At 43.4% G+C, this 144,179-nt stretch overlaps 1 protein-coding gene across 1 annotated transcript; it reads left to right on the top strand.

Moving 5' to 3' along the window:
- The first annotated feature begins 56,409 nt into the window (after window positions 1-56,409).
- Window positions 56,410-141,910, top strand: RRAGD (Ras related GTP binding D). Its single transcript, XM_082251399.1, has 7 exons — window positions 56,410-56,662; window positions 84,914-85,209; window positions 90,406-90,605; window positions 93,068-93,182; window positions 123,985-124,127; window positions 124,907-125,049; window positions 141,491-141,910. The coding sequence occupies exons 1-7, from the start codon at window positions 56,512-56,514 to the stop codon at window positions 141,637-141,639; spliced, it is 1,197 nt and encodes a 398-aa protein (XP_082107525.1). The 5' UTR covers window positions 56,410-56,511; the 3' UTR covers window positions 141,640-141,910.
- The last annotated feature ends 2,269 nt before the right edge of the window (window positions 141,911-144,179 follow it).

The following is a 144,179-nucleotide window of genomic DNA, read 5'->3' as shown; positions in this document are numbered from 1 at the left end:
AATCTTTTTACATAAGAGGTAAACAACTTACAGTGTTCTTATGGTATTTGTCTCTACTTGTAGGTATAAAAAAAAAAAAATATGTGCCTTTGGCTCTGTCATATTCCCCCCATATTCTTTATAGCTACTTACTGTATACATAAATTTATATTCAGGGCTTTTTTTCTCAGCAAACTGGTCAAAATTTCACTAACAGTGGGAGGGTCTTAAAGGGGCATCAAATACCAGGAATGCATTATTTACAGAGTGCAGAGTTCGGGAGTGTGCTACGTATACAGTGCAGAGTTCGGGAGTGTGCTACGTATACAGTGCAGAGTTCGGGAGTGTGCTACGTATACAGTGCAGAGTTCGGGAGTGTGCTACGTATACAGTGCAGAGTTCGGGAGTGTGCTACGTATACAGTGCAGAGTTCGGGAGTGTGCTACGTATACAGTGCAGAGTTCAGGAGTGTGCTACGTATACAGTGCAGAGTTCGGGAGTGTGCTACGTATACAGTGCAGAGTTCGGGAGTGTGCTACGTATACAGTGCAGAGTTCGGGAGTGTGCTACGTATACAGTGCAGAGTTCGGGAGTGTGCTACGTATACAGTGCAGAGTTCGGGAGTGTGCTACGTATACAGTGCAGAGTTCGGGAGTGTGCTACGTATACAGTGCAGAGTTCGGGAGTGTGCTACGTATACAGTGCAGAGTTCGGGAGTGTGCTACGTATACAGTGCAGAGTTCGGGAGTGTGCTACGTATACAGTGCAGAGTTCGGGAGTGTGCTACGTATACAGTGCAGAGTTCGGGGGTGTGCTGCGTACAGAGTTCAGGGTGTGCTATACACAGAGTGCAGAGTTCAGCCTGAGCCAAAGGTGTTGGAACTGAGTACCACCAAGTTCCAGCTATAAAAAAGCCCTGTTTACATTTCATCCTAACCAGAGGAAAAAAATGTGCCTGTAAAACTTGTGTATGTGCACTGACCAGACTTGTATAAAGTACTCGAAATTTCTACTTGAGTAAAAGTACAAGTGCTCGATCAAAAAATTACTTGAGTAGAAGTGGAAGTGCTCGCAGAAAAAGTTACTTAAGTAGAAGTACTAAAGTATTCAACATTTTTTTTACTTAAGTATTGCAAGTAGTTTTTTCAAAAAATTTGCTACTTAAGTACTAAAAGTAAAAAGTACCAGTAGTTTTGAAAAAAAAATTCTACTCAAGTACTGAAAGTAGAAGTACAAGTACTGTGTTATGTAGTTATTAAAGAAATAAGTCAAAAGTTTGAACATCATATTGTTTTTTATTATTTCAAATGATTTATTCAAATGATTAACCTGTGTTTGTTAGTAGTTTCTTGATGCACTTTAAGCGCTGTAGCACCATTTATTTGTTTGTTTCATATTTTCTTGTTATTGGAAAGATTTGGTATAGCAGCTTTTATTATACACAGCCTTTATTTTCGTATGCGCTAATTTACAAATGACATTATACACATTTTTTTGAGCTTTATGCAACCTGCCATCTACTGTTCTGGCAGTGGTAATTTTTTTAAAAGTAACGAGTAACTATGCAGCACAAAAAAAAAATACTTGAGTAGAAGTATCGAAATCATTGAAAAAATGTAGTGAAGTAAAAGTAGAAGAAAAAAATTCTACTCTAGGAAAGTACAGATACCGCATTTCGGTACTTAAGTACAGTACTTAAGTAGTTCTACTTCGTTACTATACATCTCTGGCACTGACGTGTTGAAAACATATAAACACCCACCGGCCAATTTATCAGGTACACCTGGCTAATACCATTGGACCCCCTTTTGCCTTCAGAACCATTTTAATTCCTCGTGGCATTGATTCAAGAAGGTGTCAGATTCCTTAGAGATGTTGGTCCAGATTGACATAATAGTATCTCACAGTTGCTGCAGATTTGTCGGCTGCACATCCATGATGCGAATCCCCTGTTCCACCACATCCCAAAGGTGCTCTATTGGATTGAGATCTGGTGACTGTTGAAGCCATTGGAGTACAGTGACCTCATTGTCCTGTTCAAGAAACCAGTGGTGACATGATTTGAGCTTTGTGACATGGTGCATTATCCTGCTGGAAGGAGCCATCAGAAGATGGTTACACTGTAGTCATAAAGGGATGGACATGATCAGCAACAATATTTGGGTAGGCTGCGGTGTTGAAACGATGCTAAATTGGTACTAAGGGGCCCAAAGAGTGCCAAGAAAATATCCCCTACACCAGGGATATGCAAACTGTGGCCCTCCAGCTGTTGCAAAACTACAAGTCCCATCATGCCTCTGCCTCTGGGTGTCATGCTTGTGGCTATCAGAGTCTTGCTATGCCTCATGGGACTTGTAGTTCTGAAACATCTGGAGGGCCACCGTTTGCATATCCCTGCCCTACACCATTACACCACCGTTGATACAGGGCCGGATGGATCCATGCTTCCATTTTGTTTAAACAAAATTCCGACCCTACCATCTAAAATGTTGCAGCTAAAATCGAGACTCATCAGACCAGGCAACATTTTTCCAATCTTCTATTGTCCAATTTTGAGGAGCCTGTGTGAATTGTAGCCTCAGATTCCAGTTCTTAGCTGATAGGAGTGGCACTGGGTGTGGTCTTCTGCTGCTGTAGCCCATATGCTTCAAGGTTCCATGTGTTGTGCATTCAGAGATGGTATTCAATAATTCTGCGTACCTTGGTTGTAATTAGTGTTTATTTAAGTTACTGTGGCCTTTCTATCATCTCAAACTAGTCTGCCCATTCTCCTCTGACATCAACAAAGTATTTTTGTCCACACAACTGCCACTCACTGGATATTTTCTCTTTTTCAGACCATTTTCTGTAAACCCAAGAGGTTGTGTGTGAAAATCCCAGTAGAGCAGTTGTTTTTGAAACACTCAAACCAGCCAATCAACAACCGGTCAGCCACTCACAGACAAAGCAACGTAGGGCTACGTCGCTAGCCTGTGAGGCTCTAGGGAGCGAGTGCGCACCACCGGAGGCACGCTCCCGCTCGGTCACGGAGCCCGGCGGACCCGATGTCCCGGCGGACCCGATGTCTGACGTCTGATGTTGACCCCTCTTGGCTGTCAACACAAAAATCCAACTATAGAGATTTTTTAGTATTCAATCATTTTTATTAAGTTTTTCAGAACAGTGAAAAAGAAAGGGGTATCAAACAAAAAAACAACACACAGCAGTGTGTTCATACATACAAAATAGTGTCACATTTGTATCAAACATTATAACACATGTGGTCTCGTAATAGTATTGCGCCATGGGAGGCATGATCAGTATCCAGAAGTCGTACCAGTCCATAATCAGACAGGCGAGCGAAGGCCCTGCCCCCCACCCCAGACACCCTGACTGGGCTCAAACTGTGTCCGTGGCGGGACGCCGCGCCCCCTCAGCACCGTTCACCACACCTACCCCTGCTAACCATGGGAACCAGAATTGAGACACATCCGAGAAATATAACTAGCACTTTAACGAGGCAATAGGCTTGTGGCCACCGCTCAAGTGGCCGATAAGGCACAGACCAGAACTCCGGGATCCAAAGCCGTAGCCCCACATCTCAGAGCTTACACCACCCTGCTTAATTTCAGACCCCCAAAAAGGGAAAAAACAAAAAGAAGGAAAACGAAAAGAATAAAAAAGAAAGAGAAAGAAATGAGAGCAGAGAAGGAAGTAGCATAAGAATGGCGATAAGAATGAGAATTAGGAAAAGAGTAAGAGAAAGAAAGAGAAAGAGGAGAATCGTCCTCCCGCACTGGACCCCTCCCAGCCACGGCTATGGGGCTTGTAAATATACAATCCAGGGATTCCACACCCTCTCAAATCTTAAGTTGTTTGTCCTGGCGGATGCTGACTAACTTTTCATTAAGCATAATCCACGACATTTTATGTTGTTTCACCAGCAAGACATTGAGCCCAGGCGTCTTCCATGCACGAGCTATAGTTATTTTGGCAGCCAGGAGAATGAAAAATATAAGAGAACGTGTATGTTTCGGTATCTCTACTGGCAAATCAGAAAACAGCACCGTTTTGGCATCACTGCTAATTCTCTTCCCCGTCGCCGAGTGGATCAAATTGATTACTCTGATCCAATAGCGCCGGGCCTTTGGGCATCTCCACCAGACGTGATACATGTCCCACAGTGCCTGAAACACAGGGGGAAGTTCCTGGAAACAATCTCGCTAGCCTCGGAGGTACAAGGTACCACAGCGACAGCACCTTATAGTTAGCCTCCACCAAGGACGTATTAAGTATACCCCTGTGCACCACGGTCGACCATTTGTCCCACTCCTCCTCCTCAATGGATTCCCCCCAACTATAGAGATTTTTGCTGCATACATTTGCTAAAGACACTGCCCATCAAAACACAAAAGGGTTGATTTACTAAAGGAAAATAGACTGAACTCTAAAAGCGCAGTTGCTCCAGACTTTGGGTATTTTTTGTAATACTAAAGCTTTACCTCATTTACTAATCACATGCAAGGAAAAAAAAATAAGCATTTGCTTGCACCTGATTGGATGATGGAAGTCAGCAGAGCTTGTCCTAATTTACTAAGCTCTGGAACAACTGCAATTGCAAAGTGCACAATCCATTTTCCTTTAGTAAATCAACCCCAAAGTACTACACCCAACGCTGTATCTTGGCCTAGGCCAACAAGGCCTAGGGCGGCACTTTGCAGGAGGGGGGGCGACAAAAAAGCCGCTCCCGCATGAAAAAAAACAGCCTCTTCCCGACTCCTACACAAAAAGAGACCCCACCATAAAGTGGCTGCACTGCTGCCAGATAATACTAGCCGGCGGCCGATGACTGGCCTGACGTTTGGATCGGTGGCCGCATTTAATACAACTGGCAGCCGCCAATACTAGTAAGTGTGGCACTGGCAGCAGGTCTTAGCAATGGCAGCAGGTCTTAGCAACCAAATGCTCCGCCTACCCTCCACTGCCGCATACCGGCTTTTATAGTCTTCTGGATAAGAAGTAAAGCTGGAACATATACTTTTTTGCTCATGGCTTTTGCAACCTGCTGACTTGTACTAGGTTTTTTTCTATAGAAACATCTTAATGCCAGTTAATCCTGTTCTTATTTATCAAAATGTATTGTAATAAAACATACACAGGTAAAAGATCTTTCAGTCTGTGTGTTGACATATTTTGGGGTCATTTTTGGCCTGACTGAGTCCTAATGCTTTGACTATTAAACTGGTTTGTGAATGTCACATGATCACCTTCAAATGGAACTGTGGTTGGGCAGGTCCCCATCCCCAGTGTTCCCCCTGGGATAAGTGGCACTGACAGCCAGGAGCGGTAACCTGTGTTGTCAGATCAACATTGTATGTCCAGTAATATGGGATTTAGCCCAATGTGATGTCATTTAGGAGTGTTTTAGCAGGTGAATATAAGCACTTCCACCACTGGAAGTGCTTTTGTCATTACTTAGCATTGGCATTTGCTCTGACATCAGTTTGAGATGTTTCAGTGATCATTCAGAATTCATTGACAGGTGCATTGACCTCCTTCTGACCTGCATTTACCTGTGCTTTATTCAGATTTTGCATTCCAATAGACTTGCATAGGTATGGAAAACCTACTTGAAGCAAGCAAAAGTCTCTCAACACAGCTTAAGGCCGCCCATTCACACCAGCTGCTGCGTTGGTGAAGCCTTAAGAGGAAGGGGTGTAGTTTGCAGATGACAGGGTGTGGCCTTGGCAGGAAGGGGTGGGTCATATTTAACCACTTCTGGACCAAGCCCATTTCTGACACATGTTGTTTACAAGTTAAAATCAATATTTTTTGCTAGAAAATTACTAAGAACCCCCAAACATTATATATATTTTTTTTAGCAAAGACTCTGGAGAATAAAATGGCGTTGCAATATTTTTTGTCACGCCGTATTTGCTTTTTTAATGGAAAAAATAGATTTCACTGCATTATAAAAAAACTAAACAGTAAAGTTAGACCATTTTTTTGTATATCGTGAAAGATGATGTCACGCCGAGTAAATAGATACCTAACATGTTACGGTTTAAAATTGCGCACACCCGTGGAATAGTGACAAACTATGGTCAGTAAAAATCTCCATAGGTGATACTTTAAAACATTTTTTAATTATTGCTCTTGCTCTGGCGATCGGGGCGATACCTCACATGTGTGGTTTGAACAGCGATTTCATTTGCGGGTGTGACTTTCGTATATGTTTTCTTTCGTGTGCGAGCTCATGGCGACAGGGGCGCTTTAAAATTTTATTTTTTTCCCTATTTATTTTATTTCTTTTTTACATTTTAGCACAGGTTCCCCTCCCGCTCGTTGGGGTAATGACCGAGCGGCTCCCGAGCCGCATCGGCCGTGACCACCTGATAGCCGACTGCCGGCTCTAAAAAAATGGTACTGGGATGATGCCTCTAGCTGTAGGCATCACCCCGGTACCACCACTTCTTGCAGCCGACGTAGACCTACGTTGATTTGCGGGAAGTGGTTAATTTAGGGGGTGCAGGAGTTTAGTCAGGCCTAGGGCAGCACAAAACCTAAATACACCACTGACTACACTGCTGTCTCTCTGCAGTGATTTTGAAAATATAAAGCACCAGTTAGATAAATAATACATGAGTGGTAGTAGACCAGTACATGTGTCTAGTATGATGTTACCTTACCAGTAAATCTGAATACTTGGGAGTTCAAATACTTGCACCTGATTGGATAATGGAAGTCAGCAGAGCTCCCCCTCATTTACTAAGATGTGGTGCAACTACACTTACAAAGTGCACAGTCTATTTGTCTTTAGTAAATCAACCCCTTAGAAACAATGAAATAAATATCGATGTGTACTTATGTAGTTAGTACCTATGGCTTTTTCATAGCCTTTCAGTCCCATACAGTATAATTCCCTGTACACATAAGTGAACCATCAAAATAATAGCTTTGCTGCAAAAGCATTTAAAAGCTATCACGTAATCAGTGGAATGGAGCCAGGTATTGGGCTTAGAGTTCTCCAGCGTCTTTGAGAAGACTGAAGAAGTAGATTCTGGAAAACACGCAGACCCTTCCAGCACTCGTGATATCAATGCATTAGTCATTATGCAACATTACAGCATTGCACAATAAGAACTGCAAAGCAAATCCTGTCAGGTATTATATAAAAGCCTCACTTCACATGCACACAAAATTAGATTCTTTGTCTATTACCATAAGGAGAGAAACTGCAGATGGATGTACAGACTGGAGGATGGTCATATAGTGCTAATGGCAGTAGCGTGATCCAACTGCTGACAGAGTACAATAATGCATTTTTCGCCAACTACATTTTTTTAGAAAAGTGATTTACTAGAGAAATGTGGGTGTAAGTATGTATATTTGGGATTGACAGAGGGTTGTTTAGGGACGTTATGCTATAAACTGATTATATATATATATATATATATATATATATATAATCTATAGCACCCTCCTAGGTAGGTGCTAGGAAAACCATACCTAGAGAAGGTCAAAGGGATCTGGGAGCCAGCTAACCAGTAGAAAGGGTTTACAAAAGGAAGTGCCAGTGTCTAAGCCCTGAAGATAAGTGTGTGAGAGAGGGTGCCGGTGCGGGCCCTGAAGCAGATACTGTAAATGTTCAGCAGTGATAAAGTAGTTACCTCAGCAAGGAGCGCCAAAGGGAGCTTCAACAAGGACTTTGAGTCACAAGGAGGTGATTGGAAGTCAGTTCAGAGTAACAGTCAGCAAACCTGCGTTAATCAGCGTTAACTGGCATCAAGTCAGCTTCAAGTCAGCGCCAACATGCATTTTGCAGTTGTCCGTAGCAAAGTGTGCATAGTTGAGCCAATGGAGTATCCCACTCATCCCTTCTCCTATCCAAGTTCTCAATAAATACAAAAAACCCAAAGATACTGGACTGGTCATTGTCTCAGTGCTCACACTTGGAGAACATGCTTAAACATGCTGTTGTTATTGTTAGCGGTAACCCTGGCGGACCCACATCCAGCACAATGGCTGGGAAATCTGCTATATATTATATATACATACATACATACACACCATATCTCACAAAAGTGAGTATACCCCTCACATTTTTGAAAATATTTTATTATACCTTTTCATGTGACAACACTGAAGAAATGACACTTTGCTACAATGTAAAGTAGTGAATGTACAGCTTGTATAACAGTGTAAATTTGCTGTCCCCTCAAAATAACTCAACACACAGTCATTAATGTCTAAACCACTGGCAACAAAAGTGAGTACACCCCTAAGTGAAAATGTCCAAATTGGGCCCAAAGTGTCAATATATTGTGTGGACACCATTATTTTCCAGCACTGCTTTAGCCCTTCTGGGCATGGCGTTCACCAGAGCTTCACAGGTTGCCACTGGAGTCCTCTTCCACTCCTCCATGACGACATTACGGAGCTGGTGGATGTTAGAGACTTTGTGCTCCTCCACCTTCCATTTGAATATGCCCCACAGATGCTCAATAGGGTTTAGGTCTGGAGACATGCTTGGCCAGTCCATCACCTTTACCCTCAGCTTCTCCCTTACCCTCAGAGTGGTCATCTTGGAGGTGTGTTTGGGGTTGTTATGTTGGAATACTGCCCTGCAGTCCAGTCTCTGAAGGGAGGGGATCATGCTCTGCTTCAGTATCACAGTACATGTTGGCATTCATGGTTCCCTCAATGAACTGTAGCTCCCCAGTGGTGGTAGCATTATTGCAGCCCCAGACCATGACACTCCCACCACCATGTTTGACTGTAGGCAGGACACACTTGTCTTTGTACTCCTCACCTGGCTGCTGCCACACACGCTTGACACCATCTGAACCAAATACGTTTATGTTGGTCTCATCAGACCACAGGACATGGTTCCAATAATCCATGTACGTTGTCTGCTTGTCTTCAGAAAACTGTTTGTGGGATTTCTTGTGCATCATCTTTAGAAGAGGCTTCCTTCTGGGACGACAGTCATGCAGACCAATTTGATGCAGTGTGCGGCGTATGGTCTGAGGACTGACCGGCTGATCCCCCCCCTCCATCTTTTTATAAATATACCACTAGCCCCCCTTTGTTTTCACAAAGGTGACCCACCACATAACAGCCGCGACATCAGGGGAGGGGGGATGGGGAACACCACAGCTTGATGCCTTCTGAGGCAAATGAGCCCCACTAGACGGAACGCTCTTTTATAGACCCTTTTGCCGCTCAAAAGCTCCACAGAAATTCACGTGCCACTGCAGGTGGGGGTCAGTCACCTGCAGATACACGTGACTCCCCTACTACAGGCTCCCTCAGGCTACTCTTCCTGCCATTTTTCCCTGAGGAAAAAGCCAGGGAAGAGCCCGCCCTAAACCTGACAGGCAAAAAATAGTTTTTGATCTTCCCGCCACTTCTCCCATGAGGAAAAGGGGGCATATAGAAACGCCAACCCTTTTCCTGTTATTCCTAGAAAATGTTGCGTTTGAGGACAGTCATTTACGTGTATACACAAGTACATATGTGTGTAGAGGGTGAAGAAGAATTTTACACATATATTTGTGTACACACACATTTACACACCTGTACGCTTGTATATTTTAAGACTATAACTTTTTTTTTTTTAAACTTAGATCCTTCTGCCAGCCTCTCCCAAAAAGATCCTGTGTAAACATCAATAAATTATTATGTCTGTGTGCAAGAGGCCTCACACATTTCTGAAAACGGCTCTGGAACCCACATAATTTATACACAGAGTTACATGGAGCAATGAAACCTAAATATTTAAAAAAAAATACAACTTTCCTTTTCTTAACACATGTGTGCGCCTGTGCGGTATATAGAAAAGTGCAGTCAGACATTACTGGCACATTGAGGAACATGCAAACCACTGTATAAAATCATCCTCAAATTTTATTCCATATACAAGTCTAAAAAAACGCATACAAATTTGAAATTGTACATGTGAGAGGTAAAGGCTGTTATATACAGGTAGAGATCAGTTTAGATGAGTTATTGAGTTAACTGACTCAAGAAACCAGGGACACTTCTCACCTCAAGTAATACTTCTTTTGAAATGTCAACGCATCAAAATGAATCACAACCATTCATTTAATGAAATGATTGCTCTTGGCATACTTGAATAGTGATGATTATTGTAAAAAGAATATACCTTTAGTTATTAAAGCTTAACAAAGGTGTAGGGCAAGCTCTTTTGGCCATAATTGTCCTGTGGCTCACAGAAGTGCACTTATGCCTCGTACACACGCATCAATAGTTGGCCGTGAATTTTCGGCCAACGTCCGGTCGGCCGATTTTCGGCTTGTTAGTATGATGCTTTCGAACAACCGACTCCGACTTTTCGGCCGAACAAAATCTGGTGTGCAGGCTATAAAATTTTTGTTGGCCGTCAACAAAACGGCCGATTTTCCGTCAGTCAGTACAGATTTCGGCAGACAAAAATCTGATGAGCAAGACTGGGCATGCTCAGAGAAGAAAAAACACACGGAAAGTAAACCAGCACATGACATCACTTCTGAAGTTGGTTTTTGTTGGCCGAGAAAATTTGTGTGCAGTCTAGGCACATTCCAACCAACAAAACACCACTGGACAAAAGACGGCCGATCAGTCAGCCAACTATCGATGCGTGTGTACGAGGCATTAGTTCTGCACTTAGTTCTGCGGCCCAGATTCAGCCGACATCAGCTAAAGTCAGCTCTTGGCTGACATCACAGATCCAGTCCAGCCTCACGTCATGTCATTGGGAAAAACTGTGCCCCATCATTGGTGTCATTGGAAAAAACGGTGCCCCGTCATTGGTGTCATTGGGAGGACTTGTGTTCCATCATTGGTGTCACTGGAAATAATTGTGCTCCATCATTGGAATCATTGAGCCCCATTGTTATTGTCATTGGGAGGAACTGTGTCCCATTATTGGTGTCATTGGGAGAAATTGTGCTCTGTGATTGGTGCCATTGGGGGGAATTGTTCCCCATCATTGGGGTCATTGGGCCTCATTGTTGGCAATTCCAAGAGTGCTGCATCCCTTTGAAAGACTTTTTACAATTTTTGACTTTTCAGAGTCCTTTAAATCTCTTTTTTAGCCCTTTTTGCCAGAGGAAAAGAAGCTGCCTAATAATTATGCACACCTTGACATAGGCCGGTGTTGATCTCCTTAGGCCACACCCTTCCTCATTACAGAAATACACATCACCTGATATGCTAAATACAATAAACATTCAAGTTTATATAGCTTGGAGTTGGATAATATGCATAAAAATTATGATTTAGTCACTTACCTAATAATAGTGCACACATTGTAGTGTAGAATCTAGCCTTCTACCACACATTTTTACCTTCTCCCTGGCAACATTTTTCTGTGTGGTTCCCTCTTTGGAGAAAAACAGCAGAAGGCCAGAGCTCCGAGCATCAATGGAAGTTGAAGGCTACCAGCCAATTACAGAAGTGGCTGCAATTTTATCTTCTAGCAGCTTTATAATGTAAGAAAGGAACAAACCTGCAGTTTGATTCAACAGCAATGCTCGCTGAGGTTGTGTGGGTGTTTTACTGACTGCAGAGGATGTCCGAGGAAGAAACAGTGCTTTATGGGAAGGGCAGTGGGATTGTGATGTGCCCTGGAGACAGAAGCTTCTAATAGCTATTTATCATCACGCAATCTATCTTTGTGATGAGATATTTGATCACTGCTAGTAAGATTTAGAAGAGATATTTAATGTGCTCCTTTCACCAGCACACTGGCAAGAACAAGCCCAATATAATGAAACTATTGAAGCATTATTATTATACAGGATTCACATAGCGCCAACAGTTTATGCAGCACTTTACAATATAGAGTTACAATACAAGAGGGTTAGGAGGGTCCTGCTCAAATAAGCTTACAATCTATAAAAACATAGAAGTGACAGCAGAAAAGACTAACTGGTCTATCATGCTTTTTAACCTTTTGAGTATAGATCTATGTTTATCCTTATCGGGATCAGGGGGGGTTGATTTCCACGATTTCCCTTAAAATCTAGGCCTATTCCACGAGGTGAAAGAAGAGCATAGTTGCCAACTGTCCCGATATGGCTGGGACAATCACGGATCTGTCCCTTGTCCTGGGCTGCATCCCGAAAATCAAGGCCTGATCACGGACAGGGTAAACATGTCGTAGTTGGGGCCAGTCCTTCCGAGATAAGAACATCACTGTGTTAGTTTGAAGTCCAAGGTGGAAAGAGGGGTTATCAAATTTTGGGGTTAGAGGACCTGGACAGTGCGACAGCCTGTGTGGAATGATACATTTATCCCACAAAAGAGAGTAGGTGCTGAGTCAGGAAAGGAAGAGTGGTCAAACCCTCTAGATAGGTTTAAAGATTTCCATTTCCAGATTTCCATCCCTTCCCCTTCTTTCCTTCAGACTGTACATATTAAAGTGGAGTTCCACCCTATTTTTATACTTACCTCCATCTTCTCGCTCCGGGTCACCTGAAAAAGAAATGGATAATCGCATATTTTTTTTTTTTTTTACTTACCTCGTAGCGAAGAAAATATACTTACCTTACTTCCTTCTTCCTCCTTCCTCGGCCGCGGCCCGTCGTCACTTCCTGGCTCTGCAATGATTCCTGGGAGCTGAACGTCATAGCTCCCAGGAATCATTGCGCCTGCACCGGCCCCGACGTCAGTTCCGGGTCGCGCGCGTCATCCCCTTCTAAACAGCTTCTGGGCATGCCCAGAAGCTGTGGAGGGATGACGCGCGCGACCCGGAAGTGACGTCGGGGCCGGCGCAGAGCATCGTGGGACCAAAGAAGGCGGAAGAAGACGCCGAAGAGGACGCGCTGGCTTCAAGCTGCCCACATCTGAGATGGCAGCGCTGGACAAGACGTTTGGAAGGTAAGTATTTGTCCTAACAGGTAAGTGCAACCCGGGACAGATCAGAGGCTAGCCATTGTGGAATGCACTAGCCCTGACTGTCCCGGGGGTATTAAAAAAAAAAAAAAAAAAAATCCAGGGTGGAACTCCGCTTTAAGTTACCAGAGTTTCTCCTGATATGTTTTTTCACTTTTTTAAAATTTTTGTTGCCCATTTCTGGACCTGGTCTCTTATCAATATCTTTTGTAAGTGAGGCCTTCAGAACTGGACTCAGTATTCCAAATAAGGTTTCACTAAAGATCTATATAGGGGAATCAGGACCTCCTCCCTCCTGCTGGTGATCCCTCTAGTGATGCATCCTAGAATTCTGTTCACTTTTCCTACACCCAGTTCAAACCGTTTGATCATTTTGCAATCATCTAAATAAAGTACTCCTAAATCTTTTTCATCTGTAATGCTTGCCTACACTGGCCTGGTTCAGCAGGGACCAGCCGAGATTCAAGTAATCTATGAGCAGGCTGGATACATCGATCGATGTAAACCTTTTCATGTGATTATTGTCATAATCATGGTGTTCTCAAGGCAAGGACGGCCTACACACACACCCCCATTCGGTTGGGAGAACACAACTCCATAGGAGGGATTCCCCCATCAACACTGACTGCGTTGATGAAGGAATAAAGCAATTTTCTTTTCTGCAACTAGGGATGCACCGATCCGATATTCGGATCGGATATCGGCGCCAATATGGCCATTTTTGATGGATCGGGGGATCGGTAACATTGACCGATCCATGGGCCGATCCGGTTTTTGCTGAGTAACGGCTCAGCCATCCCTTACTTGGTGCAGTACTAGTATGGGATGGGAGCCGCTACTTCCTGTATAGGTCCGGTTATCTGATATCACTCCGCCTGTGAATGGAGGAGCCACACACATGAAGCAGCGGCTTTGCTCTGTACTCCAGCCGCTTGCTTTGTGTGTAGCTCTGGATCGGTTCCGGTATAGGTATCGGCGATTTCACAACGCCAGATATCGGTATCAGATCCAAAAAAGTCGGATCGGTGCTTCCCTATCTGCAACCTATGATTACAGGAAAGAAATCGCACCATCTATGGCCGGCTTTACTGTCCAGCTTTTCAATAAACCTGCCCGCATGCAAAAAAATGATCCACTATGCACTTATCTTGTAGTGCTAGCCCTCTAAAATTCTGCCTGTGATTGAATGGTGAAGGAAACTGTGGCAGGGATCCAAGCTAAGCACAATGGGTTATTGCAGGTACCCTTTTTAGAATTTGTGCAGATGACTTTAGCTTTCAATCGTTAACTACCACTTTCAATAAATGTGCAGATCGTGGTATGTTGTATGATACATGCATGTGTCTGGTACTAGTGTAGTCATCAGTGCTCTGAAGAGCAGGCTGTGTAGACCAACACGTAGCTTTGTCTATAGGATTACATGGCAACTCTAAATTAAATATTCTATACCATGTATTTCCTTTAGTTTATTCTATGACTATGCAGGCCAGTCAAACAAGTCAGTTCGGTGGTGGTCTGCAGCATTGCAGAAATAAGTAACATAATACAACATCAGCACTCCTAGCTAGAAGGTTGCGCAACATACTTGAAAAGTGTGTACAGGAAAAAATTATTTTAATGAAGTTTCTGTAACTATCCATTATCTAACAAAGGGTAAAGGAGACACTATTGATTTTCCCATTTACAGTTCAGAGAAGTAACTTGAGATTTAAAGTGGCAGACATATTTTGAACCCACAGCACATTTCTGAAAGAGTTTCCTTTATACTACCCTGCACCCAATTCAGGTAGGTATCTGCACCAGTTTCAGTAATGTTACTAAAACGAGCGTCAAATTTAGCTACCACCACTTTAAGAACCAGTCACTATTGCAGTAACAGATTGCTAAAAGAATTCCCAGATCAAGAAACTGGTGGTAATTAATATCAGCTCAGAGATGGTGTATGGATGTACAGACATATGCCAGTACTCAGTGTGGGGCATATCAGTGCCAGGGGCTGCCATGCATGTGACAGCTTCCCACACAGGGCTCTATCCCAGGCCCCATTCAACTATCAGCTGGGAAATTCCCCCGCCCAAAGTTAAATGTAAACAAAAGGGGCTAGGGATAGTGGTGATGTCTTCACACCAGTAGGGTAATGTTCATATTTGAAAAATGTATTGTATTACTGGGTAGGCAGAGGCTGATGGAGAGCTGAGAGATCAGTGCTCCATCTGGTCCACCTGGATGATGACTGACAGTTCCCAGCAGTGGCTGGATTTGAAAGCGGTTTGGACTAAACTGGGGCTATGGATCCATCCACTGCCATGCATGGTCAATCAACAGCCAGGAGGACCTGATGAGGAGCCATTCTCTCAATTCCCCATCAGGCACCGTCCAGCCCTACTACAAAGCCCCTGGTCCATGTATCTGTCGGTATAATGGGGGCAGTGGCTGGGGAGTAGAGCTGCTTGATTCTTGATAAAATGAGAATCACTATTTTTTTGCTTAGAATAGAGATCATGATTCCCTAGCGTAACATTGTTCACATTATACAAAAAAAATTGGGCTAACTTTACTGTTTAATTATTTTTTTTTTTAATTAAAGTCTATTTTTCCCCAAAAAATAGCGTTTGAAAGACCGCTACGCAAATACAGCGTGACATAAAATATTGCAGCGATGGCCATTTTATTCTCTAGGGTCTCTGCTAACAAAATATATACAGTATCTCACAAAAGTAACTACACCCCTTACATTTTTTAAATATTTTATTATATCTTTTCATGTGCTACAATGTAAAGTAGTGAGTGTACAGCTTGTATAACAGTTTAAATTTGTTGTCCCCTCAAAATATCTCAACACACAGCCATTAATGTCTAACCGCTTGCAAGAAAAGTGAGTACACCCCTAAGTCAAAATGTCCAAATTTGGCCTAATTAGCCATTTTCCCTCCCCGGTGTCATGTGACTTGTTAGTGTTACAAGGTCTCAGGTGTGAATGGGGAGCAGGTGTGTTAAATTTGGTGTCATCGCTCTCACTCTCTCATACTGTTCACTGGAAGTTCAACATGGTCCCTCATGGCAAAGAACTCTGAGGATCTGAAAAAAAAAGAATTGTTGCTCTACATAAAGATGGCCTAGGCTATAAGAAGACTGCCAAGACCCTGAAACTGAGCTGCAGCACTGTGGCCAAGACCATACAGCGGTTTAACAGGACAAGTCCCACTCAGAATAGGGCTCGCCTTGGTCGACCAAAGAGGTTGAGTGCACGTGCTCAGCGTCATATTCAGAGGTTGTCTTTGGGAAATAGACGTATGAGTGCTGCCAGCATTGCTACAGAGGTTGAAGGGGTGGTGAGTCTGTCAGTGCTCAGACCATACTACGCACACTGCATCATATTGGTCTGCATGGCTGTCATCCCAGAGGAAAGCCTCTTCTAAAGATGATGCACAAGAAACCCCACAAACAGTTTTCTGAAGACAAGCAGGCTAAGGACATGGATTACTGGAACCATGTCCTGTGGTCTGATGAGACCAAGATAAACCTATTTGGTTCAGATGGTGTCAAGCGTGTGTGGCAGCAGCCAGGTGAGGAGTTCAAAGTCAAATGTAACTTAGGGGTTTATTAACCTTTGTTGCCAGCGGTTTAGACAATAATGGCTCTATGTTGAGTTATTTTGAGGGGACAGCAAATTTACACTGTTATTAGAGCTGCACGATTAATCGTATGAAAATCGCAATCTCGATTCACCCCCCCTGACGATCTAAACCTGACATATGCTCGATTCTTTGCATAGCGAGTGAGGAAGCAGAGAGAACAGCTGTGGGGAAAAAAAAAAAAAAGCCTCCCACGCCTATCAGCATTAAGTCTCGCAGTAACTATAAACAAAATGATTACATTGTATCTTTTCCTTCCCTTTGCCAGGGAGAAAGGAAGTTTAACCTCTTAGAGCCCATTCATACTAGCGCGACTTGTGAGGCAACTTGTGTTGCCCCAGGTAGCTTGACATAACAAAAGCAATGTTAATCAATCAGTGCCGTCTTAATTGGCACTACTGAAGTTGCTCCGACTTCAGAAAAGGGTCCTGTACTACTTTGAGACGACCTGTGATCCGACTGTCCCATATACTTCAATGGGAGTTACCTCCTTATCTTAATTGACACGACTTGTTATCAGACTTTCCAGGAAGAAGAAAGAGATTAGCCAGGCATTCCCCACAAACAAAGTCGCCTGTCTCTTCAAAGTAGTGCACAAGTCTCTTCCAAGTCTCTAAACAAGTCTCTTCAAGTCACGGGGCGACTTTCTGGTAGTGGTAGTGTGAACCAGCTCTTAAAGACTAGACCTTTTTCTGACACTTGTTGCTTGCAAGTTAAAATCATTTTTTTTTCTAGAAAAGTACTTAGAACCCCCAAACATTTTATATATTTTTTTTAGCAGAGACCCTACAGAATAAAATTGCGATTGTTGTAATATTTTATGTCACACTGTATTTGCGCAGCAGTCTTTCAAAACACAATTAATAGACTTTAATGAATAAAAAAAAAAAAAAAAAAACGTAACAGTAAAGTTATCCCAATTTTTTTTTGTTACACAGAGAATCGTGATCTTTATTCCAAGCTAAAAAAATCGCGATTCTCATTTTGGCCAGAATCGTGCAGCTCTAACTGTTATACAAGCTGTACACTCACTACTTTACATTGTAGCAAAGTGTCATTTCTTCAGTGTTGTCACATGAAAAGATATAATAAAATATTTACAAAAATGTGAGGGGTGTACGACGCACTGAGCAATTTTGTGATAAAATGTGGCTGTTTTTTTTTTTCTTTCCCCTGACAGCTGTAGCAGAGAATGGCTTTGCACTTTTTACATGAATCGTGGAAATGCTGGATTAAGTTTGTGAGGGGGGTTGAATTAAGATTGTGATTTAATGATTAATCGCGGAGCTCTACTAGGGAGGGAGTGCAGTAAGGAAGGAGAGCCCAGCATTAACTCTCTGACCCCAGTGCCTTAGACCAACAGATTATATACCTGTCACAAACAGAATGGGCACTTTCAGTTCGAAGGCTGACAAAATTCTAAAGGGTATCTATGATACCCTTTATAAATTCCCCCATATACAGCACCCATCTGGCAATGTAAACCCCTTACCGTCGGCCATCGACCGGCTGTCACAGTGGTCGCATGATCGGAAAGTTTCCGATTGATAGTATGCATCGGGAGCTTGCCAGTAACCGCCAGCTACCACGCTGGGAGCCCGCTCTTAGCGCAGTAAGTAGTTTACATTGGGCCACATTTATGCACATCTAGGTTTTTTGGAATTGAGTTTAGGAGCTTTGGTAAAAAATGTCAAAAGCTCCTAAACTCAAGTTTAGGAGCTGCCAGTGTACATGAAGTCTAAGAAGCACATTCAGATACACACTCTATATAATGATCATAGAATAGCCTTGTAAAATGCACATTTAGATACACACTATATAATGACTGTAGAATAGCCCTATAAATAGGCACAATTAGATACATACTCTATATGTTCATAGAATAGCCCTATAAGAGGCACATTTAGATACATACTCTATACAATGACCATATAATAGCCCTATAAAATGGGCACATTTAGATACATATTGTATATAATGATCAAAGAATAGCCCTATAAGAGCCATATTTAGATACATACTGTATATAATGATCAAAAACTAGCCCTATACGAGACACACGTTGTATATAATGATCATAGAATAGCCCTATAAGAGGCCCATTTAGATACATATTCCATATAATGATAATAGAATAGCCCTTTACGAGGCCCATTTAGATACATATGCTATAGAATGATCTTAGAATAGTCCTATAAGAGACTCATATAGATACAGTACATACTCTATATAATGACCATAGAATAATCCTATAAAAAGCACATTTAGATACGTATTCTATATAATGACGGTAGAATAGCCCTATGAGAGGCACATTTCGATACATACTCCATACAACAACCATAGAATAGTCCTGTAAGAGGTACATTTAGATACATATTCTATTAAATGATGGAAGAATGGCCCTATAAGAGGCACATTTAGAGTAAGACCTTGGATTGCGAGCATAAATTGGTTCTGGAAACATGCTTGTAATCCAAAGCACTCTTATATCAAAGAAAATTTCCCCATAAGAAATAATGGAAACCCAGATAAGTCATTCCACAACCATTTATTCATATTCATTTATAGTCATAATAAAAGATTATAGCAACGTTATAGGTTGTGTAACCATAAAATGTCCATCCACAAATGGCCGCCAACACGAGAGGATTAGAAGCAAAATCCAGCATGAGCTACAGAGTATAAAAGAGATGAGAGGAGCCTCTAAGTGTAGTAATTACACATTTAATGAGGGTACAACATTTAGCAACTCACATGGTTGATGATTAAAAGAGGCACATCGTAAGCCCCGTACACACGTACCGATTGTCGGCCGTAAATATTCGGCCGACGACCGATCGGCCGATTGTAGGCTTGTTAGTATGATGCTTCTGACAGCCGACAGCGCATTTTCGGCCGAACAGAATCTGTCGTGCAGGCATTAAAATTTTTGTTGGCCAACACCAGAACGGCCGATTGTTCGCCAGTCAGTACAGAATTCGGCCGACAATCAGCAGATTAGCAAGACTGGGCATGCTCAGAAAAGAAAAAAAACACAGGGAAAGTTAACCATCACATGACATCACTTCTGCAGTCGGCTGTTGTTGGCCGACAAAATTTGTGTGCAGTCTTTTGCAGTTTTCAACAGACACCAACAGCCCTGGACAAAAGACGGCCGATCATTCGGCCGACGATCAGTACGTGTGTACGGGGCATAAGTATGCAGGCATCCAAGGGTAAAGCTGTCCACATAGACCATCCTCTGCACCACCCACTCGCACTGCTGTCAGTCTGCAATCATGACCGGGAAGACTACCCTGCAGTAGAGCGATCCAATAGTGAGGCTTGAAGCGCTCGTGGAGCGCAGTGTGGAAGGGATGACGTTGATGGCAGTGCGAAGGATGGTCTATGTGGACAGCTTTACCCCGGATGCCTGCATACTTAGTTGTGCCTGTTTTAATCATCAACCATGTGAGTTGCTAAATGTTGAACCTTCATTAAATGTAACCATATTAGAGGCACCGCTCTTCTCTTTTATACTCAGTTGTGATGGGACTCTACTTGTATAATCAAGACATCGCTCGTTTATCAAGCCAAAAAATATTTAAAAAAATGTGCTTGTCTTGCAAAACGCTCTCAAACCAAGTTACTCTCTCAGACCAAGGTTTTACTTTACATTCTCTATATAATGACCATAGGATGGCCTTATAAGAGGCATATTTAGATACATATTCTTTATGATGACAGTAGAATAGCCCCATCAGGGGCACATTCCGATACATTCTCTATATAAATTGCCATAGAATAGTCCCACAACAGGAACACTTAGATGCATATTCTATATAATGACCATAGAATATCCCTATAAGAGGCACATTTAGATACATATTCTATATAATGACGGAAGAATGGTCATATGACGGAAGAATGGCCATAAGAGGCACATTTAGATACATATTCTATATAATGACCATAGAACGGTCCTATAGGAGGCACATTTAGATACATTTTCTATATAATAACCATAGAGTATCCCTATAAGAGGCACATTTAGATACATATTCTATATAATGACCATAGAACTGTCCTATAGGAGGCACATTTAGATACATTGTCTATATTATGATGGAAGAATGGCCCTATAAGAGGCACATTTTAGATACATATTCTATATAATGACCGTAGAATATCCTTATAGGAGGCATATTTAGATACATATTCTATATAATGACCATAGAACGGTCCTATAGGAGGCACATTTAGATACATTTTCTATATAATAACCATAGAGTATCCCTATAAGAGGCATATATAGATACATTCTCTATATATTGACCATAGAATATCCCTATAAGAGGAATATATAGATACGTTCTGTATATAATGACCATAGAGTATCCCTATAAGAGGCACATTTAGATACATTCCCTATATAATAACCATACAATATCCCTATAAGAGGCATATATAGATACACGTTCTGTATATAATGACCATAGAATATCCCTATAAGAGTCATATATAGATACATTCTGTATATAATGACCATAGAATATCCCTATAGAAGGCACATTTAGATGCATATTCTATATAATGACCATAGAATATCCCTATAGGAGGCACATTTAGATACATTCCCTATATAAATAACCATACAGTATCCCTATAAGAGGCATATATAGATACATTCTCTATATATTGACCATAGAATATCCCTATAAGAGGAATATATAGATACATTCTCTATATAATGACCATAGAGTATCCCTATAAGAGGCATATATAGATACATTCTGTATATAATGACCATAGAATATCCCTATAAGAGGCATATATAGATACATTCTCTATATAATGACCATAGAATATCCCTATAAGAGGCATATATAGATACATTCTCTATATAATGACCATAGAGTATCCCTATAAGAGGCATATATAGATACATTCTGTATATAATGACCATAGAGTATCCCTATAAGAGGCATATATAGATACATTCTCTATATAATGACCATAGAATATCCCTATAAGAGGCACATTCTCTATATAATGGCCATAGGTTGGCCCTATAAAAAGGCCCATTAAGATACATATAGGTGGCCAGAGTGAAGCCCCTATAGATCCTGAGCTATGCTGTGAGCTGTGTATGGATGGTGTAGTGTTTCTCCTATCACAGTGTGGAGATGTATGGAGGAGGATGATGAGGGTTGCAGTGAATGTTGGTAGTGATCCCTCTTCCTACCTGTTGGAAGCTGATAGTTGAAGTTATAGAAAGCCCAGAGGCAGCCAAGTCCCCTATACATCTCCTCCCCACACCCCACTCCTGGGTGGGGGCTCACAGGTCCACAACACCCCACTATGGAGTCTGCCTGGCACACTACTCCCCCCAGGAAGCCCACCTGGCAGTAGCCGCACACTTGGCCTCTCAGCACCTACCTGTTGCTGTTCCCGGATTAGAAGTCCTAGGTGTAGCAGCACAGTAGGGGGGACCCAAGGAGAGGATTGGGGAAGTGGTGCTCGGTGTGTCCGCACACTCCACTAATCACACGGCTGGGCTCTGAGTGTCTCACGTCTCGGCTCTCCTCTTCTATACGTCGCTCTGCTATTCCCCAGCAGGTATTATGGAGTCTTCATTACACAGCGCCCTCTTCTATACCTGCACTTATACTGACATCTAGCGGACGCACTCATGAAGTACAGCTTGGATGGCTCTGTAGGAATCCTGGGCTGCTGACTCTTGCTTGCCACCTATCAATGCTATAGAGCTGACTGCTTGAAAATAATCACCTGTGAACTGGTAATATCCAAAGAGAACTGTGTGTGGAGACACAAGTATTATCATTGTAGGCACATGTCAGTCGTGTTAGCTCTGGATCATCAATCAAAGTATATCATAAACAATGTTTTATTTTTTCCATAAAGTTTTTTGGGGATTTTCTAGTATTACAACAAACTGGAAAACAACAATCAGAGACCGACACATAAGATTAGGGTTACTATTCCATGATGTGGAGGGGAAAGCACCACCAAGTGAGGCAGAAATGTCACTGTGGTGTTATGGGACATACAAAATGTAAACACTGGAAAATGTCAAAGGATACCCCAAGGTATGTATTTCCGAGGATCCCTGCCTTCAATTGTTTATCATTAAAAGGCTTGTAAACCTCAGACATGAAATATGAACAAAGCACATCCTATAGCTATAGCAGTGGTCTCCAAAATGTGGCCCGAGGGCTCGATACGGCCCTTTGCTTGCTTTTATCTGGCGCTTGGGATACTATGGGGCACAATTCCTACCAATGACACCAACAATAGGGCACAATTCCTATCAATGACATCAGAAATGGGGAACAATTCCTACCAATGACACCAAAAATGGGACACAATTCTTACCAATGACATCAGAAATGGGGAACAATTCCTACCAATGACACCAACAATGGGGCACAATTCTTACCAATGACATCAGAAATGGGGAACAATTCCTACCAATGACACCAAAAATGGGACACAATTCCTACCAATGACACCAACAATGGGGCACAATTCTTACCAATGACATCAGAAATGGGGAACAATTCCTACCAATGACATCAGAAATGGGGAACAATTCCTACCAATGACACCAACAATGGGACACAATTCTTACCAATGACACCAAAAATGGGACACAATTCTTACCAATGACATCAGAAATGGGGAACAATTCCTACCAATGACACCAAAAATGGGACACAATTCTTACCAATGACATCAGAAATGGGGAACAATTCCTACCAATGACACCAACAATGGGGCACAATTCTTACCAATGACATCAGAAATGGGGAACAATTCCTACCAATGACACCAAAAATGGGACACAATTCCTACCAATGACACCAACAATGGGGCACATTTCTTACCAATGACATCAGAAATGGGGAACAATTCCTACCAATGACACCAAAAATGGGACACAATTCTTACCAATGACATCAGAAATGGGGAACAATTCCTACCAATGACACCAACAATGGGGCACAATTCTTACCAATGACATCAGAAATGGGGAACAATTCCTACCAATGACACCAAAAATGGGACACAATTCCTACCAATGACACCAACAATGGGGCACATTTCTTACCAATGACATCAGAAATGGGGAACAATTCCTACCAATGACACCAAAAATGGGACACAATTCTTACCAATGACATCAGAAATGGGGAACAATTCCTACCAATGACACCAACAATGGGGCACAATTCTTACCAATGACATCAGAAATGGGGAACAATACCTACTAATGACACCAAAAATGGGACACAATTCCTACCAATGACACCAACAATGGGGCACAATTCTTACCAATGACATCAGAAATGGGGAACAATTCCTACCAATGACACCAACAATGGGGCACAATTCTTACCAATGACATCAGAAATGGGGAACAATTCCTACCAATGACACCAACAATGGGGCCCAATGACACCAATGATGGAGCACAATTCCTTTCAGTTACATCAATGATGGGGCACAACTCATTTCAATGACACCAATGATGGGGCACGATTCCTTTCAGTTACATCAATGACAGGGCACAACTCCTTTCAATGACACCAATGATGGGGCACAACTCCTTTCAATGACACCAATGATGGGGCACAACTCCTTTCAATGACACCAATGATGGGGCACAATTCCTTTCAGTTACATCAATGATGGGGCACAACTCCTTTAAATGACACCAATGATGGGGCACAACTCCTTTCAATGACACCAATGATAGGGCACAACTCCTTTCAATGACATCAATGATGGGGCACAACTCCTTTCAATGACACCAATGATGGGGCACAACTCCTTTCAATTACATCAATAATGGGGGACAGCTCCTTTCAATGACACCAATGATGGGGCACAATTCCTTTCAGTTACATCAATAATGGGGCACAACTCCTTTCATTGACACCAATGATGGGGCACAATTCCTTTCAGTTACATCAATAATGGGGCACAACTCCTTTCAGTTACATCAATAATAGGGCACAACTCCTTTCAATGACACTAATGATGGGGCACAATTTCTTTCAATTACATCAATGATGGGGCACAACTCCTTCCAATGACACCAATGATGGGACACAATTCCTTCCAATAATGGGGCACAACTCCTTTCAATGACACCAATGATGAGGCACAATTCCTTTCAATTACATCAATAACGGGGCACAACTCCTTCCAATTACACCAATGATGGGACACAATTCCTTCCAATGATGGGGCACTATTCCTTCCAATGGCACCAATGATGGGACATTATTCCCTCCAATCACAACAGTGTTGGAACACAATTATCTCCCAGTGAAACCAAAGATGGGGCACTGATGCTGGGAGATTTTCTATGCCACAGTCCAGCCCCCCTAAGGTCTAAAGGACAGTAAGCTGCCCCTTTGTTTAGAATGTTTGGAAACCCCTGTTCTATAATGTGTCTCAATTAAGAGCACTAAGTGTAATTTCTGTCTGCTGCCTTGTCCCTCTGTTATCTGCATGAATCACTTCTGATGATTTTTCCTGACACCAAGAGCAAATGGTGACAGGGGAGGGATCTCCAGTAGATTGACAGTCTCAGCTCTGTTCCTGTGTGTTGTGTGAAGGGGCGTGTCTCGTTCCTCCAATCAGCTCTCAGAGCTCTCCTCACTAAGCTCTGCAGAGTGTAACTGCAATTCTCCATCCCTTTATTTTCTAACAGCTCAGACAAGCTTATAATTTAGCATTTTGAATGGATGTAGAGAAGAGAATGCTGTAGATAGACAGGTACAACTTATGCAGAAGGATTTCTTTAATCTCCGTGTATCACCTGAGGATAGTCCCTTCACTGGGTATATGTAAGGGTTTACAACCACTCAACTTATAAACAGCATTTGTGAAATGTAATACTTTAGCCACTGAAAAGTCCCAGTCGTCATTTCTAGCTATATTCTTGTTGCAATATGGGAAGGGATGTGATGGACAAAGCCCAGATATACACCATATAGAGTGGGGGTCAGCAAACTGTAGATCTCGGCCAGGTGATGGGTAGATCACAGTCTGGGTTTGCTGACCCACCATCCCAGAGCATCAAACAGATTGCAATGCAGAGGGACCACATGTAAAGTTGGAGCTTTATTAGGGAGCAAGAGCCGCATAAGCCAATGCCACTTCTTATTCCGGCTAGCGGTTTCCAGAGTGGTGCCAGCAGCAGGAAAGAAGAGATCTTCAGGTCAGTGTAAAGCAATACATTGGGCATAATAGCAGCATTGTTACTTTCTCACCACCTGCTTGAACCCCTTGGGCACCGCAGAAACATACAGTTGCGGGGTGCTTGCAGAGTGGCCCCATTTGCTTGAATGAGTCGCAATTGGCAGGCTGGTTGCACCCACCAAAAGCAACAGGGGGCTTAATTCCTGTGCGGCATGTGTACACCAAACAGGGGTAGAGATCGGAGGCGGTAAAACCATGACTCAGTCAACTTTATAACAGGACCAGGTATTATTTTAATCAAAGCTGCAGATTTAAAAAGATCAAATGCAACTTTTAAAATTAAATGAATAAGGTAATGTTTAGAGACAGGGTTTGGATCTAATTTTTGCCTTTAATCTAATGAAAAATCTAACTTGCAACATATTGTGCTGTAAATGAGCCATTTGTCAACAACTGCTTGATATCATGCACAGGCCATAACTGTGTGTGATGGAGCTCCATAGAAAAACCATTAAGCTTCCCTCTGCCTCCTAGCTCATTCTCAGTTCTTCCAGAGATCCTAAATACTTATTGTTTTCATAGAACTACATTTATTGCATACCAATTTATTTGCCAAATGCTAGTGCTACCTGCATATACAGTATCACCACAGGAGCCAGACAGTTCTTGGACCTCTAAGCTTCTTAGCCCCATAATAGCTGCATAGTGTGTTATGGTTATAGTTACACTATATATTTCATAAAGAACATATAACAGTAGGGATGCAGCCAGTAGCCATGCCACTGATGATGTCATCATGTGACGAAACACATAGGGAGGAGCCTGGTCTAACCTCATGACGCACATTGGCCCCTGGCCGGAGGACTGGTACTGGGATGGAATCTAGCTGCATCTGTTCATGAGCTGTTGGTATTTTAAAGATATTTTTAATGTCAGTGCACAATTTATCTTTTAATAAAGTTTTTCACTCATCATACTGCACTATGTCTGGTTTCTTCTTATGTTTTTTTTGTCCTATGAGCGAAGTCTGATGGGAAGCTGGGAAGAACCTCTTCTCAGGATTATTGTTAATTCCCTCAAGCGCTTTTGGCCAGTTAATAATTTAGAGGACCATGGATTTCTGGTAAGCAGTGTGTTTATTGTTCTCTGTCCACCATGGATGTTTTGGTGAAACCCTGGGGAGTGGAATATATATATGCACGGCATTGATTTCACAGTGTTTTCACTTATGGGAGAACACACCTATGCTGGACTTTTTGTTATCACATTAAGACCCCTTTCACACGGACTGTCTGATTAGATCCGCCTGTCAGTTTTTCATGCGGACCTGATCGGTCCTTGCATTCTCCCCTATCAAGCGATGGATGTCAGCAGACACATGACATCCGCCACTATCTGATCCTGCCCACAAAAGTCAGATGGATGGTGGTCCTATTTTCCATGCATCTGTCAGATCGGATCAGATAGAATCAGATCTGATAGGATTGCAAGAAAACAGACTGGTGGTCCGTTTTCACCTGATTTCCCCATAAAGGAGAGTGGTCCCCTGCTGAGCAAGTAGAGTCTGCCAAACGGAAGGGCCTGTGTGAAAGAGGCCCAAGATTGGTTACAAATTGTAATATACTGTATATGGGCGATCACTTATTTTTTATTATGGTCACTTATATTGGCTGTGTGAAGTATAGGTAGCAGGCATATTGTTATTACTCACATGGATATTATTTTATATCAATTTGGGATATATCATGGATGCTTTTTGACCTTAATAAAATTTAGCCCAGCAATATTTGGATTGACATTAGGGATCCATTTGCTGGTGGCAACTCATAGACGGCACCGAGACAGGTTCACGCAGCATCCAGGGCTAGGATGTGGAACTGCACCCCCTCCCCCGCTGCTAATGTATGCTGTTAAATGGGTGTACGACCCTGTGCCCATTCTATCTCCCTTGCCCCAGCTGCCTATGGTTGGCATGAAGTGCGCATAGCACATACATGGTCAATGACTTGCTTTCTAGCAGCTAGAAGGTAGGTACGCATCTACAGTGTGTTTTTAGTGTCAGCTGTGGGCAGATGGGGTAAAGAGTGGGTGTGTTGGAACACAATGTGACAGGGAAGATATGAAGCCATGGCCCACCAGTTGCCACTGATATGGAGCGTGTGTACTCACCTACTGCTGCCCCCCCTCCAACATGCAGCTTCCCCTCCTGTCCATCCCTTGCCCCAGCCCTGCTCACCAACATCAGGATCTGTAAGCAGTGTAGAACACTTACCTGCTTTTATGGCAGCACTCCCTAGCTGGCTGAACCAACAACATGTTGCCCCATCCTTGTTTCCACACCAGCAAGATAGATTCTGCAGTTTTTCCGCCAGTAAGGTAAGACCACCATAGGAACAGGTTAGTGGTCTCTTTAGTGATCTTGTTGCTGGTGATTTGCCATGCTGGCGTGACATGGTCTTAAATAATTCAAATTATTTTTATATAAATATATCAGCCCTTACAATCAACACGATGAAGTACATTTTCACTGCATGGCTTTTCACACAATGTTCAGTACAAGCAGCCCCAGATATATTCCTTTTCTCTGAATAATTTATTCTGCATGACTCATCTATCTCGTGGAAAACATTGCTCATATCAATAGATTTCAATAATTGCTAACTTTAACATTTAAAAGTGATTATCTTATAGTGCCACCATGTGGTCTTAACCTGGACATTTTTAGCCTTGCTATACAGTATGGATGTACTAGGGATAAACCGATTATCGACAAGGCCGATATATCGGGGGTAGACATGCACTTTCCCCGATATATCGGTATCGGCCCTGGAGCTGGCTGATATTGCTGATATTTTTGTGATGTCATTCTACCTTCTTAGGCCACCCTCCTCGCCTTGGACAGCCTCGTCTGGAGTCGGGACTAGTCTAGGAGTGTATCACAGCCATACATCCACACATAGCAGCCTGGTGCCAGCCAGCCATCCACATCCACAGTCCCTGTACCAGCCAGCCACAGGCACTGTACCAGCGAGCCAACCAGCCACTCACAGGCCCCGTACCAGCCACCCACAGCTCCTGTGCCAGCCACCCACCTACCACAGGGTGCCAGCCAGCCAGCCACCCACCACTGGGTGCCAGCCAGCCAGCCACCCACCCACCACAGGGTGCCATCCACCCACCACAGGGTGCCAGACAACCACCCACCACAGGGTGCCAGCCAGCCAGCCATCCACCACAGGATGCCAGTTAGCCAGCCATCCACCCACCACAGGGTGCCAGTTAGCCAGCCATCCACCACAGGGTGCAAGCAAACCAGCCACCCACCTCAGGGTGCCAGCCAGGCAGTCACCCACCACAGGGTGCCAGCCAGCCAGCCACACATCACAGGGTGCCAGCCAGCAAGCCACCCACCACAGGGTGCCAGCCAGCAAGCCACCCACCCACCACAGGGTGCCATCCACCCACCACAGGGTGCCAGACAACCACCCACCACAGGGTGCCAGCCAGCCAGCCATCCACCACAGGATGCCAGTTAGCCAGCCATCCACCCACCACAGGGTGCCAGTTAGCCAGCCATCCACCACAGGGTGCAAGCAAACCAGCCACCCACCTCAGGGTGCCAGCCAGGCAGTCACCCACCACAGGGTGCCAGCCAGCCAGCCACACATCACAGGGTGCCAGCCAGCAAGCCACCCACCACAGGGTGCCAGCCAGCAAGCCACCCACCACAGGGTGCCAGCAAGCCAGCCACCCACCACAGGGTGCCAGCCAGCCAGCCACCAACCACAGGGTGCCAGCAACCCAGCCATTAAGCATTAAACAAAAATTAACATGTTCAGTACCAGATTTGTGTCAAAAATTGTCTTTATTTTTCAAAGCTTTAAATGTACAAAATATTGGCCTATATCGGCCGATACCGATACGACTTGTGAGCAAAATATTGGTATCGGTATCAGCCTTAAAAAAAACATCTTGGTCTATCCCTAGTATGTACAATATAAGTCACTATAAACATATGCTCTGTTCATAGCGAGAGAGAGAGATCGCATATGGCAGTGTGAACTGCCGGGGGTGCGTGTACGATACGGGAACAGGCTGCGAATTCGCAGCCTTCCCGCATCGCATCAGTGTGAACCGAGCCTGATACTAAGATTTATAGGTAAAGTTGATCCAGGGAATATCCGATTGCATCTCGGGGGATCAGGAAGGATTTTTTTCCCCTGCTTGAGCAGATTGGATCTTGCTTTGCTGGGGTTTTTTGCCTTCCTCTGGATCAATTGTGGGTATAGAATTGTGTATACAGGATTGTACAATTTTTTTTTTTTTTATTTTTCCCTTTTATTGGTTGAACTAGATGGATTTGTGCCCTTTTTTCAACCAGACTAAATAAATATCTATGTAACCTCCTAGGACCAGTCAACATAGATTTTAAATAGATTGAAAAAAATACATTTAATCATGGGTTTTTTTAACCACTTAAGCCCCGGAGGATTTGGCTGCTAAAAGACCAAGGGGTTTTTTGCGATGTTTTACTGCGTGATTTTAACGGACAATTGCGCGGTCGTGCGACGCTGTACCTAAACGAATTTGACGTCCTTTTTTTCCCACAAACAGAGCTTTCTTTTGGTGGTATTTGATCACCTGTGCGAATTTTTGATCAAGCGCTATAAACAAAAAAAGAGCGTATGAAATTCCCCCAAAAAAAATGTAAAAATCAAAATGTTTTAACATTTTCGTCCAATTTGTTTTATGCTACATATGTTTGGTAAAAAAAATCGCAAAAAGCGTATTTTGATTGGTTTGCGCAAAAGTTATCGCGTTTACTAACAAAGGGAAAGATTTTTCTCATTTTTGTTTTTTTTTTTTAACGCCTAATGGCGGCGATCTGCGATTTTTTTTCGGTACTGCGACATTGCGGTGGACAGATCGGACCCTTGACTGACATTTTTGACACTTTTGGGGTTACCAGTGACATTACTGCAGTAATCAGTGCTATACATATGCACTGTTACTGCAAAAATGACACTGGCAGGGAAGGGGTTAACTGTATTGGAGAGGGAGGGGTTAAGTGTGTCCTAGGGGCGTGATTCTAACTGTATAGGGACATGGCTATTGGTGTAAAAACAAAGATCAACGGTCCTACATAGTAGAACTGTCTTATCTTCATTTTTACACCAGGGAGAATGACGGGCGGCTTGTTTACATAAGCCGCTCCGCCTTTCTCCCTTCACCGGAGCGATCGTAGTGTGACCGGCGGACATCGGGTCCGCCGGTCACACGCACTGACTTGTCAGTGAACGAGCCGCGGCGGGCGCACGCCTCTGCGGGCGTGCGCCCGCCCGCAATTGGCTCTCAAGTCAGTGACAGGCGAGTGACGTACCTATACGTGACTCTGCCTGACCGCCGCAGTATATAGTCGTGCGGCGGTCGGCAACCGGTTAAATTATGTAGATGCTACAGAAAGATTACAGATGGAAAATGTGCCTGCTCTTCACAGATGAACTGACATTGCATCTTGCAGGCATTGGGGTTAATCTGCTAAAGTTTAAAGGGGAACCTCACCCAGCTATTGCAAAAATAAAAGCCGCTACAAATGCTGTAGCTGTTGAGTTTAAAGAAACAGATTCTTACCAGCCCATGAAATCCAGCACTGCCTTCCCCACAGCAGATCCTTCCCAGGGCTTTCAATCCTTGATGCTGCCATCTTAGATTTGGAAGCTGGCTATGATTCCCGATTTCTTTCCACTGCACATGCACAAGACATGGTCCAGGAAAACTTGTCCTGCAGCCTCCTGGGAGGTGTAATCTGTTCCAGGAAACTGTGGGTGGGGGCAGGCCAAGTGGAAGTCTAGGATTAAAGAAGAGGGAGAAAGGCCTTCTAAAAAGTGCTATTTGCTCCCTGAGCCCTCCCCCCCCAAAAAAAAGTATATATATACCATTGTACAATAGGCTAGGGGGGGAGAGATGATGAGCTTTTTTTTTTTTTTTCTTTTTTATTTGAGGGTGAAGGACTGCTTTTGTAAATTAACATTTTGTTTGCTTTTGCATGGGATTCTTTTTTTTTTGGCCATATCCATAAGCCCCCATTCACACTAAGGCAACCTGTGAGGCGACCTGGTCGCCTCACAGGTCGCCGCAGGTCGCCTCCCATAGGGAATCTGCGGACCCATTCTAATAGGAGCGACACAAGTCGCTCCGACTTAAAAAAAGGGTCCGGAGCTTCTTTGGGGCGACCAGGAGGCGACCGCCATAGACTTCAATGTTATGAAGTCCGTGGCGGCCGCTCCGAGGTCGCGGTGCGCTGCTCGCACCGCGATCTCGGAGGTCGCCCCGGGAAGTAGCGTCGCGTGTATGTGAACCGGCGCTTATAGTACTAATGCAGAATGTTTATCTAATAGCAATGTATGAAAATTATGTAATGGGACAGTAGGCAGGATCTTCACTTAAAAAACAAAATAATAACATATAATAAAGACAATGACCCAATAACTTGGATTAAATTGTCCGCGGCCATTTATTATTGGTTTAAAATAATTAATAAATAATAAAATCAGCAATTTATTAAAAAACATTTCAGACAGCCTAGCTATTACAGCTCAGGCTGTATCAATAAATAAATAAACAAATTTTCTTTTACAATAAGAGCCCATTCACATTAGCGCGACTTGTCAGGGGACTTGTCAGCCTGACAAGTTGCGGTATGTCGCGGTTCATTGAGTAGTACAGGACCCGTACAGGTCTTGTACTACTTTGGGGCGACCTTGGAGCGACTTGCATAGACTTCCATTATGTGCAGTCTCTGCAAGTCGCGCCGAAGTCGCGGTGCACATCGGTGCACGCGACTTCACAGGTCGCCCCCCGAAGTCGTGTCGCCTCAATGTGAATGGGCTCTTACTCCCACTTTACTCCAAACACCACTAGTCCCCCTTTGCATAGTTACAAAGGTGACATACCACATAATAACAGCTGCGACATAAGGGGAGGGGGGGATGGGGAACACACAGCTTGATGTCCTCTGAGGCGAATGAGCCCCTTGGAGACCATACCCTCCTTATATAGGGCCCTCAGGCTCTTCTAGAATCTTCTAACAAGGGTCACGTGTCCACCACAGGTGAACCTATCTCCTGCCAGCACACGTGATCCTCATTCAGGCTGTCCCAGGCGAATTTCCCGCTTCTTTTCCCTGAGGAAAATCATAAGGAAAAACCCGCCTAATTCTCTGACTAGAATTTATTATTCTCTTCTCCCGCCACTTCTCCCATGAGGAAAAGGGGGCATATAAAATGCCCCTTTTCCTTCCATTCTGTATGGACACATGCCATTCATTGTATGTAAAGAAGGGCTCGTAAATAAAGGACAAAAATGAAAGTTAAAATGCAGTATCTTATGTGCAGTCAGTACTTTATTTTTCTAAGTTTACCAGTTTATCTAAACTTCCCAAACTAAGCTCCAAAATTTCAGCCAGGTAAAGATGGAGTACATGCTTATCCTTTCCCTGGCTGAAAAATGAACCCAGCTAGGAAATGGTTTCATGGTTCAGGTTGTACTTCAGTGGGAACTCCCTTGGTTCAATAAAAAAATAACAGATCTGTTGTTAAAAACTCCCCTGGTTCCCTGCCTACATCACCACCTTCTGTAGCATATTCAATTGAACTCAATATATAAAGTAACACAGCCCAATACGAACGTTTCCTAGGAGTTTTATGTTGCCTTCCTCTGGATCGACACTGTGGGAGCTTTTGAAGTGGATGGACCTAAAGCTTTGTCAAACTTTTTACTGTAAGTATGCAAATTAACAAAATCCCCCATTAGCACTATGTAGCGCATTATGGATATGCGCGTTTTCACGCTTTGTGCATAGGGCAGCCTAAACATGGAAAAGAAGCTTAACCGCTTTACCCCCGCTCACATTGCTGCTACTGCGGCAATGTGGCTCGTTATCGTCCAGCAACGTAGACCTACGTCGCTGGACTCCTCCCCTTCTGGGCGGCGCTCACGCGCCGCCGGGGGCTCGCTCCCGCTGTTTTCAGTCACAGCGGGAGTCAGGCCAGTCACGCTCTTCCCCGATCGTCGGGGAATCGAGTCTGGAGATCTGCCCGCTTGTGTAAACAAAGCGGGCGGATCTCCTAAGTGACAGACAGGGACAGATTGCAGGGTTCAGCATAGCTGAACCTGCGATCTGTGCCTGTGTCACACAGTCCCCTCCCCCCACACACGTTAGTAAGCACCATACATACATTAACCCCTCCCTCTCCAATAAAATGAACCCCCTTCCCTGTCAGTGTCATTTTTACAGTAACAGTGCATATGTATAGCACTGATTACTGTAGTAATGTCACTGGTACCCCCAAAAGTGTCAAAAATGTCAGTCAAGGGTCAGATCTGTCCGCCGCAATGTCGCAGTCCCGCAAAAAAAAAATCGCAGATCGCCGCCATTACTCTTTAAAAAAAAAACACCAAAAATGACAGAAATCTTTCCCTTAGCCTGGCCATACATGTTCAACTTTTGTTGTACAATTTTCTGTTAGATCTACCACAAACCACATAATGTGAGGTCAAAGCTAAACAACACATTCACTTGTATCTAATTAGGCAGGCCTTTGTACTACATACTTGAAGGTAAATTTCAAGAAAATTGGACAGAAAATTGTAAGAAAATTGTATCATGTATGGCCAGCCTAAGTTAGTAAACGCAATAACTTTTGCGCAAACCAATCAAAATACGCTTATTGCGATTTTTTTTACCAAAAATATGTAGCAGAAAACAAATTGGCCAAAAATGATAAAAAAATTTGATTTTTTACATTTTTTTGTGGGGAATTTCATATAAAAAAATGTGAAAAATTTTGTTATTTTTTCAAAATGTTTGCTCTTTTTTTGTTTATAGCGCAAAAAGTAAAAATCGCACAGGTGATCAAATACCACCAAAAGAAAGCTCTGTTTGTGGGAAAAAAAGGACGTCAAATTCATTTGGGTACGGCGTTGCACGACCGCGCAATTGTAAGTTAAAGTCGCACAATGCCGAATCGCAAAACGTGGCCTGGACGTAAGACAGCAAAATCCTCCGGTGGTAAAGTGGTTAAAGTATCATTTTAGCCCTGCAAGATTTCAAACACAAAACCCCACTTCTTGTTGCTGCATTTAGGGTACAATTAACAAAGAGCGCGGCATGCGTTTTTGCAAGTTTTCTACACAAATTTTCTACACAAGCGCGAATGCAGCCTTTAAGCACATTCACTTTCCTAAACATTTTATGACATTTAAATGTCCTGGCTTAAAAGTGATTGTATACCCTTAACTTGTAAAACAACCCATTCAGTTTAAAATAGAAATGAAAGGCAAAAAATGTGTGTATACATATAAAAACATTATAAATAGATTGTTTTCCTTTTTTATAAGTGATCACATTCCCTCTGTTCTCAGCTACATAAAAGCTGGGGGAGGAGAAAGCAGCACACAGAACTTCCCAGTTAAAGGCTGTGTCGGAAGGGGGCATGTATCTCAGGACAAGTCTGATCATTGGAGAGCATGCTCATATCTAGAGAACTGAACACAGTGTGTTCTGCTTAGTGTAGTCAGTTTTTATTAGGAAGGTAGAGGGACTGACAGGAACACCAGGTAATTCACCTTTAGTGCCAGTTCACATTAGTGCGATCACAGAGGTCGCATATAATTCGGAGCGCACTGCTCCTAAATTACATGCAATCTCTGTGCGGTGCAAATTTCAGCCATACAGTTTGTATGGCTGAATTCGGACCGCAATCGCACTAAACTCGCACATGACCCTTTTTTTAATCCGCAGCAGAATCGGATCGCATGGTGGTTCACACTAGTGTGATCCAATTCTGTGCGAACTTGCAGATCGCACTGTGATACGCGATCTCAACTGGGGGTGTCGTTAACTTTTAATTGACACCCCCTGCGTATCGCATATGGCAGTGTGAACTGCCAGGGGTGCGGATGCGATGCGGGAACACGCTGTATATTCGCAGCGTTCCCGCATCGCACAAATGTGAACCGGGACTAATGCAGCAATACAAAGAGAACAGAATACTTTTTTTTTTTTAAACAAGTACATATCAGGAATATGAAATGTTGAGTTTACACATTCTTTAACTCTCTGTAATTTAAAAAAAAAAGCGTTTCTACACAGCATTTGACATTTTAAAATTGTTTTCTTTTGTTTTTAACTTTTTTTTTCTTAAAAACAAAATGGCCTATGGCTAGTGAACAATGAGTTATTGGCTTATTTTAGCAGCAGATCCAATGCCGATGGCATTCTGATGGCTAAAAAAAAAAAAAAAAAAAAAGTCCTAAATGACTCAATAGAGAGAAACAATCCTCCAGAAGTACATTTAAAAGCTCTTTCTTTTCTTAATGATGATGGCAATATCCCTGATGCAGTTTAATCCAGCAAGCTTTTCCTTACTTCGATTTCCATTTACCTTGTTTGACTTTTCCTAACCTTCCTTGGAAGCTTTGCACACCTCTGCTTCCACACAAAACAAGACATACATATCATTTTCATTCTCAGTTTCATATTGCAGCTTTGTCAATTTTAAAGGCGGCAGGTGGGGCTAGGCATGACTAGCTACTGAATGACCAGAGCCTTGGAAATCAGTAGTACATTGTAACAATGTTACTAGCCACAATAATATGTCACCACCACAACCCACAGTAGTCAAAGCAATCAAAAGGAAGTGAATAATAACACTTGCTTCCTTCATCAACAGGTTATTAGTGAGCACAGAGGGAAAAGTTAAACAAAGTTATTAAGGTTTTCAGAATCCATAAATTAACCACTTTCCCACCGGAGGATTTTGCTGTCTTACGTCTGAGCCACTTTTTGCGATTCGGCACTGTGCGACTTTAACTGACAATTGCGCGGTCATGCAACGCCGTACCCAAACTAAACTGACGTCCTTTTTTCCCACAGAGCTTTCTTTTGGTGGTATTTGATCACCTGTGCGATTTTTACTTTTTGCGCTATAAACAAAAAAAGAGCGTAAATTTTGAAAAAATAACAATATTTTACATATTTTTTTTATATGAAATTCCCCCCCCCCCCCAAAAAATGTAAAAATCAAAATTTTTATCATTTTAGGCCAATTTGTTTTCTGTTACATATGTTTGGTAAAAAAAATCGCAATAAGTGTATTTTGATTGGTTTGCGCAAAAGTTATTGCGTTTACTAACTAAGGGAAAGATTTCTGTCGAGTAATGGCGGCGATCTGCGATTTTTTTTTGCGGGACTGCGACATTGCGGCGGACAGATCGGACCCTTGACTGACATTTTTGACACTTTTGGGGTTATCAGTGACATTTCTACAGTAATCAGTGCTATAAATATGCACTGTTACTGTAAAAATGACACTGGCAGGGAAGGGGTTAATTTTATTGGAGAGGGAGGGGTTAATGTATGCCTGGTGCTTACTGACATGTGTGGGGGGAGGTGACTATGTGACACAAGGACAGATCGAAGGTTCAGCTATGCTGAACCCTGCAATCTGACCCTGCCTGTAACTGTGTAAACAAAGCGGGCGGAACTCCAGACTCGATTCCCCGCCTCTGCTCCTCCCCTGGCCCGACTCCCGCTGTGACTGAATACAGCGGGAGCGAGCCCCCGGCGGCGCACGCGCCACCGAGAAGGGGGAGTGTCTGGCGACGTAGGTCTATGTCGCCAGACGATAACGAACCACTTTGCCGCAGTAAAGCTCTAGTGAGCAGTGGCAAAGTGGTTAAAGAGAAACTGCAGTCAAACACATAATCTAAAAAATACAACAGCTTGTAGTTCTAACATTTTAAAGCTTTATTAGGAATTCTTATTGTTTGTAACCTAACTTTTTACCTGTCAAACTGCTCGTCTCTTATACCCCACACTTCTTGTGTGAGCTGCCATGTTTAATGAGTGCAACTGAAGCCCTGGTCGCAGTTTTCCTGCAATAGCCTGTGTTGCTCGGCATCGCTGGCCCATCTCAGGCATGTGCAGTACAATGCCTCCTGGTTAAGTATGCGCAGTAAGCAGGGCACTTCTGATCCGATGTGTTTAGGTTACTATAGCAGCGCAGCTCTTTGTTTACATGCTGATATAGCAGAGCCAGTTCGCTGCCACTGCTATAGTAAACAGTACACATTGGATCAGAAGCGCTCTGCTTACTGCGCATGCGCGATTGGGAGGCATTGTACTCCTATCTCCCCCCTAATCTGCCCCCCCTCCAGCTCTACAGCCTACCTGCTTTCGTGTGACTTCCCTCAGCTCTCCTCCACTCTACCTGCCCTCCCTCCTTGGCTTACAAACTCTCCCTAGAGTGAGAGAAGAAAAGAAAAAAACGAGAAGAGACGCCTGAGAGGGGGCATGATAGCAATTTATAAATATCTCAATGGTGATTTCAGCATAGAAAAAAAGCTATTTAGTCGAAAGGATTGCATGAGGACTCGAGGGCATACAATGTGATTAGAGGAGAAGCGTTTTAACCTCAGGCAACGTGGGCGGTTCTTTACTGTTAGGGATACAGGATTGTGGAATTCTCTACCACAAGAGGTGGTTTCTGTGGAAGTATGGTGGCTTTGAAAAGACTCTTAGACGTACATCTCTAAGAGAAGAACATTCAGGGGTATGTGAGATGATTACGGCCACACACACCTACACAGGTTGAACTGGATGGACTATTGTCTTTATTCAACCTCACCTACTATGTAACTATGTAACTATGATACCTGAAGATTCTATTCCAGGATTCAGCGGGAGTGCTGTATAACACGTCACCCACCTAGGCAGATTACAAAAAACAAAAGCGGAAGTAGCAAATATAATTACTGCCACTAAAGGAATGTTTTACTTTCAAAAGCTAACACAGCAAGGGCAGTCGATTTGATAGCAAGAAAGATAAAAAAATGACTGAAGATCTGCTTTATAACTCCTGCCAGATTTTCTTTTTCGAAATCTGTGTCCAATTGTGGAGATAAACCTTCACTTCCTGTCCCACAGCCAAACAGGAAGTGAGAGGAAATCCCTGCATATTAAGGGAATCCTTTGGGGACCCCCAGGTCACCAGAACTAATGTCCCCATTGGAAGAACTCCCTTCAACTACTTTTCTGGGGAAAACCCAAAATCTGTATTTTCTTTTACTTTCACTTTTAATAATAATAGTAAACAGGACAAATAGAGAGGGAGAATCTCTTTAACCACTTAAGCCCCGGAAGATTTTACCCCCTTCCTGACCAGGGCCTATTTTGCGATTCGGCACTGCGTGACTTTAACGGACAATTGCGTGGTCGTGCAACACTGTACCCAAATGAAATTGACGTCCTTTTTTTCCCACAAACAGAGCTTTCTTTTGGTGGTATTTGATCACCTGTGCGATTTTTTGATCACGCGCTATAAACAAAAAAAGAGCGACAATTTTGCAAAAATAACAATATTTTTCACATTTTTTTATATGAAATTCCCCCAAAAAATGTAAAAATCAAAATTTTTTAACATTTTAGGCCAATTTGTTTTCTGCTACATATGTTTGGTAAAAAAAAAAAACGCATAAAGCGTAGTTTGATTGGTTTGCACAAAAGTTATTGCGTTTACTATCTAAGGGAAAGATTTATGTCATTTTTATTGTTTTTTTTTTTAACGAGTAATCGCCGCGATCTGCGATTTTTTTTGCGGGACTGCGACATTGCGGCGGACAGATCAGACCCTTGACTGACATTTTTGACACTTTTGGGGGTACCAGTGACATTACTACAGTAATCAGTGCTATACATATGCACTGTTACTGTAAAAATGACACTGGGAGGGAAGGGGTTAACTTTATCGGAGAGGGAGGGATTAAGTGTGTCCCTAGGGGCATGCTTCTTACTGTGATTGGATGTGGCTTTGTGTGTAACAACAGAGATCTACGATCCTACATAGCAGGACCGAGTGATCTGTGCTTTTACACAGGGGAGAGTGACAGGCGGCTTTGTTTACATTAGCCGCCTGCCTTTCTCCCTCTCTACCCGACGATCGCGAGTGACCGGCGGACATCAGGTCCGCCGGTCACACGTGCCGGCTTCTTCGGGTATGAGCGGGGGCGGGAGCCCCCTATTCGCTCCCAGGCTAGTGATGTACTGGTACGTCACTTTGCCTAGGAGGGGCTGACCGCCGCCGTATTTAGTCGGGCGGCGGTCGGCAAGTGGTTAAGGGGGGCACAGACAGCAATAAAAACTGGCAAGCATTCTAATCCCTCTCCACTCTATCCAAAACGAAAAAGAAAAAGTTTTGCATTTAGTTATAAGTAGTCAGTTGCACACAGCTAGCGATAAACATATATGCAGTGCTGAGCTTTTGTTTTAATAAGGCAGGTTTCCTAACTCTAAGTAGAGATCTAGGCTAAAAGTGTACGTCTTGTACCATGTGTCTGATCTGTATATGCCTTACCTTTTTGATTTGATTGATATCTTTTTGATTTTGAACATTCTCAATAAATTATGATTTCAGAGGCACTGGATATTGTGAAAGTTGTTTGTCTGCAACATATACTTTAGTGTGCATTGGTTTGCCATGTAGTAGTTCCATTGCCGATGCTTGTGTAATTGCATGTCTAGTAGCTCTGCTCTGTCTCGTAAAAACTCTGTACTAGAAACCTCCCTGTACGATATGCAGTCTGAAGAGCTTCTTTTATTCTATTTAATTTCCTAATGTCTCCATTTGCTTAGACATAATAAAAGGAAGATTTCCTATGCACAATATTTCTAGATCAAGGATTCAAATTCAGATGAAACTGTAATTGTGGGTCATTGTCACACTTCAGTTCCTTTGGGTTACCTTCCCTGCTGAAGACTGTGGAGAGAAATGTAATAACAGTAACAGATGTTATATTTGAGACAAATGACATTTCTAGCCATTTACTGTAATGATCCATTAATTCTATTGCAAATCAGCAGTCCACATGTCCCCCTGTAAAAGGACTTCCAATATCAACAGCAAGCTTTTCTCAAGCAGAATCAGGAAATTGCACTGGCTGGAGTGGCGGCGGAGTGCGTTTGACAGCAGATATGTCATTACTTCCTCAAGTAACAAGAATAAATTACAGGAGGTACTTGGAAATGTATGCTTGGCCACCAGCATAGTTCTAGTTGTCTTTGCTTTGTTCTTACATTTCCTTGGTGACTCTTACAAGTTGTATAAAGTGCTCTCCCAAGGTCTCTGCTACTAGCAAGTAATGAAATCCAAGGGCAAGAAAGCCATCAACTAAATACAATTGATAGAGGAGGGCTAAATGTATTCTCTAAGTTTGGCCATTTGCTTTGTAGAATGGCCAGTAATTGTATTTGTACTGGGCACGTAACACATGCTTGTTTGAACTCAGATGCTGTAACTGTATCTATATCAGCAAAAGCAACAACCTCTCCATCCCGTATAAAGGGAGCATAAGATTATTCATGACAGACAACCAACAGTAAAATTTTATTGTTCACTTAAACTTATACTTAGAAGCAAGTTTTTTTTTTTTTTTTTAATTTTAAACCATACTTATGTAGCACTGTCCCCGTAGGGCTTGCTGTGTAATAACTTGTTTGGCCTCCTCTGATTACCTGCAGACAGTCACTTAGGGACAGTTCACACATTCATCCTTACTCCCAATGGCTCGTTACTCAGTAAACAGTCCAGGGGTTTTGGTTTTTGGTATTTATTGTGGAACTTGGATGGGATAAGGCAATAGTGGGATATTCTAACTTGAACTATTTACAGTTGATAAGAACAGTTCTCAGTTGGACTCACCAGGTTACTTGTGGAATCAGTCACACTGCTTTAACCATACTGCCACGTGTATGGAAAGGGTTAAGTCTTCTAGCTCTCTCTCCAGCAACAAACTTGGTGAACTACATTATCTTCAGGACACTCTCTAGCATCCCCTTTACTGACAACCGTCCACTGACTCTTCTAGCTGATGGGATAGCCCACCTCAGGACAGGCCCTTTTGAAACAGATCTGTGCTCACTGTATGCAGAATCAGATCCTTTCCAGTGTCTCCCTTCCAGTCGGCTCTGCAGGACCTCCAGGTTCAGTTTCTCTCTAACTCTTTAGGCCCTCAGCTCGACCACCTGAGGCCACATGGCAACTTCTTCAGAGGAGGAGGCAGCCGCCCCCTCCCTCTGGGACTCCACTCTCTAGTTGAAAGACCCCGAGCACATGTGCTCTTGGCATTTATACAGTATCTCAGCATGCACTGAGGCACATTCCTCTGCCAATCGCCAGGGCTGTACTAAATGCCTGTGCACTCATTTGTCAGGTTTCCTCCCACTGTCCAATATGCCTCCCTATTGGACCAGTGTGAAACACTTCAGACAAACTGAGCTGCACCTGAGCACAAAGAGCAGACCTCACTAGCAGATCCTGCTCTCTGGTAGGCAGAGAACAATAGAGATTTACCTGGCAATCCTTCTGGTAAGCAGGAAAGATCCAAAACTTTACTTTTCTCTCTAGCACCTACCAAGGAGGGTGCTACACTTACCTAGGTGGATGTAGCATCGACCTGTCCCTCGACATCTGTAAGGGCAAATACCACTGATCGCTCAGTTCTCCCTGTTGTTCTGAGCAGAGAGCTGGTGACTTTCAGTCACTGCTGCCCCCCCCCCCCCCCTCTGTGCTCACTGGAGTGCTAGGCTGTAAAAAGGGGCAGGAGCGGTAGGCTCAGGCTTTCAGAGGATCACTGAGAGACTGAGCCAGGTGCTGGTCAAGGCTCCTGGGTGGATCCTGATGATATGGTCACAATATTTCCCCAGCCAGGACCGGCTGTGTGACGTCAGCTAACAGTGGGCTTCAGCCCACTGTCGGTTAAAAATGGGTCACAGGAGTGCAGAACGAACTGCACACCTGTGATCCACAGGAGAAGTACAGACAAACAAGCTTTAAAATTGAGCAGCTTTGCTGCCCATCTTGCTTTACACATTCCATTGCAGTAAGCAGTGCACTTGAACGACTACGGTCAGTAAGGTAAACTGTTGCCCCCACAGGTAGGTTGTTAGTTTTTCTGTTAGCAAAACTCATGGTAGGTCTTGTTTTTTTACAATAGAATACTTTCTGTGTTCTTTTATTCAGCAGGTTTGTAAATGCAATGTCAGTTTTCTCTATCTGGTCTGCATGGCACTGTGTAAGGACCACACCAAGGCCAAAGTCTAAAGTATCTGTAGTAACTATAGTTAAGTAGAGAACGATTAAATAATGCTAGTGCTGTACTACTTGCGTTGAGCCATTTAACAGTTTCAAAGCTGTGCTGGTTGTTTGATAGAAAAAAAAAAAAAAAAAGCTGTGCTAGATGGTCTCTGACCAGACCATGCTTGCTTTTCTATGTCCAAACAAATAATCAGCCAAGCGCTCACTCCGAAGGGGAAGACTGGCGTGCTGCTCTCCTCAGGCAGGGAACTCCAAACGGATGCATAAAAGAAAAGAAAAGGAGGCGCAAACACCTAGTGCATTACCCGTGGTACTGTTAAAATTGGTTTAATAAAAATGCTGAATGCATACTCACAAACATGAAGAATAAAAATCGTATTGCAAATTCCCGTCACCCATGTGTTGGACCATGTCCTGGAAATTGCGACCGCTAACGCGTTTCGGGAGTCAAGCTCCCTTCCTCAGAGCTGGTCATGTCATAGCAGATTGAAGTTTATATAGAGAGTAGCTCAGTGTTCCTCTGCCTCTTCCCCTCCCATGCTCCTCCCTCCCCCCCGGGAAGGAGGGGGCGGGACCATCCAGTGTCAACAAAAATTGCTTTTCTATGTGGTAATGCTCTCAATAGCTACACAACTGAGGCATAATAAAGAATACATTTGGAATACCGTGAAGTAAGACCTAAGAAAACTCATAGGGTCTAAATGTCAGATGGGGCAGTGGTTGTATCACAGTTTTCACAAGCTCAGGATCAGGCGACAGTCAATTACGATACAACGTGACCCAGAAATGACAGCAGAGTTTATCTCAATCAACATTGAGAATGATGTAGTGCCAGTCCTGTAGAAACAATGCAATTTAGAATAATTTTAAGGTACTTGTCATGACAATCCATAGTTGGGCCACATACAATTACAAATACAATGTACACATACAAATCATGTAGATCAGCCTTTTTCAACCAGGGTGCCCAGGCACCTTGGGTTGCCTTGGAGTTTCTTCAGGGGTACCTTGGCAAAATGCCTAAAAATTGCCCAAAAATGTATACAAGTCAGTAGGTGGATCAAGCCTGTCTTTTAGTTACAGAAAGACACAGGTTTTTATTGTGCATAATTCCAGCCACCGGTGTCCTAACAACCAGTGATGTCATCCGTGTTAATGAAGCTGACTGATGGAGAGACCCTGAGGGAGAGGAGAAACACTGGAATACTAGTCAGTACCAGTGTGCAAAAGTGTTTTTGCTTGGGAAGAATAAGTCACCTCTAATGTTGGGTGTCCTACGTGTGTCGATGCTGCCGCGTTATGTGAAACTATTAGAATCATTTTTTACAGTTTAGAATGTAATTTTAAGGGTGTCTTGAGATTTTCCATAATTTTAAAGGGAGCATTGACTGAAAAAAGGTTGAGAAACACTGATCTAGACAGCACTGTACACCATTTACTATTGTGAATTAGGAATATCAGTCTTTGAAAACAACTGGGTGCTAAAGCTAATTCATAAAGTACAAGTTTGAAATGGAGCAGGCCCTCATGGGTAATTAATGCTACTTATCCAGAAAAACCTAATGATATGTACTTTCAAGAGCCGGGGTAGAAAAAAAAACATAGCTCCTCTGAGTCCTGTAAATATTTCCTCAATATGTGGCAACGCAGTACTAACAATACAACGCCTTTATTTCATTCACAGACGGTGCAGGATTTCCAAATAGGCATGTAGGCAGGTGCAGACTATTTTCTTCACTGCAGGTGGCGCTCAACTGCAGCAGCATTGCAGGGGGAGAGGAAGTCATGAGGAACATGAATCCTCTATTATTTCCTGGGTCACTGGGGAAGCAATCCGATTGGATACTGCCACCCCATCTGACTAGCAGCAATCTTGGGTTAGGCAGAGCCTATTTAGGGCCTGGCTCCCAGGCTTGGTGCGCATTTTGCATGTGGATAGTGTAGGGACAGGTCACTCATTTGATAGGGACAGTGATTAGTGGCCGAGAGAGGTTCCAGTCAAGTAGGGAAAGGTGCGCGCCTATATCAGGTTTACCCTTGGCTGATCGTGGAGCTGGGTATTAACTCCTTGGTGGATGATGCCCGCTAAACGGTAATGGCGCTACCAGAAATAGAGCTGGCCACCTTAGAACAGATCATGACATACCCAGAGGGCTTGCTCAGATATAACTTCTATCACAGAGTTGAGGCCTAGGTTCTTCATTCAAAAACAGCAGGAGGACAAGACCTCACTCACTGTGCGGTAGCACTCCAAAACCTCTGGGAAAGCCTGGAGAAAAGGGATGCACAAAGCTGTCCTGATATCACTCGGATAACCTTTAGAGGTACCAGCTCTTGTGGGAATAAAGCTGGCTCAGTTAGTAGGGCCCCACAAGAGCCATCTCTTTCCATGATGCAGTTGTAAAAGCAGTTGCGTGAGAGCAGGAAGATGCAGAAGCAACTGTGGCAGTGACAATAATGTATGACCCAGCACACACGAAAAAAAGGCCCTAGCACCCTCACCACTGTCAGCCATAAACACAGTGATAGGGGAGCTCACTCTGGACATAGCCTCCCTGAAACAAGAACTGTCTTCTTTAAACAAGAATTGGCCCCTTCCACAAATGGTGAGAACCCATTATGGAGAGACCCAGAGGAGGACCAGAAGTGCTGGCGGTGTGGCCGTTTTGCACATGAAAGCAAGAACTGCGGCCGGTTGAAAAAAACTGCGGCTAATTTTAAAAGCTTGCGAAGGTCGCCATTAAACGAGTGGCTCCCAGGGCAGAGGGATGACCCCCGGAATAGTCAACAATAGGTCTCAGCAGACAAAAGTCTATGGTCGCGCCAAGTTCAGTAATGACTGTCCTTGGTAATGGGTATGATGTCTACTGCCTGACAGACACAGGTGCAGAGGTCACTGTCATATAGTATGATTTCTACGTCCAGCGGTTTGGGACATGAGACCAACTGAAATGAACTCTATTGGCCTACATTTGCAAATGTCCACCACAAATCACTTCACAAATTCACACTATACCTGCACAAAAAAAACGCATCAAAATTCGCACAGCCTCTGATCAGTGTGAACCTAGGCTCAAAGTATTTTGTAACAGCATGTACTGTATGACGGCGCTTGGGCATGTTTTGTTTATCTAGTCTCACAAGAGCAAGGAGTAAGCCCCCCCCCCCCTACTTTTGCTTGCTAAAATCAAATTTTTTGCTTGATAAAATAGATTGTTAAATAGATTGTTAAATTTTTAAAATAAATGGTTTCATGGGGAGGTACAGGGAGGGGGTATTCGAACAGAAAGAACTGTCCCACAGAAATAATGTGCAATGGATGAAAAAGTAAGCAACTGTGAGGACCCATTTACACCACAATTTCTGCATTCCAGATGCAATTTTGCATGCATTTTTGATGCTTTCCAAGGCATAGTTTTCTTCATCTCAATTCAGGATATGTGCGTTCCAGTGCATTTCTGGTATATTTACATGCATTCCAGTGCATTTTCTATGCATTTTGCCAAGTTCCAGATGCGTTTCATATAGAAACAAATGAAAATATTAACTGCACTGGAATGCAATGTACTGGTGTGAACTAGGCCCATTACAATACAATACATGAAAAACACATACATGTGCAGGTATGAACCAGCTTTAAGTTTAATGTAATTCCCCAATGGCTTATTTCATTTTGTCTGTGGGCCAGTTCTCACGAGAATGCGGTAAGGGAAATCTGTGTTCCTTGTGCGTTTCCTGCATAGCATTCAAAACTCACTGAAGTTGTGATCAGCAGTGGGTCTTAACATTAAGTTATTGACACCCCAAATGAAGGTCACAAAAAGTGAGTTTCCCTGCACCAGATCTCATGGTACAGAGGTACCTCGCGATCCGCTTGCAGTTTCCATACACTACTACTTTGCATACACTACTTTTGGTGTGGTGCGGTACCATTTCAGTCCATTCAAAATGAATGGGCTGAAAACACACAGCACTGAACTGCATGTGAATCACACAGGAACACACAGCATGTTCCTGTGCGAATCCTGGTGCGAACTGGCCCTGAAGAATAAGGTTGTCTAGGGCAACCCATTGATGAGTCACTTTTTTCCTCCCCGCTGAGCTTTTGAATTCTGATAGTGGGGAAACGTCCCCAATGTCAGAGTAGACTAGCTATAGACTGCAGTGCTGATTTAATGGGGAAAATCCAACAGGGCGGTTGCACAGTGGTCAACTGGTAGATTGACTTCTGTACAACCTCAGTGCTCATATATGGATCCATATTTGCAGGGTTCCTGCAAAAACCATTTACATTTCAATCCATATATGGCCAGCTTTTGTTTCTTGACTGGTCCTTATATACAAACAAAAGTGTACAGCTCTCAAAATAATTAACATACAGTTGCACTATTGATTGGACTTTTCATCTTAATGGGATTTTAAGTGAAGCAAATATTATTAAACCGTATAGTGAAAATCCCATTAAGATGAAAAGTCCAATCAATAGTGCAACTGTAGAGTCTTTCAATAGTAGAATAAGAACAACCAACTTTGCAGAAGATAAAAGGTGCCGCTTATCCTCCACCCTTTATGCACTCACCAGGTGGCTAATATCAGCCTATAATGTAAGCAATCAAATAATTCACACAATCTCTGTCAAGGGACATTCCGGTACAAGAGGGAACTGCAAAAAAAAAAGAAAAAAGCCCACCATATAGTCCATCCCATATAGTTTTTAAATGTGACCTCATGTTTCTTTTTCCAATCTCCTTATCCTTCAGATGCTTTAGGGAAAAACTCTGCCAATTTCCTTCCTGTAGATTTTTTCATCAATCTCCAAAATACACAGAATATTATATTACGCAATCTATCTCATCTTGATTTTCCAAGGTGTTCAAGGCTACGCAAGCTGCAGGCTCATTTGGAAATCTATAAATTCCTGTAGAAATGCAAGGAAAAGCTATTGATCTGATTTTGTACTCTGTTGCCAGTGCCAGTGAAGACCTTCCAAAGCCCTTTTCTTATGGCTGTCAATTAAATGTCCTCTTGCAATAGGCCCCCACAGTGTAAATAACATCTAATCTATGGTAGCTTCCTTATATAATTTGTTCTATCTGTTACCCCAAAGAGTCATTAATCTCTAGGGTTTCATTACATTTGTCCAGCACTTCAAAAATTCGGGAACATCCTTACATTATTTGTATGATATTTCAATCACAGTGGTGTTTTTAGTTTGTGCACTCTTTTTTTCTAGACTTACAAGCCAAAAATAATTTGCTGTACAAGCTGATAAATATATAACCATCACGTATTACAATGTCTAAAAGAAGAATCAGTGTCTAAACGTTTTTCCTCACTTATCATGTTACCATACCTCCCAACTTTTTGAGATGGGAACGGGGTCACCTATGAGCAAAAGTATGTAGGCATAAAAGACACTCCCTGCCACGCCCCCTTAAAGGAGAATTAGGCAAAAAAATTATTAGTTAAACCCACAAGTGCTTTTTTTTTTACCACTACTGTTGCTTTATACTGGCTTTTAAAATGTACACATGCAACAATTTAGAAATTGGATGAAAGGTTTAGCACTGGGGAACACTTTTTGAGAGATAAAAAGTGCATTTTATATACAGCTATACAGATCAGACCAAAATGAGGGACAAATGAGGAGGAAAGAGGGACAGAGGGACTTTGTTCCAAATCAGGGGCAGTCCCTCGAAATCTGGGACAGTTGGGCGCTATGTGTTACACATGAATTGTTTGTTTGCTTTAAAATTATTTTATCCCTCCCTCAATCTGTAGCTATGAGCTGCTCTGTACAGTTAGTGCCACCCTCTGTTCAGTGTGTCTTTAGTTTCCATTCAGAGCCATTCCTGGAGCTAGACATATTGCTATATATGATGTTCCTCTGTGAAAATCTGCACAAGTATTCGATTAAATTCAGAGCAATTCCTGGACCTAAACGTATTGCTTTATATGATGTTCTTCTGTGAAGATCTGCACAAGTATTCAGTTAAATTCAGAGCAATTCCTGGAGCTAGACATATTGCTTTATATGATGTTCCTCTGTGAAGATCTGCACAAGTATTCGATTAAAGCTTTTTTATGATCTGCAAGATGTTATTTGGCTCGAGGCCCTGACTGCCTACACTGCTGAGACTGTAAGTAACAGCTATCTCACCACAACTGGATCAGTTATAAAGAATACACTTCTGTGTGTAAATTGGGGAAGCAGAACAACACTCAAAATTATTGTTTTCCTGTATTATTATTATTTCAATCAATTATTTTGTACGTAACTTATTTTGTCTAAAGGGAAGAATGTTCAACTTTCATTATGCATTTCCACTTTCATTTTCAATGTATGAACAGAGCTGAAGAAACAGAAGCAGATAAAGTGAGACCTTAAAGTGATTGTAAAGTCTCTTTTTTTTTTAAATAACAAACGTGTTATACTTACCTTCACTGTGTAGTGGGTTTTGCACAGAATGCCCCAGATCCTCCTATTCTCAGGTCCCTCTTCTGAGCTCCTGGCCCCTCCCTCCCATTGAGTGCCCCCACAACAAGCAGCTTGTTGTGAGGGCACCCAAGCCCAGTAAGAGCTTCCTCTGTTCATTCAGACACAGAGCCCTGCCCCTTCTCTCTCCTGATTGGCTGACTGGTTTTGATTAACAGCAGCGGGTGCCGATTGTGCCCATGAGCCCATTCAGCCCATGAGGGGGGGAGTCCCAGGCAGTTGAGAAACTTCTCGCTGGATAAAGATGGGCTCAGGTAAGGGGGGTATTAGAGGGCTGAGCGGGGCTGCTGCACGTAGAAGGTTTTTTTTATCTTAATGCATAGAATGCATTGAGATAAAAAAACTTCTGTCTTTACAATCCCTTTAAGTAAAATCATTTTTAGAATTTGTACTGACATGATCTTATATCTATTGTAAGGAACAGGAGGAAGAGATCAAGGGATCAAGGGATCAAGGGAATGTTACGACAGGCTTAATTAAGGGGGGACTCTCCTGGCACAACAGAGGTTTCAGGAATTGCAGCATAAACAAAAACAAAAGTTGCGCTAAATGTGAAATCCTAAACGTTGAAAGTGACAAAATTTACATAGCACATGATAAAAAATAATAATTATGAACATATGAACATAGAAGTCCAAATAAAGTGAAAAAATTGATATAGTGATGAATTATTTAGAAAGTCCAATCATGAATATTCAATAAGTTGATAAGTGAACAGGTGAACATCCACCACCAAAGATCGTGTCCTCCACCACACGAAAAACCTGCTTACAAAAAAGAAGGGACCCTCCATGGGCACAGGCACAGGCTCCCTCCAGGGCACCATGTTAGCAGTATGCTTCCATTTCCAGCAAATCAGGATCATTATCCAACTGTAAGCCGTTACAATTGGAGGAGAGGTCCGTTTGACATCACATTATCATTATACCCCCAGTGCAGTTGACCCTTGGGTCCCTTCTTTTTGGTAAGCAGGTTTTTCGTGTGGTGGAGGACACGATCTTTGGTGGTGGATGTTCACGTGTTCACTCTTCAACCTATTGAATATTCATGATTGGACTTATAAAATAATTCCTCACTATATATATTTTTTCACTTTATTTGGACTTCTGTGTTCATAACTTTTATTTTTTTATCACATGCTATGTAAATGTTGTCACTTGTCAATATTTAAGTTTTCCCATTTAGCGTAAATCTTTTGTTTTTGTTCATGTTTTATGGTGTATATTTCACTTTTTAGTTGCAGCTTTGGACCGGTTTATTTAGCGCAGTTTATTTGTGTGTTTCCAGAAATTGTAGCATGCCACGAGTTAGGCAGTGGTTTTTATTAATAATTTAGTCAATGTCCACCATATAACTGTATAAAGTATAAACAAGGTGGTATAAAAAGGACGAATAACTTATAAATACATAAAATGCTGACAATGCAAAGAATATATAGTTATTTATCAAAAACCTATATTGCAGGAAAGTATGAGGGGACTCCTGCTTGTATGAGTGCTGCAGATCAAGTAATCAATTTAGATCACAATGGACCCTCTAGGTCAGGGGTGCTGTCAGGGGTGTTGTGGCAGAGCCTGACATGTAGAGGAATGTCTCACCGGATGATGAGCCTGGAACTATGTGCGATCCCAGGACAGGGATGCTGACAGGCTATCTTAGCAGGACACAGGTTCACCAGAGGCGCAAAGTCTAAGTGCTAGCCGGTATTCACTAGGGCCCCTGATGGTGGAGATGGATTTGGCTGCGTGCTAACATCAGGTCGCGGTCCTCCGGATTCCCCAGCCAGGCCAAGAGCAGGTCCAGGTCCAATAGCCGGTAGCAGATAAGCAGATCAGGGTGAGGCAGAAGAGTAGTCAAGACAAGCTGGGGTCAGGGCAGGCAGCAGGTAATCAAGGTCAAAGACAAGCGGGTCAGATGATCAGGAACAGCAGGTAATTTCAGGTACTGGAGAGCTGAAGATCACACAGCAAAGATTCAGTGTGACCACTGCCCTTAAATAGGAGGCTTGGTGCCAATGACAGGTAGCCTCAAACTATTCCATGGTAGCCTGTAACTATTCAAGGCGCCTCTGCGTATGCGCATGCGCATAGGCGTTCGCCAGAGTGCAGCGCCAGTGTGCCTGCGCATAATAGTGAATCCTTATTCACTATGGTTCATGGTCATTATGGTTCTCCTCAAAGAGCCGGTTGAATCTGTAAGACTATATAAATTTATCCAGGGCTTTTTTTTTCTCAAAATAGGTGCCGGAACACAGCCACGCCCCCCGCTGAACTATATCGAATTGTGGATATGGCCAAATTGCACTAACAGTGTGGATCATGTGTTGAGTTCAAGGGTGCACTATTTACAGAGTGCAGAGTTCAGAGGTGCGCTATGCACAGAGTGCAGAGTTCAGGGATGCGCTACGTACAGAGTGTAGTTTCAGGGGTGTTCTATGCACAGAGTGCAGAGATCAGAAGTGTGCTGTGTACAGAGTTCAGGGTAGAGGAGTGTACTACATACAGAGTGCAGGACTTAGGTGTGTGCTATGCAAAGTGTGCAGGGTTCAGCTCTCTTTCACAGGCTGTCAACAACTCACTTACACCCCTCCTCTGCTCTGACCTCTGTACCACTCTCCCCATCCCCCACCTCTGATGAAGTAGAGAAATGCTGGAATATTAGTCAGTATAACTGTGCAAAAAAGTATATTGCTATGTAAAAATCCCGTGTCATGGTCCTTCATGTGTGGATAATGCTACATCATGTAAAACCTTTGAGTTTAGTTTTTACATTTTAAAATGGGATGCCTTGTTATGTATAATTTTAAAGGGTGTCTTGACTGATAAAAGGGTGACAAACACAGCATTAGACCAGGGCTGGCCTTAGGTGTTCAGGCGCCCTGTGCGAGCTAATCCTGTGGCGCCCCCCCCCCCTCGCACATTTTCTTGCACCTTTTTTGCACTTTATTTGACTTTTCTTTTTTATGATCACTAATAACTTAGCCTCCCTTACATTAGAGACCCCCTTCAGAGCCCCCTTACGTCAGAGACCCTCAGAGGCCCCCCTTACATCAGAGACCCTCACAGAGCCCCCCTTACATCAGAGACCCTCACAGAGCCCCCCTTACATCAGAGACCCTCACAGAGCCCCCCTTACATCAGAGACCCTCACAGAGCCCCCTTACATCAGAGACCCCCCCACAGAGCCCCCCTTACATCAGAGACCCTCACAGAGGTCCCCCCTCATCAGAGACCCCCCACACAGAGGCCCCCCCCCTTACATCAGAGACCCCCCCCACACAGAGGCCCCCCTTACATCAGAGACCCCTCACAGAGGCCCCCCTTACATCAGAGACCCTCACAGAGCCCCCCTTACATCAGAGACCCTCACAGAGCCCCCCTTACATCAGAGACCCTCACAGAGCCCCCCTTACATCAGAAACCCCCTTACATCAGAGACCCCCCCACACATCAGAGACCCCCTTACATCAGAGACCCCCCCCCACACAGAGCCCCCCTTACATCAGAGACCCTCACAGAGGCCCCCCTTACATCAGAGACCCTCACAGAGCCCCCCTTACATCAGAGACCCTCAAAGAACCCCCTACATCAGAGACCCCCCCCCACATAGAGCCCCCCTTACATCAGAGACCCCTCCACACAGAGCCCCCCTTACATCAGAGACCCCCCTTACGTCAGAGACCCCTCACAGAGGCCCCCCTTACATCAGGGACCCACCCGGAGCCCCCCTTACATCAAAGATCCCCTTACATTAGAGACCCCCACAGAGCCCTCCTTACATTAGAGACCCTCACAGAGCCCCCCCTTACAGAGACCCCCACAGAGCCCCCCTTACATCAGAGACACCACCACAGAGCCCCCCTTACATCAGAGCCCCCACACAGAGCCCCCCTTACATCAGGGACCCCCACACACAGAGCCCTCCTTACATCAGAGACCCCCACATAGAACCCCCCCTTACATCAGAGACCCCCCCTACACAGAGCCCCCTTACTTCAGAGACCCCCCACACAGAGCCCCCCTTACATCAGAGACCCCCACACAGAACCCCCCTTATATCAGAGACCCCCACACACAGAGCCCCCCTTACATCAGAGACCCCCCCACACAGAGCCCCCCTTACATCAGAGACCCCCCCACACAGAGCCGCCCTTACATCAGAGACCCCCCCCCACAGAGCCCCCCTTACATCAGAGACCCCCACACAGAGACCCCCTTACATCAGAGACCCCCACACAGAGACCCCATTAGATTTGTTGCAGGAGAGAGACCTTACTTACCTCACTATGGAGGCTCACGCTGTCTGCAGCTTTTCTTTTTTTCTTTAAACTTCCCGCCCACACGTCCCCGTGGAGTGTGGGCGGGGCAGACCCAGGAGGAGAAGGGGCAGGATGAGGAGGAGAAGGGGCGGGAGGAGGAGGAGCTGTGTGAGATACACTGCTCAGCCCTGCAGCTAGGAGACCGAGACACAGCTGCACAACTGGAGGTAAGCGGCGGCCGCGGCCTGTGTTAATTATCTCCAGGCCGCGTCCGGCGCTTACCACCCGCTGTGTGGCCTGATCATCTGCGAGCTGTGATGGCCGCACGCCGCCCCTGTTGCCCATGGCGCCCTGTGTGGCCGCACAGCTCGCACACCCCAAAGGCCGACCCTGCATTAGACCACTTAAAAGCCACAATCCTTGCAAAACATAGTAACTCATATAAAATACCAGGAAAAAATATCAGATACTGCATTTTTACTGTCAATTGTATTTTTTTAAGAAGGGCTGCCATTTTGGCCTGTTTCCATAAAGGTTTATGTCTAGCTGTTGCACTGACCTTCTTGCAACACTACTTTGAGTCAGTAAAATGGAACAAGAAGGCAGATAAGGACTTGTGTCTGACTTTCATGATTTGCTTACTTGTACTAGGTCAGTGACTCACAAGTAATTAAAGCCTGTGTGCTGTGCAAAACACACACATAAAACAGCATGGATAGGCGGGCCTCCCACTGCGGCTATAGTACCATGACAGTGGCTCCGTGGGCTGTCAGAATGTCAGAACAGCTCCTACACTGGCAATCTTCCACCCGGCACTTTCAACTGAAAAATGTTGTGCAAAGTAGTGCCGAGAGAGCCACCCACTGATTGAACTTTGCTCAGTGTACTATTCACTTGGTTTCATCTGCCCATACCAAAAGAAGCCAAATTTACCTTATTACATTGTCCAATTTCAAGCCTGTTCGCTTATCAATGGAAGCTCGCCTCCTATCTATTTCTGTCAGCCAAAAGAAAAATTGCTCAAGCCTTTGGGGGGTGACTGCGTTGATGCTCAATGAACAGATTTCAAGTATCCGCACCAACTCTCATGCCAAGTTCCTCAAAATTCGGGAACCATGGCCGTCATATGCCTTTCCTGCCCTGCCCTAGCCAGCCTGGGGCTGATGCTCCTGAGCCCTTACCTCCTCCCCATCTCCCGGCCTTTAACCTTCTGGCCTCACTCCTTCCCCTAGACTCCCCTTTTCCTTCTCTAGCTCCCTACTTGGTTGGTGTGCAAGCTCCTTTCCTCTAACTTCACCTTTCTAACTTTTTTTCTGATTTCTGCTCCAGGCTGTCTAGGCCAGCTATGTCCAAACTATGGCCCTCCAGCTCTTCAGGAACTACAATTCCCATCATGCCTAGTTATGTCTGTGAATGGCAGAGATTCACAGTGCCTCCATGGGAATTGTAGTTCCTGAACAGCTGGACACCCCTGGTCTAGGCTGTATATTGCACCACCTTTTAGATTTTGGTGGGCCCAAGGGACGCTACCATAGTTGTGGGGAGCCTCTACCGGGAACCCTTGGTCCTTATGGTTCCATGAACACTCCTATTTACTGCTGTTGTGTTAGCTCTCGTTTTTTCTGTTCGTGCATCACCTAATTTTTGCCTTCCTTGTGAGCTAACTTTTGTTACCACTTCAATGCTAGCCCGTAACTCCTGCATGTTAACTATTTGTTAAAACCAAAATTAAAAAATGAATACAATTTGCTCAGCTTACCGTATATACTCGAGTATAAGCCGAGTTTTTCAGCACATTTTTTTGTGCTGAAAACGTACCCCTCGGCTTATACTCGAGTCAACAAAAAAAAAAAAAGTTCTCGGCCGCTCCGACGTGTTTAAGACTTAAAAATGGCGCCGCCCGGCGTATACGTGTCACCGCGCATGCGCCGCCAACGCTCGGGGAAAGGTCGGAAATAGCCGAAGGTATACCAGCTTTCCCGAGCGGCGGCGGCGCGTGCGCAATGACGTGTCGGCGCCGGGCGGCGCCATTTTTAAAATGAAGGCGCCTCTTGAACAGGTAAGTGAAACACAGCCGCACTAGTATGCCCGCAACCCCGCATCCTCTTGTACCATGCTTGCCACCCTGAATTCTCCTGTACATGCCAGCCACACTGCATTCTCCTGTACATGCCAGCCACACTGCATTCTCCTGTACCATGCCAGCCACCCTGCATTCTCCTGTACCATGCCAGCCACACTGCATTCTCCTGTACCATGCCAGCCACCCTGCATTCTCCTGTACCATGCCCGCCACCCTGAATTCTCACCCTAGGCTTATACTCGAGTCAATCATTTTTCCCATCTTTTTGTGGTAAAAGTAGGGGCCTCGGCTTATACTCGGGTCGGCTTATATTCGAGAATACATTTAGGCAACTAATGTTTTCAGTAGAAGATCAGCAATGACAGCCCCCATATTTCTCCTTTGACAGGTTTCTTCCAAAATATTCCACAGAGTTTTAAAATTTGTACAAAGTGTACGAGCCACAGAAACTTTTCTGAACGCGGCAGCCGGCAGGCACAAGCTACAACGCAGAAATACACATCGTCTTGAAGGACAACTGTTTTAAGTAATATTTATGGAGAAATAATGCTAACAATAGTGAGCCTGCAGTGTTATTGTTGATGTTTCAGATTGTGTTTTGTGTGGGTATGCTGCAGCAGTCTAGTGTAGAGTGTTTCAGCAGCAGCAGCGGCTCTATGCTGGGTGTCAGGTGACTGGGTCACGCAGTCTCTTTAGCATTCAGAGGACTGTTGGAGAGGGGGGGGGGAGTGAGTAGCTGAGCTTCACTGAGACCATAAGAAGAAACAGAGCTCCAGTGGACAAGTGCTCGAAGGAAGTACAGAGGGCCCAGAATGAGCCAGGGTTTGCATGTAAAAAGCCAGCAGCAGCAGCTACAACAAGAAGAAGAGGAGGATAACGAAGAAGATGGCTTAGTGGGAGACTCATATTATGGAGATGGAGACTGTTTCATGGATGGAGACCTTGACAGTGAGGAAGAAGAAGGTATGATTAGTAGCTATTATACTCCATGATAATTAACAGGTGGGCTAAAGGGGAATCATTTTATGTACTGATTGTGAAATAGATGAATTAATGTCAGGAAAATATAGTTGACACATTCACAGTCAGGGATCCAGTTCACCTGGTGATATATTGTTACTGAGTGACCTAATACTTCCTCAGCAGGTCTTTCTACTGTGGACTTGACTTACCAGTTCCTAAATAGGACACTTTAGCTGAGGCCAGTGTTTTGATGAACACCGAGAATGGGTGTGGAGCTGTCAAAACCAGCTGTGACTCTCAATCCTTCATAGCTTTGATATGGGGGACATTGTGCGGCCAGTGAGTGCCTGCTGCCTGAAGTTTCCTAAAAGATGTCTGGAATGTTTGGACTACTAGATCTTTACCAGAGCAAGTGTTTAAATGTAGGGCTTGGGATAACAGCTGATAGGAGCATGTAAGTGCAGAAATGTTTATATGGGGGTATATACATATCTGAAAGACATGTACGCATGATAAGCAAATAGGGTCATAAGCTGGCCATACATGGATAAGAAAATTGTTTGAAAAAAACGTTCGATAAGCCAAATCGTTCGACTTTCGAAATGCCAGCGGGTGCACTTTGATTCTCGAAATGCAAAGTTTTATGTCAAATGAAAGAACTGTCATGTCGGAATTTTGTTGCGTAATCAAACAATTTTCTAAACATTAGTTGAGAAATCGATCCCCAAATAAATAAGTAGTACAAAAAAACGTACATTGTTCGTGCATTGATCAACAAAAAATTTACTATTTATGTCGTTAACGATTGATAATATGTAGAAAACAATTTGATACAATGATGGTGTTAACACACAGTCATTTGACAGATCTTTTTCAAAAACTTAAGTTTTTTCAAACGACTTTCTATGTATGGCCAGCCTTAGAGCCAATTCACACTATTACGACTTGCCAGGCGACTTGGTCAGCCTGGCAAGTCGCGCACCGTCGGGTCCATTGAGTAGTACAGGACCGGTTCTAATAGGAGCGACACAAGTCACTCCGACTTAGAAAAAGGGTCCTGTACTACTTCAGGGCGACCTGGAGGCGACTTGCATAGACATTCATTATATGAAGTCCGTGCAAGTCACACCGAAGTCGCGCTGCACGCGACTTCACAGGTCACCCCCGAAGTCGGAGCGACCTAATGTGAACGGGGGCTTAATGTCATAATTGCTTCCTAAAATACAAATTTTTTTGGAAACAAAAGAAAATGTTTGGAAACATTGCAATTCTGTAGCTTGCTATTCTAAAATGCTTGTTCGGAGTATGTAAAAAAAAAAAAAAAAATACTTTCAAGTGAGACTGAATTGTCTTGGTAAAGTAGAATGCCTGGATGCATCCTCAATTCCTCATATATGCTATAAACCATATTTTTATGTTTTTTTGCTACATTAGATTATACAGAGAGCATCATCAGCGTGCTGCTGGTGTGCTATTGAATGTTTTATGTTGCAAGCATTGATGTACAGCATATTATAGTACATCATAGACCTGCACAGGAATCAGCATGGGTTCATGTGTCTAATTAGCATGATCAAATTTATGAGGATGAATATTTAAAACCTGTATGTTGCAAATGCTACTGATATATCTCATATACTGATATCTTCCCATTAAAACAGCTAGGAAAGAGTAGTTGAAAATGCAAAGACCAGGGTATAATTTATATATGATTGCTTAAAGAGCAATTTCAAGATCATAACTTATAAAGGCAAAATCCTTATTTTTTTTTACGTTTTAGACAGTGAGAAAGTGTTAACTTTTCAATTACATTTTTATTGCTTTCTGTGGTTAAGTGGTTAGCACTTCCGCCTAGCTAGGGTTGTCAGTTCCAATCCCAATCATGGCACTACCATTAATTATTTATTTTTTATTCATATTTATATGTATACATGTTTTGATTATCCACTTTCACGTGGTATTTTTCATTTCATTACATTTATTGTTCACTAGCGCTGCACTTTTATAGTTTATCTTGTTACCACAATTTTTTGTCATTTGTTTTGTGTAGCAGCTTCCTTATGGTTAGCGCAATCATTTTTCTCTTCTTCACTCTGATTTCCTCCCTCACTTCAAAGACATGCTGGTAAGTTAATCCTGTCTAAATTGGCCCTAGTATATGTATGGATGTGAGTTAGGCTGGCCATACACTATACAATTTTCTTGTTCAACTTTCCTTTTGATTTACCAAAACCATGTAATATAGGGTCAAACCTACAAACTTTCAATTTGTATGCAATCAGGCAGGCCCTTGTACTACATAGTTTAAGGTAAATCTAAAGGAAATTGAATAAGAAAATTGTATAGTGTATGGCCAGCCTTAGGGTCCTTTCACACAGGCTTTCTGCCTGTTGGACTCTGCTTTGCTCAGCGGGAATTGATCCGCTGATCCCCGCTGAACAGGTGGATGACAGGTCAGTCCCCGCTCACTGTGCTGAGACAGACCTGTCAGAGTCCCGCTCTCCTGTTTGGGAGATCAGGTGAAAACGGACTGCTGTTTTTATCCGATTCCATCTGATCCAATCCTCATGGACAGGATTGGATTGGATAGCAGCCAGGGGTCAAGTCCTGGGAAAAAAGTGTGGGAACTCACCCAGGATCCCCCCTCGACATTGCAAAAAAAGTACCTAAAATACCCGTATTATGTGGTAAACAGTGCAAATATCAATATTTTAAATTATGATCATGCAGATAGCGCTATTAGCAATGTGTTTAAGTTAAACAAAAGTCAAAAGCCATATTTCTCCATTTACAAGGTCAGGTTAATATAATCCAGCCACCAACAAACAGTTCCTCCTTACATCAGAGTCTGCAGGATTCCCCCTTACAATGCAAGGGAACTTTGACATAAAGAGGAATTCTACAGATCATGCTCTAAAAGGGAACTCTGATATAAGGTGACCAGAGACCACTTTATATCAGAGTCCACTGCATTCCCCTTTACATCAGAGTTCCCACTTACATCAGAGTCTGCAGCATTGCCCTTCACATAAGCGTCCACAGAGTTCCCCCTTGCACTGTAAGGGGTAATCCTGCAGACTGATGTAAAGGGGAATACTGGGAACTCTGATGTAGGGGGGACTCTGGTGACCAGAGACCACCTTCCGCAGAGTAAATGCAATAAGGAAGGGGGGTGGGTTTTGATATAAGGAGGAACCTTTGTAGGTGGTGCAGGTTTTTAAGTATTAAATTAGATGGTGAGGAGGCATCATAATGCTTCCTTGCCACCTAGCAAACACCCTCTGAAAAGTGATCCATTGTGGTTCACACTCTTCAGAGGTCAACACTAGTGTACCCTAATTTACAGCAATGCCCCTCAGATGTGTCACTCCAAATGTGCTTGGTATTAGTCCCAGTTCACATATATGTGATGCGGGAACCCTGCAAATCCACTGCGGGGTCCCACATCGCATTCAACTCGCAGGCAGTTCACACTGCCATATACAAATTGCTGGGGCTATCAATACAAAGTTAACCACACCCTCAGATCAGTTCGCATATCGCAGTGCGAACTGTCAGTTCCAACATAAATCGGATCGCATGGGTGTGAACACCCATGCAATCCGATCCTGGTGCGGACCCAAAAAAGGGTCCCGTGCTAGTTGTGTCCCAATGCGATGTGAATTCAGCCATACAATCTGTATGGCTGAATTCGCATCGCACACACATCACATGTGATTTGCACAGCAGTGCGCTGCACATCACATGTGAGGTCTGTCATTGCATATATGTGATATGTCAGAGACTGATGACGTGATACAAAAGATGGTCAGAGACTGCATACATGATAGAGGAGCACAAGGAGGGGGCCAGGGAGCACAGGGGAAGCAGAGAGCACTGGAGGAGCTGAAGGGCACGGGGAGGGGGACTGGAGAGAATTAAGGGGGGTTTGGAAAGCATTGCAGGGGGGTTGGAAGGTGCAGGGAGTGGAAAACACTGGGGGGTGGGAGGGGGGCGGCGGCCAGGGAAAACCAGGGGGATGGAGAGCACGGAGGGAGGGGACGAACTGGAGAGCACTGGGAAAGGGGGGGAACTGGAAATCACTGAGGGGGGAGCTAGGGAGTACAGGGGGGTGGAGAGTACTGGAGGAGCCAGAGAGCATGGGGGGAGATGAAAAGTACTGTGGGGAGCTGAAGATTACTGGGGGGCTAAAGAGCACGGGGGGCTAAAGAGCACGGGGGGTTTAAGAGCACTGAGGGGGCTAAGACACTGGGGGGGCTAAAGAGCATGGGGGCTAAGACACTGGGGGGGCTAAAGAGCACTGGGGGGTTTAAGAGCATGGGGGGTTTAAGAGCACTGAGGGGGCTAAGACACTGGGGGGGCTAAAGAGCATGGGGGCTAAGACACTGCGGGGGTTAAGAGCACTGGGGGGCTAAAGAGCACGGGGGGGCTAAGACACTGGGGGGGTTAGGAGCACTGGGGGGGCTAAAGAGCACGGGGGGGCTAAGACAGTGGGTGGGTTAAGAGCACTGGGGGGGCTAAAGAGCACGGGAGGCTAAAGAGCACGGGGGGTTTAAGAGCACTGAGGGGGCTAAGACACTGGGGGGGCTAAAGAGCATGGGGGCTAAGACACTGGGGGGCTAAAGAGCACTGGGGGGTTTAAGAGCACGGGGGGTTTAAGAGCACGGGGGGTTTAAGAGCACTGAGGGGGCTAAGACACTGGGGGGGATAAAGAGCATGGGGGCTAAGACACTGGGGGGTTAAGAGCACTGGGGGGCTAAAGAGCACGGGGGGCTAAGACACTGGGGGGTTAGGAGCACTGGGGGGGCTAAAGAGCACGGGGGGGCTAAGACAGTGGGTGGGTTAAGAGCACTGGGGGGGCTAAAGAGCACTGGGAGGAGGGGCTGGAGAGCACTGGGGGGCCAGCAAAATAAGTTGTATAGGAGGGGCATGGGGCAGCTGCATAAAGAGGAATTGATCTTTCCATATTTCACCTGCAGCCGCCGAATACCTGCAAGAGAGAGAGGAGGAGAATCAGGCATTCGGCGGCTGCAGGAGGAATATGGAAAGATCAATTCCTCTATATGCAGCTGCCCCATCCCCCTCCTATCCAGCACACAGGGAGGCTGCACAGCATGAGGACAGCAGGCACTTACCTTCTTTCCCCTGCCGCACCCCCCCGCGAGCAGCGCGGACTGAAGAAGCTGTCACAGTGCCACTGCAGCTTCCTTCACACAGAGAGGCGGCGCCTTGCAGGACACCGGCCTGACATCCCCCTGCTGGTATGCCACTGCCCACAGCGCCGGCCGGGGACCCCTGTGTTCCATAGGAGTGGGAACTGTCAGTGGACTATTTTATCAGTTTCGGGTAGGCAGATTATTCCGCCACAGTGTTCCCAGCCTGTCACCATCTATTAACATTGAAGAGGCAGGTGACCAGGCTGGAAGTGAATAGCGCGCTGCGGCGGATTAATCCGCCTACCCGAAAATGATAAAATAGTCCACTGACTTTACCCGCTCCAGGGGGCCCAAAGACTTTTTTTTTCTACATAGCTGCACAGGGGGGGGGGGGGATTGTGGTTCCCCCTTGACAGCGGCCCTGCCTGCGGGACGCGGATGGCAATGGGAACGGCGTTCCTGCTGTGAAAAAAGTGCGGGGACACAGTTCCCATGCGTTCCTGCAGGACTCGAGCCCTGATAGCAGCAGTTGTCAGCGGACATGTCACCGCTGACATCCGCTGCTCCATAGGGGTGCATGGAGCATCCGATCAGGTCCGCCTATAAAACTGACAGTTGGACCTGATTGGAAAGCCCGTGTGAAAGGGGCCTTAGGGAACTTAGATTGTAAGCTTCTTGAGGGCAGGGACTGATGTGAATATATATTATATATGTAAAGTGCTGTGTAAATTGACAGTGCTATACAGTACAAGTGCTTGTAATAAATAAATGTTGATCCTGGTGACTTTTTTTTACCAAACAGATGATGAGGTTAAATTCTAAATTTTGATGGCAAGGGGAAATCTTCAGAACAAGAAGTGAGGGTAAAGGCCCGTACACACGTACCGATCGTCGGCATACAAACGTCGGTGGACGAAGGATCTGCCGATTGTACGCGTGTTAGTATGGTGCCTCCGACAGATGTCTGCGCACAATCCGCGGACAAAAGTCTTTCTTGCAAACATGAAAATATTTGTATGCCGACACCAGAACGGACGATTGTTCGCCTGTCAGTACACAATTCTGCCGACACACAGCTACAAATCCCAACACGCATGATCAAACCAAATGAGTTCCCGGAAGAATTTTCTCTAGTAAACTCAACATTTTATTCAGAAAGAACTTTCGGCTCGCGGAAGTCCAAGAAATAGGTGAAATGCGGAGCACATGCTCATCTTGATAAATGTGAGAAGAAGGAAGATGCTGCTCATAATGCCATACTTTTCTAATAAAAAGGCATGTGTTCTGTTATGATGAAGATAATGTTTGTCTATTCTATCTGTTCTATCAAATTTTAGAATTAAATAATTTGAACTCTTCACCATTATTTTTGTATTTTCACACCAAAGATCTAACTATTGATATGACCCTTTATTCTTTTATGAATTAATGTCTAAAACATATTTTTCAGGTTATGCACAATATTAAACATGTTAACAAATTCAGATAGGCCATTTTTTATTTTCAATTTTCTTTATTTTTTGGATCTCAGCAAAAAAAAAACAAAGCAAACATCAATACTTTCCGTATAATAAACTAAACATAAAAAAGTTCCATTTGGACAAAATTAAACTAGAAACTGGCAAACAGGGGTAAAATAAATAATAGGGGGTTACACAAATTAAAGTTGCTGGTAACTGTAATCAGGTTGCCATGAGGGCAGGTTTGGATCCTGCTGGCCATATTGCCACTGGCCATGTGGCATTTGGCGAGGTGGTGGGTGTTGTGGAGGTGGAGGTGGAGGTGGAGGTGGAGGGCACGGGTGCTCCTGGCATGCGTGGCTGTGCTCAGTAAGTATGCCGTTTTCTGCGTTTTGCAGCACATCCAGAATAATTTTTCTGGCATACTGACACTGCCTGAGGTCCACCTTATCCAGGATTTTGGCAGTCATATTCCCGAAGGACTCATTGGCCTCCGGTTTCCGACGTAGGGCTATGGTGGCCTCCTGGATAAACTCGTCGGTGATGTCATCCACGTGCTTCCTCTTTTGCCTCCGTTTGGCAGGAGGAGGTGGTGGTGGAAAGAGTTCCGCAGGCTCCTCAGGCTCCACAGGCTCCCCAGGCTCCTGGCTGCAACCTGGCTCCTCCTCAGTGACACTTCCCTGTTGATGAAATGAACAATTGATTAGAATGTTATAGTGTATATAAAAATGCATGTTTGTTATATTATTGTGAACAAATAGCAGACTTTACATACAGTGGCATATCTAGGGTCTCCAGTGCCCTTGTTGAGGAGCTGTATTTGGCAACAACCCCCCCCCCCCCCCAAGATCAATGTAAAACTGTAACCCACCCCCCCAAAAAAAAATTAAAGGGCATTAAAAGTTTCTAATTTGCCCCTTGTTTGCCCAGTGTAGAGCTCTCTAGTGGGCAATCATTGTCTCAGGTGTGAAAAAGAAAGAGAGGGTTGAGAGCTAGAGAGAGGGAGAGAAAGAGGGGGTGTGAGAGAGAGAGGAGGGGGTTGCAGAGAGAGAGGGGCCTGAACTTGCAGAGGACTTGATGTAGGGCATTGAGGGTGAAGCAGTGCAGGGAAACATGAATAAGGAAGCCACCTGCCTTGCTGACCCAGAGTGAGAGACCAGAGACATGGAAGCAAGGATGGATGGATCATTTGCAGGAGCTGTTAGTTTTGTATTAAAAAAGGTTGAGCCAGAGGAATGCTGAGGCTACAGCAGTGTTTCTTAGGACCAGAGGTGTGCTGGGGATGCAGCAGTGTTTGTAAGACCAGAGGTGTGCTGGGGATGCAGTGAGAGGCAGTCTCAGTCTCCTGGTCTTTTGGCTCAGCTGCTCTCAATGTTTTACACCTGCATGAAGCAGCTCTCAATGTTTTACACCTGCATGAAGCTGCTCTCAATGTTTTACACCTGCATGAAGCTGCTCTCAATGTTTTACACCTGCATGAAGCTGCTCTCAATGTTTTACACCTGCATGAATCCGCCTGCAAACTGGGGGTTCTGGGGTGTGCAGGCTGAGTGGATTGTTAAAATAAACAATAAAACAATGCCAATGTTTTTGTGACCCACCCCCCTTGGCCTGCGCCCCTGGCGGTTGCCTGTCATGCCAACCCCTTGCTATGCCCGTTTACATAAAGGGTCAATTATGGTTTAGCTTATAATTTTGTTACATGATTACATTTTAGCAGACAATATATTGTGAAATGCCATACCTGAGTAAAACTCTCCTCCAGGAAATCCTCATCCTGGCTTGGATCTACCGACACTGAGCCCTCTGCCGAAGTAGAAGGCAGTGTTGAAATTGACGGCCTGGATTCCATGGTGTCTGCCAGGAACCGCATGTTATCATAGTACCACAGCCGTGGTACATATACATTCCGTGCCCCTGCTCCAGACTGGGTGGAATCTTCTATTTTTTTTAACTCCCGCCTGTAGGCAGTGCGAATACTGTTTATTTTTTTGCGGATATAATCAAAATTTGCCCCAGGACAGACGGGCTTGTAGAAGGCCACCAAATGTTCCATGGCCTGTTTTCTGAGTTTTCGATTTTTATAATCTGCGGACTTGACTTGCCACAAACAGGGCAGTTGCCTGAACTCATCAATAAAACTTATTAAAAAGTTGTGGGTGGTGAAATTGTCCACCATATTGCAGGACAGTATATGCCTGCAAGACACAAAACAACACAAAACATATTAAAATAGCATGTATTTTGGCACATAATAAAGATATTCCTAATAAAAGCTGTATAGGGCCCAAAACACACACTTTCTATTAAAAGAGTCGTACCTTTGTTTGTGTGGAAAAGTCGTGATTCGCCGCTCGATCGTGCTCCAACTCTCGATATGTCCGCTAGCGAATCGTCGGCCGAACGATCTGGCGTCCTTTAAATACAGCGCAGGCGTCAACTCCTCCTCCAGTGGCGGGCTTGTGCAGGGGTGTGTACGTGCCGAAGATCAGGCCTACATGCGACACTCACACCTGAGGCAGTGGAATAATCATTGTTTAATTAGGAACCATGTCTCAACAATCTGGGAGCTCAATTAGTGGGGGCCGAAGTGATTGGGCCACCCGAAAATCAAGGGCTACACCCATGTCAAAGCCAGAAATGGTGGAGATGGTCTCCATTTTAGAAAAAATGGATTACGATGGAAAGTTGGCAAATTACGATCGGCCCAATGCCAGGAAAGATGGCATCATGGACAAGGTGGTGGCCTGTTTGGTCAAAAAATTCGGTGTCGAGCGATCGAAAGATCAGATTCGGAAACGGTGGTCTGACCTCAAACACCGTGAGCAGGATCAGCTTTCCCAAATCCATCGGATTTTGAAAAAAAGTAAGTTTTATTTTTTTTTTTTTTTTTAATCATGCAATATGTTTTTTATAATTTGGTGTATGTTGTATTAACATGTCTAGATTATAATGTCTATGTAAAAAGTTAGATTACTCATTTTAGTTGTCATGTCGTGATTTGATCGATCTATTGTTGATGTTTTAGTATATGACATTAAAAGTCAGGAAGCCATAGTTAAAAATATATGTATTGTGTTGCAACGAACGTTCTTTCCTGCACGAATCTTCTCAGCAAACATTCCTATTAATCACAGATTATTATTCAAACCTTTAAATAGGAGAAAAACGTAAACTCCGTGCCAAACAATGGGAAAGGAGGAGGAGAGGTTTGGCAGCTCCATCGGCAGTTGTGGAAGAAGAGGAGGACATGGGCCCAGATGGTGGCACAGATTCCACTAAAGGTAATTGGTTCCTATGCACTGTCAAACATTAATGTACCATATTTTTCGTAGATAACCATGTACATGTCTTCATATTTGTTACTAAAAGAGCTATCAAGCAGGGCACCATGTCCTAACAAATGTACCTCTTGTGACTTTTATGATATGGCCAATGTTTTGTATTATGTAGATGAAGACATTATGCCTGAGGTGATTCTGGTGGAGCCTACAAGTGACCAGACACCAGAGCAACAAGAAGGTTGGTAGTCACAGATTTTTGTGTAGTGGGATCATAGAAATATGTGTATTTGCAATGATTGTTTAACCTTATATTCTTGTATTCCCTTACAAATTTACATTGCAGATGTTGCGTCATGCCAGGATGTGGCATCCCCAGCCAGGTCTGAACCAATATCTCCTGGCAACTTGCCAAGCAGCATGGAAGCCACTTCAGAAACTGTGGAGGAACCAGGACCAAGTGTCCAAGAGCCAATTGTGTGCCCACGTAGGTTTTTGCAGAATGATTTTTATCAGTGTTATTTTTAGCCTCCAATTTACAACACTAGTTCCCTATGGGAGCCTCTTTATTTGAATGGAAGTCGCACCGTAAGTCGGATCAGGATGCTCTGACTTGCGGGGCCACTTGCGTTGTGAAGATTTTTGAGGGGGAACTACACCCAAAAATTGAACAACCCACCGTGGGTGTCCCCCCAAGTTCACAACCAGGCCTTTTGTGTGTGGTATTGAGTTTGAGGGTATGCCCACAACAAAAAGACAGCGTGGGTTACCCCCAAAACCCCTACCAGACCCTTATACAAGCATGCAGCTTGTCAGGCCAGGAAAGAGAACGAGCAAGCGGACCAAACACCCCCTGGACCACAGCAGGACACATGCCCTCAACATGGGGGGGTTTTGTTGCTTTGGGCCAGGGGGCCTCTGCACCGCACACCCAAAAGCACCTTACTCCCATGTAGAGGAGGACAAGAGCCTCATCCCCACAACCCTGTCTGGTGGTTTTGGGGGGTCATGCGGCCAGGGGGTTCCTAGGACTTTGGAAGCAACCTTTAACAAAGGGTGGCCCCCAGATCCCAGACCCCAATCACTATGTGAATGGGTATGGGGTACATAGTACCCCTACACATTAACCACATAAATGGAAGTGTATGTGAATAACGACAGGAGACGTTTATGAAATGTTCTTAAATATCTTCATCCGGTCTTCTCCACTCTGCTCTTTGGATCTTCTCCTCTCCACTCTTCTGCTGTCCAATCTTCTGCTCTTATGTTGTCTGCTCTTTTGCCCTAGGCTCTTCTTCTTCCTCCTGTCCTCCTCCAATGCTGTTGCCGTGCATTCTGCCCGTCTCTGGTCTCTGCATCTTAATATATATACATTACAACCATGCCCTCACAATGACGTCATCATGCGTTCACACCCCTAATGAATATATAGTAAGCTCAGGAGACCGGCAGAATCATCAGCAACAGCATCGGAGGAGGACAGGAGGAAGAAGAAGAGCCTAGGGCAAAAGAGCATAAGAACAGGGTAGGTATTAACTCGAGAGGAATTTAAGATTACCTGGACACCAAATGTTTCTCTATTATTATGACCTCATGTAGGTGATTCACATTGACTCATTTTTTTTTAATTTTTACAGACCATGTTTTACATAGTTGCACATTAGCCAAATTGACCCGTGAGGCTCTCCAATGCTGCGCAGACCTGGAACAAATAAAGGAGACTGCAACGGCATTACAAATCAAAATGCGCAATTTTGTGGACATGATTGGCAAATTTTAAGCCACAATTTTACTAGGTTTTTAATGTTTGTATTGGGATGTTCCTGATGTTACAATTTTTTTAGAATGTTTTAGGGCATTTTAATTACACTCAGATGTTAAAGAGTGTACCCAAGTTTGGGAAAAGCACTTTACAACACCCTAACCCTAACCCTAACCCTAACCCTAACCCTAACCCTAACCCTAACCCTGTGAATGTTTGATACTAAAACGTTTTTACATTCAACAATGTGTGTTCAATTCTTTATTAGACTTTAGTTGGGGGGTCGAGGTCTAAAGCTGTGTAAAGAAGCACTAAATGTATGATGGCTGTCCTATTCCCATATTTACATGTTAATGAAAGCATTTTGGTCACTGCCATATGCGAGTTGCTGGAGGTGTCAATGAAATGTTAAAGATACCCCCAGTTTTAACGCATATCACAGTGCGATCTGACATTTCACACAGGATCGGATCACACAAGTTTGAACGATTGTGCGATCCTATCCTGATGCGGCTGAATAAATGCATCATGTGCGACTTTTGTGCGAGTGCAGTGCGAATTGAGCCATACAAACTGTATAGCTGATTTTCGCATGAACATCTGATCGCATGTAATAAAGGAGCAGTGCGCTACGATATTACATGCCATCAGATGTGCAGTGTGAATTGAGACATACACTTTGTATGGCTACATTCGCACTGAACACGCATACAAGTCGCACATGACCCTTTATTTCTGATGTATCTGGATTGGATCGCACAGTGCTTAACACTTGTGGAATACAATCCTGTGCAAAAAGTAAGTGGCGGGTCACCCTTATGCAATGCTGGAAGGCTGCAAAGTCGCAGACTTCCCGCATCGCATAAGTGTGACTCAACACTCAAGGTACTAGCAGTCCTAGGATTCAATATGGCATTGATATTGCCAGTAGCAATCAGTGTAGGGAGATCAGTGTAATCTATAGTGTATTGCTTGTTCGTTGCTCTAGTTCACTTTCCATTACCTATATATATAACACTTTGAGATGAACAATGATCAAGTTTCACATAACACTGACATATCCTAACATTGGTGGGCAGTGAGAAGGATGTCATAAATGAACACAACATAACAGGTGTAGGTACTTTGTTAATACCCTAATGTATTATATGAAATATATAGTATGGGCAACTTCTGGACAATGAACACCAATGTAAGGTGACATTAGATGAACCTTGGGTGTGACCTAGTTCTCAATGTGACAGGGTTTGTGTACATTTTGTGGGGTGCAGAAGGCCCTTGTATTTACACCACTGGCTAAAAAATAACACATGGCCATCATCACTTTGGATCAGCTGGTGAGAGACTACAGTCAAGAAACACACTGATGAATGTATTAACCCTTCCAAAGTCACACATATATAACACATGATTAACCCAAATAATTGTGTTTGGCATATGTGCCCAAATGATTATAATCCACAATACAGAATCATTGCAATTTTTGTTTAATGTGTTGAAAAATAATATATCTCTGACATTTATCTTGTGTGTCCAATCTTTAACAAGATTAATGGGTGTGTGACAGTGATTGCTGCCAGGACACAGCTCCTCTCCCCACGAAATAGTCCAGATATTCCTGGCGGATCTGACGGGCCCTGTGTGATGCCAATGCTGACCGTCCAACTTCCATTGACGTCATGGACTCCACTTGGTTAGAAGGTTGGGCCTCTCCACTTGTACCTGGCATAGCAGGGTCAGTATCCAGTTGCTGCAAGACATAATTTTGTGCATTCCTGCGTAGGAAGTTGTGCAAAATGCAGCAACACAAGACCACATTATCCACTTTGTACAGTGCCAGGTTTATGGACGTCAGGAATATCCGGAACCGGTTGGCCATTATCCCGAAGGCATTCTCCACAACTCTGCGAGCTCTGGACAACCGGTAGTTGTAAATCCTTTGGTCTGGGGTGAGGTTCCTCTGAGGGTAGGGCTTCATGAGATGCTCCCCAAGCGCAAAAGCCTCATCTGCGATAAACACAAAGCTCATACCCTCAACAGTTTGCTCCCTGGATGGCAGGTTCAGAGTGCCGTTCTTTAGACGACGAGCGAACTCCGTCTGATCAATAACTCCCCCATCCGAATTGCGGCCATTTTTGCCAATATCCAAAAAAATAAACTCATAGTTTGCATTAACTATGGCTAGCATGACTATACTAAAAAAACCTTTATAATTATAATAAAATGTGCCGGAGGGGGGACAATGCGGACGTGCTTCCCATCAATAGCACCCCCACAATTGGGAAAATTCCACTTCTCCAGAAATTGATCAGAAATCTCCAGCCATTGCTCTGCGTTTGAAGGAAACTGTGGGGAAAAAAAAAAAAAAATAAAATTAGTGCTTGAGCACATCACATTATTAATTACACACACAGTTGTCTGTTAAATGCTTATGCAACTTGCTAAAAAAATATACAACAGGAAGGCAAAGGTTTGGATATGGGGATGTAACATCTACATACATTTCTTTTCAACCTCCTATTGTTCTTATATTGTAAAGGGCCATACACACTAGAAGATTCTCTGAAGACTTTTTCGTGCAGATTTAACTTTTCTATGTAGTGCAAGGGCCTACCAGATTGCATAGGATTTGAAAGTGTTTGTTGGACCTCATATTATTTGGTTTTGGTAAATCGGAAGGATAAATTGTTCTGACAATCTTCTAGTGTGTATGGCCCATTATACTCACCAGCTAGAGCTGAGATTTACAAACTACGGCCCTCCAGCTGTTGCAGAACTACACATCCCATGAGGCCTTGTAATTCTCTGACATTCACAGACATGACTAGGCATGATGGAAATTGAAGTTCGTGAACAACTGGTGGGCCATAGTTTGAAGACCTCTGAACTTGAGCTTTGGTATATGCTGACTTTGAGATTTAGCATGTGGGTGGGGGGATGGGTAAGTAAAACTGGGCATTTATACATCAATTAGGGCTTGTGGTCAGTGAAGGTTTTAACATCATTACATAAACATACAGAATCATAGGTGGGAATGGATGGACTGATGTATTTTAGATAAATCATTAACTAGGTACTAAAACATTGGCCAAGGAATAATTGTTTGAGGGAAAGCAATAAAATGACCCAAATTCAAAATACTGTTAACAGGCAATGCGTTTAGGGACACATAGGAGAGAATGGTGGGGTGGTTAGTGGGTAATTTTACAAATGGTTAAAGATAATCTACATCTTTACTACTATGTGCATGCGGACAGAGGGTAGTTTACAAATAATGGCCTGTGTCAATTGCTGTACATCCAAAAACATCATAATTCGGGTGAAACTAGTAATACATGTAATGTAATGTAAAAAATCAAACATACCTTGATATAGTCCTTCTGCAAGACCTTGATGATGGCAGAGCAGGTCTCAGGGATGATGACTCCAAGAGCTTGGGGGGAGATGCCTGTGGTGAACTTCAGATCCTGCAGGCTTCTCCCTGTTGCAAGATACCTCAACGTCGCAATTAACCTTTGCTCAGGAGTAATTGCAAGCCGCATACAAGTATCCTGCTTCAGAATATAGGGGGACACCAGGGCAAGAAGACGGTAAAAGATGGGATCCGTCATCCTCAAATAATTCCTGAAGTCATCAGGATTATTTTCCTGGAGCTCCCTCAGCAAGGACATATGAGAAAATTGATCACGGTTAAGCAACCAATTTTTCGTCCAGGAGGTCCGCTTCTTCTTCCTATTGCTCGTACGTCGTCTCAGAGCCAAAACTCCAACACTAACGACAGCAACGGACGAATTCACGGTCGCCATAATAAATTCTCGAACGATGTCTCGGAAAATAGCGAAATGTCGTCAACCAAACAAATGCTACCGAAATCAGCGCGAGATGCCCAGAAGGGTCACGGCCAAACACTCACTTCCTCTTTTGTAGCGGCGAACGTGCGTGGAACGTAGTGACGTCATTTTCTGTCGGAAGACAAATGTCCTGGGCAAGTTTGGAGCACTTTTCAACAGACAAACAACAAACACACCAGCCGCGAACATTTGTAGGACGTTCCGTCGGCCGACGATCGGTACGTGTGTACGGGGCTTTAGGCTACATTCACATGGCCAGGAGCTTCAGCCTGTGTAAATTGTTGCAAGCGGTTCTAAAGGCTGTGTACATATACTTTGTGTGAACAGCAGCAGCAATCAATGGGCAGCGCTTCCGTTGTCCGCATTCAAACGGATGTTTATCGGCATTTGAAATGCAAAATACTTGTATCAGCGTGCAAATGCGTCTCAACACTGTAACGCACATTTATAAGCATTTCGTTTTTAGGTGTTCTCAATGGGGATACATTTCTGACCATTTTACAACATAAAAAACGCTTCTAAACTCAAATGCCGCTAAACGCGGCATGTAAAGGCGGCAAAATGGACGTTTTTAACCGTCAGTTACTAGCTGTCAAGTTCCAGCCTTCAGGAGAGGTTTTCGCAAGTCCCATGTACATGAAGCTTAAGACTGAAAAAAAAAGTTTGGTCTATAAATACACTTTAAAGTGCCTGTATAGCCAAACCATTTTCTTTTTGCTTTGGTCAGAGTAGGGAAGGATTAGAACTCCTGTAATGTGTTTCTTGCATTTGTGGTCCCGCTAAATAGATTTGCCTTCTTGAATTGCCTTGGTGACCATTGCCACTGATAGAGAAAGTGATAGGAAATCCACATTTTTGTAGCTGTCACCAGAACAAGAGTTAAGGTTAAATAGAGGGGCCTGTACTGCTAAAAAAATGTCTAAGGCTTCATTCACATTATGGCGATTTGAATCATGAGCCGAATCGCCACGATTCTGCCTACTTCCAAATAGCGGCAAAACACAGGACGCTTTTGCGATGACATTACTTTCTAATGGCTCTGCTATTGTAGGGCGATTTTGCCATGCTAAATTGTACTGCAAACGCTGATAATTTTGCATAAATTGTCGTGATCAGCTCTCGAAAGCTGTGTACTAAAAATCTAATTATTGTACGATAACTTCAAAAGCGGTATTTTTTGTACGATTTTCTGAACATTTTTACCGGCCATAAGGCTCTGTTTATACCTAAACGATTTGAGTATTTGAGTTAAAAAGTTTCATGCTGGAGTTTTATCTTAACAGCTGTTGAGATAAGATATCAGCCACATAAAAAGTATTATTTTTAGTGGGTTAGCAAACCCATGTACTTGCATTGTGGCTAGGATCACTTCTGGAAGTGTCACATTCTGAAAATTCCATAAGTACTAATATATATAGTTTGGCAGCTCGGGATAGGAAAGTAATAACTGTTATATTAGTTTTGGATAGAGTGGAGACAGATTAGAACCTTGTCAGGTTTTTATTGCTAAAAAATGGTAAGAAATGCAGCGCTGATAAAGTTATTCACTTAGCTTGTAAAACAGTTCGCATCATAAACATATAGATTCTCCAATGATGCAGGTACGGCTTCGTGCATGAGATAACTTATAGGTTTGAATAATCCTCCAGTAGTCCCTCAATCGTGGAGCATAGAAATAAACATAAACAGATGCAACTTAGCATAACTCCGTCTCAAGAAGCACACACTACTAATAGGGGAGGGTCACACCCGTGATGGAGAGAAGTTAATTAGACTGTTACATAGTTACATAGTTACATAGTAGGTGAGGTTGAATAAAGACAATAGTCCATCCAGTTCAACCTGTGTAGGTGTGTGTGGCTGTAATCATCTCACATAGCCCTGAATGTTCTGATCCTTGAGATGTACGTCTAAGACTCTTTTGAAAGCCACCATACTTCCCGCAGAAACCACCTCTTGTGGTAGAGAATTCCACAATCTTGTAGCCCTAACAGTAAAGAACCCTCCACGTTGCCTGAGGTTAAAACGCTTCTCCTCTTGACTGCTGGTGCAAAAAATCTTCCTGTTTCCCCCATGTAATGGACACTCACCAACTACTAAAGTTCAACCAGCATAATGGGAAAACATGATCACAGATCTCCTTTCCTCATACATCAGTTCCAAGATCACAACCCAGCTGATGGTAGCGGATCAGTATCAGGGATCCAAGATCAGTTCACTCTCAGATCTTCCCTCGCCGGCCACTCACCACCAGATTATCTCACTCTCCCACAGTGGAATAGAGAGGGACCAAGGATTACCAATAAAACCACTAACTTTATTAAAAGGTGCATAAAAAACAAAGCCGTTACATTTGTCACGCCGCTGTAACATACACAACAGCGGGCCACTGTCAATGGTAAACACGCCCTGTCAGTGGTAGACATGCCCAACGCGTTTCCGACCAATCGTCGATCATCAAGGGGCAAGCCTTGATGAGGAAAGGAGATCCGTGATTATGTTTTCCCATTATCCTGGTTGAACTTCAGTAGTTGGTGAGTGTCCATTACATGGGGGAAACAGGAAGATTTTTTGCACCAGCAGTCTAATTAACTTCTCTCCATAACGGGTGTGACCCTCCCATATTAGTAGTGTGTGCTTCTTGAGACGGAGTTACGCTATGTTGCATCTGTTTATGTTTATTTCTATGCACCACGATTGAGGGTCTACTGGAGGATTATTCAAACCTATAAGTTATCTACTGCACGAAGCCGTACCTGCATCATTGGAGAATCTATATGTTTATGATGTGAACTGTTTTACAAGCTAAGTGACTAACTTTTTTAGCGCTGCATTTCTTACTATTTTTTTGTTCTAGAACTGTGTCTTATAGTTGATTGCTAGCTGCCGGATGCTTTTTTAAGGTTTTTATTGCTCTCTATACCCTCATTAGAGAAATTTACACTCTCTATTTGTCATGTCTACTTTTATTGTTGGAAGTAAAAGTAAAAAAAAAAAAAACATTTAGTTTGCTCACACAGAAAAGTAAAAGTTTCCTCCCACATACTGTTTTGGTTATTGGACAAGAAGCGATGGAAAACTTCCCTAATAGGACACATATGGCAAAAACAGACCAGGTAAAACCCTCTATTATTATGTATCCAAAATACCAAAAAAAAAGTTGCCTTTAAATATTAGCAGCCAACCGGTTTTCGAGGATACATGGACATGCTTAAGGACTGTCACTGACTTGGAACAAGCATGTGCATTTATAGAGTCAGGACCCTCAATGTATTAGATCTCAGTCAGTGACTCACAAAGCAATAAATCATTCTTGGCACAGAGTGGTTTGCTATTGTGACTGATAATAGTTTACACTTAAAACACATCACTAAGTAGCTTTTGCATAAAATATTGCATCTTCATTTTACACTCTGCTTAACAGTCAAAGAATATCAAAGTATTGCAGCTAGTGGTTTAAACTTGGAATTAAACTCAGCACAGAATGCAGATCCATCAAGTGCATCTTGTGCGTTCGTTCATCTGTCTCCTCGTGCTTCTTTGCTTCCATTCCCCCAGACACAGTGCTTATTTGGCATTGTGAAGAGCTGGAGCAGGTGTCTGATTCTGAGATTAGTTTTAACAAGGGCAAGAGGTCAGTGCAGATTTTCTGTTCCTCCATAGCCACAGAGATAATTTACATGGCCTACTTGTTGTAAAAACAGTCTTACAAAGTTCCTGTGTTCATTGCAAATACTTTTCCTGCAGTTTACGTCACGGCCTGTATTAATGAGCTGCAAGCTGTAGCTTGAATTATTTAAAAGCTTGGAGAACAGTGTTGGAATAAGAAGTAACTGAGAGTGCAGAGTTGAGTTGTACAGCTGTATTGTTACCCCTGTAGGGGCCACTGGCTCTTCCCTAAAAGTACAGAGGCTGCCCATCCCGGCAAACAAGTTTCTTTGGCATCTGGTTACCTTGTGCCTATGCACAACTACTGATAGCCAATGAGATTAACAGGGCACTGCACAGTCACAGGGATCAATTTAGGATCTTTACTTACAAGTCCCCAGGACAGCTGTCACCTTCCAGCTTCTCCTGGACATGGTCAAGTGAGTGAGACAGTCCTTTCCAGAACACATCACTTGTGGTGAGGTCCTGTCAACTTCCAGCAAGATCCATCCAGGCCCTCAGCCCTGTTTCCACTGTGGGCTCAAGAACAGCTTCACAGTCCATGGGCTGCCTAATGGCAACAGCCCCTCAGGCTTGGAACCCTCCTGGGGAGAGACATTAACCACTTTACCATCGGATTTTGCTGTCTTACGTCCAGGCCACTTTTTGCGATTCGGCACTGTGCGACTTTAACTGACAATTGCGCGGTCATGCAACGCCGTACCCAAACTAAATTTATGTCCTTTTTTTCCTATAAACAGAGCTTTCTTTTGGTGGTATTTGATCACCTCTGCGCTTTTTATTTTTTGCGATATTAATAAAAATATGCGAAAATTTTGAAAAAATAACAATATTTTTCTACTTTGACAGTTAAAAAAATATCCAATATATTCAATTTTTGTCATATATTTAGGCCAAAATGTATTTAGCTACATGAATATAATAAGAGGATCAATGCGCTAACCAGAGGGGTTTGATAGGAGTGAATCAATTCCAGAGTACAGATAAATAAATAAAAGAAAAAGAAAAAGCTGCCAATTTTAATCAGTGTCCCCACCGTGAATTGGTATGTGTATGGTGTAAAAAATCGGCGCTAATTCAAAATGATAAATAAATGTGATACACACTGTTACAATAACGATGTCCACCACCGTGGGTGGTGCTCTATAATTGAGCACTGACGCAAAAAATGAGCTCTGATGCAAAAAATAAAAATAAAAATATATACTGTGAAATCAACACTCAATGAAGATCTATATGATTCAGAATCTGTACACATAAAATCTTGGTAAATAACTAAGAACCAACTGTGCATAAATCAAATCCTCTATAAAATGAATAATGTGTCAATCCAAATAGGTATGGTGCAATCCCACAGAAGGAAATCACTAATACATGGCAATATTCAATAGATATTGGATGAACGATGATATAAATCTATGGTAAAAATTGATGGAAAAAATGTGTGTATAAAAATAACTATCCAAAAGGTCCCACAGTGTCCTATGAACACAATCAATCAATGGTAAAAAAACAATAATCAATAAATGAATGATGTTGTGAATCTGTGATAAAAATAGATAAAAAACGTGTGTATGAAAATCAATATCCAAAAAGTCCCACAGTGTCCAATATACACAATCACATATGAATGAAATAAATTCTTCAAAAGGAAAATCTTCAAAAAAATTCAACCAATTGTAGACTACAGTATAAATAATCTGGGTATCGATCCAATCTCCGACATACAAGTGTGTCGTGGCCGCTTACCTCTAATACACACTATCTGCACATGTGTGTAATCCAAACAAGCCGACTGCTTTCCTTCACGATAGGCTTCCGACCTCTCTCCTCTCTTGCGGGAATGTATTCACTGATGTTCGCGGTACAACGATTTCCCAATGGAATCCAGGTCCCCAACTGCACAATATGCTTACTCCAAGCCGTTCCGCCTCATAGGGAATAAAATGAGACGCTCATGGTGCAGTAACTTCAAATACCAGTTTAATTAAGAATTAAAGATACACTTACAACAAATCAGCAACAAACAAGCGCTAAAAGCGATACACTGTAGAACTTCCGGTTATGGCCGTGAACACGGAAGTGACGTCACTCGGCTCCTCCGAGAGAGGGGAATGTCTAGTGACGTAGGTCTACGTCGCCAGACGATAACGAGCCACTTTGCCGCAGTACAGTCAATGTGACTGGTCGGCAAGTGGTTAAAATGGTTGTAAAGGCAGAATGTTTTTTTTTTTTGTTTTTTTTTTATCCTAATTTTTCAGAAAATTCAGCACTGAAAAATCTTACATAGTTTTCTTTATTTATGAGGGGGCTAGGCACTTGGTTTGTCATAATGAACCCTGTCTGTACTGTGCTGGCAGAATCTTTATATCATATAGTGGGGCTTTCTCCAATTTGACTGCAAAATTGGAAATACTGTTTAAAGTGGAAGAAAAGGCCAACAATTATTCTTAAAAACCTCCCACTCTTCCTAGCTATCCTGCAAAAAAAAAAAAAAGATCTGTGTACCTACCTTTTGTTAATCTGGTCAGGTCTGGTCACATGATCAGTCAACATGTGTCACTTAACAGCTGCTGCGGGGGAGAGGAGGGAGCGCAGACAACAAAGGAGCTTAAAGCGGAGTTCCGGCCTCAAATACCTTTTTTAACTAAAAATACCCATATAATACTAATCCATCGCCCTTTACAGAACCGCTATTCTCATACTTACAAGGTGTACAGTATTGGATTTTAGTCAAAATCTTACTTTTAAAAACGCTGCCTGGGCGCAGCCATCTTAGACGTGGGCATCTGAAGCCACAGTGTAATCTGCTGTGTCCTTCTTCCTGATTCCAGGGAGCGTTCTGGGAGTTCTTCCTGATTCCAGCCTCCTGGGAGTGATGACAAACAGCTCCCAGGATGCAATGCAAAGGTGGAAGTGATGTCGGTGGCCGTGGCCACAGAGGGGGGAGAAGGAGGAAGTACAATCAAAAATGCCCTGAAAATAAGGTAAGGGACCCCCGAAAAAAATTGAAAATGCCCAATTGTTGATCAGCATAGCGAGCATTCTAGGAATCACTAAAGTTGCGAAATAGGCCAGAACTCCACTTCAAGGAGAGTATGGGTGATGTCCTTGCCCCAGGAATTCACAGCCATTGTCAAGTATTCCCTTACACGGGGGAGCCTGAGCTGCTGGATTATGGGGCCAGACTAAAAAAAGGTAAAGGTATACAGATCTTTTAGGAGGGGGGAGGGAATATATTTTTTTAACTAATTATTATTATCCTACACTTGCTGTTCCTGATCTGCATGGGCTGGGAACATCTAGAGATCTAGAAGACTCTGTTCAGTTATTATTATCTTTAATTCTATATATCTTTTCACATAGGGGGCAAAGGTTATGTCAGCCCCTTTGTGACAGTAAAAGGCTTCAGTTTAAAAAGTATGAAAAACTATAATAAAATTAATATATTGAAAAAATAAACACATTAATAAAATATAAAAAATAAATAAAATACCCTCCCACCTGCATACATTGAAAAAACACACAGTTGGGACACACAGACATGCTATTATGCAACACATATTAGGTATCCCCACTAATACCAGAAAAAAAAGTAGTAAAAGAATAATTTTAGGGCTACCATTCTGCTTTATGTCTAAACGTTTTATGCTGTTTCATAAGCGTATGCAATTTAGATGTTCGATATTTTTGGTATTTATTACCTCAATAGTATTATCTTTTACAGTTAATGGTCATTTTGAGATTATGTTTCTTTTGTGTGCACTTAAAAAAATGGTACATTTTTTTTGTGAAAATCTAGTTTTCAGAAACATTTGCACAAATATTACCTAGCCCAGGGGTGTCAAACGTTATTTAATCGCGGGCCGCATCAGCATTATGATTACCCTCAAAAGGGCCGGTTGGATCTGTAAGAGTAGATGTCAAGAGCATCCCCTACCCTTACATAAGATGTCAAGAGCCTCTCCACCATCAAAAGTTGATTCCCCCACCCTCTCTTACATCACAGTTTACCTCCCTTACCTTGTGGTGCTGCTGGGAAGAAGCTGGAGGCATTGCTGGAAAGCAGAAAGTATAAGGTCTGGAGGAGGACTGGAGCTCTCCTGCAGCTACAGGAGAGGTACGAGGGCCACATAAAATGGCCTGGAGGGCCGGATTCGGCCCGCGGGCCTTGTGTTTGACACCTGTGACCTAGCCTAAAGCCTTGTACACAGGATCAGATTATCGGACACATTTTGGTCTGTTTTTTTTCTGCATGCTAGTCTCATATGGAAAGAGAAGAGGTTACTTTCATATGAAAATTCTCGTACGACAGAATTCAACTTCGGAAGTGATGTCATATGCTGAATTGTTTTGTATGCATTCTTTCGTTTTCGTGCATGCATAGTCTTGCTCTTACGATTTTTATTTGGAAAATCGGATGTTGTGTTCACGTACGATAAAAATTTCATAGCCTGCACATTCAGTTTTTGTCATTCCAAAATTCCTAATCGGCTGTAGAAAGCACCATACTAACGATCTGTAAATCGGCAGATCATTCATCGAAATTTTACTTCCGATTTTCTTTTTGTGTGTACGGGCCTTAAGGCTTTGTTTAGTCCTAATCTGCATCTAGCCTCAGCTCCCCGACTGGATCAACTCAGAGCATACACAGATTTATCTTTTTTGGTCTTGGCAGTTAAAAAAGTGAGTATTCGCACGGCAGAGTGATGAAAGAGGTGAGTATTTCCAGCTAGAAAGGGGGCATCAAGGCCCCTTTCACCCTGCAAATGTAGCACCCTCCTAGGTGGTACTGGCTTTGTCTGCCTATCAGAGGAGCAGCAGGCAAATCTATATTTCTTTCTGCCTACCAGAGAGCAGGATCTGTGAGTTAGGTCTGCTCATAGTGCTCTGTGTGTGATTCATCTGGTCTAGGGAGTGTTTTACACTGGTCCAATAGGGAGGCATATTGGACAGTGGAGGAAATCTGAGAAATGGGTACACAGGCTTTGATACAGTCCCAGTGATTGGCACAGACTGATTGTCTCGTGCATTGTGGGGTGTGGTATAAAAACTAGGAGCACGTGTGCTGCAGGGTCTCCGGCTGGTGAGCAGAGTCCCAGAGGGACGCGGTCAGAGGCAGTCAGCCTGGGGACCAGGAAGGAAGGAGCTGAACCCAGAGGTCCATGAGAGCTGACTGAGAGCGTAGAGACACTGGAGAGACCCTCGAAAAACAGTATCCTGAGTACAGGGGATCGTGTCTAGGGGCCTGACCTGAGGGGGGGGGCACCCCCGTGTAGGATAGTCAGAGGACGGGTGTCAGCAGGTCAAGTGGAAGGGGGTACTAGGTGTGTATCCCGAAGATAATTCATCCTAACAAGTAATCCTAAATTCATCTAAGTGGCAAGGTGAATCAGCTGCCTGGCTGCATCTTCAGACAGGAGTCCTCACCTATTGTGAATAGTTCAAGTTGGAGTATCCCAAGTTGGAGTATCCCACTCTTCCCAGAGTCTTATATAGACTCTACCACACCTAAGATGGCCGTCTAAATTAAATAAAACCACAAAAATAACTACATTCCCTAGACTGTTCATTGACTGAGCCGGAGAGTAAAGAGTTAAGTTGTGCATGCTGCAGTTGCGAATGGTAACCCAGGGGGATCCTAAGTTGAGCAATCCAGCATTCCTCAAGGGGGCAGTGCTACACAAATATGGACATTGCAGATTAGCTGTGGGAAACCCAGAGGGGGTTCCCTGCATTTAGAGGCAGGTGGGAAGCCCCAGTGAAAGCAACAGGAGGTCCATAGCTTCCAAAGTTATTCATGTGTAGGTGGGGTGCAGCGAGGTGAAGCAGCAATAACAAACATAGTCCCAGTGCAATTAGGTAACGTATTGAAATAATGCGAAGATAGTTAACAAACACCCGGTGGAAAGGCAGCCCAGCCGGGAACACTCACAGTTGCAACAGCGTGTAGGAAACAGGTTTCAGCCAAACTGACAGCGTCTGTAGAGAGGGGCAGAATGTGGCCTAGCCGTCTTGACTCCAAGCAGACAGATGTTCAGAGAGATGGCAAGCCCTACGCTTTCCCTCCTCATCAGGAACTTTTCCCTACCACTAGTGCTGTCTCTAACAGACGCGGTACCTGTCCCTGCTCTAACCATTTGCATAAAGCACACCAAACGCGGGGCCCAAGGTCTTATATAGACTCTGCCACACCTAAGATGGCCGTCAGAGTCAGCATCCAATCAGATCGCTGTCCCAGTGACTCAGGAAACCAGAGAGGAACTCTGTTCCTCTTCACTTTCTCTCCATCTGCAGTGTAACTGTGAAAGAGTGCCACCTGCAGTGGAGAAAGCAGACTGCCTACGTGGCCAATTACGGCTGGTGAAACTCTCTTTGCTAGTTTTAAGTTTAGCAATAAAAGGTAAAAATACTAAAGTGACTGGGCACCCAACCTATTTTCTGAACAACCATACACTAAGATTAAAAAGGTCATTGTGCCTCACTTCTTATGGGTCATTCCACACCACCCTAAGAGTATGGGTGCTATATAATAATATTCATTGCATATATTTCTCTGTTTGTGTTTACTTGGAATAATTACTAAGAATTTAATACTTTAAATTCTGTGGTTGCTGCTTTTGTACAATAACTGTTGTTGAATATGTCTTGGGATACCTATGTGAGTAAGGGCTCTTTCACACGGGCGGTCCGATCAGATCCGCCTGTCAGTTTTTTAGGCGGATCTGATCGGATCCTCCATGCAGCTCTATGGGGCAGCGGGTGTCAGCGGAGGTCACCTCCGCTGACACCCGCTGCCATCCGCATCCGATCCTGTGCTGAAATCTGGACGGATGGAAACCCTATTTTTCCATCCGTTCAGTAATCGGAGCGGAGCGGATCTGATGAGAGCGGACAAGCGGTCCGCTCTCCTCCGATCCCCCATAGAGGGCAGCGGGGGCCGAGACACCTCCCTCTCCGCTCTGCAAGCGGAGACGGAGCTGTCATCCGCCCGGCTCAGCGGGGATCGCGGATCGATCCCCGCTGAGCAACACGGATCCGCCTGCGGAGGCGGACCGTGTGAAAGAAGCCTTACTGTTCTGCCATACTTATAGTTCCCTATTATAAGACTGAACTCTCATTGGGGCCAGCATGCTGCAAGGCAAACACTCTAAGGCTTCTTTCACACGGTCCGCCTCCGCAGGCGGATCCGTGTTGCTCAGCGGGGATCGATCCGCGATCCCCGCTGAGCCGGGCGGATGACAGCTCCGTCTCCGCTTGCAGAGCGGAGAGGGAGGTGTCTCAGCACCCGCTGCCCTCTATGGGGGATCGGAGGAGAGCGGACCGCTTGTCCGCTCTCATCAGATCCGCTCCGCTCCGATTACTGAACGGATGGAAAAATAGGGTTTCCATCCGTCCAGATTTCAGCACAGGATCGGATGTGGATGGCAGCGGGTGTCAGCGGAGGTGACCTCCGCTGACACCCGCTGCCCCATAGAGCTGCATGGAGGATCCGATCAGATCCGCCTAAAAAACTGACAGGCGGATCTGATCGGACCGCCCGTGTGAAAGAGCCCTTAGAAAAAGCTTCCAGAATGAAGTGTTAAAGTGGTTCTCAATTCAAGGTGTTTCTTATTGTAATGTATTTCTTGCTAAACGCCCACTAATGAACCCCCCCCCAAACACTTACCTGAGTCTGCTATTGATCCAGTGCTGTGCCCAGCTGCCGTTCTTCTCTCCTCTCCTCTATTCCTGCGCCCAGAAGCTACAAAGAGAGCAGCGGGAACCATTGGCTCCTGCTGCCTGTCAGTCAAATTCTGTAAAGGAGAAAGCAGGAGAAATGGCTGAGCCAGGCTGTGTGTGTCCAGGGACAACGACAGCCCAGCTCGGGAGCTCACCCACATGGCTTGCTTTGGGGGTGCTCGTAAGAAGAAGGAGGGGGAGAGTTCCGGTGTAGGACCGCCAAAGGAAAGGTACGAGACTGGCTCTGTGGAATATGGTTGCACTGAGCAGGTAAGTATAACCTTTTTTTATTTTAATTTAAAAGAAAAATGCCGTTACATGCACTTTAAAGGGTCGTGTCTGCCATAAGTGGCATTTCAGTTATACATAGGTTGGATCTGGTGCTAAGGCTCACTTGTTGACATCTTCTATCTCTTGATGATTTTAGCAGTGAAATCTTATTTTCATCTTACTTACTGGTTCTGTTCCTGTTCACGCTCTACTTTTAGACGTTTGCATTCATTGCAGGGTCTTTCTACTCTTCTTCACACTCTCTATAATTGAAAATAAATGAGAAAGGAGAGAGGTTTTGTCACACCAGTCACTGAGAGACATAATGCTTAATGTGAATCTAGCTGTATTGGTGCACTTGTAACAACACAGTTGAGTACTGTCAGTAATACTTTTTTTATTTGGACTAACAGTTAAATGATCAGAACAAACTTTACACGAGGCATCACGGCTCCAGCATGTGCATTCCCCTGTGCAGCTATCTTTGCTTATAGGGTGGTAAAAACGCAACTCAACTGCCTTTTTTACTGCCCCAACTGCAAGTGTAACCTAGGCCTTAATGCAAATAAAAAAGGATTACGGGCAGCACTCATCAGTGGGAGGCACCTTTGCTAATAATACAATTCTCTAAGAGCTACCAAACACTGAGGCCCCATTCAACGCTAAGTGATTTAAAATCACTTTCCAAATCATGCTAAAATTGCAGCAAAACGTGCAACGTGTCTTTGAGTGCCATACATTCATAATGGCACCCCAAACGCAGTGGGATTTTTCTGCGATTGTTGCGTGATAGAGCATGCATGAAAAAACCTGCCAAAATTTGGTACATGAGCTGCTTTTGGCATGACAAATGCGCAAATGGCAGATCACTGAAGTGAATGTGCTGCCCTATGTGTGACATGCGGAAACGTGTAAATCACGCAAAAAAAAAAATTGAGAGCTGGAACAACTGTTCCCGCTATAAGAAATGAGAACGGGGCATTAAGTGCAAACTTGTTTGTATCTACCTGTGCAAAAACTTGTGTAAGTTGACGGCATATAAATGTAGATATCAAATAATATATACTTTTGTTTCTCCAGTCTTAGATTTCACAGATCCTTTCAGCACAGAAGTGAAGCCAAGAATCCTGCTAATGGGTTTACGGAGAAGTGGCAAATCTTCAATCCAAAAAGTCGTTTTTCATAAAATGTCTCCCAATGAGACCCTTTTTTTAGAGAGCACCAACAAGATCTGCAGGGAGGATGTCTCGAATAGTTCATTTGTGAATTTCCAGATATGGGACTTCCCAGGGCAAATTGATTTCTTCGATCCCACGTTTGACTATGAAATGATATTTAGAGGAACCGGAGCACTAATATTTGTCATTGATTCACAGGTAAAAATTTTGACCTTTAGATCAAATTGCTCACATTAACAACTGTTATGTGAAAAAGCAGTATAAAAAAAGTATTACACAATGAGAGTGGAGCAGAACTGTCAGGAAAACACGACATAGCAGAATTAATACTGGAATAGGAGGGGTGCCCCTTGTTCTAGGACAGTGGAGGAGCAATATAATATATAACTGAACATAGGCGGAAAAGGAAAGAAAAGAACAACTCAAGATATACCAACTAACCAAAAGTGGGACCCCCCTCATCCCCAACAAAGACCCGAGAAGGGGATAGAAAAAAGAAAGCAAGAGAAAGAGAGAGAGAGAGAGAGAGAGAGAGAGAGAGAGAGAGAGAGAGAAAAGGGAGGAGACGATAAACATATTTTTCTAATACATGCACACCTGCTACTTTAGAGGAGCAATGACTCTGGGTCAAAAGAGAGTGTCATATAGGATGAGTATCAGTTTTTTTTTTATTTTAAGTTAAAGTGGTACTAAACTGCAAAAAAACCCCAACAAAATCTTTTCCTTGCAAATTATTGTCACAATGTGCTAGTATGCATCACATACTAGCACATTATAAAAGATAAGGCTGGGTTCACACTTGGTTTCCCCACATCCAATTCGCATTTCAGGAGCCTGTGACTGGCTCTCAATGGAGCTGGTTCTCACAGCTCCGGGATGGGTGCGGAGCGAATTGCACAATGGTCCTGTTGATTTTCTGGTCCATTTCAGGTCCGAATTCAGCCAAAAATGTGGACAGAAATCGGACCTTAAACAGTGAACAAGGACACAGCGGACCCCTGCTGTTAGCTGCTCCACATGGAGGTGTGAACCCAGTCTTACCTGAAAATGAAGCCCTCCAGTGTGCTGTCACCGCTGAAAGGGATTCCTTTTTCAGCCTGTCTTCCTTCCGGGTTCATGGGCAGCCACCATTTGATTGGCCAAATTGTGTTGACGTCACTCACAAGCATATGCACGGGAGTCACGACAATGGAATGGCTCTCTCTATGGACGGCAAGATGTGCCATCACCGGTGCATGTCTCTTAAACAGTGCACGTTTAGTAGACATTTACTGTGCCTACAGGTCTGCCTTATTATAGGCTTACCTGTAGGTATAATTTAAAAAAAGCATTTACTACCACTTTAAAGCTGAACTAAACTCTGCTATACTTAGCTCATTGGTCCAACATCCTTCGCAAGAGCCTGTATCTTCTACCAAGCTTCTTCCGGGTATCTGGCTGTGGCCATTCTCATTGGCGAGCGCAGAATGTACAATCATTCTGGCACACAGGCACTGATCCTAAATGTATACTGTGCTGTGCTTATGCAAACAAAAGTGCAATAGGTAGGTTTCTTTTTTTGCCTGCTTTCAGTATTTAACCACTTGCCGTACATTTTCTGGTTTCAGTGGTTATACCAGGGTCAGAGCTACAGCTGCAGTCATGATCCCAGTACCCTTTATTTTTCAGCCAGCGATGCTGAATAATGTAAAAGTGATCTGTGCTATAAAGCCGCTGGATCACTTTTACATGAGGCAAAATGTGGTTCCCCCCACCACCTACCATCACCTTCCCAGGCTCTCCCATTCCGACAGGGAGCCTGGAACTGAAGCCCCAGGCCCCAGCTGACCATATAGATAGGTGAGGAACTTAAATTCCTTGATCATCTCTATGATCTACCAAATAATAGCATTGAGGATTTTGACACTTCCTGTTTTGGTTTGTTGTTTATTACAGCATCTTGGTTTGATCAAATGCTTTTAATAGCACAGGAGAGATCTGGGGTCTAATAGGCCCAGGTGTCTCAGAAAGAGTACCTGTCACTGCCCACGCTATCACAAGGAATGTTGTTCATCCCTTGTGATAGAAATAAAGTTGTTAAAAAAAATTTCAAGAGACAATTAAAAATTAAAAAGCCCCTGAAACCCCCCCCCCCCTCCCATGCTCACATGCAAAGGACCCTAATGTTGTTAGCACTAGGGTCATCGGTTCGAATCCCAACAACAGTACTACCTGCATGGAGTTTGCATGTTCTCCATGTGCCTGGATGGGTTTCCTCAGGGTACTCCGGTTTCCTTCCACACTCCATAGACATGCTGGAAGGTTCTTTGGCTCCTATCTAAATTGGCTCTAGTATGTGTAAGAATGTGGGTCATAAAGGACTGATGTGAATGTATAATACAGGGCTCAAAATTTAAAGTCCTGAGCTACTAGCCAGGCCTTAAGGGTTACTCGCCACCAGTTGCCCCACCCAACTCCTACCCTGCCCCGCCCCTAATTCCACCCTAAACATGCCCTTATAAATTATCTAATAAAATTACACTGTTAAATGTTTTTGCATTAATGAAGAAGTTACAAAAATAATTAATAACAACATTTTCAGTGCCCATCAGTGCAGCCTCATCAGTGCCCATCAAGGGTCTGAAGGGCGGGGGCTGAAGAGCATTGGGGGGGCTGGAGGGGGGCTGAAGAGCACTAAGGGGCTGGAGGGGGGCTGAAGAGCACTGGGGGGGCTGGAGGGGGGGGCTGAGGAGCACTAAGGGGCTGGAGGGGGGGGGCTGAAGAGCACTGGTGGGCTGGAGGGGGGCTGAAGAGCACTGGGGGGCTGGAGGGGGGCTGAAGAGCACTGGGGGGGCTGGAGGGGGGCTGAAGAGCACTGGGGGGCTAGAGAGGGGGGCTGAAGAGCACTGAGAGGGCTGAAGAGCATTGGGGGGGCTGGAGGGGGGGGCTGAAGAGCACTAAGGGGCTGGAGAGGGGGGGCTGTACAGCACTGGGGGGCCAGCAAAAGAAAAAAAGAAGTTGTATAGGAGGGGGATTGGGGGCTGCATATAGAGGAATTGATCTTTCCATATTCCTCCTGCAACCGCTGAATGCCTGCAGCCACCCCACCTCTCCTCCTATCCAGTCACACAGGGAGGCTGCTCAATCCTTGGGCACTCACCTTCTTCCAGCCCCCGCGAGCAGCGCAGCACAGACCGAGGGAGCAGCTGCCTTAACATGAGGAGATGATCGGCGCGAATACTGGCTTGACACCCCCCATTGGTATGCCACTGCTGGCTGGATAAAGACAGAGCGTGGATCATCCCACTCTAACAGCTTTAATTGTAATTGCCGGGCGCTCGCCGACACACACAGTCCCGCCTCCTAGCCCGGCTTCTTTGATAGACGTTGGTTGGCCAGGTGTTCTGTCTATCAAAGAAGCTGGGCTAGGAGGCTAGGAGGTGGGACTGTGTGTGTCTGTGAGCGCCTGGCAAATACAATTAAAGCTGTTACAGTTGGATGATCCGCGCTCTGTCATTATCCACCGGCTTTCCTCTCCTCTTTTCCCCTGAGCGGCTCCCGGAGCTCGCCCTACATAATTTTCCACTCGCAAAATGCAAGCAGGCGAGTGGAAAATTTGAGGGCTGGTATAATATATATGTAAAGCAATGCCTAAACTGACTGCGTTATAAAAGTACCAGAATAAATAAAAATAAATAAAATATGATAGCTTGTCCTATCTTCCTAGGTGCTGTCGAAAGTCTAGCTGTGAGGTTGGATGGGTCATCTCTCAACCCTCCACAGCAGTCTGACAACACAGCTAGCAAGGAGATAGTTGGTTTGACAAACCGCACTTTTCTCTGTTTCCAAGCATCCTTGCCTGGAATATTTTAGCTGACAAGCTCTCCTTCCCCTGCATTCCTCATGAGATGCTTTTTTAGGGCAAATGCTTGGAGAGTTTGTCAAAGCAGCCATCTCCTTGCTAGCTGCATTGTTGGATGACTGTGTAGGTAGGTGGCGTGCTCTGTCCAACCTCACAATTTGCCTTAGACACCATCTAGGAAGATGGGACAAAGTACTACATCTACTTTGTCTACTGGGGAAAAAATGCATTAACAATCAGTAAGGCTCCATTCACATATATGCGGTACAGGAAACATAGTAAATTCTGAGGGTTTCCATCACCCCCGCACTGCAATGAAATCGCACTCAGTTCACAAAATCTGCCACCGGTATCAATGTTAATGACACCCCTAAACAGATCGCAAAATGCAGTGCGATTTCAAAAATAGGTATGCTATCTGATTCCAGTGCGGAAAAAAAGATGCCTGCACTTTTTTGTGTAGTGCGGTGCGAATTGAGCACATACAAAATGAATGGGCTCAAATTGTGCTGCAAAGAATTGCATGTGATTTGAAAAGGAAAGCGGCGCGATTGCTATCCAAATCACATGCGGTGTCCCGCACCTCATATATGTGAATGCAGATGGTTTTCTTTGTTTTGGAAGGACCAGGCTACAGCTGAGGAAATCCGTTTTACATCTCGCCTGCTTATTGTTTCAGTGGATGAAGTGTAAATTGCATCTGCTGCTAAATTCAGGGTCATTTAATGAATAATACTTGAGATCAGCATTTCTCAACCAGTGTGTCGCGGCACACTGGTGTGCCGCCAGAGGTTCTCAGGTGTGCTGCGGGATCATGGGAGAAAAGGGCTGTCAGATGAGGTGGATCTCCCGATCCCCTAAAGAACTGTATATCAGCACTGTGAGGGAGCTTTGTCCGCCTCAAAAGAGAAAGTAAAGTAGGGAGGGGGGAGTGTGCTGTCCTCTCTGCTTCCCCCTACAGTGCAGTACCCGGCTGAATGAGAAATAGGTACTGCGCTAGAACCTTTTAAAGGGCCTTATACGTGTGTGTGTACATGTGGGTGTGTGTGTACAGGTGTGTGTGCATGTATATGTGTCTGTGCATGTGTGTATACGTGTACATGCGTCTGTATATGTGTATGTGTGTGTACATATGTGTCTGTGTGTGTGTACATGTGTGTCTGTATACATGTGTACACATGTGTCTGTATGTGTGTATATGTATTTGTGTATGTATGTTACTTTTAATCCTGACCCCCCCCCCCCCCCCTTATTCCTGTACCTTCAGAACTAATTTTTTAGGGCTTGTTCGTGATAGCAGCAAGGACTGCTACTCCTCTGAAAAGCAATCCATGCTCAGATCGCTTTTCAGAGGCATTTGGCAGGCGAAAAAGAGGTAAAAATACTTTTCAACGGCACCCGACTGGAAAAAGGTTGAGAAACATTGCTTTAGATAGCTGCCCTGGTTAACAGAGATACAACAGTATATGGGCATAATTGTTTTGTCCTTTGTAAATGTTTGCAGTGCTAATATCTGTAATACTCTCTTTTTTCTGTTTTATGATGATACGCAGGATGATTATATGGAAGCCCTTGCTAGATTACACCTCACTGTCACTAGCGCTTACAAAGTTAACCCTGATATTAACTTTGAGGTTTTTATTCATAAAGTTGATGGGTTGTCAGATGATCACAAAATAGAGACTCAAAGAGATATCCACCAGAGAACAAATGATGATCTTTCTGATGCTGGGCTGGAGAAAATCCATCTCAGGTAAGACACTCTTAAAGTACTGTACATAATGGCAAGGTACACTTTTATTATATACTTTGCTACAAAAACCTGGCTTTGTTTTGCTGATCACTTACAATGGACGCTTGTACTGTATATTTTTGGGGGCTGTGTATTTGACCTGTTTTGGTAGACTAAAGCCTGGTTCACACTTATGCAAATTGGATGCGGGTTTCCCCACATCCGATTCACATGACAGGAGAATGTGCCCGGCTCACAATGGAGCCGGTTCATACAGCTTGGGGGCGACAGCAGTCTGCATTTGGAAAGGGTCCTGTGTATCTTTGGTTCCAAATAAGGTGCAAATTCAGGCAAAAATATGAACCTGATTCGCACCTGAATCGGTGAACAGGGACGCACCGGACCCCCTGCTGTTAGCCACGGCCAAAGCATGTGTGCCTTAGGAGGCTTTTACTGCGATTAGGATTACACTGAATATTGCTTCTGAAACTTGCCACAAAATTGTTGCAAAAATAAATACATCGCTGTTGTGTATTTGGCATTACCTATTTTAACCCACGTGATAATTTGGCATAGCAACAATCATAGTCAATAACCAATCATAAGACATTTCCCCTAGCCCTGAACTGTCAGGTATGAGACTACCCATATTACTCTCAAGCTTACAACTAGCTCTATATTTGTCTCTAAGCAAAACCTTAAAAAATCATAATCCTCCTAATGGCAAGCTAATATTTATTTTAATACTAGTAATATTGTGTGCCAATACAAACCTACGCTGTAATTTACCAACAATCCAAATTCTGACGCCTACATGAAATTTGCTGGTATGTCTGTGATCAGATTTTATTAATTCATTTATTTATTTTTAAATCCAAAATAAAATGTATTGATTTACTGGGTCTGGGAGAGTGTCCCCACTGTGTCCAAGGAGGGAGCTTGTTGGACAGTGGAGAAAACCCAACCAGTAGCACATCAGGATTTATGGCTGTCTCAGTGGGTGGGCATTGCTGCAATGCATCCTGGGATTGGCAATAAATTTGGGGGGAGCATGTGAGAGGGTGTCTTTTGGTGGGAGCAAAGTCCCAGGAGGAGGTGGACGGCTGTCTCTCCTCCGGCAGGTGTGAGGAAGGTGGTTTAGGCAGTCGGCCTAGTGAACCAGGTGTGGAGCTGAGCTGCAGAAGGATCCAGAGGGCTGACAAGTGGAGCTGCTGGCAGAATCTTGTGGGAAAAACAGTTTTGTGAGTACCAGAGGATTTGCCTAAGGGTCTGCCTGAGAGAGGGGACCACTCCAGAGAAGTCAGGGGATCAAGGAGCTAGCTCACACATGAAGTGTATCAGTAAAAGGGGTGCTGTGTAGTTGACCCTGAAGATTAGGAACAAAGGGGGTGCCAGGAAGGGCCCTGAAGTTGTTCAGCAGTACAGTACAGATTACCTCAGAAAGCTCATTCACTTATACTTCACAGCTAAGGGCAAAGTGAAGCAGCGGCCTAGCTGTTACTAGCGTTACTTAGCATTTTCAAGTCATCCCAGCATATTGTGCATAGTTGTATACAGTTGGAGTATCCTACTTATTCCCTTCTCCTATCCAAGTTCCAAATAAAAACACAAAAACCAAAGCTACTGGACTGACCGAGGTAAAACACTTGGGAAAATGTCAAACTGTCATGTTGTTGCTAATGGTAACCCAGGGGAACCCGTAATCAGCAGCTCCCAAGGGAGTAGGGCTACAAATGGTTGAAGGATGTGATAATTATCAGGACAATTGTAGACTTTATAAAGTTGTAGACTAATATCTCTATTAGTTGGTTTACCCCTTTTGGCAGTTTCTTGATGCAACCAATTATTTTGTGCTTGTTTTCCATGAATACATGTGCCTGACTGTACATCTGCATTCTGAATACTGTGTGCTGCATTGATGTATGTAAAACACAAAATAAAAATATAATGAAACTAAATTTGATTCTTTCATGTATAAAACCAATCTTTTTCAACCCGCATAAATCTGTAAATTATACAATGTGGTCCTCGTTCTGAAAACTCTGGAGGATTGGCGGACAGTGGATGTCATTTGACCTTCTGCCTTGGGAGGGGGGTGTACCTTAGCATTGTTGGTTTGAGTTCCAGTGCCGAAAGTACTTTTCTGTTTCTTACAGTAAAAAATGACACATTAGTATTTACAGTATGTTGGTATTATAGTCATCCAGACCCCAACCGTTTATGGTTCTTGTAGTTTTCTCCTCCTAGCGTTTTTCCCGAGAGGAAACTTCAGCTTTGTCTTCATTGCTGTCCAATATTGTGCTATAGTATTTTGGTACTGTTTCACCTTGATATTTAAGGTTGTATGGATTTTTATATATAAGATGTTTTCTTATATTTTGTATTTGTTAAAATATTCAATAAAAATATATTTAAAAAAAAAAAAATTACACATTTTACGATATCGTACTTAATTTTTTATATTAATACTTTTTTTTTTGCAGCTTTTATCTTACTAGTATATATGACCATTCGATCTTTGAAGCTTTCAGCAAAGTTGTTCAAAAACTAATCCCACAGCTTCCAACTTTAGAGAACCTGCTGAACATTTTTATATCCGTAAGTAAATTTTCATATTTATATGTTAAAAAGTATAAAATTATTTTTTATAATGTTAATAAAGGTAGTGTTTGAGTATTTTGTTTCTGCAAAACTTTCCTTACACATTTTAAATGTCAGCAGGACACATGTTCTAAGGGAAGCATTCATATCACTTACCATCGTATTTGCAGTAAATGCACATTTTGCATTTTTATTATACCTGTAATTTGTTTACCTGAAAGAAATTTTTAGTGAGGTTTTATTTACTGTTTCATATTTTATTTAGTGTTTTATAGTTCAGATTGCCAGTGCTGCTGTAGTTGTTATCTGTTATGAAGCACTGAGAAAGCTTCAACATATCTTGGTAAGCAAAGGGTGCAGTGCCTACCTAAGAAACTAGAATAAGAATGGACAATTATGAAACTGCTAGGATTGTTCTTGACACGATGATACATGATCAGATTATCGGACGAATGTAAGTCTCATGCATGCTAGTCTCATATTGAATGTGAAAAGGTTACTCAACATATGAAAAATTTTGTATAGCAGAATACAACTTCAGAAGTGATGTCATGTGTTGAATTGTTTTGTATTCTTTAGTTTCCGAGCATGCGTAATCTTGCTCTTACAATTTTTTTTGGATGAAAACTGTACGAACTAAATGACATTATGTTCACGTACAATAAAAATTTTATAGCCTGCACCTTCAGTTTTTGTCATCCGAAAAGTAAGAATCAGCTGTCGCTGGCACTATTCTAATGACCAGAAAATCAGCCGATCGTTCATAGTATGACATTTTACTTCTGATTTTCTTATCGTGTGTACGGGTCTTTAGAGCCTTTGCAAACCTTGAAGCAGCCAGAGCATGTTGCACTGCAGAGAGACACTGTGTGGAGGCAGCCTTGACAAGTAAGAACTGTTTTCTGAATTTGGACATTTCCCCCGTCAGAAATAGATTGTGTTTGTGTTGACATGTTAGAATTTATTTATTATGTTAATTTGCTGTGGCCAACCTGGGTATGTTAAATATGACATTTGATGTGGAATTTAGCTTGTAGAGGACTGTTTGAAATTGTTGTGTGGATTCTTAATACCTGCACATTAAACCCCACCTTACTTAAGGCCCGTAAACACCATCAGAATATCGTACGAAAAATACAGCTTTCGAAGCGATCATACGATAATCTGATAGTTTGAACACAGCTTTCAAGAGCCAATCAGGACAGTTCATCCAATATTATCCTAAGGAACAAACATGAAAATGTTTCTTGTACGATACCAGTTGTAAGATTTTCATTTAATCGGTACAGTTGTCATCTGAAAATACAATACAAATACTATGCATTACATCACTTCCGAATTTTTATTCTGTCATACGAGAATTTCTGTAACTTTAGTAACCTCTTTTATTTTCGATATTAGACTAGCTTGTTAAAAAAAAAAAAAAAAAACAGATGATCATTTGTCCAATAATCTCATCATGTGTACCAGGCATTAGGCCATCTACCCTATTAGACAGCCAGAGAAAGGCTGCTATCCTGAAGGTCATAAGGCTGCTTATCAGGGAAGGTGTTAAAAGGCTTGTAATCTGACCAACCTCAGGGAAAGCTGTTTGCAGAGCAAATCACAGTGCTTCAAAAATTTGAAGGATGAGTAAAGTTGGTCATACACTGAGCGCATTTCAGCTGGTTCCGGATGAAGTTTTATTTTTGAAGGTACTTTTGCCCCATTGAGAAAAAAGGTTAACACTGCTGCTCTATAGCATGCATCCTAAGGTTCCATATTTCATCTTTACAGTACCAGCCTTCCCAATGTACCAATAGTGGATTGTGAAGCTGTAGTAACAATACTGACTTTTGAAAGTGAGCAAAGGGCTGGACAGAGGTCTCTACCCTTCAAGGGGTGATGCTTGGGTTTGGCTATACAGGAAGAAAGTGCATCTTTGCCCAATAACTAGGTGTTTGAGTTGGAAGTGTACAAGCACTGTAAACATAACATATAGCATCGTAGAATGACTGTTCTAGAGCTGCAAGCTCACCTTCTTTCAGCAAGTTCCAGGTAATTCAAGCTGTATGGAATGGCTGCAAGGTCAATGCATCTCTTTTAATTCACCAGTGGACTTAGACTGCTGGAGAGGCTAGCTAAGATCAGCAGTTTCTTATTGTTAAAGCGGTTGTAAACCCTAAAATAAAAAAAAATAAAAAAAAAAAAAACCTGCAAGATAAAGGCATAATGAGCTAGTATGCATCGCATACTAGCCCATTATGTGTAACTTACCTTAGAACGAAGCCCCGACACGGACCCCCGGACATCGCTGCGGGCGCTGCCATGATACCTCACCGTCTCTTCCGGGTTCGGCGGCTCCGGCGCGGTGATTGGCCAGAAGAGACGGCTCCGGCGCGATGATTGGCCGGAGCCGCGATGACGTCACTCCCGCGCATGCGCGCAGGAGTGATTTTCCGGCAAATAAATTGAAGGTCTCCCCGGACCTTCAGAGCGCATGCGCCACCCGCGCGAGCGGCTGCATGCACTGTAAATATCTCCTAAACCATGCCGGTTTAGGAGATATTATTTGTACCTACAGGTAAGCCTTAGTATAGGCTTACCTGTAGGTAAAAGTGTCAAAAAGCGGGATACTACCGCTTTAATGCTGACCACATTCCCTGATATACAGAAGGTCATGGTTGTTCCAAACATATTGGAGAATTAACCATAAATCTTCTGTGGATGTAGGCTACTTCAATACCTTCTGTCTCTTCATGTATTCACAGACAGACTCGATAATGTTGAGATCAGGGCTCTGTGAGGGATAAACCATTACTTACAGGACACTCTGTTCTTTACACTAAAGATAGTTCCTAATGACATTGGCTACATGTGTAGGGTCATTGTGCAGCTGCAGAAAAAATTTGGTGCCACGCCTCCCTGATGGTATGGCATGATGAAAAGGTATCTGCCTGTATTTCTCAGCATTGAGGACACCATTGATCCTGACCAAATCTCCAATTCTACTTACAGAAATACCATCCTCAAACATGCACCATGCTTCACTGTTGCCTGCAGACATTCATCATTGTACCGCTCTCCAGCCCTTCAGTAACAAACTGCCTCATGCCACTGCCAAATATTTAAAATTTTGCCTCAGACCAGAGCACCTGCTGCCATTTTTCTGCACCTCAGTTTCAATATTTTCGTGCATAATTAAAATGCTTAGCCTTGTTTCCACGTCCTATGCACAAAAACATAGGTACTGGGGATCAGGTAAGGTAGGCTCAGCCAGGCAAATTTATATCTTTGTATGTGCAGAAATGATCCTTTGCCCTAAGGTTTATGTGTGTCTGTGAGACTGTCAGATGTGGTGCAGTAATTAGAAGTATGTATATTTGTAGGTACAAGGACAGGGGCATAGAGTACTGTGTAAAAGTTTTAGGCAGGTGTGAAAAAAATGTTGTAAATAAAGAAAACCAGCAATTGTGTAGATAATGAACACTTTGATCAGGACTATGCAATGTACAACATACTGTAAATAGAGTGAAGGAGTCAGGATTTTTTGGGCCCCCGTGATATTTGCGCAAATGTTTATCCAAAGAATATTTTTGCTAAAAATACACTAAAATTATTATTGGCGGACACAAACACAGCAAAGTTCCTACTAGATATAAAAGCTAAACCTGTACTGAGTTAATAAATAATAAATATTTGTACATTTTAAATTGCACGTTTTTGTGAGATGGTGAAAATCGAAGCTACACAAAACTGTAAATAAGCAGTTTAGTTTAAAATTCTGAAGGTTATCATTTTTTGCTTACAGCTTTCAGAGTTTGTAAAGGACCCCCCCCCCCCCCAAACCATACAGTTTCTAAAAGCACATGACCTGTAGAACAACAAAAAAGTGCTACTCATTTTTTAGGTCTCACGATAGTTTACCAAATGTTTATCAAATCACTATTCTAACTAAAATACACTAATCATTATTGATGGACACAAACGCAACATAACTTACACAATTCCTGCTAAATTCTTACTAAGTCTTCGTTCACATGAGGCGTACTAAAGCGTGCATTCATGCAAGAGTGTGTTTGCCCGCATGGGGATGCACAGGTGTTTTTTAAATCCCATTCATGTCAATTGGGAATCATAATATGATTACCAGCTCCCCAATCTCCATCCTGACACCAATCTTTCCCAGCAGGAGCTGCAGCTGGTGGGAGGGGTATTTTGGGAAGCTGGCCAACAGCTCTAAAAGGGGGCGGGGGGCGCAGGGGACCAGTGCTGCAGTGGGGGGCATTCCAGGACAAGGACGGAACAGCAGATAGGGAGATATGTTTACAGAGTAAAATCCCCCTGTGTCTCCCCCTGCAGCACCTAAAGCTGGCAGGAGGGGGGAGGAGGAGAAGCCAGAAACTGCAGGGGAGCTACAGGGGATTGGTGCTGCAGGGGGAATTGGTAGTGCTGTGGGGATCAATTGGATGGACTGGAGTGCAGTGTGTGACAAGGCACAGTGGGCCCCACTTCTCTTGGGGCCGTGTGCCCTGCAGCCTAATGAGGTTGATGCAGATGCAGCAGCTGCACAGACACATATCAAAATTTGACATGCGTGCTGAAGTGGGTGCACAGATCTGAATGCACACTGCCTGCATTTGGATCCATGGTCCTACTACTTTAGCTTCTTTTGCTTTATTTTCACCAGGTAATCTTGCAAATAACACACACACATAGAGTCATTCCTCCACTCTATCTATGAAGAGAGCCATGGTTGTCATCCTAGGCTTCTCTCCTGATATAGACTACTACCAGGGCAATTGGTAGGTTACAGAAGATGCAAGGAACAAAATATAGCTAGGTAGAAAGATATTCTTTGGTGCAGCTCAAGAGAAGTGACAAGGACACTGCATTTTTGGCAAGATCAATAGGTATTTTCTGTACTTGCTGAAAATGTTCTTAGCTTGAAAAAAAAAACAACTAATGCAGCCTCACATCAAAGGACTGTATACAATATTTTGCGTTCTCGTTCTTGAGTTTAGTTATCCTTTGAATTGGAAATTTACTCTCTCAATCAACATTGACTGTTTTTATTCCTTATACTGCTTGCCTTAGTAAATATATAGGAAAGTATATCATGTGTACTTGTATTATAGGTTGTTTACAAATTTTATCAGTTACTTTCTTGTTTTAAAGGCCTAGGTAAATTATGTCATACATCCCAGGAGTCTTCAGGAGGGGAGCAGGGATTTTCTCAGTTAAGCACACCCTCCTGCCAACATGGCCCACCTAAGGGTGGATAGATTCCAGGAAGTAAATGCTATTTGAATCAGCTGCCTTTACTCAAGATAGCCATGGTCAGAAATGCTAGGGAGGTGTTTTTCAAAGTGATTTCTCAGCAGAATAAAGCATGGAGACATGAATGGATGGGGGAGATTGCTTTGATTATTAAAAATTAATTAAGTAACGTTTTGGTTTGTTGCGCTTAGATGCAGTATAGTTCTGCTTAAAAGGATAAGTATAGCCAATGCTATTTTGGCTATACTTCTCCCAAAGGTCACAGGAGTGCAGTAATCTGACCCATTTTCAGCCGACAGCGGGCTAAGGTCCACTGTCGGCTGACATCACTCAGCTGGTTCAGGCTTGGGAAAGATCCCGATCATATGGTCGTAATCCACCCAGACGCCTGGACCTGCATCTGGCTTAGACTCTCACTGATCCACTGAGCACTTGAGTCAGCCCTTCCCACCCCCTCCACAGCCCAGGGCTCCAGTGAGCGTTGGAGGGAAAGAGCAGAGAGCCAGAGACTGATAGTCACGGCTCTCTGCATAAAAGAGGAGGAGAGAACTGAGCAATCAGTGGTGTTTGATTGCTCAGTTCTCCCTGCAGAGCCGGCAGGGACAGTTGCAGCATTAATCCGAGCTAGGTGAGTATAAATCTTTGTTTTTTTGGAAGCCCTTTCTTCTCTTTTAAGGTACTGTTATAATCAATTGATCAGGTTAAATATTCACATTATAAAACATCAAATCAACCTATTATACCTCCAAGGACTATACTTAAACTCAGTTCCCATTAGGATTCATTCATTATTAATGAATCATTAGTCCACGTTAAAGACTGGGTAAGCTGAAATTCAAACTATATGTCGTTAATTTACTAAAACTGGAGAGTGAAAAATCTGGTGCAGCTGTGCATAGAAACTTCCTGTGTTTATTTTTTTGTCATAGCCTAATTGAACAAAATTAAGCTAGAAACTAACTACAATGCACAGCTGCACCCGATTTTGCACTCTCCAGTTTTAGTAAATCAACCCCAGTGTTTTTCCTAAACCAAAAGTCTGTTTTAGAAGATTTTAGAAAGCTACTTTGTGTTAATGTGTATCCATAGTTTATTACATATCAACCACCTCAATCCATCCCTCTTTTGTTTATGCCTATACACACTCCAAAACAGATTGATAGGGGTTGCAGGGGATCCCAACAGAACATCTATTCTTGAATTCAACTAATATGAATCACATTCAACTATAGTCCCAACATAGGCCTTCATTGCCGCTTCAAAGTTCAGTAGTGTAGGTATAGGCTGTGACCTTCAACCTTACCTCCTGCTGGAAGGGTTTCTGAAAAACACATTAACACTTAAGTAAACTCTTAAAATCGAAAGAAGTAGACCTTTGATCTAAGAAATGCAAAGTCTGAATTTCAATGTACTCACTGTTCCTGACGATAAGCATTTAAAACTAGTACTACACTATGATTCCAGACCAAGAGTAGGCAAACCTCAATGGGAACGGCCTTTGGTGTAATAGGTTCATCATGATTAAATGTTTCTAATGATTTTAATAGAAACCATTTGGATTGGATATATTTATATTGTGGATTTTTAATAACATTTGTAATAAAATATACAACATTTAATTGATCAAGTGATACATTGTATATATAAGTTACAAAAAACAGTACTGCGCCAGACATCTACGATAATCAATAAAATAGTGCAAAATATAGTGTGAAAGAAACCATAAATAGTATAGGTAAAAAAATGAATAAAGTGCTCTATAAAATGTCCATAAATCATATGAATTGGATCAGACTTGACACAATAACATCCACCTTCAGTGCTTGTAAACAAATTCAGTGCTCAGTGTTGCTCCGCCACCTGTGCAATAAAGACTCTCACCTTACATTCTGACCCTTGTCTTACCAGTGGGTCAGAATGAGCAGTTCCCCTCTGCGATAATAGCCATCTGGTGGAGATCTTTGGCTGGATACTCTTAGGCAGACTCATCAAGGACTCAATCTCAGTTCCGAATTATGTCATAAATGCATTAAAAGATTCCAAAAGGTTTAATAAAGAATCAGCAACTTACAAAGCAAACACTTAAGCAGTGCGGGCTGTACAGGCATACACAGTATCTCTCGTGGCCGCGATGTGATGTAGACGGACAGGCTCCGCCCCCTATACGCGTTACGTCAAGCGTTGACTTCCTTGGCAGTGGTAGAGCCGGACTGTCACTACTAGCGGTACTCATGGCGCCTGCTCCGAATGGTCTAAATCTGCCCAGCCAAACACCTCATTAACCCCGGGGTGCTGGGCAAGAAAGAGATCCCAACAGGACATTAAAAGGACATCCAATAATATGCAAATAACCAATTGCGACCACTAAACAACTAACAGATGGCCAAATTACACTAAAAAATCTGAATCAATTAAAATAGGATGACATAAATATAATCAAGAATTAAAAATCATGGGGCCTGTCAGTCTAATAGTGACCTCACATCGTGGCCATATACATGTAAAAAAGACAACTTAATAGGATACCATCACACTTTACAAATTGGTTAAAATACATACACAATTATATAGTCCATATAACTCCCTAATGGCCAATAAATATGATACCTATATCACATTCCATTCGGAAAAATACTTATTTGTCACTGATAAAATAGTTGAGGTCAAAGTCAACATTCAGACCTCTGGGGGAGAGTACCGTAGCCTTGAAAATCCAAAAGGATTCTCTCCTGCTAAGCTGTCTGATATAATTCCCTCCCCTCCAATGCTTATTAACTTTCTCTATCCCCCAAAATTGTAAAGAGTCTGGTTTTCTATCATGAATTTCCCTAAAACGCCTAGATACATTATGCGTCACAACCCCCTTTTTAATATTTTTAATGTGTTCTGCTACCCTGATGTTTAAACACCTGGAAGTGCGCCCTATATATTGGAGCCTGCATCTACATTCCAACGTATATTTGACTCCAATAGTGGAGCAGGTGATAAAGTCTTTAATTTTATACTCTTTTCCTGTGATAATAGATATAAATGCATTCCTCTTTTTCCTATTCATCCTAGTCTGACGACAAACCCCACATCTCCCACATGCGTGGAAACTTGAAATGAAATCAAACAGAGTGCTCTTCTTCTGAATTGGAGGATCTATCACCCCTGGGGCCAACAGGTCCTTCAGCGTAGGTGCTTTTTTATATATGAACCTAGGCCTCACAGGTAGATGCTGTCCAAATACTTTATCATGCTTCAAAATGTCCCAGTGTCTGCTCACTATTCTCTCTATATGTCCAAACTGGGCATTGAAATAAAAAATAAGCTTGAATTCAAAATTAGAAGAGGTGGGTCTAATAGCATCTTGTAAAAGTGTATTCCTATCCATTTCTTATACTTCCCTTTGATCTAACAAAATTTTCTCCATTTCATACCCTTTTTCCTAAACCGATCAGCAAGAATTTTAGATTGCCGAAGATAGTCAGACTCATTTGAGAAATTCCTGCATACCCGGGTCAGCTGTCCCTTGGGAATGTTACATAGCCAAGTCTTATGATGACAGCTGTCCACCAGTAGGTAGGAATTCCTGTCAGTCGGTTTAAATTCCTGGTGTGCAACTTTCCCTGGTATTTGAAAATCACCAAATCCAAGAACACAATCCTATCCACACTCGTAGTCCAAGTGAGCGTAATATTTCTGGAGTTCCTATTCATCCTCTCCATAAATCTATCAAAGATTTTTGGTCCTTTTCCATATGATCACCAGATCATCAATGAATCTTTTATGGCAAAGGAGCTCCACAGGTGGATTGATCAGGACCTCATCATTCGCCATTGGGCCATGAAGAGGTTTGCTACACTCGGTGCGAACCTCGCTCCCATGGCCACACCCCTTACTTGTAAATAAAAATCACTGGCGTGCCAAAAGTAGTTATGGCTGAGGCAGAACTTAAGGCATTTAGGGATGTATTTTGAATGTTCCTCATCTAGATCTGACCCTTGTATCACCTATTTAACGACTTCTAGGGCTTCAACATGCCCAATTATGGTGAATAGGGAGCTTACATCAGCCATAGCCAATATACACGTATCAATCTCATCCAGTGATTCTAGACACTGAATGATGTGTTTGGTGTCTTTATGAACGGCTTCTGCACAATTTTTACCAGGGGTTGTAAAAACAAATCAATATATTGACACATTCTAGAGCAAAATTAATCTATCCCATTGATAATTTGTCTCCCAGGGGGGGTCTAACCAGATCTTTATGCATTTTAGGGAGAAAGTAAATGATAGGGGTTCTACAAGCAGAAGGGTTCAAATATTGTGCTTCTTTCTTAGTAAGGATGTCTTTCCTAACAAATTTCTTAACCAATTTGTCTAGTTTCTCATTATATTGTTTTAGAGGGTTACAGTATAACATAAGATATGTATCTGTGTCTGATAACTGTCTTTCCATATCTTCTCAATAATATTTGGAACTCATAATCACCAACCTCCCCCCTTGTCAGCAGGGCATATCACCACCTCCTTATTTTTCTCCAGACTTGCTTTACCATTCTTTATCCATTGAGAATTATGGACTTTTTTAACTTTCAAGTCCTCTATATCCTCCACTACCATATTCTTAAAGACTTCGATTTATTCTTAAGAGTGGAGTGATGGCCCCTCTCCTCCTGAGTATGTCTATTGTCCAGTTTAGATAATAAATATTTCTTCTGATTCAAAGTGCGTATGCATTTCTGTAAATTAACATAAGTATCAGATTTATTCAGGTTCTTAAAAGGTGCAATCTTAAGCCCCTTATCAAGAACCCTGATTTCATCTTTATCTAAAGTGAAACCACTACTATTAAAAATACCAGTACCTACTGGTATTTTCTTTTTTTTTGAGCTCTTCCCCCTGCTCCACTCCCTCTCTTCCTCTTCTTTTGCCCCCAAATGGTTTTCCAGTGGATCCCCTGTGCTTCCATGGTGCACCTGGTCTCCCTAAAAAAAAACCTTGTGGTTTGGCTGGGCAGGTTTGAACCAATAGGAGCAGGCGCTGTGAGTATGGTTAGCCTTTTTAATCTGAGTAGTGACAGCCCGGCTCCACCCCTACCGAGGAAGTCAACGCCTGACGTAAAGCTTATAGGGGCGGAGCCTGTCTATCAACATCACATCGCGGCCCACGAGAGATACTGTGTATGCCTGTACAGCCCACACTGCTTAAGTGTTTGCTTTGTAAGTTGCTGATTCTTTATTAAACCTTTTGGAGTCTTTATGGAGAGCACTAGATTTTTTTCTTTATCTTTTTAATGCATTTATGACATAATTCAGACTGAGATCGAGTCCTTGATGAGTCTGCCTAAGAGTATCCAGCCAAAGATCTCCACCAGAAGGCTAATATCCCCAGAGGGGAACTGCTCATTCTGACTGGCTGATAAGACAGGGGTCAGAATGTAAAGGCCCGTACACATTTGACGGAAATCGGACGAAATAGCCTCTGATTTTTCTCTCTCTTGCTCAGCGGTCATAACCGTTTTTAGTTGGGACATTTGTTCCTAGACTTCCGGGTCGTCAGCAACTTCAGATCATGCGCGGTCTTTCATATCTGATTTTTCACGGACGTACTGCATACACATTAAACGAAAATTGGTCGCCTGGGGACGGACGATAAAAATGTTGGTGTTTGTCCCTCCGTTTTCTTTCGTTGAAAATGTCAGCATCGGCTGCTGAAAGTTGTGTACACACTAGCCGAAAATCAGTTTCTCGGGTCCCCCGCCACCTCACTGGCTCCTCCTTCCTGCTGAGTGTGCCCAGAACAAGCAGCTTGCTATGTGGGCTAGAGATCGACCGATTATCGGCAAAGCCGATATATCGAGGGCCGATATGGACTTTCCCCGATATCGGAATCGGCTTTTTATTTACCGACATTGCCGATATTCCAGGGAAAGTGCTTGTATCGGGGTGATGCCTGCAGCTAGAGAAATCACCCCGGTACCGGTGCCCATAGCCGACGGTTAGCTGTCTTGTAATGACAACCGATGAGGCTGAGAAGCCGCTCGGCTGTCATTCCAAGGAGCGGGAGGGAACATCCCCCCGTCCAGCCACCTTCTGCTGCTCGCCCGGGTCTCCCATCCCACTGGGAGCCCCGGGAATCCTGCCTTCACCGTCGCCGTCTGACCCGGGTCTCCATTTCTTTGAATTCGGCGCCAACGCTTACTCGGAAGTGATGTCATAAATGACATCACTTCTGGGTACTGGCGGCGCCGAATTAAAAAAACTTACAGCATTCAAAACAGTCAAACTTGGCCCCCAGATCCCTCCACCAGAGTACCTATAGACATTAAAAAAAAAAAAAAAATTTAATGTCCGAAAATATGGGCAGATATCGGCTGATACCGATATCCGATGACCAAAATATCGGTATCGGCGGTAAAAAAATGAAATCGGTCGATCACTAATGTGGGCACCTGAACAGGTTTGCTCCTGAGCTGCTGCTTTACATGGAATATGGGTCGGCCCCTCGACCGCTCTCTCCTCATTGGCTCACTTGTTGTGATTGACAGTAGCTGGAGACAATGGCTACTGCTGCTGTCTCAGACAATGAGGAGGGAGAGACCCGGGAGAGTAGAGGCTCTTGTGCACATTGCTTGATCGGGGTGGGGTTCAGGTAAGTTTTAAGGGAGGGGGGTGATCACAGAAGGTATTTTACTTTCAGTCATACAATGCATAAAGCTAAAAAACCCTGAGCCTGCACAACAACTTTAACTTTAGATGGCTAAACATAGGTAAATCCTTTTTTTGTTGCGAAGGATATGATTACTGAGTGTTTCTTATAACAGTCTGAAACGTTTCTCCCAAGATTTCTTTGTGAATCACTGCTTTCAAAATGTGCAGAACTGGCAGTGCGCAACCTGCTTTGTCATCAACCTCCTGACTATGCAACTGAAGCTAATTTCACATTTAGCATTTCTGTGTCTTTTTTTTTTTTTTTTATTTGAATGGGCTGCCCTATGCATGACGGATGCGTAAAAGAAGCTCCTGTACCTTTTTGACTGTCTGCTTTGCGTGTGTTTTGCTGTGTGCTTTGGCGTGTTTGTCACATGCTTTGATACACACAAAGGCTCATATTTTTGCTGCATTTGGGGTGGCATTAACAATGAATGACACTGTAAGTGCAACATGCTTTTTTTTTACAGAATGCTTAGATTTGAATGGGGCCTAAAACCATACATAAGTAGAATTATGTTAAAAAAATAGTTTTTTTGATTGTTTATTACATTTTCTAATGGTTAAAGCTGATCTCCATATTTCCTGTCACTTTAAATGATTCATTTGGACTAAGCTGGTCCAAACAAAAGTTTTCCTTCACTAAGTGCTGTACTGCATGTAGCTTATAGAGTTGGTCTGAGCCACGCTCAGCCATTCATAAACAGCTTTGTCTTTTGTGAATGAATGCAAAGCTTCCTCTGATTGGCCAAGTCAGAGAGTGTGACAGCACCAGTCGACCTCTCCACCTCAGCCAATCAGAGGAAGCTTTGTAATCACAGCAAACAAAGCTGCCTATAAATGGCTGAGCACCAAATCTTTTTTTATTCCCGTTGTGAACCGGAGCTCTCTGTCTTACAGCAGGACCCAGCACTATGTACTGTATGCAGCTGAAGCTACATGCAGTACATACAACACTTGGAGCCAGTGCAGCACTTAGTGAAGGCAACAGTCTGTTTGGACCAGCTTTTTAGACCAAACAAACTATTTAAAGTGACAGGAAACACAGAGATCAACGGTAATGCAGTCCTATTAATGTTTGTTTTTAGCAGGAGTGTAGAGGACAATCAAGGAATAGGGATGGAATTTTTTTTCCCCAGAGGAAACTGCAGTATCTCACAAAAGTGAGTACACCCCTCACATTTTTGTAAATTTTTTATTATATGTTTTCATGTGACAACACAGAAGAAATGACACTTTGCTACAATGTAAAGTAGTGAGTGTACAGCTTGTATAACAGTGTAAATTTGCTGTCCCCTCAAAATAACTCAACACACAGTCATTCATGTCTAAACCGCTGGCAACAAAAGTGAGTACAGCCCTCAAATCATATGCCACACACAGCATCAAATTGGTCTGCATGGCTGTCATCCCAGAAGTAAGCCTCTTCTAAAGATGATGCACAAGAAAGCCCACAAACAGTTTGCTGAAGACAAGTAGACTAAGGACATGGATTACTGGAACCATATCCTTTGGTCTGATGAGACCAAGATAAACTTATTTGGTTCAGATGGTGTCAAGCGTGTTTTGCGACAACCAGGTGAGGAGTACAAAGACAAGTGTGTGTTGCCTACAGTCAAGCATGGTGGTGGGAGTGTCATGGTCTGGGGTTGCATGAGTGCTGCTGGCACTGGGGAGCTACAGTTAATTGAGGGAACCATGAATGCCAACATGTACTGTGACATTCTGAAGCAGAGCATGATCCCCTTCATTCAGAGACTGGGCCACAGGGCAGTATTACAACATGATAACGACCCCAAATACACCTCCAAGATGACCACTGCCTTACTAAAGAAGCTGAAAGTAAAGGTGATGGACTGGCCAAGCATGTCTCCAGACCTAAACCCTATTAAGCATCTGTGGGGCATCCTCATACAGAAGGTGGAGGAGTGCAAGGTCTCTAACATCCACCAGCTCCGTGATGTCGTCATAGAGGAGTGGAAGCGAATCCAGTGGCAACCGGTGAAGCTCTGGTGAACTCCATGCCCAAGGGGGTTAAGGCAGTGCTGGAAAATAATGGTGGCCAACACAAAATATTGACACTTTGGGCCCAATTTGGACATTTTCATTTAGGGGTGTACTCACTTTTGTTGCTAGTGGTTTAGACATTAATGGATGTGTGTTGAGTTATTTTGACAGGACAACAAATTCACACTGTTATACAAGCTGTACACTCGCTACTTGTAGCAAAGTGTAATTTCTTCAGTGTTGTCACATGAAAAGATATAATAAAATATTTACAAAAATGTGAGGGGTGTACTCACTTTTGTGAGGTACTGTAAATTCTCTCTCTGATTATGGTTTTTGTTCGTGAAAATGCATGCTTATTGTACACGTGCATCACAAAATCAAATATTACCATGCCAATCACATTTTTTTAGGGTTTTGAATGCTCTGAAAAGTTTTCTTTTAATTTCATTTTGAATGTTTGAAGGTTCTAATGAAATTCTACCGGTCTATGGTCAGCTTAAAGTGGTTGAAAACCTTTACATATACCCATTTAAGTGACTGGACTTAGGTTATGCAGAGTATCCTATATAATTTGTACCTGTCTTTCTGCATCCCTTCTACCTCTACAGTCTTCCAAAACACACATTTTACACAGCATCTCTCAGCAGCAGAAAGCAGGAGTGGGGATATGACATCACACACACTGCAAAGCTAAAGCACAGAGCTCTGCAAAATCTGATAGCTGATTGGTGGGAAGTGACCCCCCCTCCTCTTCACAGGCTCAGCGATACATAGAGCTGAGGGTATGGGTCATCTGCTGTGTGATGGAGGGGGGAGAGCTGTGTCTCAGAAAGCTGAAGTGTCTACTTAATCTGATAGGAGAGAGTCATTAACCACTTTAGTCCCGGAGGATTTTGCTGCTTGATGACCAGGCCCTATTTGCGATTCGGCACTGCGTTAATTTAATGGACAATTGCGTGGTCGTGCGACACTGTACCCAAATAAAATTGACGTCCTTTTTTTCACACAAATAGAGCTTTCTTTTGGTGGTATTTGATCACCTGTGTGATTTTTATTTTTTGCGCTATAAGCAAAAAAAGAGCGACAATTTTGAAAAAAAAAAAAAAAAACAATATTTTTTACATTCTGCTATATAACATTCCCCCCAAAAAAATTAAAAAATCTAAATTTTTTAACATTTTAGGCCAATTTGTCTTCTACTACCTATTTTTGGTAAAAAAAAAAAAATCACAATAAGCGTATTTTGATTGGTTTGCACAAAAGTTATTGCGTCCACTAACTATGGCAAAGATTTATGTAATTTTTATTGTTTTTTGTTTTTTTTTTTTTTACTAGTAATGGCGGCGATCTGCGATTTTTTTGCGGGACTGCAACATTGCGGCGGACAGATCGGACCCCTAACTGACATTTTTGACACTTTTGGGGGGGACCAGTGACATTACTACAGTAATCAGTGCTAAAAATATGCACTTGTACTGTAATAATGCCATTGGCAGGGAAGGGGTTAATACTATTAGTGATCAAGAGTGATTCTAACTGTGGAAGGGCGTGGCTTTTGAGATCATCACAGAGACATGTGATCCTATATAGCAGGATCACATAGCCTCAGTGAACACTTCAGGGAGAATGATGGACGGCTGTGTTTACATCAGCCGTCCATCCTTCTCTGTCAGCGGGGGGAAATTGTGAGTGGCCGGCGGCCATCGGAGCCGCCTGTCACACGCACTGGCTCCCCAGCTGACAAACGGGGGGGCTGGAGCGTGCTGCCGTTGGCGCGCGCTCGCCCCCTAGAGTCTCCTGAGTGAGCGACGTAGTACTACGTCGGTTTGCCCAGGAGCGGTTAAGAGAGGAGGGATCAGAGAAGGACCAGACTTGGTAATTTGGAATCAAGCTAATACACACTATAGAGCAGGGTTGTGCAGTCAGGGAGGCTGCACGGACAAAAAAAAAATAAGGATCAAGCTTTTAGGGTTATAGCTTGGCGACCTGAGATCACAGAGACTTGGAGGGGGGGGGGGGGGGGAGGTTGCAGCCGAAGTCCTACCCCACCACTGGTTAAAAGGGGCTCCTAGCACCTATGGTTCTGGCAATAAGGGACTCCTTGCGCAGCTTAGTTTAAATACAAGCTAGCCCACGCTGTTTGCAGTAGACTGAGAGAATGACTTCTTGTCAGATGCACTGAGCTCAATCGACAGCTTGGAGACTTGACCAATGGTAAAGCACCATTGGTCCAAGCTGTCCAATAAAAATGCTGCAGTGGAGGCTCTCCTCTTACTGCAGTGTCATAGAAAGGGGCGTGTCTCTAAAGCAGTGTTTCTCAACTCCGGTACTCAGGGCACACTAACATGCCAGATTTTAATTATTACCTTGGGGAGATGCAGACTAGAGTACTGCAATCACTGAGCAGAAAAATGATATCACATGTGATGTAATTCAGTTTTCTTGCAAACCTGGCCTGTTAGTGTGCCCTGAGGATCGGGGTTGAGAAAAACTTCTCATAGTTACATAGTTATAGTTACATAGTAGGTGAGGTTAAATAAAGACAATAGTCCATCCAGTTGAACCTGTGTAGGTGTGTGTGGCTGTAATCATCTCACATAGCCCTTAATTTCCTGATCCTTGAGATGTAAGTCTAAGAGTCTTTTGAAAGTCACCATACTACCCGCAGAAACCACCTCTTGTGGTAGACAATTCCACAATCTTGTAGCCCTAACAGAAAGAACTTTCCTCGTTGCCTGAGGTTAAAACGCTTCTCCTCTAATCGCATTGTATGTCCTCGAGTCCTCATGCAATCCCTTCGAATGAACAGCTTTTTTTCTAAGCTGAGATCCCCATTAAGATATTTATAAATTGCTATCATGTCCCCCCTCAGACGTCTCTTCTCCAGGGAGAATAAATCGAGCGATTGCAGCCGCTCTTCATAGTTAAGGTCCTCCAACCCCCTAATCAGTTTAGTTGCCCTTCTCTGGACTCTCTCCAGCTCCAACACATCCCTCTTGAGGACTGGCGACCAGAACTGGACAGAATACTCCAGATGCGGTCGGACCAGAGTTTTCTAAAGTGGAAGGATTATAGTCTTATCTCTGGAATACATCCCCTTCTTTATGCATGCTAATAATCTGCTGGCTTTGGCAGCTGCCGCTTGACATTGCATGCTGTTGCCTAATCTATCATCAACCAAGACTCCCAGATCCTTCTCCATTTTTGATTCTTCCAAGGGTTCCCCTCCTAACGTGTATTGTGTTTTTATGTTTTTAGTCCCCAAGTGCAAAACCTTACACTTCTCCACGTTAAACCTCATTTGCCAAGTCGTTGCCCACTCCGTTATGTTGTCCAGGTCATTCTGTAGGATATCTGCTTCATGCTGTGCAGTTATTGCCCTGGCCAATTTTGTGTCATCTGCAAAAACTGATAACGAACTACTGATCCTGTCCTCAATGCTGTTTATGAATAAATTGAAGGTTGGTCCCAGGACTGAGCCCTGGGGCACCCCGCTTGCTACCTCAGACCAGTCTGAGTATGCGCTGTTTATTACCACCCTTTGGACACGCCCTTTTAGCCAGTTCCGTATCTAAGAGCAAACCCTGCTGTCGATACCTGCAGAACTTATTTTATAAATTAAGCGCTTGTGGGGAACTGTATTAGCGAAATCCAAGTACACCACATCCACTGGTCTTCCCCTATCTAGCTCACAGCTCACCTCCTCGTAGAATGTTAAGAGATTGGTTTGACAAGAACGCCCATTTGTAAACCCGTGCTGATTACTGCTGATGATGTTGTTGTCTTTAGCATACTCTACGATATAGTCCCTTATCATCCCCTCCAGAAGTTTACATATTATTGATGTCAAACTGACAGGCCTATAATTTCCCGGGAAATGCCTCTGGCCCTTTTTGAATATCGGAATCACGTTAGCCTTTCTCCAATCCCCTGGTACATCTCCTGTCCTAATACTGTCAGCAAAGATCAGGAACAGTGGTCTAGATATAACCTTACTGAGTTCCTTGAGCACTCTCAGATGTACGCCATCCGGGCCTGGTGATTTGTTTGTGTTAAGTTTATCCAGCCTTTCTCTGTTAGCCATAGTGGCAAGTCCTGTGTATTACTACTAACCATACAGTCATGGTCAGTGTACCCCTCCTTTTCCTGTGTAAATACTGACGAGAAAAAAGCATTCAGCACGGTTGCTTTTTCAGTGTCCTCTGTAACCATCCTCCCATCATCATTAATTATGTGTGCAATATGCTCTGTCCTAGTTTTTTTGCTGTTGAATTATTTAAAGAATTTGTTTGGGTTTTTTTTACTATCCTCCGCTATTTGTCTCTCAAAGTTGATTTTAGCCATCTTGATTTCTTGTTTACTTTTCTTATTTGCCTCCTTGTATTGCTCGAAAGCCGATACTGTGCCCTCTGATTTATATTTCTTGAAGGCCAATTTTTTTCCCCTAATAAGTTTTTTAACGCTACGGTTTAGCCAGCCAGGTTTGGCTTTGTCTCTTCTAAATGTATTTCCCATAGGAATGCACTGCAAGATGCATTTGCTTAATATGTTCCTAAAGCATTCCCATTTTTCCTCTGTGGTCAGTGATCCCAGGGTTTGGTCCCAGTTTACCCTTTCCATCAATGAGTACAATTTTGGAAAGTTTGTCCTTCTGAAATTTAGGGTTCTTATGTTCCCCACTTGCCTTGTTATATTGTTATTTATACTAAATGTGATCATCCTGTGATCGCTAGAGCCCAGGTTGTCCTGGACTTCTACCTCTGAGATTAGGTCTGGGTCATTAGTGATCAATAGATCCAGGACTGCGTTTTCTCTGGTAGGGGAATCCACCAACTGTGACATGTAGTTGTCCTGTAAGGTTTCCGTGAATAGACGGGCCTTCTGTGAGTGTGTAATCCCCTCATCCCAGTCAATGTCGGGATAATTGAAGTCCCCCAATATGATGACTGATCCCAATTTTGCCACTTTACCCATTAGTGCTAAAAATTCCAGCTCTACCTCCTCCCCTTGGTTAGGTGGCCTATAGCAAACCCCCACAATTACTTTTCCCTTTTCTCCTTCCCTATGGAGTTCAACCCACACAGATTCTAAATCCATGCTCATCCCATCCGTAATGTCACTCCTTTCTATCACCTTTATATTGTTCTTGACATAGAGACATACCCCTCCCCCTCTTTTTCCTACCCTGTCCTTCCGGTACACCGAATACCCTTGGATATTGGCCAGCTAGTCATGTGAGGGGTCGAACCAAGTCTCTGTTATTCTCACAAGGTCTAGGTCATCCTCATGTACTAACATTTCCAATTCATCCATTTTATTAGCTAGGCTCCTGGCATTAGGATATACCCCTCTTAGTTTTACGGAAGTTAAACGTGATTGGCGGTTATGTTTATTCCTGTTTGGTCTGAGGTTTTCCCGCACAGACCTGCCAATTGACGTTGTGGACCTACTGTCGCTGCTGACCCTACAACTGCCTTCAGTCCTTTGCTCCCTCCTGACTGATTCTACTTCTGAGCCCTCCCCCCCGTCTTCTAGTTTAAAAGCCCCTCCAACTTGGTGGCCATCTTTCTCCCCAAAAGAGCTGTACCGTCCCCATTAAGGTGCAGCCCATCCTTACTAAAGAGCCAGTAGCCGACTGAGTAGTCAGCCCAGTTCTCCAGGAACCCAAACCCCTCCTTCCTACACCAATTCCTCAGCCACTTGTTAAGTTCCCTAATCTCCTTCTGCCTCTGTTGTGTGGCTCGAGGTACCGGCAGTATTTCAGAGAAAACCACCTTGGAGGTCCTATTCCTCAATCTATTACCTAATTCCGTGAAATTGTTCTTTAGGATCCTCCACCTTCCTTTTACTTTGTCATTAGTGCCCACATGCACCTTGACCGCTGGGTCATCCCCAGCCCCGCACAATAATCTGTCTGCCAGATCTGCGATGTGCCGAACGCGGGCGCCCGGTAAACAACATACTGTTCGGCTACCGAGATCTTTTTTACAGATTGCCCTCTCTGTCCTCTTGATAATTTAGTCCCCAACTACCACAACCGGTCTAACCTTTCCTGAGTCATGACCCCCCTTCTTCCTGGAGCCGCCCCTCCCCTGGCAGCTGGGGGAGGGTGCCTGCTCCAGCACTGCCACTCCTGAGTTGATATCCCCCTCAACCTGCAACGTGGTAAATTTGTTAGGGTGTACCAACTCAGGACTGGCCTCCCTGACACTCATCCCTCTACCCTTCCTAAAAGTCATCCAACTGCGTACCTCTGCTGCTTGCGTCTCCTCTATTCCTCCCTCCTCTATGCTGGCCCCTGCCAGCGCCTTATGGGTAATGTCCAAGCTCCTTTCCAGGTTGTTGATGCTACGCAGTCTTGCCACTGTGTTCTCTAGATCCAGGATCTGGTATTCCAGAGCAACAAGTCGCTCACATCTTGCACAGCAGTATTCATCCTCGATTGGTTCATCAAGGAACGCATACATGCAGCAAGAAGTGCACTGAGTGGCATCCGCAATCCTGTTGGACATTATTACCCACTACTCTATGGGGATAATATTAATGACCTGCTATTCCTTACCTACACTATCTCTGTCTCCCCTGGTACTAAACCTGGGGTACTCACCAGTCGCTAATATACTAACCAGTCACTAAGATACTCACCTGTCGCAAAGATACTCACCTGTCGCAAAGATACTAACCAGTCGCAAAGATACTCACCAGTCGCAGAGATACTCACCAGTCGCAAGGATACTCCCAGTCGCGCAAGGATACTCACCAGTCCAAAGATCTTCACCAGTCGTTCGGTCACAGAGCACTGTCAGCCAGTCGCAGAGCACAGTCAGCCAGTCGCAGAGCACAGTCAGACAGTCGCAGAGCACAGTCAGACAGTCGTAGAGCAGTCAGTCACAGCACAGTCAGTTAGTCGCAGCGCAGTCAGTCAGTCGCAGAGCAGTCAGTCAGTCACAGAGCAGTCAGTCAGTCACAGCACAGTCAGTCAGTCGCGGCACAGTCGGTCAGTCACAGAGCAGTCAGTCAGTCGCAGAGCAGTCAGTCAGTCGCAGAGCAGTCGCAGAGTAGTTTTAAGCAGATAGATCAACTCAGTGCAGATCGTACCACAGCTACCCCTCTCAGTCTATAGTAGCCCCTTAGTAACCTGTATTGCTTGTAGTGTTATACTTTTAGTCCCCCCACCAGCCCCACCCCCCTACCAGCTGATCAGTTGTTACCTTACGTCCCCGGTCAGGTCCTGTCAGGTCCTTGTCCTTGCCGCCGCTGCTCTGTCTCCCTGTCGCACGCTCTCGGTCACCCCCCGCCGCCGCTGCTCCGTCCCCGCGCTGTCTCCCTGTTGGTCGGCCACCTTCCTCCGCTCCTTCACCCGGCCCCCGGCTCCCCGGTGCGGTTTCCCCTGCACGTGCGGCTCGCGGCTCCTCCTCCGCTCCTCCTCCTCTCACACACACAGCTCCCTCGCTGTGCTCCGATCACCCCACAGCTTCCGGCTTCCGGCAAAGGCTTCCGCTCCTCCTCCTCCTTCTCTAAAGGAAAAAAGCTCCCTTCCAGCCCAGCTGTGGGGAAAAAAGGACGTAAATTGTATTTAGGTACAACGTCGCACGACGGCGCAATTATCCATTAAAGTAACGCAGTGCCGAATCACAAAAAATGGCCTGGTCGTTAGGGGGCATATCCTTCCGGTCCAGAACTGGTTAAAGGGACAGCCTTTGTAAATATTTTTGTTTAATGAGTATAATTCGTAGAACTGCAATCTCCTACATAATGAGAATCTAATACGTAACTTGTGAATATATCACCTGTGTGTAACTGGCTCTGATACTAGCCAGTGCCTCACCAGCCACTGACCTCATTGCACGTCCCTGATATAGAGAGGTATGCTTTGTTCACTTTTTATGTCCTGAGGTTTGCAACCACTTTCAGTCCTCCAAAAGCAAACAGCAGAGAGCAGGGCGATGGAGTGTTTTCCTCAATGGGCATGTCAAGGACTAGACTTGTAGTGGATGGAGATAGCACTTGAAATGTGGTTACCCAGAGGGAGTTTCTGCAGGAAAAAGACTCTCGGTCCTTTCAACGGTATTGTTAATAACCGCAACAAATGCTGTTCATATACAATAGGTAAAACCATCCCTTCCATGTCAGCTGGCCAACTAGTATCTATTTATGGGTTTCATCACACAGAAGAAATGATGTAAACCTGTTATTAGCAAATAAATTGTATATTGTAATCGATATACATCACTGGCATTCCAGACCTGAAATAGCTGGAGGGTTATGCTTTACAAAAGCATTATATTCTGTTGCTATGGAGAGACCCTTCTTTTACACAGCAACTGACAGCTTTGCAGAAATAGTTTGCAGACATTTGTTCAGTGGGCATATTTTAAAAATGCCGAAAAGTGTAAGTACAGACAGCCTGCTTAGATTTGTATGCCCTTGGAGGACATGCAAATTCATAGCAGGAGTAGGGAGCAAATGCCAACAAATGCAAATTAAGGTTTTAGGATGAAAGTGAAAAAAAAAAGGACATATGATACAGTCTGTCACTAGAATGTACAAAGCAGCAGTTTTTTTCTAAATAGCCCTAACATAGTTGTATTACCTGTTGGTGGTGTCAGTAGATGTTATTTTTACACTTCCTAAGAGGCCGATGTCACAAGGTGAACTCTGCTGCTAGCAACACATCACCAGCAGTTGAGTCACATAAGAGAGACTGAGGGCTCTTTCACACGGGCGATCCAATCAGATCCGCCTGTCAGTTTTTTTGGCGGATCTGATCGGATCCTCCATGCAGCTCTATGGGGCAGCGGGTGTCAGCGGAGACACCTCCGCTGACACCCGCTGCCATCTGCATCCGATCCTGTGCTGAAATCTGGACGGATGGAAACCCTATTTTTCCATCCGTTCAGTAATCGGAGTGGAGCGGATCTGATGAGAGCGGACAAGCGGTCCGCTCTCATCCGATCCCCCATAGAGGGCAGCGGGTGCTAAGACACCTCCCTCTCCGCTCTGCAAGCGGAGACGGAACTGTCATCCGCCGGCTCAGCGGGGATCGCGGATCGATCCTCGCTGAGCAACACGGATCCGCCTACGGAGGCGGACCGTGTGAAAGAGCCCTTACATTTACCTCTGTGTAATCGCTCCCACACTTGCACTAAAGGCTGCCAAATATTGCTCACCAGTAGTCGGCCTAGCTAGTGGGTGGGCAATTCCATAGAGACTGGCAGGAAATTTCTTGGTGATTTCTAACCAGCGTCCAGCCTAACAGGGTTCCATCCTGTTCATTCTGCAGTGAAATTGAACAGCAGCATTGTCATGATGAAGACCAGCCTTTCTCAACCATTTCAACACAGAGGAACCCTTGAAATACATTTCTGGTCTCGGGGAACCCCTCCAAAAAAACAAAAATCTACAACTCATGACACATTAGTGTGACAGTCAGTGGGAAGAATGCTCCTTACTCTTGTCATCATTGGGGAGAATTACCCCTTTACAGATAGCTAAAAGGAACAATGGTGTTGGGAACTTATCTGAGAGGCGCAAGTTGCTCATTGCTCAAAGAAGCCCTAGCAACCTCAGGAGGAACCCTAGAGATCCACAGAACCCTGGTTGAGAAACCCTGTTGTAGACAGCTGAGAGTATTCTTAGATGGTTGTGAAGCTTTAAATGAACTTTAAAATTACACTGAATTCTATTCTTATTCTCCCAAAATAATCCATATACATTAACTACATAAACTGATTGTAAAGTTTCTTTTTTTTTTTCTTATAATAACAAACATGTTATACTTACCTGCTCTGTGCAGTTGGTTTTGCACAGAGTGGCCCGGATCCTCCTCTTCTCGGGTCCCTCTGCAGCACTCCTTGCCCCTCCCTTCTGTTGAGTGTCCCCACAGCAAGCAGCTTGCTATGGGGGCACCCGAGCCAAGTCACAGCTCCCTGTGTCCATTCAGACACTGAGCCACGATCCAGCCCTGCACACTCTTTTTCCTGATTGGCTGACTGACTTTGATTGACAGCAGTGGGAGCCAATCGTGCCGCGCTGTTGTCTCAGCCAATGAGGAGGGAGTCCCAGGCAGCTGAGAAACTCCTGCAACATCGCTGGATAAAGATGATCTCAGGGAAGTATTAGGGGGGCTGCTGCAAGGTTTTTTAATCTAAATGCATAGAATGTATTAAGATAAAAAAAAACCTTCTGTCTTTACAATCACTTTAAAGGAGAAGTGCAGGATAGCAAAAAAATAAAATAAAAATCTATACTCGCCTATATGGTTGCAGCATTAATCTGATACTGCAGCTGCCACCCACCAACTCTAAGCCAGAGAACTTAGCAATCAAATAACCACTGATCACTCAGTTCCTCAGTCTTCACTGAGCAGAGAGGGGTGACTGTCAGTCACTGCTCTCAGTTCTGCCCCTCCAGCCATCACTGGAGCTTTAGGCTGTGGAGGGGGTGGTGGTGGCTGTCTCAGGCTCCCAGAGGCCGGGCATGCTACCGGCCAGGTATATGGGTAGATCCCGACATTACTGTCAAGATTCCTGCAGAGCCTGCACCGGCTCTGAGAAGCCAGCGGACAGTGGGCTTTAGGGCACTCTTGTGACCCAAAAAAAAAGCTTTGGCCATACGTCTCTTTTAATGGCCCTGTAATTTAGTTTCTGCCTTTCCAACTTCTCCTTTCTCCCCGCCATTCTTTTTTTTTGGAACAAGCAGTGCATGTTAGTTGTAGCTAGTGCACTGTTTTATGCAGACTACCGATCTCATAGTACATAGTCAATCTTGGGAGCAAGGAAGGGAGGCTATGTTCTTACATACAGTGTGACCATGAAGAATAACTGTAGCCATCCTTTAACTGGAAGTCAGGTCATATCAGCAAATAAAAGGTACTTTTTGAGTTATGAATACATATTTGTATAGAATTTTTAAAACCAGAGTATAGTGTAGCTTTAAGTAACAGTAGCTTTAAGTAACAGTAAAATGAATTAAAAACTAATAACAGCTAACACTTCCTAAGCTGTTTCAGTAACAGTTTTTTTTCTTTTGAAAAAAAAAAAGGTTTAAACCATATGATTAAAAGCAGATCATTGTATACACCCCGGCAGCGTTTTATGGTTTGTTTTAACTGTATTTTCAAAAACCCAAAAAAGATGTGCTGTCTCTTTACATTTTTATAACAAGTGCTAAAGTACTATAAATATTTAATTCATGCACAGTATATACATTGTGCTTATAAGCAATAAATATCAAAAATTTAAGCAGAATAAAATTTAATATAACATAAATTGCTTCAATGTGCATTGATAAAAAAAATCATAAAGTTCTTCTGCTCATATCAATCTATAAAATGACTAACACATCAAAATTTATAAAGTAGAAAATTGATCAGTGTTCACATCCACTGCAGATGGTTCCGGCACACCTCCTAACTCCATTGTGTCACCACAGATAGAGCCTTGTGTCACTCAAGAAGACCAAGCAACAAATAATGGCCCAATATCTGCTAAAAAGCGAGTTTATTGAACATGTGCTGTATTCACAATGCGTGATGACGTCACAAACTGTCTTTCTGTGGTGAGACTTTGGAGTCAGGAGGTGTTCCGTGGCCATCCTGGGGAGGTGCCGACCATTATGCTGACAATTGCTGGATACATATGCTTGGTTAACCTCTTATGACCTGGGGATTATCCTGTAGGTATCCTTTTGGTAAGCACTTTGTATTAGTGATGGTAACCATTCACAAAGAGGTGCAGTCCAAATTAGAGATGATAGCATCGGTCTGTCTATTTCTAATGCAGTGGATGGACTCTTTATGGACACTGATCAAGTTTGCACTTACATTTTGATGTATTAGTCATTTTATAGATTGATATGAACAGGAGCACTTTAGGATTTATGATTTTTGAATCAATGCACATTGAAGCATTTTATGTTTGTTTCATTTTTATTATGCATGAGTTTTTCATATTTATTGCATATAAGCACTGTATATATATATATATATATATATATATATATATATATATGTGTGTGTGTGTGTGTGAATTGAATATTTATAGTACTTTAGTACTTGGTATGAAAATTTAACCACTTTACCACCGCCCACAGTAATATTACTGCGGCAGAGTGGCTCGTTATCGTCTGACGACGTAGTACTACGTCGTCAGACACTCCCCCTTCTGGGCGGCGCTTGCCGGTGGCTCGCTCCCGCTGTTTTCAGTCACAGCGGGAGTCGGGCCAGGGGAGGATCGCCACCGCTCTTCCCCCGGTCGTCGGGGATCTAGTGTGGAGATCCGCCCGCCTGTGTAAACAGAGCAGGCGGATCTCCTAAGTGACAGGGAGTGACAGATCGGAGTGTTCAGCATAGCTGGACATCCGATCTGTCCATGACTCACTCAGTCCCCTCCCCCCCACACGTCAGTAAGCACCAGGCATACATTAACCCCTCCCTCTCCAATAAAATTAACCCCTTCCCTGCCAGTGTCATTTTTACAGTAACAGTGCATATATATAGCACTGATTACTGCAGTAATGTCACTGGTACCCCCAAAAGTGTCAAAAATGTCAGTCAAGGGTCCGATCTGTCCGCCGCAATGTCGCAGTCCCGCAAAAAAAAATCGCAGATCGCCGCCATTACGCGTTAAAAAAAAAAACACCAAAAATTACAGAAATCTTTCCCTTTGTTAGTAAACGCAATAACTTTTGCGCAAACCAATCAAAATACGCTTATTGTGATTTTTTTTACCAAACATAGGTAGCAGAAAACAAATTGGCCAAAAATTTTTAAAAAAATTGGTTTTTACATTTTTTTGGGGGGGAATTTCATATAAAAAAATGTTAAAAATATTGTTATTTTTTCAAAATAAACGCTCTTTTTTTGTTTATAGCGCAAAAAGTAAAAATCGCACAGGTGATCAAATACCACCAAAAGAAAGCTCTGTTTATGGGAAAAAAAGGACGTAAATTTTGTTTGGGTACGGCGTCGCACGACCGCGCAATTGTCAGTTAAAGTCACACAGCGCCGAATCGCAAAAAGTGGCCTGGACGGAAGACAGCAAAATCCTCCGGTGGTAAAGTGGTTAAGGAGACAGCACACTTTTTTGGTTTTTGTATGCACATATCTTGTATTCAGAAAGAGGTTGCTGCAGTTTCATTGATGACTGTGATACTAAGTGCGGGTTAATGTCTAGTTTTTCTGTAGTTTTAACTGTAATTGTCACTTGTGCTGAGCAGCTTGACCTCTTATTGATAGTGGAACAATAATGGATCTATTGGCCCAATCAAGAGGTAATCAAACTATGTTATGAGGGGATTCAGAAAAAAACTGCTGTTTTATTGGTATTAATGGACTGCAATTCCACTTTAAAAACCTTGCAATCTAAAAAATGTGTGTGGGGTGCTGATACAAGCGTGACAGTTCCTCCACAGGGATCAATGGATGAATCATTCATAAAAACAATCAAACTCTCAAAGTATCAAATATGAAACAGAACTGGCCTTGTTATAGATGTGATGAATGTTACTGAGACTTAGATTTTCCATCGATGAAGGGAAAATACAGATGTACAGTAAATAGGAGCAAATTTAACCCAATCTAGTGGGTCAAAAATGTGCATTAGAACTATACCTAAAGGCCTGATGGGGAAATGTCCTATGGATTGCATTATAAATATGCTCCTATAATACAGTTAGATTACTGAACTAAAAAGGTAATTTATAATTCATATCTACACATAATATCAACTTTGAATTACGATAATAATATATGACTATTGGACTATTTAAACGGTAACTCCACTTTTGTGGGGTAAAAAAATAGCAAATAAAGGAAAAACAATATAGCGTATACAATTGCGACACAAATCATATTGTAATTGAATGTTATTAAAAATTACATTTCCTTTTCAATCTGCAGCTGTTGTAATTTTCTGAAAATGTAATGCAATATGGCTACCTGGAGCTGTTATGTACACAGAATGTTTACTGACCACACCCCACAAACATCATTTACTGTTGTGTGATTGGCTCACCATTTTTCCCAGAAGTCTGCCTAAGCTACAAGTCAGATTTCTGGCATCTCCTGCAACAAAAATGTCATTTTTGTTGAGTTACTGCCAATAGGAACACGTCTAAAGGGATGCAGGCCCAGCAGATTTCCTCATTAGAACCCTGAGGCTGTCTCAGCTGATAGATAATTATGAAACCACTCCCATTAGACCCACTCAGCACAGAGGAACAAACAGGGATTTCTTCAGAATAACAAAAGGTAGGAATCTGCAACAAAGTTTGTTAAAATCCTTGCAATGTACATAGATTTCCCAGGGGGGAATGTTTTTTTCTCAACAAAAGTGGAGTTATGCTTTAAATACTTAAAGTGGTTCTAAAGGCTGAAGGATTTTTGCCTTCTTGTATTCTATGTCCTCCTTAGCCCCCCTAATACTTACCTGAGCCCAATCTCAATCCAGTAATGTTCCCAAGAGCAGAGGCTCTTTCAGCTCTCTCCTTTCTTCTTGGCTCAGACACACCTCGGCAGCTGCTGCTGTCAATCTCAGTGAGTGAGGAGGTAGTGGGGGGCGGGGCTGAGCCCCATTTTGTCTGTCATTGGACACACAGAGCAGGGCTCAAGAGCATTGTCCCATAGCATACAGCTTGCTATGGGGGCACTCAGCAGGAGGGAGGAGTCCAGAGTGCTAGTGGGGAACCCCAAAAGAGCAGAATTGGGGCTGCTTTCTGCAAAATCACTACAAAGAGAAGGTAAGTATCACATGTTTGTTATTTAAAACATTTTTTTTCTTTTTTTTAGTATCACTTTAAAACAATATAAACGAACAAACACAAATTATAAGGAAAATAATAGCTATAGAAAGAAGGGGAAGAAGGAGTTAATTGGGGCTGATTGGGATGAACTAAAGATTAAAAAAGCGTAAAGAAATAAGGGTAATCCAATTTCTTTTTTTTTTTAATAAAAAAAACAACCTTTATTTGTCACGTTAATTGAACTGAGCTTATTTGCAGGTGATAGTCCATTTTTTTCCAGATACATCCTCTATAACGGTGATTGAAACAGAGTATATACATTAGTAACTGTATCTGTCCTCTGAACAGTTCATAAAGAGTGGGGTTGATTTACTAAAACTGGAGAGTGCAAAATCAGTTTTTTTGTTAAAGTTTTAATTGAACAAGCTGAAGTTAGAAGCTGATTGGATACCATGCAGGGCTGCACCAGATTTTGCACTCTCCAGTTTTAGTAAATCAACCCCACTGTATCAGAGGATTGGCTTCTGCTGCTGCATATACACAGCAAATCCTGGCTTTAATTTTGAGAGAGTGGGGGGAACTGAAGGACTGCGGGTACTGCAAATGCTCTGTGTATTGTGATGAAGCTTTCTGGGGCATGTCTAGCATGCCCAATGTCCTCAAATGGTTAAAGTCAGCAATCCATGACAGGCTCAGCAAAATTATACTACTGGGAGGTATAATTAAAGTTGAGCAAACCTCTGAAATGTTTGATCAGTTATGATTTAGACAAATTTTTTTAAAAACCAACTGTGAACCGTTTAAAATAAGTGTAAGAATCATTAAAATCAGTAAAAATCTGAACCCAGCGTCAATAAAGAATGCATTACATAGCAGCAAATGATGTATGTTTGTGCAGAAAGGGGGGCAAAGCACCTGGAAGCCTACCTGTTGAGATGATTGTGTCAAAGCTAGCCTGAGCCAGTTAGTTTAAAAACTCCATGAATAAAAGATAAAAGGGTGGGAACCGATGGCACTGGAAGTCTAGGATGCCCAGGCAGCAGCAGGAACATAATGAGAACAAAAAAAGAACAGAGGGCTTTGAGCATTACCTAAGATAAAACGGCTTTATTAAACTGGCTGACGTGTTTCGAGGACCTGCTTCTTCCTCTGAGGCTCTGAAGAAGAGGCAGGTCCTAGAAATGCGTCAGCAAGTCACTGCAAAGGACTTCATCACTGTGATGCGACAACCCAGATGCGGCAACAACATTATTGTTGATATGCCTTATTGTTTTCTCCATTTGTGAGCATACATCTTAAATTACTTTAAGCCGTTTTATCTGAGGTAATGCGCTAGGCTGGTGCGCTCTGTGTTCTTTTCTTGTTTTCAGTCTATCCAGACATCCCCAGTCTTGGGGATGCAGCAAGGCAAGCACGATCCCGGATGACTAGCATCTAAACCCTGAGAGCCTCTGTGTGAGGCCCACCTTCCAGCGCAGGAGAGTGAAGTGTTGGTTTAAAGCAGCAGGAATATACAGTATATATAAGGCAGCAGCAGCCTTTGAAGTACCCTTAGTGGCCAGAAGATTATGAGAATTCGGAACCACCAAAAATAATCCATAATTGATTTTGTCTGAATTTAACGACTTGTGATATTGAGATTGAATTCTAACTACCAGTCATATCAACCAATTAACAAGAAATTGAATAATTCTGTATAATGCATCCTAGATCAGTATTGATTCTAAGCCCTTGTTCACATTGGAGAGACTTGTCATGTGATTTGAAAGGTAAAATCGCATGACAAGTCACACCCCAATTTCGGCAACGGCCATGTTCAAATTGATGCAATGCCACCTTTGTGGTGCTGCGTCGATTTGAAAAAGTAGTTCCTGCACTACTTTTTCGGTTGCAACTTGCATAGACATCTGTGCGCGAAGCTGCACACATGTCTTCAAAGCCGTACCTGAAGTCGCGCTGACATGTGGCTTTGAAATTGTACAATTTCAGATGCAGTCCCCCAATTTCAATGCTGCATTCAATGTGAACGAGGGCTAATTCTAATGTATGTATTGTTGATTGCAATCTCTGTGTCATTCTTCATTGCAGAATTCGGGGATAGAGAAAGCATTCCTTTTTGATGTAGTCAGTAAAATCTACATAGCAACAGACAGCACTCCAGTGGACATGCAGACATACGAGCTGTGCTGCGACATGATTGATGTAGTCATTGATATTTCTTGCATCTATGGGTATGCCACTGAAATGTAGATTTCACGTGTAATGTCAGTTTCAACTTTAGAGTACGCTGTATATTAATGAATCAAAATATGAAAAATGCATAAGAATGTTTGCAGGGCAGCCATCAGAAGTTTTGGGGCCCCTTACATAGCTTTAGGCCTGCCCCCCCCCCCCCCCCCGGGCCTGACCACCAACATTCCACAGGGCCCACGAAATCTGCCCACTGGCCATCCCACCGAGTCCTTCAGTGCACCCACTTCTATTTTAACACTCTTACAACTTAATACAAGAAAATGAATCCAATCCAGCAAAGCGGCATCCCCATATATGCAGCAAAGAGACATCTCAATCCAGTAAAGAGACGGCCTCATATATTCAGCAAAGACACATCCCAATCCAGTACAGAGACGGCCTCACATATTCAGCAAAGAGACATCCCAATCCAGCAAAGAGACATCACTTCAGCTGCATCGGCTTTCTCTGCAGCCACCCTGCTTTAGCAACTGCTAGTTACTACAGCAGCAACAACTCTGTCTCGTTGGTTGGGGCCTGGGCGGCTGGGCCCCTCGGAACGCCTGGGCCCCCTACATGTGTATGGGCTGACCCCCCTGATGGCTGCCCTGAATGTTTGTAAAGGATTTGAAATTATAGTCAATGGATAAGTTATTTTTTTTTCCATTTGTTTGAAAAAAGTTTTTTTTTATAAGGTAACATTTTCATGTAAGCTATATGTCATACAGGTTTGGGTTCTCTTTAATAGAACTTCTATTTTTTACATTTTTTATAACAGGTTGAAAGGAGCAGGTACCCCTTATGACAAAGAGTCTCTGGCAATCATAAAGCTAAACAACACAACTGTTTTGTATCTAAAGGAAGTTACAAAATTTCTAGCACTTGTGTGTTTTGTCAGAGAAGAAAGTTTTGAAAGAAAAGGTAATTAAATATTTTTTTAAATAATTTTTTTATAATTTTTTTTTCAAAATGACTTTTAGGGAAAGAGCAAGGTGAGTTTTATCTGTGATATCATGCTATGGTGACTAGCCCAGAACAAAACCCAAACAAAGTGTCCCATTCGGTTCACACTGCTGCGATCTACGGTGCGACTTTTTCAGGCGATTTCCTGGTGATTTGCTGGAGACTTGAGTACTACTTTGATGCGACTTGATGTGACTGTAGAATCGAATTTGGGGAACGCCTGGAATGTCGTATCCAAACCTCATCAATATAGATGAAGATCTGACTTGGAGGCAACTTCCATTAAAGTCTATAGGCACAAGAAGGATATAAGCCGATTGAAGTAGTACAGGAACCTTTTCTAAAGTCGGAGCGACTTCAATAGTGCTAATGAAGGCAACTCTCATTGACTAACATCGGATTTCACATGCCATGCAACTTGGGGTCTCACAAGTCAGAGCCCAAGTGGCGGCAGTCGCGGCAGTGTGAACTGAACCTAAGGGTACGTACGGTAAGGAAGAGAGAGAGATGAGGGCGCTCCGGTGGGGGTGGATGACCGGTCCTGAGTAGTGGTGGGGGGACGGCACTTCAGGCTGCACTTAGGAGAGGAAAAGCAACTCTAAAAGATCATGAGAAAGAGAGAAAGGTGCCTCTAAGTGCAATATAATAAGGTTTATTGTAGAGCACAAGGGGTTAAAAACACTGACAGGATCGTGGTTAAAGAAGGCATGTCATAGAAAAGTCCTCATGCAAGTCGCTTGTTCTTCACCTTATCTGCGGAGGAGAGTGGAGAGAGCTGTCCAGCAGTTGTAAGATTCCCGTAAGACGTACAGTAGCGAGGAGGAGATCTTCCGGAACCACGCTGGAATGCACGTGGCCGATGTGGAGTCAGATGAGGGCAGTGGACGGTAACGCATTTCGGAGCATGTGTGGCTCCTTCGTCAGATGAAGGGAATCTGACAGCTGCTGGACAGCTCTCTCCACTCTACCCCGCAGATAAGACGAAGGACAAGCGACTTGCATGAGGACTTTTCTATGATATGCCGTCTTTAAACCACGATCCTGTAAGTGTTTTAACCCATTGTGCTCTATAATAAACCTTTTAATATTGCACTTAGAGGCTCTCTCTTATGTACAGTAAGGATTCAGCTGAACTCGCACAATTTCAAACCCGCATTTAAGCCCAAGTTCAGGGGCGACTTGAAAGTCATCTGTGGGGGTTCATGCACAGATGTCTATTGAAATCGCCCCCGAAGTCGCCAAATGTAGGGCAGGAACTTCTTTTGGAAATCGGTGCAGCACCACAAAATCGGTGTCACACCTATTTGGACAGTGCTGTTACCGGCAATAGGCTGTGATTTGGCAAGCGATTTGACATGTCAAATTGCATGTCAAATCGCGCAGATGTGAACGGGGGCTTAGAGCTTATTTCACTCAGCTATACAGGTATAGGTAATACAGGTAATGATTAACATTGGCAAAAAAAGAGGTTAAACCTGGAGAGTAGGCTACATGCTGCTGAGACTCGTTTGAAGTCGTCTCACGTGCAGCATGATGGAATCAGTGTGATTCTAATGAGATGACTGTTAAACAGTAGTTAATTTCCCAACAGCAAATATATTTAATCGCCATTGTAGCCCTAGGCTAACCTACACAACTGATTTTAATCTCTTGCTACTGAGATATTAACCACTTGCTGGAAGTCACCTGAGAGGCTGTTTTTGTAGACTTCCTTACGAAAATGGTTGGTGCATGGATGTATGTGGCTTGATAACTTAAAGCGGAAGTAAAGGGTGAATACTTACCTGTCCAAATGCACCTTATTCTAAGTGCTGTTTGGGGCCTCTTTATTGGCTGGGGGGAACGTCACTCCTGCACATGTGCAAGAGCTAGTCATCGCGGTATTCTGTCGAATAGTGCATCTTGTCGGATAATGTTCCTTATGATCTGCGCATGTGCAGGACGTAACGTCACCCCAGCTGATCTCTTGAGCGAGGCAGAATGTGACCATTAGATTCTGATGTAGCAAAGTAACAAAAGACCAGGCAATACATTTCCAAAAAAGAAGGGAGGTTTAATAACAACAGCTGCAGCTGGAAACAAATTCATTACTTGTTCAAAGAAAGAAAGCCTTCTTTTAACAATTTTTGACATAGAATTACATGTGGTACAATATGCTTGGTTGTCAAAACATAGGTCAATGTAATTACCTTAAGTAAAAAAATAGTGGACATCTGCAGTTCGGACACCGATGCCTTAAACTGTCTGACCTTTATCCAAGTAAACTTTCACCCAGTAAACTTTTGACTGTCTTATAAAACAGTGGTCCTCAACTCCAGTCCTCAGGGCCTACTAACAGGCCAGATTTTAAGTATTACCTTGGGGAGATGCAGACTAGAATACTGCAATCACTGATAAGCAAATGAGATCACCTGTGATGTAATTTAGTTATCTTGCAAACCTGGCCTGTTAGTGGGCCCTGAGGACCAGAGTTGAGGACCACTGTTATAAAACATACCAGTATGAAGCAGAGAGGTCATGTAGAGTTCAACTTTTAGAAATAGCTTTATATATTATGAAATAATATAGTATACATTACTAAAGACTAATAACTATTGCTTTAAAATTGATTAATGATAATATTGATGATAATTCCACTATTACTATGATAATAATATTATTAATAATAATATTAACCACTTGCCCACTGGGCACTTAAACCGCCTTCCTAACCAGACCAATTTTCAGCTTTCAGTGCTCTCACATTTTGAATGACAATTACTCAGTCATGCAACACTGTCCCCATATGACATTTCCGTCCTTTTTTTAACACAAACAGAGCTTTCTTTTGGTGGTATTTAATCATAATTGGGTTTTTAAATTTTTGCGCTATAAATGAAAAAAGACCGAAAATGTAAAAAAAATGCATTTTTCTTTGTTTCGGTTTTAAATTTTGCAAATTTAGTCATTTTTCTTCATAAGTTTTGGCCAAAATTTATACTGCTACATATCTTTAGTAAAAATAACCCAAATAAGTATACATTTTTTGGTCTTTGTGAAGGCTATAGAGTCTACAACCTATGGTACCAATCATTGAAAATTGATCACACCTGATGTACTGACGTCCTATCTCAATTCTTGAGACCCTAACAAGCCAGTAAAGTACAAATACCCCCCAAATGACCCCTTTTTGGAAAGTAGACATTCCAGGGTATTTAGTAAGAGGCATGGTGAGTTTTTTGAAGTTGTAATTTTTTCCCACAATTCTTTGCAAAATGAAGATTTAAAAAAAATATAGATATTTTTCACAAAATGGTCATATTACGAAGTTATTTCTCACACACTGTACAGGCATACTTGCAACTACACCCCAAAATACATTCTGCTACTCCTCCTGAGTATGGCGATACCAAATGTGTGAGACTTTTCCACAGCCTGACCACATACAGAGGCCCAACATCCAAGGAGCACCGTCAGGCGTTCTAGAAGCAAAAATTACACATATAATTTTCTGACGACCTATCACACTTTTGAAGGCCCTGGAGCACCAGGACAATGGAAACCCCAATAAAATGACCCCATTTTGGAAAGAAAACACCCCAACACATAATCTAGGAGGCATAATGAGTCTTTTAAACATGTCATTTTTTTCCACAAATTTTTGGAAAATGTGGAAAGAAAACCAAAACGCTTTTTTTTACACAAAGTTGTCCATTTATAAGACATTTCTAACATATAGCATGTACTGTACATAGCAAAAAATGAAACACCCAAAAATACATTCTACTACTCCTCCTGAGTGTGGCGATACCACATATGTGACACTTTTCCACAGACTGACCACATACAGAGGCCCAACAAGCAGGGAGCACCGTCATTTCTTGACTTCCTATTACAATTTTGTGAGGCACTGATAAGCATTGTAGTGGCACTGATGTGGCACTAATGTGCCATTGATGTGGCCCGGATGAGCACTGATGTGGCATGGATGTGGCCCGGATGAGCACTGACTTGACATGGATGTGGCATTGATGAGCACTGACGTGGGATGGATGTGGCACTGATGAGCACTGATGTGGCATGGATTAGCCCTGACGTGGCATGGATGTGGCATGGATGAGCACTGACGTGGCATGGATGAGGCACAGATGAGCACCCTGACATGGCACAGATGTGGCACAGATGAGCACTGACGTGGCACGGATGTGGCATGGATGAGCACTGACGTGGCATGGATGTGGCACGGATGAGCACTGACATGGCATTGATGTGGCATGGATGTGGCACGGATGAGCACTGACGTGGCATGGATGTGGCACGGATGAGCACTGATGTGGCATGGATGTGGCACTGATGTGGCACGGATGAGGCACTGACGAGCACTGACGTGGGATGGATGTGGCACTGATGAGCACTGATGTGGCATGGATTAGCACTGATAGGGCACAGATGGGGCACAGATGAGGCAGAGGAGGCACTGATGGGGCACAGATGAGGCACTGATAGGGCACAGATGAGGCAGAGGAGGCATTGATAGGGCACAGATGAGGCAGAGGAGGCACTGATAGGGCACAGATGAGGCAGAGGAGGCACTGATCCAGGGCACAGATGAGGCAGAGGAGGCACTGATCCAGGGCACAGTTGAGGCAAAGGAGGCACTGATCCAGGGCACAGATGAGGCAGAGGAGGCGTGCAGCTGCAGTTTCTCTCCTCTCCTCGCACGCTGTACCGATTGCTGTGTACAGCATGCGAGGAGAGGAGAGAAATGAACCGGACATGCGCCGGTTTGTTGTGAAGTGATCGCTCCGTCATTGGACGGAGCGATCACGTGGTAAAGGACCGCTCTCATTGGCCCTTTACCGCGATCCGTGATGCATCGGGTCCCCGGGACCTGGCGAGCACGGACACTCCCGTGTGCACGCCCCAGGGGGCGCGCAGGAGCGCGATTCTGGGAGGACGTCCATGTACGCCCTCCCAGAACTAGACAACCGCGCTGTAGCCGTCTTTCGGCTATGGCCCGGTTGGAAAGTGGTTAATAACATATGCAATTAATATGAATAATATGAAATACATGGGTTAATATGAAATTCTACAACAATTCTCAGACGATTTGCACATGTGCACTGTTGACATCATGCAAGCTGATGGGGAGATCAGCTGGAGTGACGTTACGTACTGCGCATGTGTAGATCGTCTAACGATCTGCGCTATTCAATAGAACACTGGCACTCAGAGACCAACCCCTACACTGTAAACTAAGCTGCACATGCGCAGCCCAGTTTACAGGACTGAAGAACACAGGTAGGTGCATTTTATTGCAGAAAAGACAGTGCCTGTTCCTTCTGCAATAAAAACCTGATTGCACACTGTTTATTATAGCAGAACTTCAGACCTAGGAATTGTAGTTTTAAGTCAGTTCTAATCTGCATACTTGTTCTAAGGTCAGCCATACATAGGTCAAATTTTGAAAAAATTTTCTTTTAAGAATCTAAGAATTTAAGTTTGAATTTCGCACCATTAATGTGCTGCAGCAACAACCGATTTTCTTGCGGCCATCGAATTTTAGTGATGGCATGTTGGAAATGTTTTCAAAAACAAAAGATTTTCTAATCAATGCTGGGAGAATCGTAAAGGAAATATAATCAAAAAATAAATGTGCATAAGTGTGTAGCAGGATTTCCAGGCATTGGGCCTGATGTGGGTCTGCCATGGTTACCGGTAACACCTTCAGCCCATTTAAACTAAATGCCCAAGTGTGAGATTTGAGTCAAGGACCAATCCGGCATCTTTGGTTTGTTTTGTTTATTTAACAATGGGGATGGGAGAAGGGAATGAGTGGGATACTCCTCTGGCTCAACTAGGTACAAATGGGACACTTTGGAGAAAAATGCCTTTCAGCACTGTCTTTACGCAGGCTGGATGACGACCAACGCTTGCTGGCACTTGGAAAACACTGACTTGCTGTACTGTACCTGAACTTGACTTCTGACACTCTGGTTAGCTCAAAAGTCCCGGACTGTACGGAGAACTGACTCCTGACTCTCTGGTTAGCTCAAAGGTCCCGAACACTGCTCCCTCCAGTCCTTCCTGACTGAGGTAGCCTCTGTATACTGCTTCTGCTGCTGCAACTCTCAACACTGCACACTGCATGCTGTACACTTTTAACACTTCAGGGCCCAACCCCTGGCGTCCCCTCTGTACTTCAGGGTCCTCTCGCTAGTCACCCCCTCTACACTTCAGGGTCCTCTCACTAGGCACCCCCTCTATGCTTCAGAGTCCACACACTGGCATCCCCTTTACTCTTCAGGGTCAACACTGGCACCCCCTTTACACTTGTTCCTGCACCGGCTAGCTAGCTCCTGGATCCCTCTGACCTTCACCGGAGTGGTCCCCTCTCTCTAGGCAGACCCCCAGGGGCAATTTGCAGTACTTACGAACTGGGAATGCTTTCCTGAAACCTAACCCCTCTCTGCTCCGCTGGTCCTCCGCACACTGGATCCTCTCTGCAGCTCAGCCCTCTGTCCCCTCAGGCAAGCCCCCTGGGACACCCGATTCCTCTGACAGGAGGAGAGACAGCCGTACTCTCCCTCCTGGGACTCTGCTTCCCGCAAAAGACACTGCGTCATGTGTTCCCCTCAAACTTGTACCCACTCCCAGAATGCTGTGCAGCAGAATCTGCCTCTCTGGGGTAGATACAGGCCTGAGTGAACCATTGGCTGGGTTTCCTCCACTGCCCAATGAGAACCCTCTCATTAGGTACAGTGGGGAGACTCCCCAGTCTCAACAGTCACACCTGGGAGACATGACAGCCCAGCTGAAAATCATGGCCCTGCTGTTAAGCATACAAGGCCTACTATACTTTACCTAGCACCTACCTTGTAGGGTGCTACAAGTGCAAGAAAAGAAAATTCCCAGAAAAAAATAAACAAGATTCCCGGCCATGAAAATTATTTTCTGTAGCAACATGAGGTGAAATTAAAATCTTGGTTGGTCGAATTTCCAAATCAATGGTGGCACCATCCAAGCACAAAACGCACAGAATTTCTGATTTTCGAAAGAAAATTTGTTCAGAATTCGACCCGTGTATGGCCTGCATAAGTCAGTAATTTAGAAAGTAGCAAAGCTATTGATCAATATGACAAAGAGCTAATATTTTCCTGAAAGTAAGAAATTTCTAATTATAGGTCTCCTTTAACCCATACCTCACAACTTTCAAACTTGAGAATGAGGGACACTTGAGGAAGGCAGAGACCTGCGATGCACCTTGCACGCTGTGGCAAAAAGAGAGTGTAGTTGAACTTCACAGTGGGAGGGGCTTAAAGGGCATGGTTAAACAAAACCCAGGCTTTGGATATGTGCTGGGGGGGCGCTTTGGGAAGAGAGAGGACTTGTGCTAGAAGGTGGGGTGGGGGGTTAGATATGTGCTGGGGGGGATCTGGGAGGGGAGAGGACTTGTGCAAGAAGGTGGGATGTGGGTGGTCAGATATGTCCTGGGGGATGTTTTTGGAGGGGAGAGAACTTGTGCTAGAAAGTGGGGTGGGGTGGCCAGATATATGCTGGGGTGTTTTGGGAGGGGTGTGGACTTGTGCCAGAAGGTGTGTGGGGGGGCAGATATGTGAAGGGGGGTTCTTTAGGAGGGGAAAGGATTTGTGCTAGAAGCTAGGGGTGGGGGGATTTAAAATCCAACCCCCTCCCCTTCTAGCACAAATCTTCTCCCCTCCAAAAGCTCCCCCCCCCCCAGCAAATATCACCTTACCACTGGCCCTGCCAAATCACTTCTCCTAGTGTACACCGCTGTTATCTGCCCCCTACACCCTTTTCCTGGTCATTGTGCCCCCCTTCTCTGTAAGTCACCATCTATAATAAACTCATCAGCACAGCTCATGTAAAGTGGTGTCCCTCCTCTTCCTCTGTGTACATTAGAATGTCAGCGCCGAGGAGGCTGCTTCAGTCCACTCTGTGGTGTGTTGTACAGGGAGGGGCAAATAGCAGAGTGTGGTACCCCAGACACCCCGTAAGAGATGCAAAGTTGGTTTTCCATGTGTCCATGCTAGCCTGCTCCGTCAGGTCAGTTACTGGTCAGGCCAGTTACTGGGAGCTTAGTGCCGAAATTAGTTCCGACACTGGGCTCCAGGATCCAGCACGGATTCACCGGGATGCCAAGAATTTAAATCAAATCTCAGGATGGTCCCAGCAAATTCAGGACAGTTGGGGGTATGAGCCCCTGGAAGTTACAGACACTGCGGAAAAATGACTCGTTCGTTCTCTGGGGTATCATTACCCTTGTGAAAAAGGCCATACAAAAAGACAATATAACAAAAAAGGGGAAAACATCCTGTAAAGTTCCAATAACAGAAATCATAAAAAATGATATTAACAATTGACAGCAGCACTCACTGTATCTACTCACAATAATACAAAGAATATCACTAAAACAAATGTGTTAAATATAAAATACAAAATTTACAAAAAGGGAAGTGTAATAAATAAAGCCAAAAATAAATGCTTTGGAAAGTTCATAAAATAGAAATAAATCAATAAATAGGTGATTGAAGAAGTTCATGAAAATTCGCAGATGATGAAAGAACGACCAAGTGCAGTACTGCATGAAACATTACACTTCACTTTATATGAATTTTGTACTTATTTATTTTTTTTTTTTATGGTGGTAGTTATATCATGTATTTTATTGAATTGATGCTGGGTTCACATTAGTTATTATTTGGCAGCATATAGAAAGACACACAAACATTTTCACACACACCCACATACAGACCCATACAGCCTCATACACACACATATACACAGTCACACACACACACACACACATACACATATACACAGTCACACACACACACATATACACAGTCACACACACACACACACACACATATATACACAGTCACACACACTCACATACAGACAGACCCATACAACCTCACACAAACACACACACACACACATATATATACACATACACACACATACAGTATCTCTCAAAAGTGAGTACACCCCTCAGATTTTTGTAAATATTTTATTATATCTTTTCATGTGACAACACTGAAGAAATTACACTTTGCTACATTGTAAAGTAGTGAGTGTACAGCTTGTATAACAGTGTAAATTTGCTGTCCCCTCAAAATAACTCAACACACTGCCATTAATGTCTAAACCACTGGCAACAAAAGTGAGTACACCCCTACGTAAAAAATATCCAAATTGGGCCCAAAGTGTCAATATTTTGTGTGGCCACCATTATTTTCCAGCACTGCCTTGACCCTCTTGGGCATGGAGTTCACCAGAGCTTCACAGGTTGCCACTGGAGTCCTCCTTCACTCCTCCATGATGACATCACAGAGCTGGTGGATGTTAGAGACCTTGCGCTCCTCCACCTTCCGTATGAGGATGCCCCACAGACAGTGGCATAGTGTGGGTTGTCAGCGCCCGTGGCAAGGTAAGTAATTTGCGCCCCCTACCCAAATCTACTAGACCACTACACTGACACCTACACTGACCTAGCTGACCACTGCACAGACCTACCTTACTCCTACACTGACCTACCTGATTACTATACTGACACCTACACAGACCTACCTGACCACTACACAGACCTACCTGACCACTACACAAACCTACCTGACCACTACACAGACACCTACACTGACCTATCTTATTCCTACACTGACCTACCTTATTCCTGCACTAACCAACATGATCACTACACTGACCTACCTCATTTGTATACTGACACCTACACTAACCTATCTTATTCCCACACTGACCTACCTGACCACTACACAAACCTACCTGACCACTACACAAACCTACCTGACAATTACACTGACCACTAAACAGACCTACCTGTTTCCTGCACTAACCTACCTGATCACTATACTGACACCGACAGAGACCTATCTGACCACTACAGAGACCTACCTGTTTACTATACTGACACCTACCTCACCACTACACAGACTTACCTGATTCATGCACTAACTGACCTGATCACTACACTGACCTACCTTATTACTACACTAACTTCTACACTTACACCCCCACACTGACCCCTTCACTGACACCTACACTGACCCCTTCACTGACACCTACATGGACCTCCCTACAGTGACACCTACACTGCCCCCTTCACTGACCCTTCTTCCCTGCCCCTCCTTCACTGACCCCCCTAGACTGGCCCCCCTACACTGAACCCCATTCACTGACACCTACACTGACCCCCCCTACACTGACCCCTTCACTGACACCTACACTGACCCCCCTACAGTGACACATACACTGACCCCCCTTCACTGACCCTTCTTCCCTGCCCCTCCTTCACTGACCCCCCCCTTCACTGACACCTACACTGACCCCTACACTGACACCTTCACTGACCTCTTCACTGACACCTAGACTGGCCCCCCCTACACTGATTCCCCCTACACTGACACTTACCCCTCTACACTGACCCCCCACACTGACACCTAAACTGACCCCCTTACACTGACACCTTCACTGACCCCCCCTTATACTGACCCCCCTACATTGACCCCCCTACACTAATCCCCCTACACTAACATCCCCCTTCACTGAACCCTTACACTGACCCCCCTACATTGACCCCTTCACTGACACCTACACTGACCCCCCTACACTGACCCCCCCACCACATTGACACCTACACTGACCCCTTCACTGACCCCCCCCCCACATTAACACCTAACCTGACCCCTCCTTCACGAACACCTACAATGACTCCCCTACACTGACACCTACACTGACCCCCCTTCATTGACACCTACACTGACCCCTTCATTGACACCTACACTGACCCCTTCACTGACACCTACACTGACCTCCCCTACACTGACCCCTCTTACTCTGATCCCTCCTACACTGACACTTACACTGACCCCCCCTACACTGACCCCCCCTGCGGGCATGGTACAGGAGAATTCATGGCTGTGGGCATGGTAATGGTACTTGAGAATGCAGGGCTGTGGGTATAGTACAAGAGAATGCAGGGCTGCGGACATAGTACAGGAGAATGCAGGGCTGCGGGCATGGTACAGGAGAATGCAGGGCTGCGGGCATGGTGCAGGTGAATGCAGGGCTTCGGGCATGGTGCAGGAGAATGCAGGACTGAGGGCATGGTACAGGAGAATGCAGGGCTGCGGACATGGTACAGGAGAATGCAGGGCTGCGGGCATGGTGCAGGAGAATACAGGGCTGCGGGCATGGTGCAGGAGAATGCAGGACTGAGGGCATGGTACAGGAGAATGCAGGGCTGCAGGCATTTTACAGGAGAATGCAGGGCTGGGGGCATGGTACAGGAGAATGCAGGGCTGCAGGCATTTTACAGGAGAATGCAGGGCTGGGGGCATGGTACAAGAGAATGCAGGGCTGCGGGCATGGTACAGGAGAATGCAGGGCTGTGGGCATACTACAGGAGATGCAGTGCTGCGGGGATGGTACAGGTGTATGCCCGCAGCCCCGCATAATGGCAGGTAGTGCGGCTGTTGAGGAGTCTCACACTTACCTTGCGCATGCGCCGCCGCCACTCGGGAAAGCTCGTATACATTAGGCTATTCCCAGGAATAGCCTAACGTGTACGGCCTTTCCAGAGCAGCGCCGGCACATGTGGTGACATGTTGGCAACGGGCGGCACCATTTTAAAATTTAAGTCGTCTCAGGAACATGGTGGGCCGGTGTTCCATTACAAAAAAAACGGCCGCGTAGTGACACTGGCGGGGTCGCGGGATGCGCCCCCCGGATTTTGCACCCGGTGCGGCTGGCCCCCCCCAACACCCCTCCCCCCTACGCTATGCCACTGCCCACAAATGCTCAATAGGGTTTAGATCTGCAGACATGCTTGGACAGTTCATTACCTTTACCCTCAGCTTCTTTAAAAGGCAGTGGTCATCTTGGAGGTGTGTTTGGGGTCATTATCATGTTAGAATACTGCCCTGCAGCCCAATCTCCGAAGGGAGAGGATCATGCTCTGCTTCAGTATGTCACAGTACATGTTGGCATGCATGGTTCCCTCAATGAACTGGGGGGTTCACGGGATGCTGGGAATTACTTCCAATTCCAGGACAGTCCCGGCAAATCCGGGATGGTTGGGGGGTATGTTTAACCACTTCAGTACAGGACAGTTTCAGCCCCTTCCTGCCCAGGCCAATTTTCAGCTTTCAGCACTGTCACATTTTAAATGACTATCACTCAGTCCTGCAACACTATACCCAAATGATTAAAACAGAGCTTTCTTTTGGAGGTATTTACTGTAATCACCACTGGGTTATTTTTTCTAAATAAACAAAAAAAGATGTTTTTTTTTTTATTTTTTTTTAAGTAGAATTTTTCTGTTTTTGTCATACAATTTTGAAAATAAGTAATTTTTCTGCATAAATTTTCTGGCCAGAATTTATACTGTTACATTTCTTTGGTAAAAATAACCCAAATCAGTGTATATTATTTAGTTTGTGTGAAAGTTATAGAGTCTACAAGCTATGGTACATACAGTATATATGAAAATTGATCAATCCTGATGCATTGATGCCAGGACAGTAGTAATACCCCCCCCTACTTTCCAAAAAGGGGTAATGACAAATTACCCCTTTTTGGAAAGTAGACATTCTAAGGTATTTATTAAGAGGCATCGTTTTTTAAAGTTGTAATTTTTTGTCACAGTTTTTTTTGAAAATGTAAAAAATAAATAAAATGTATTTTTTTCTCAATTCTTTATTTTATTTACTATCACCAGAGCAGTACAACATCATCATATGACTGGGGTGGCAGTGATAAGGGATACTGACTGGTGACAGTATGTAAAAAAAAGTAATCATCTTTTTTTTTCTTACATTTTTTTTTTTTTAATATAATTTTTTTTTTGTTACATACTGTGACCAGAGCAGTGCAGTGTTATCATAGTGTCACTGTACTACTCTAGGTGGTGATCAGGATTTTTTTTTCTTTTAACACTCAGGAAGGAGATTGAGGGGCTGTAAAAACATGACTCAGCTGCCTGTTTTTTTTTTTTTTTGCTCCCCTTCAATGCTAAGTGTAAACTAATCCTTTTCTTTCTTTAGTACACATGGGCTAAATGTCAGGAGACATTCCACCAATGTGTATATTAGTCGGTCCGACAAAAGCCGGCCATCTGTCTGGCTTCTGTTGAACAAGCATGCTGGAAAACTAGCAGCTGACCAACTCCCGATCAGCGCTCATTGGAGTGTTCCCAGCTTAGTGGGGGAGATTGCTGTACTAATGTCACACTGTTAGTACAGTGGCTCCAACTGGAGCTGTCAACTGTTAGGCCCCTTTCACACAAGTGGTTAGATTTCAGCTTTAATCTGCGGAAAGAGGAACTTATTTACCACAGCTAAATTCAGACAATGCATCCCTATGGCCCTGTTCACACACTGCGTTTAGCAATGTTTTCATAACATACCGTTTTGTGATTTAAGAAAAATAAAGTTGACAGTGTCCAGGAGCGATGTACCACAGTTATCTGTATATAAACTCAGTTAATCGCATTACAAAGAAAAAATAAACAGTTGCTATACAAAAGGCAAGAATCTACTACCGCAGCTAAACGCTGTAAACGCAAGTAATCGCATATAAACGCACTGTACAAATGTAAGTAATCTTTGTGCCAGGAGTGTTGGAATTTCAAAATAACAAAACATGCTTTTAACAGTGGCAATATGACCACTATATGAGTGGCAATAGTGGCCTGTGTGAAAGGGGTCTTAAGCCCCGTACACACGTACCGATTGTCGGCCGTAAATATTCGATTGTAGGCTTATTAGTATGATGCTTCCGACAGCCGACAGCGCATTTTCGGCCGAACAGAATCTGTCGTGCAGACTTTAAAATTTTTGTTGTCCGTCACCAGAACGGCCGATTGTTCACCAGTCAGTACAGATTTTGGCTGACAGACAGCAGATTAGCAAGACTGGGCATGCTCAGAAAAGAAAAGACAAGGAAAGTTAACCATCACATGACATCATTTCTGCAGTCGGCTGTTGTTGGCCGACAAAATTCGTGTGCAGTCTTTTGCAGTTTTCAACAGACACGACAGCCCTGGACAAAAGACGGCCGATCGTTCGGCCGACGATCAGTACATGTGTACGGGGCTTTAGTGTTTACCAGGCTTAAGGCTTCTTTCACACTGATCTGCTGCACAAACACAACAAAAACATATATGCGCTTGTTGTGCGGTTTTTAAAGGATACATGTGACTCAAAAGCTGCATCAAAAATGCATTTTTTGCTGCGTTTTTACCCTGTTTTCCATTGCTTTCAATGTGAAGTTGTGTTTTTAGTGCAATTTTTTTAGACTCCCCAAACATTCACCAAAAATGCTGCAAGCAGGATTTCTTTTCACCGCAACGGAAGTGCACTGACCCAGTGTGAACACATTTATTGATTTTAAAGGGAAGTATTTTTTTGGGGTTTTTCAGGTGCTTTTTTTTAATGCAAAAGCACTGAAAAACTCCTTAGTGTGAAAGCAGCCTAAAGGGGTATTTCACAAAAAATGACATAGCTATTGCAGGAATGCCTAACCCATGGTCCGTATCTTGGTGCATGACTTGTATCTTGAAGAGGCCCTAAGACCAGCACTCAGGTTAGGAGAACAGTGGGTAGCACAGGAGTGACATGACCAATTCTCACTCCAAATCTCCTGAAACTAGCAGTCTGAGGCAGCACATTGCAGATATACACATACTAGGAAATGCACTGATATTTTCTCGAGGAATTTATGACAGAAGGCACATTTGTACAGTGCCTTGAAAAAGTATTTATACCCCTTGTATAAGAACTTCTCCACAGTTTTATCCCTGACCTGTCTGGTGTGTTCCTTGGCCTTCATGATGCAGTTTATTCACTGAGGTTCTCTAACAAACCTCTGAGGGCTTCACAGGACAGCTGTATTTATACTAAGAATAAATTACACACAGGTGGACTCTATGTACTAACTAAGTGACTTCTATAGGCAATTGATTAATGAGATGCAGTCAGTGTGAAACCTCAAAGGAAGTGCCACATCCCTAAGATAAAGGAGAAAAAGAGAAGTCCCCTGGGCATGGGACTTTGAAGGCACCTCGTAATGATGAGTAGTATATTGATAAAAAGCTTTTATTTAGAAAAAATAAACAATAGATTTAAATAAAATCTTTTTATCAATATACTACTCATTATTACGAGGTGCCTTCAAAGTCCCATGCCCAGAGGACTTCTCTTTTTCTCTGAAGGCAATTGGTTCCACTAGATTTTAATTAGGGGTACCAGAGTAAAGCGGGCTGAATACAAATGCCCGACACACTTTTAACATATTTGTATGTAAAATATTTTGAAAATCATTTTACATAAACTGCACAATTATGTGCCACTTTGTGTTGGTCTATCACATAAAATCCCAATAAAATACATTTATGTTTTTGGTTGTACATGCCAAAATGTGGAAAATTTCAAGGGGGTATGAATACTTTCAAGACACTGTAAATATTCCCTATACTACAGCAAATCTTCACTTAGTTAGACATCAATTTTTATTAGGGTGCAGCGTTGCATGACCGCACAATTGTCAGTTAAAGTAAGGCAGTGCTGTATCGTAAAAAATGGCCTGGTCATTAAGGGGGAAAACCTTCCGGTCCAGAAGTGGTTAAAGTGGAGCTCCAGTCCCCCAATCATATATATATATATTTTTAAAGCTCCGTCATAATTGTTAGTTCTTGCATAATAATATTTGCATGCTGTTGCTAATATTTCTCCACGCTAGTACATTTATAATTACTAATCTCTTACATGATCTCAGAAGCAGGCAGGGTCCATCTTGGATATGGGCATCTGAAGCCCGCTCCTGTTAATTTCCAGGATTAGGTGACGCTGGCTACCTAGCAGACACCTTCCAACTTTGCGCCTGCGTAGTATTGACACTGCACGGCGCAGGTTGTTGTTTGCAGGTTGCAGTAGCAATCAAGAACCCGGAAAGTGCAAGTGCGGTCGGGTAGAGCTGCAAATACCACTAGATTTGACGTCGATATCCCAGGAGTCAATGGGATTTGCCTAATGACATAATTGCCTAGGCAGCCGGGACAGGAAGTGCAGCTTGAAGACAACAACAAAAGGTATTTACATACCAAAAAAAAAAAAAACCTGACACTTAGCACTGTACACCGGTGGGGGGGGGGGGGGGGGGTCATTGCAAAGAGGGGAATTAAAAAAAAAAAAAAAAAAAGGGTGGAACAGATATATAAAACAATATTATGTACAGGAAGAAAAGGAGCACAGAACTATCTATACAGTATAACTAAACTGGTGCTACATTGATGCATACTGCTTGATATACTGTAGCCTTTAGAATCTGCAACATCGTCTTTTATTGCTTTAAATACTTTCAATTGTATGTCTTTGTACAGGTTTAATAGATTACAATTTCCATTGCTTTCGTAAAGCTATTCAAGAAGTCTTTGAGGTGAGAGTGAAAGTGCTCAGATCTCGCAAACACTTGAGTCAAATAAGAAAGAGCAGAATTCCTTCCAATGGTCCCTCAAGAGTTCCTGTCTAGGAGTGAGGACGCCCCCAATGCTGCTATGAAGTCAAGAAGCCACCTTTGGGACAGATGCAAATAGGACAGTTCTTTGACCATTGAAATCATTATTTGCTTATTTCATGTAATTGTACACAAGGGATAAAGTGCTGGATAAATACCTACCACCGGGTTCACTTGTGCAGCTCCAGCTCAAACTATTTTTCTTTGGTTCCAGAAATCATTGGGGAAGGATTAGAACCTTTGTAAGGCTATTCTTTCACCTGCCGGGAAGATTTTTTATTGTTTCCTGAGGAATTGACAAAGCAGGAATGAATTGCAAATCCTCACAATTGAAACGCAAATCCTAGTAAAACCTGACATAGGTTCTAAATTTCTGTGCCATGCATGTCTGGTTTCTGTTGGCCGATACCTCTGTTTCTATGGTATATCTCCATCAATTATCAGATTAAAGTGTTGCTAAACCCACAACAGTAAAATCAGTCTATATATGCAGGAAAGCATGGTTTTTATACTCACTGTGGAACATAAGGGGTTAATCTTACACATGTGTAAAAAGGCTGTCTGACCCTGTCTTCTCTGATCTGCCCCCTCTTCCACAGTCCCCAATCTATCTCCTGATAGTACAGAGTCTTGGGGGCATGCTGCACATGCTCAGTTTAGTGTGTATTGCAAGAGATTTTTTTTGTTTTTTTTCCAGTGCATGGTGCATGTGATCAGCACAGGGCCTATCAACACTGTCAGGGTCAGGAGTCACGCAGCCTCATAGGACAGTCAGAGGAGAATGAAAACTCCTCCTACAAGCTTTAACCAGTGCCAGAAGTCACAAGACAGCTACATACTGCTGATGATAAAATGTATTTAGCAGTTTCTATTTACTAAAAATAGATAGCATTTTCGTGTTCTGTGTATTGTGGGACACCAGATATAGTAAATGCAGTGTCCTGGGTTTAGCTAAACTGGTTAAAGCTTGTAGGAGGAGTTTTCATTCTCCTCTGACTGTCCTATGAGGCTGTATGACTCCTGACCCTGACAGTGTTGATAGGCCCTGTGCTGATCACATCCACCATGCACTGGAAAAAACACTTTAGGAGAAAGCCAGTAACCAAGAGTATCCAGACATGCTTGGTACTTTTCTTTAAATTTACAGAATGGGGACAGAAACACTAACCCCCACCCTCTTCATTAAACCCCATGAGACTACTTGATCAGCGCCCTGGTTGACCAGTGACAATCTGCACTGTATTATCTTAGAATATTGCAAGAGTTAATTATTACATTAATTATAAAAGAGAGAACGACATTGTGACACAATGAAAAAACTCTTTGGTCGCGGTTATTATGTTTAAAGACATACAAACTGACTTCTTTTAATATGGTAGTGCAAAGCACAGTAGTCCATAGCAACCAATCACATTTCAAATGAGTCATGATATTTGCTATGGGATACAGCATTTCGTCAATGTTTGAGTCATGCCTGCTAGTACATCCGGTATGTATGTAAAAAGCCTACTACTAAACAAAAGCACAGTTGACTCCCCAGCTCTCTAACACTGTTTTACTGCTGTAACCATTATTTTATAGGTTTTATGATTTTTATATTGTAAATGTATTTTTTCACAGAAGAGGTATGGAGATGCACTTTTTATACTACTTATAAGACTGAAATGTGTGTTTGTTCTTCCACTTATGATGCTGAATCTAATAGAAAAGTTAATAATTTATTACATTTTTTGCTAACAGAACTGAAATAATCAAATTAAGTTTGCTAGGAGATTATTTATGAGGACACTAAATATTTATCACAATATTTAAAGGAACTCTTTCCTAACAAAAAACATTTGTGATATGGCATATGTTTTGGAATTTGGTGAATCGCAGCATGATATTTACCAGGATCAAACTAAATAAATGAGGACGTTTTCTAAATGATTATAATTATCAGCCTTATAATTATTTAAGTATTTCCTATGTGAATGTACAGAATGTGTGGAGGGAAGAAGGGGACATAAAGATGATTTTCCCAGAAAAAGAATCATTTTGTTTTGGTGGAAAGTGGAACTTTATACGTACATCTGCAGCCCTTTTGTGGAGTTTCAGATCCTTCAGGAATATCTGCATGTCTCTAAACAGGCTACTTTTAGTGATGGTGTCACGATTTCCCAATGACGTCAATAAATCCAGGACAGACTGTGCACCCAATGAGTTAAGAGCCGAAGAATGTTAGAGGAACCTAATGCTGCTTGATCTTACCATCAATGGACCTAAGTCATAATCTTTGATACTTGATACTACAAAGCAAAAGTGTCCTATTGAGCAATGCTATCATATGTAATATTATCAGTGGCTTCTTCAAAGAGAAAAAAGTTTAGTTAACATTAAGAGTTTCTTAAAGGGTTTCCACTGGATGAGAAAGCAAAATGAAGCAGTAAAAAAAAAAAAAAAAAAAAAAGGCGGGATGGTATCCCTATCTCGGATGCTTGCTAGTAGGACCCATGTAAGTCTACACACAGCATCAGAGGAGAGGGGATCACCCCCATGATTGGGAACTGACATTG

This window comes from Pelophylax lessonae, assembly GCF_965119305.1.
Source record: "Pelophylax lessonae genome assembly, chromosome: 3".
Classification (NCBI taxonomy): domain Eukaryota; kingdom Metazoa; phylum Chordata; class Amphibia; order Anura; family Ranidae; genus Pelophylax; species Pelophylax lessonae.
This window is presented reverse-complemented; position numbering and strand designations above follow the sequence as displayed.

Excerpts from the sequence above, each read along its gene's own strand:
- RRAGD (XM_082251399.1), top strand. The coding sequence starts at position 56,512 with ATGAGCCAGGGTTTGCATGTAAAAAGCCAGCAGCAGCAGCTACAACAA. Across the intron at positions 85,210-90,405 it reads TATTTGTCATTGATTCACAG|GATGATTATATGGAAGCCCT; the intron begins GTAAAAATTTTG and ends GATGATACGCAG. Across the intron at positions 125,050-141,490 it reads AGAAAGTTTTGAAAGAAAAG|GTTTAATAGATTACAATTTC; the intron begins GTAATTAAATAT and ends GTCTTTGTACAG.